Source organism: Mobula birostris, chromosome 5 (genome assembly GCF_030028105.1).
Source record: "Mobula birostris isolate sMobBir1 chromosome 5, sMobBir1.hap1, whole genome shotgun sequence".
Lineage (NCBI taxonomy): Eukaryota > Metazoa > Chordata > Chondrichthyes > Myliobatiformes > Myliobatidae > Mobula > Mobula birostris.
The window spans coordinates 73,965,121-74,109,299 of NC_092374.1; the positions used below are offsets into that span (position 1 = coordinate 73,965,121).

The window sequence follows — 144,179 nt, forward strand, 5'->3', positions numbered from 1 at the left end:
AGATTGGCGAAAGGTGAAAGATAATCCATTACAGAAAGAAGTAAGAAGCTGTGAAGTGATAGGTGAAAATGTAAAGAGCCGGAGAAGAAGGAATCTGATAGGAAAGGGAAGGAGGATGGGTACCAGGAGGTGGTGATAGGCAGGTGAGGAGAAGAAAAGAGGTAATAGGGGGCAAAGTAGGGAGTTGAATAAGAGTGAAAGGGGAGGGGGAAATTACAAGAAGATGGAGAAATCAATATTCATGCCATCAGGTTAGAGACCACCCAGGTGGAATTTCCTACTCTCCTCTCCCATCAGATACCTTCTTCTCCAGCCATGTACCTTTTCTATCAGATGCTGCCTGACCTGCTAAGTTCATTTTGAGTGGCTTGCTCTGGATTTCCAGCATCAGAAGGATCTCTTGTGTTTAGATTTTGCATGGGAGTAGTGACAATTAGCTTTGTAATTGTGGGGGGTTTCTGGAATCCCAAACTTCTGTGTAGTCCTCACAATTGCACTTGGAGTTGGACACCTCTGTACATATGCTTGGAAAACTGCCTATTTAATTGGCAGAAGAGAACGCAGACCATCCATTAGAGTATGGGGTTACTTAAGTAATTTTTGGTCCAATTTCATTATGACTTCCTCATCAGGAGACCATGATCAATGTGGTTCAGAAATAACATATCCTCCTCACTGACAATCAACACAGGCACAATCCTGGATGTGTGCTTACCCCACTGCTAAACTCTCTCTATATTTGTGACTGTGTTGCCTGACACAGATCAAATGCCATTGATAAACTCACTGATAACACAAAGTTGTTGGCAGAATGTCAGATGGTGATAAGGAAGTTCACAGGTGTGTGATAGATCTGCTGTTGAGTGATATTACAACAATCCTGCCCTCAGTGGCAGTAAGTCTAAGGAGCTGATGTGGAATTCAGGAAGGAGAAGTTGGGAGAAGTCCTCACTGAGGAATTAACAATGGAAAGAGAGAGCAGATACAAGTTTCTGGGCATCAACATCCCAGAGGATCTATCCTGGATCAAATATATTGATACAATTACGAGAAGGGCATTCCAATGGCCTTACTTCACGGGAAGTTTAAGGAGATTTGGTATGTTACCAAAGCCTCCAGCAAATTTCTACAAATATAGAGTGGAGAGCATTTGGACTGATTGCATCATAGTCCAGTAGGAAACCTTCAATGAACAGGATCACAAGAATCTGCAGAGAGCTGGTGATTTAGCCAGCTGCATCATGGGTAATAAGCTCCCCAGCATCAAGGACATCTTCAAAAGGTGGTGCCTCAAAAGGGTGGAATCCATCATTAAGGGCCCTAAACATCCAGGACATGTCCTCTTCTCATTTGTACCATCAGAGAGGAGGTATAGGAGCCTGAAGATACACACTCAGTGCTTTAGGATAGCTTCTTCCCCTCCACCATCAGATTTTGGAATGGTCCATGAACCCATGAACACTACGTCGTCATTCTGCTCTCTTCTTGCACTATTTATTTATTTATTTATTACTGTATCCTACGTAATATTTTATGTATTGAACTGTTTTGCTGCTGCAATACAACAAATTACACAACATATGTCAGTGACAATAAACCTGAGCCTGATTCTGATTCTGGTTGATTTAAATCTCCTCAACTGTTTGAATGATGCTATTGTTTGGAAATATCTTTGTGAAGACTATAAGACCATAAAACATAGGAGTAGACTTAAGCCATCTGGCCCATCGAGTCTAGTCCACCATCTAATCATGGCTAATCCTTTTGTTCCTTTCTCAGCCCCACTTCCCGGCCTTCTCCCCTTAATCTTCGATGCCATATCCAATCAAGAACCTACTAAGCTCTGACTTAAATATACCCAACGACTGGGCCTCCACAGCTGCCTGTGGTAATAAACTCCACAAATTCACCACCTTCTAGCTAAAGAAGTTTCTCCGCATCTGTTTTAAATGAACGCACCTCTATCCTGAGGCTGTGCTCTCTTGTCCTAGACTTCCACCCCTCCCCCATGGGAAACATCCTTTCCACATCTATTTTGTCCAGGCCTCTCAACATTCAAAAGGCTTCAATGAGATCACCGCCCCCCCCCACCATCCTTCTAAATTCCAGCAAATACAGACTCTGAGCTATCAAATGTTCGACATATGATAACCCTTCATTCCTGGAATCATCTTTGTGAACTTCCTTTGAACCCTCTCCAATGCCAGCATATCTTCTCTTAGATGAGGAGCCCAGAACTGTTCACTATACTCAAGGTGAGGCCTCACCAGTGCCTTATAAGGCCTCAGCATCACATCCCTGCTCTTGTATTCTAGACCTCTTGAATGAATACCATGGGCTCTTAACTTGGTAAGCAGCCTCATGTGTGACACCCTGTCAAAGGCTTTCTGAAAGTCTAAATATACAACATCCTCTGCACCCCCTTTATCTATCCTACTTTTAATCTCCTCAAACAATTCCAACAGGTTTGTCAGGCATGGTTTTCCCTTAAGGGAACCATGCTGACTTTATCCTATCTTGTCCTGTGTTACCAAGTACTCTATAACCTTATCCTTAGCAATAGATTCCAACATCTTTCCAACCACTGAGGTCAGGCTAACTGGTCTATAATTTCCTTTTTGCTGCCTTCCTCCTTCCTTAAAGAGTGGAGTGATATTTCCAATTTTTCAAACATCCAGCACCATGCCAGAGTCCGATAATTTTTGAAGATCATTACTAATACCTCCATAATCCCTACTGCTACCTCTTTCAGAACCCCACAGTGCAGTTCATCTGGTCTGGGTGACTTATATACCCTTAGGTCTTTCAGCTTATTGAGCACTTTCTCCCTTGTAATAGTAAATTCACTCACTACTCATTCCTCGCACCCTTCAACATCTGGCACACTGCAAGTATCTTCCACAGTGAAGACTGATGCAAAATACTCAAACATGAGGAAACCTGCAGATGCTGAAATTTCAAGCAACACACATAAAAAATTGCTGGTGAATACAGCAGGCCAGGCAGCATCTCTAGGAAGAGGTACAGTCAACGTTTCGGGCTGAGACCATTCGTCAGGACTAACTGAAAGAAGAGATACTAAGAGATTTGAAAGTGGGGGGGGGAGAATCGGAAATGATAGGAGAAGACAGGAGGGGGAGGGATGAAGCTAAGAACTGGACCGTTGATTGGCAAAAGGGATATGAGAGGATCATGGGACGAGAGGCCTAGGGAGAAAGAAAAGGGGAGGGGGGAAGCCCAGAGGATAGGCAAGGAGTATAGTGAGAGGGACAGAGGGAGAAAAAGGAGAGAGAGAAAAAATAATAATAAATAAATAAGTAAAAGATGGGGTACGAAGGGGAGGTGGGGCATTAACGGAAGTTAGAGAAGTCAATGTTCATGCCATCAGGTTGGAGGCTACCCAGACGGAATATAAGGTGTTGTACCTCCAACCTGAGTGTGGCTTCATCTTGACAGTAGAGGAGGCCGTGGATAGACATATCAGAATGGGAATGGGACGTGGAATTAAAATGTGTGGCCACTGGGAGATCCTGCTTTCTCTGGCGGACAGAGCGTAGGTGTTCAGTGAAACGGTCTCCCAGCCTGCATCAGGTCTCGCCAATATATAGAAGGCCCCATCGGGAGCACTGGACGCAGTATATCGCCCCAGCCAACTCACAGGTAAAGTGTCGCTTCAGTTGGAAGGACTGTCTGGGGCCCTGAATGGTAGTGAGGGAGGAAGTGTAAGGGCATGTGTAGCACTTGTTCTGCTTACAAGGATAAGTGCCGGGAGGGAGATCAGTGGGAAGGGATGGGAGGGACGAATGGACAAGGGAGTTGTGTAGGGACCGATCCCTGCGGAAAGCAGAGGGGAGAGAGGGAAAGATGTGCTTAGTGGTGGGATCCCGTTGGAGGTGGCAGAAATTACAGAGAATTATATGTTGGACCTGGAGGCTGGTGGGGTGGTAGGTGAGGACCAGGGGAACCTTATTCCTAATGGGGTGGTGGGAGGATGGGGTGAGAGCAGATGAGCGTGAAATGGGAGAGATGCATTTGAGAGCAGATTTGATGGTGGAGGAAGGGAAGCCCCTTTCTTTAAAAAAGGAGGACATCTCCTTCGTCCTGGAATTAAAAGCCTCATCCTGAGAGCAGATGCAGCGGAGACGGAGGAATTGGGAGAAGGGGATGGTATTTTTCAAGAGACAGAGGGAGAAGAGGAATAGTCCAGGTAGCTGTGAGAGTCCGTAGGCTTATAGTAGACATCAGTAGATAAGCTGTCTCCAGAGATAGAGATAGAGATAGAGATGCAAAATACACATTTAATTCATCTGCCATCTCCTTGTCTCCCGTTATTATTTCTCCAGCCTCATTTTCTAGTAGTCCTGTATCCACTCTCATCTTTCTTTTATTTTTTAAATAATTGAAAAGCTTTTATTATCAACTTTGATATTGCTTGCTAGCTTGCTTTCATAGTTCATCTTTTCCATCCTAATGATTCTTTTATTTGCTCTCTGTAGTTTTTTAAAAACTTCCCAATCCTCTGTCTTCCCATTAGTTTTTGCTTTGTTGTATGCCCTCTCTTTTGCTTTTCTGTTAGCTTTGACTTCCCTTGTCAGTCACAGTTGTACTACTTTGCTATTTGAGTATTTCTTTGTTTTTGGAATACATCTATCCTGAACTTCCCTCATTGTTCCCAGAAACTCACACCATTGCTACTCTGCTGTCATCCCTGCCAGCAGTTCCTTCCAATTTACTTTGGCGAACTCCTGTCTCATACCACTGTAATTTCCTTTACTCTACTGAAATACTGCTATGTCGGACTTTACTTTCTCCTTATCAAATTTCAAGTTGAACTCAATCATATTGTGATTATTGCTTCCTAAGGACTCTTTTACTTCAAGTTCCTAATTGGCTCTGGTTCATTACATTAACACCCGATCTAGTTTGGTTGATTCCCTAGTAGGCTCAATGACAAACTGCTCTAAAAATCCATCTCGTAGGCATTCAATAAACTCACTTCCTTGAGAGTCATTACCATCTAATTTTCCCAATTCATCTGCATGTTGAAATCCTATATGACTATCATAACATTGCCCTTTTGATACGACTTTTCTACTTCCCATTGTAATCTGTGGCCCACATCCCAGCTTTTGCTGGGAGGCCTGTTTCCATCAGGGCAAATCAAATAACATTCAGCCTCAAATGTCGATATTGTTGGGGAATTCCAAACAACACTCGGACCCAGATATTCGATTGTCTTTTATTTCCATGGCTACGTGAGAATCGTCTCTCAGAGAGCAGCGATTCAGAATTATACAGTCCATTGCACTCCCTTTTAAGACAGCTACAAACTTCAATTCCTGATAAGATAAACAGATGTAACAATCCAAGCAATTGTGAAACTAAATAGAAGTAGCTTTTCACAACAAGCCCTGCAGCTTTTGGAGAGTGGTTAGCAATTAACTCAGTGTCATGCTGGTATGTTTTAATAATACTTGGTTTTCAATGTTCCCTTTTATCTTATTGGTATTTTCTGTTCCCTTCTACTAGAACATTCAACAGCCATATGTTATTATTAACCCTCTAAATTCCATCACGGTCCCCTCCTTTTTGATCACCCTGATCAATTTCTCCTTCAGAAAGCACAGCTCGTTAGAAGCAGGGAAAGGTCACATAGTAAGACAAGCTTCCTCATCATATCCGGGACCATATGTCTTATTTTCTATCTGGGGAACTTTGGTAACCTGGGGAAACATACGTGCCTGGGTGGTTTGCAAAGGCAGAAATCAACAGAAGGTCCTAGACACCATAGGAGCCCTACTACCAGGATTATTAGAAGTAGAATTAACCCATAATGTGCTATCATGATCCACTACCCCTCCAAAAGATCTCCAAATGGCTACCACCCCCCTTTGGGGTTGTAATTGTGAAATTCCTTTCCCATTTTCCAGATTGGATTTACTCTTCTCTGCATATGGTCCGCTGAATGGGGATTATTTTCGGATTCATCGGGGATGTAGGTGCAGCACTCTTGGCCTATAAGGATGCACAATCCCCCTCCCTCTGGACTAATATAAAATCAAGGTCCATCCCCCAGAAGAGATCCCAACAATCCAAGAACCTGAAGCTCTGCCCCCTGCACCAGCTTCTCAGCCACATATTTATCTGCCAAATCATCCTGTTTCTACCCTCACTGGCGTGTGTATAGGTAGCAATCTAGAAATTACTACCCTGGATGTCCTGCTTCTCCGCTTTCTGCCTAGCTCTCTACATTCTCTCTTCTGGACCTCTTTGCTTTTCCTTCCTTTGTCATTGGTACCAATATGTACCAAAACATCTGGCTGCTCTCCATCTCCCTCCAAAATGCTGTGGACGTGATCTGAGACGTCTCTCACCCTGGCACCTAGGAGGCGACATACCGCTCGGGTGTCCCATTCACATCCACAGAATCTCCTGTCTGTTCCCCTGACCATTGAGTTCCCTATCACTACTCGTCCCCCTCTTCTCCCTCTTTCCCTTCTGCTCCACAGACATATGCTCAGTGCCAGTAACCTGGTCTCCATGGCACTGCCCTGGGAGGACGTCCTCTATACCAATATCCAAAGTGGTATACGTATTATTGAGAGGAATGGTCACAGGGTTGTTCAGCACTAATTGCCTATTCACATTTCCATTTATCCTGACAGTCACCCAGCTGTTCGCCTCCTGCAACTTAGGGGTAACTACTTCGCTGTAACTTTGATCAGTTATCTCCTCACTCACCCGTACAAGCTGAAGGTCATCTAGCTGCTGTTCTAGATCCCTAATATGATCTTCGAGGAGCTGCAGCTGGATGTACCGTTCAGATATAGTTCCCTGAGAGACTCTGGGTCTCTCTGGACTCCAACATCCAGCATGAAGAACACACAACAGCCATTAACTACACTAGGTACAGTAAGAGGGGAAAAAAGGAACCTTAACAGAAGCTTACCCAGAGCCAACGCCTCTTTTGAGCCAAAGCCTGACACTCCTACTCTCACCTCTGGCCTACTCCTAACAAAGGCTTAACATAAGTGGCTTTCAAAACACTTCAGTGGGGATTTATTCTTGCGAGGTCTCGGTACTGAGGCAGGAGATAACCTCCTCACTCATTCTGCAGGCCTACTTCAGAAAAGGTGGCTCTTAGTGGCAGGTGACTGAGAAACGTGTGCAGTATTCTCCCCACTGTAAAGTTCATGTTAATTTATATCTTATGTCTAAGCAGTATTATTCTCATTCATTTCAGTTTTTAATAAGACCCTGTCTCTGACATGTTACTTAGAAACGTGTGTGTATTTGCCTTTCACAAGACATGGTTGGGATAGCTGACTTGGCAATGAGGATAAGATTGCTAAGATTGTCAACAAACTACAGTGATTGCTTTTGCCCAAATCAGACTTGAATGAAGCTGAGAAATGAGATGATAGTGGACTCAAACTCAATGTGTAGGACTTAATATTACATGTTGGTTGACGTTTCCTTAGAGCTGGATTTGGAGGGCAAGGATATCCTGCAGTCAGTTCAGGAAATAGATAACTCAACTGGATTAGGGTTGAGGGCTCCAACACATTCAGTGCTTTGCCCTCCCCCACTTGCTTCTTTAGGAAATGGCTTATTTGCAAGCAAGAGAACGTAACTTCTATCTGAAAAGATGTTTTTCATGAACTCTTTATTAGATTTATGAGTGATTATCTTAAACTTATTACCTCTCAGTTTGAGCGTATGACACTCTTATGTTTCTAATATTTTAGAAAGTTTCTCTTCATTTTTGTTTGCAGTGCCGATGAAAGGTTTGACGCAACATTTCATACCAACGTTCTTGTAAGATCGAATGGGCGTAGTCAGTACATCCCACCAGGTGAGTGCTGTTAATTGATCACCAAATCATTCAATATCACATCAGAATAAGGTTGCAATTACAGAACAGTGATCATTTCTGAATATTTTTACTGCACAAATTATTATCATGTGTCGTTTCCTTTATGCAACAAAAGAGCTTTGTCCCTATGCTGTTACTGCCAAGCACAGCTGAGCTTTTAGTATTTTCGCACTGTCTCGGAAAATTGTCAGTTCAAGTCCTGCTCTAGAAAACTGAGCAAATAATACTTAGCTTTTAATTCCTGGCAAAACTGAAGAAGTGCTGCTTATTCTTGGTACAGTCCAACAAGATGATTAAACTAAGGCCACAACCACTCTCTCTAAATTGCCAAGGTATTACTTTGTTGTAGTATATGGGTGATATCCCCAAAGTTCTTGGGTAATTATAACTCAAGCATGCTTATTAGCTTTATTCCTGCCTCCATCTATTCACCAGTCTTGGCTCCGGAAATCTCCAATCCTCTGTCAGTGTCCTCCTGGTATACCTTGTATATACATCACATCCTCCCTGTGTTTCATCTTCCTGATTATTAGTTGGTTATGTTCACTGTGTCTTGTTTTAGTTATCAGTGTACTTGTGCATTCTTTTGTTTCTCTATTTAAGTTCCCTCTGCTTTTTCTATCTTAGCCCAGTTTTGAGTTCACCTCCCCGTGTGCAGTGATTCTCGACTCCTAACCTGTATTTTCTCCAAATTAATCCTCAATCAAATCCTCAACTCTGTCTTCACCTCTGGTCTCCCCTGACCATGAGTCCATCTGATCTATTCTCTCCTGGTAGTCCACAGGATGCAGGACTTTGCTGTAACATCTCTGGTTCAACCCATAACGGCAACAACTTCCATTACAGCAAGCCTGAGCCACAACATGGACACAGCAGAGTATGAACATCTCCAACCAGTGCTTGGCCAGCCAGGAAGTCAGAACGAGAGGACGTGAACGTGTGCTCCGGCAGATACTGACCACCCTACAGACACTCACCAAATCACCTAGCTAAACCCCTGCTCCCTCTCCATTTCCCGAGATGTTGAAGCTGCTGGAGCCAATTGTTTTGATTGCAACCTAGGAACCTGTCGAGGATTTCATACTCAGTGTTCTCTGGCTTCCGAGCTGCAACCCACCAACTCTCCGAGTCGTGCAAATGTATCCCCCATTAGTAAAACATCTCTGAGTTCCCCTGACTCATTACAACCAACTGGTCACAGCCACAGCTCTGGATGGAAGATGTCACTGCTCCTATCTGTCTGCATATAGAACAGCTTACTGGGATGACCCATTTTCACTTTATTCATCCTCCTGAGTACCTGTTGAAAGATTAACAGGTACTCAGGAGAATGAATAAGATGAAAATGGACCTCCACAGTTTACAACAGGTACTCAGGAGAATGCACTTCACAAATAACCTTCCAGCTCCTGAGCTGCCTGTTGCCTCTCCTGGACTGCCCAAAGTTTTGCCTGAATATGTAGACTTCCTCAGGGTTTTTCAGAAGGAAAGGGCTGCAACAATCAGGCCTTATTGAACCTATAACCGAGCAATTGAATTGCTACCTGGAACCTGTCCACCCTGAGGACAACTCTACGCTCTCTCAGCTCCAGAAAGAGTGGAAATGGAGGAATACCTAGCAAACAGGTTCATCCACCTCTCCATGTCACCTGCTGGTAGAGGCTTCTTCTTTGTAGTGAAAAAGGATAGTTGACTCCTACCATGTATAGATTATCATGGCCTCAATAAGATTACAATGAAGAACCTTTACCACTGATGACCACGGCTTTCGAGTTGCTGCATGGCGCACCTACTTTTACTGAACTGAACCTCTGAAAAGCATACAATCTGGTTCGCCTTCAGCAGGGTGATGAATGGAAGACCATTTTTAACATCCCCACTGGCCACTATGAATATTTTATGATGCCATTTGGTCAGTTAACACCACACAGTCTTCCGGACCATTATTGATGACATTCTCCAAAAGATGGTAAATCACTTTGTCTTTGTCCACTTGGATGATATACCCATCTTCTCCAAGACCTACCACAAATACGTCCAACACATTTGATGCGTCCTCCAGGTGTCCTCCACAGGCAGTTTGAACAACCGTACCAGATCCCATTCTCCCGAGGTCCAGGCTATTGACACCAAACTGATGGGAGGTTGAGACCATCATCAGGAGAGCATGACAGCAGGAGGTTGGGCATGGATGGAGATGTTTAATCATAAGCGGCAGCTGGTTGCATCTGCACCCAGAGCAAGGAACCCAGATCATATCCACAAGGGGTGCTACACCATTGCCCGTTCCTTCCCGTGCCTGGTCCCAGACTTTTCACTGGTCTGCTGTCATTATGAAGCAACACCGTGATTATGGAGGTGGTGTACCCATTCTCTAAGGCCTGTCACTTTGTGCCCCTATCCAAGCTTCCCTCAGCTCTGAAATGGATGAACCTATGCTGTAACACGTGTTTAGGGTGCATGGCTTTCCCCATGACGTTGTTTCTGACAGAGACTCTCAGTGTATCTCCCAGTTCTGGAAGGCTTTCTGTCAGCTTATTGGAGCTATGGGCAACCTTTCATCGAGATTTCACCTCTATTCCAATGGGCAGATTGGGAGGACAGAGCAGGACCTGGAGAAGACCATGAGGTGCCTTGCATAGGGCAACCTATCCACTTGGAGTGACCATCTGCTCTGGGCAGATTGCTCATAACACTCCGCACCAGTCTTCTATGGATATGCCTCACATTGAGTGATATTTTGGTTAGCCACCTCCTCCGTTTCCCAAGTAGGAGCCCTAGGTGAGAGTCACCCCTACTGAACAGCTGTGATGTTGTTGCTGGCAGAAGTGGAAGAAAGTTCAGAGAGCTCTTTTGAAGGCCTCTCTGTAACAACAACAGCAGCCCAACATCAAAGGTAGCTAGGGCCTTTGTTTCTCCCAGTCAAAGGGTCGGCTCTCCACCAAAGACCTTCCTCTGTGGGTTGAGTCTCAGAAGTGACACTACACTACATCGAACCATTCAAAGCTTTCTGTCAGATCAACCCAGACTTTTAATGTCTCCAGTTGCGACACAACATGCGTATCAGCCTCACCTCCCATGACCCCTGTCTAAAACCCCTTCTGTGCAGTATGCTGGTGCCAGTGCAGAGATCCCACTGTCCTGACTCCTCAAATCATCGATAGTCAGCTGGCGAACACTTTCCATCAGTCTTATTCCTGGCCAGCTCCAGTACTTGGTGGGCTACGGCCCAGAGGAAAGAAAGTTGTGGTTTCCATCTTCCAGGACCCGGACCTGATCAGAGACTTCCAATGTCATCACCCAGATTACCATGGACCGTCAGCTGCCCTCCATAGTCAGGGAGCAGGGTCCTGTTATGCTTCAGTCAGAACACCAGGGGGAGCCAGAGTCCGTCAGGCTTTGACACTCCTCCCTTGATTATTAGTTGCTTATTTTCACTGTGTCTCATTTTAGTTATCAGTGCACGTGTGTCTTGTTTTGTTTCCTCTGTTTTGTTTTTTGTCTTTGCTCAGTCTTGAGTTTAACTCCCCTGTGTGTCATGATTCTCGAGTTCTAGCCTATGTTCTCTACAAATCAATCCTCAAGTAAAGATTCAATTCCATTCTCATTTCTGGTCTCCTCTACTTTGGGTCTACCTGGTGTACCTCTTTCCTAGTAACCCATCAGTTAAAGATACAGAATTTCATCATAACATCTCTGTCTGAGCCCAGCTTGGCAAACACCTCTGTTACAAATAAAGTGCCAAGGGAAATATCAGGGACAGTGAACAACACAAATTAAATAACCACCAGGCCCAATATATGGGTTGAACATATCTATGCTTTTCTTGTTAATATATCTATTTGACATGACTATACATTTTTTTCTGTAGTTTAAGTTTCATCCATTCTCTCATGGATTTATGACTTGTTAATGGGGATATTGCTTCAAGGGTACCAGGGACGTTTATCCAAGTGACTTTTTGTGCCTGTTCTGACACTGAGCCACTGTAGATTTTGTGAACATGTTATCTCACAGGAAAGAATGGTTCCTTTTGTCACTACTTTCTGTAGACTCTTCCGTGAATAGGTGATGAATTAATTAAAAACTGCCTTAATCCAATATCCTTAAACATAGCATAATTCTGATTAGTGGAAGTCCAACGTCTTAACGTCACCATGTTGTGCTAAATTAATGTAACGCTCAGGGCTATCGGCTCATGTTTATCTAGGGGAAACCCTGTCCGCCGGTCAAACCATGTCTCACGTTTGCATAGTTGCTGCGTAATGCACCCTGGTACAAACTCACACATCAAATATCAGACAGCACACAATGTATGATTTACAGATTACACTTTATAGATCTTACTGGAATTATGTAATTAATAGAGATACAGTATAAAAGGAAGGTAAAAAGCGCCAAACTTATCGGAGTTCAACCACTTTGTGCACAACCACTGGAGTTCAATTAACGGGGTCTTCTTTCCACCATTCGATCTCCTTGACCCGCCGCCTGGGACCAACCACGGTGGTCGACCAAAGTGCATTCAGCATGTCCTTCCTCTTCAGTCCTCCTCCCGAAAAGCCCACACACTCACCCAGGTTCCCACACATACAGATAGAATAACATAACTTCCATTGGTTAGTTCCTCCATTATCTATAACTATAACCCAAATATTTCAGCTACAGAGAACATTAACTCATAGTTAACATTGCAAAGAAGTCATTTCATTATTACACTTCAGAGGAGCCATTTTATAATTAGCACTTAACAGTTAACATTACAGTTAATATTGCTGAGAACCCTACATTCTCCCCCCCTCTGAATTAAATCATGCCCTCATGACATTCAGATAATTCTCCAACCCTTCCTGCAGAACACACAGCCCAATCCAAGTGCAAAAAGCAGTGACATAACTCCCCAAAACAGTAGAGATCGCACCCTGCTCCCCAGGTGCTACATAAGCCAACCTCTCCGGGGGCGGGGGGGTTCCAAATCCTCTGAGACCTCTGTACCCCCTCTTCTAGCTCTTCTGGCTCAGCCACTACTGGGGACACTTTGGGGCTACCTGGCGAAATCTCCCGTGATCTGTCATTCAAACCCCTCTGCAACTCAGAACCCCCTGTTTCATGTTCGGGCCACCCCTCCCTCTCCTCCAGAGTCCAGCTGCACTCCCTGTTGCCCCCCTCACCTCCCCTGACACAGTGGGAGAAGGGCCTGGAGTCTCTTGCTCCGTCACAGGGGAGTTAGCCAATGGCAGCGTGTACCATACTTCCGAAACCTCATCCTCAGAATCAGTATCCCTTTCTGGGGCTGGGCCCAGCCTCATCTCTTTCACGGTGGGCTCTTCCCATGCCTCCGCAGAGTCTTCATACTAGGTGTAAACTCCAATTCGGGCTCTTGGTCTACCTGCACCTCTTGGCCCAGGGGCAATATGTGGTTCCGATGGAGTATCTTGACAGGCCCCTTCCCGTCCCCTGGCCTCACCTGGAAAACTGATAGGTTGGGCATCTGACTCTCCACCACATACGGTGTGGCCGCCCAACAGTCAGCCATCATGTGGTTTCCAGGTAAACCCAAATTCCTTATGAGGATTCGGTCTCCTGGCAGGAGTTGGGAGAACTTCACTTTCTGGTCATACCTCCTCTTATTTTCCCGATTCTGCTTGGTGGTGGCTACCCCAGCCAATTCGTAAGCCCTTTTCAGCACTCTCCTTATATCAGGCACATACTTCAGATAAGGCTTCGGCTGTACGTCACCCGCATCAGTCCTGAAACAGAGGTCAATGGGCAACCTCGCCTCACGCCCAAACGTCAGATAATAGGGCAAGTACCCAGCAGCTTCATTGCATGTACAGTTGTAACAGTGAACCAGATGCCCAATAAGTTGGCTCCATCTGCTCTTTTTGCTGATCTCTAGAGTTCTGAGCATGTCTAGCAAAGTCAGATTAAACTTCTCTGGCTGGGGATCGCCCTGCGGATGATAAGGCGTGGTCCTCAATTTCTCAACTCCCAGTATGCCCAGTAACTCACAGATGAGCTTACTCTCAAAGTCCTGTCCCTGGTCACTATGTATCCGCCGGGGAAGGCCATAATGCACCAAATTCTTCTCCCATAACACTTTTGCCACCGTAGTCGCCCTCTGGTCCTTGGTCGGAAAAGCCTGAGCATATCCAGACTAGTGGTCCGTGATGACTAAGACATTCACTATGTTGCTGGTATCGGGTTCTATGGACAGAAAATCCATACACACCAAGTCCAGGGGCCCTGCACTCTGAAGGTGTGACAAAGGAGCGGCCTGCACAGGCAGTGTCTTCCAGCATATGCAGCGAATGCACGACTTGCAGTACTCTTCGGCCTCCGACTTCATTCGAGGCCAGTAAAACCTGTCTTTGAGCAATCTTCTCCACCCCCAAATGTCCAGAATCATCGTGCAGTGACTTCAATGCAACCTTCCGATACTTCTTGGGCAGAACCAGCTGGCAACACCAAGGTCGGTCTGGGGGTGACGTGACCCGGTATAAAATTTGTTTCCTCAATTTCAACTGAGGCCATTCCCTCAGTAACAGAGACACCGAAGCATGTTTTGTCTTCTCCGCACACGCAATATCCCACTTTTCCATCGCGTACCAAACGGTGCCAATGTCCGGGTCATCTTGCTGAGCAACTGCCACTTCCCTGTGCCTGTGCCCGTCTCAAGATCAAAGTTCCGCGATACAATTTCCACTTTGCCAACAGGCTTACCCATACTCAAACCTCGGAGTATCACTTCCTCTGATCCATTAGTCTCCACTCCCCTCAACACGCATGCATTGCTTACTGGCACCCTCGCAGCCGCACACCATCGCTGAAAGGCAGTCTCCATGACAACTGTAATTCAAACAGAGTGATAACACAGCATCTACAGAATTCAATCCCGGACGAGCCCCGCAAATGTAACACTCAGGGCTATCGGCTCATGTTTATCTAGGGGAAACCCCGCCCGCCTGCCAAACCGTGTCTCACGTTTGCGCAATTGCTGTGTAATGCACCCTGGTACAAACTCACACATCAAATGTCAGACAGCACACAATGTATGATTTACAGATTATACTTTATAGACCTTACTGGAACTATGTAATTAATAGAGATACAATATAAAACAAAAGTAAAAGGTGCCAAATTTACCAGAGTTCAACCACTTTGTGCACAACCGTTGGAGCTCAATTAACGGGGTCTTCTTTCCACCATTCAACCTCCTCTGACCTCTTCGATCCACCACCTGGGACCAACCACAGTGGTCGACCAAAGCGCGTTCAGCATGTCTTTCCTCTTCGGTTCTCCTCCCGAAAAGCCCACACACTCACCTAGGTTCCCACACATACAGATAGAATAACATAACTTCCATTGGTTAGTTCCTCCATTATCTATAACTATAACCCAAATATTTCAGCTACAGAGAAAATTACCTCATAGTTAACATTGCAAAGAAGCCATTTCATTATTACGCTTCAGAGGAGCCATTTTATAATTAGCAGTTAACAGTTAACATTACAGTTAATATTACTGAGAACCCTACACTAATTAAGCAAAGATGCCTAATTACACTAATTCTTTCTGCCTGTACATGACTCATATCCACCCATACACTACATATTCATTGCGATGAAAGGTTATTGACCTGGAATATTAACACTGTTCCTATTGCACAGATGTTGCATGGCTTCCAGCATCTCAGTTTTTTTTTTAAATTTCAGAATGACAGCAACATCAATATCTGATATTCCAGCACCTGCAATTTGGAGCTCTCCTTAAAAAAAAGGTAGCTGTTCCTTCTTCAAGGGATGTGTATTCTCACATACCCCGCAGTGCTCTATATTCTCCATTTCTTGAAAATATCTCAACACAAACAAAATGAGTAACATCTCCAGAAGATCAGTTTTAAAGTTTTGAACAAATACTGGTTAAATTAATATGAGAACCTCTTGTAATAAGAATAGCATTTCTGCAAAATACGTATCACCATAAATCAGTTGTCATTCATTCCATTGCAAATTTCATTCAAATATCAGCAGTGAAAAACCATTTGTACCTGCTGTACAAATATTTTAATGTCAATATTTTCTTTAGAAAATTAAGGTTGTTTTCAGCATTACATCTAATAGTGACTACAAAATTAATCAAGTGTGCTTATCCTGTTGGAATGCTGTCAGAACGCGTTATTTAATGTGCATAATAATAAAATTTTCAAGTTGTGTAATGTCACCAACTTCTTTTAAATCCTTTAAATTTATTTTCTCCTTTCCCTAAATCCATCTTTCCCCCAGTATTGCCCTTATTTGTTACATACTGATATTTTCAGCATTATGCATCTATTCTCTTTTATGACCATTTTCATGCATAAAAGTGAGAGGGCGAGGAGAAAAAGAGACAAAAGAAAGTGAAAATAAAATGAATGTCAGTGAGAGCAGGGGAGAGAATAAAATAAAAAGATGGCAGAAATTAAATATTGCAATAACCTATGGTACCACTTGGAGTCATAGAAGACTGTAGCACAGTAACATGCCCTTCAGCTCATCTAGTCTGTGCTGAACTATTAATCTGCCTACACCCATTGACTTGCACTCAGACCATAGCCGTCAGTCCTCTCCCATCCATGTACCTATCTAAATTTATCTTAAATGTTCAAATCAAACCTGCTTTAACCACAGCTGTTGGCAGCTCGTTCCACACTCTTGTCACACTCTGAATGAAGAAGGTCTCCCTCGTGTTCCCCTTAAACACTTCACCTTTCAGCCTTAACACATGATCTCAGTGGAAATATCCTGCTTGCATTTACCCTATCTATACCTCTCAACTTAGTTTTCTTTGCTCCAGGGAATAAAGTCCTATAGCCTATTCAACCTTTCCCTCTAACCCTGGTCCACAAGTCTGGGCAATATCCTTTAAAATTTTCTCTGCACTCTTTCAATCTTATTTACATCTTTCCAGTGGGTAGGTAGCCAGAACTGCACACAGTACTCCAAATTAGGGCTCACCAATGTCTTATAGAACTTCAACATAACATCCCATCTCCTGTATTCATTACTTTGACACATCAAGCCCTATGGGCCAAAAGATTTCTTTACAAGCCTATCTACCCCTAGAAGTATTCCAGGGCATCCACTAAGAGGGCCTCACAATGAAGCACCCTGGGATGCCACTTTCAAGGAATCACAGTATGTATCTGTATTCTCTGATTCCTCTGTTCTACTCCTTTCCTCAGGACCTGACTGCTCACTCTGTAAATCCTACCTTGGTTTGTCCTCCCCAAGGGCAACAACTCACACGTGTCTCCATTAATTCCATCTGCCATTTTTCAGCCCGGTTTTCGGGATCACACTGCAAGTTTTCATAGTCTTCCTCATTGTCCACTACACCCCCAATCTTGTCATCTGTAAATTTGCTAATCCAGTTAACCACATTATCATCCGGATCGTTGGTGTAGATGACAAACAACAACGGTCTGATCAGTGATCCCTGCAGCACACCACTAGTCACAGGCCTCCAGTCAAGGAGGCAACTATCTACTATCACTCTGTCTTTTCCTGACAAGCCATTGCTTAACCCAATTTACTACCTCATCTTGAATGCCAAGCCACTGAACCTTCTTGGCCAACCTCCCATGTAGGGCCTTGTTAAAGTCTATGTTGACAACATTCACTACCTGGCCTTCATCAACTTTCCTGGTAACTTTCTCAAAAAACTCTAAAAGATTGGTTAGACATGACCTACCACATACAAAGCTATGTTTATTGTCCCAAACCTGTACCTGTCTATCCAAATACTCAAATATGCGGTCCCTTACAATACCTACCAATAACTTACCCACTACTGATGTCAGGCTCATTGACCTATAATTTCCTGGCTTATTTTTTTAACCTTTCTTTACAACCTTTCTTTTGCTCTTAATATATCTGTAGAAGCCCTTGGGATTCTCTTTCACCTTGTCTGACAGAACAACTTCATGCTTTCTTTTAGCCCTCCATATTTTCTTCTTAAGTGCTGTCTTACATTTCTCAATCCTGTCAAGTACCTGATTTTCTCCCTCCTGCCTATGCCTACTGTGCACCTCCTTTTTCTTATCCAGAGCCTCAATATCTCTTGAAAACCAAGGTTACTAAACCTGTTATCCTTGTCTTTTATTCTGACAGGAATATACAAATGCTGCACTCTCAGAATTTCACATTTGAAGGCCTTCCACTTACCAAGTACACCTTTGCAGCAAACAACCTGTCCCAATCCACACTTGCTAAATCCTTTCAGATACCTTTTAAATTGGCCTTCCTAGCCTTTAGAATTTCAACCCCAAGTCCAGAGCTTTCCTACTTCTTAATTATCTTGAAACTAGTGGCATTATGATCACTAGATGCAAGGTGTTTGTCTAAAAGAAACTTCTGTCACCTTCCCTGTCTCACTCCCTAACGAGAGATCTAGTTTCTTCTGTCAATCATTCCATGATATGGTTCATGATACACTTGTATATTGCATTGTTGACCTAATTTAAAACATATTTTGAACATTCAGTTTAAGCAAGTGCTAAATATTCTGGTACCTAATAAATACAATTTGGCTAGTTTTTTTTTAAAGAAAACCTTGTATTGATGCAACAAGTTATCAGGTATATCTAAAAGTTCCAAAGTAGTTTACAGGGATTGGATTACTTTGATATGTAATCAATAGGCAATATAACAGTAATCTTATGTAGGAATGTATAAATAGCTAATATTTTGTTTTTATCTTAGCTTGCTGATTACAACCACTCACTTTGCTTGTGCTTCTCACCTCACACAGCTCTCACAATGCATTAATTTGAAAATCTTCATCCTTGCTCTAAATAGGCACCCTAACACCACTGTTAATTCCACCTTACCAAATCTTCTACACATCTAATTCAAAATTCTGGATCGCTTTATATCTCCAATTTTGATTCTTGATTTCTCTGATTTTAATCGTCTCACCATTGGCACTCATGGATTTTATTCCCTTGCCTTTAAATTCTGAAATTTTCTCCCATAATCTTTCTGCCTCCATCCCTCTCTCTTGATTTAAGAAGCCGCCAAAAGCTTTCTTCATGATCAATTCTTTGGTCATCTGCCTTGATAGCTCTCCCTATGTCACATACTAATTTTCAATAGGTTTCAATAGGTAAATTTAATGTCAGAGAAATGTATACAATATTCATCCTGAAATTCTTTATGTTTGATAATACTCATGTTAAATGGGATATTCCATTACATCAAGCATTCTTTATCAATTGTATGATTTTTGTTGGTATGATCGTGCTCGCAGGAGATTAGCTATGGCACTGGAACAACATTTCAGTCTCCTTTTAAATAACTTAAGCGTAAAATGATACAGCATGACGCAAATTGCTTGACAATAGTTTAACTCAATGTCATCGCTCTCTTATCCAATTTGCTATAATAAAGGCATTTGTTATGTAATCACCATAAAATAATTTAAGGGATCAATAGCAGACAGTTTTACAAAACTGCATGCACCCTTATTATATCCAGTTCATAAAATTTCAATACCACTTATGAATATGGTCTGGTTTTAATAGCAAATGGTCTGTTTTTTCCCCCAGTACATTCTAATCCTCAATAGTATCATTTCACTGATCATACTTTCCATAGATTAATTCTGAACAATTTATCATGGGATTTATCGGTGTTTATGAAATGAACAACACTCTGATAAAAGAAAGTCATGTAGTAGTGAAGAAACCAGCAAGAATAGGAGAATTTCTCTAAAATAACCAGCAGACTTAACACCTCTCAAACCATGTGTTTATAACTGACTCCCAACCAGAGTGGCAAACGTTTTGTCCTATTTAGTGAAGCATGGAAATGATAGCAACTGTCATTCTAAATTTGTTTACTCTCTTATAAGAAACTGGATCTTGTTACATCAGTTTCCTTTACAAGATGAACTGCCCTTTACTCCTCATTCTCTGATTGACAGATTAGCAGCATTGAGTAGTTATTGCAACAGCTTTGAAACAAATACCGCAATGTAGTCCACTTATAATTGTAATTACCGTAAAAAACTAATCATGTCTAGAGTATTATCTGTCATAAATTGCATTATAATTGTGGGGAAAAAATGAATGTCTTGATAGCAATATTTTCTAGGATCATTTCACGTGATTAATGCTGTAAGTAGTAATAGTCCCATCTCAGTGAAATTGACTTAGAGAGTGACTTAGAAATTGACGAAGTCCTGACGAAGGGTCTCGGCCCGAAACGTCGACTGTACCTCTTCCTAGAGATGCTGCCTGGCCTCTTGAGTTCACCAGCAACTTTTATGTGTGTTGCTAGAAATTGACTTAGGTCATTTCTCTCACCTGTATCCACTTCTCTCCTATAATTATGTCTCCCCTTAATTTTCTTTGAACATTATTACATATGACTTAACAGTGGTTTCGGTATTGAAACTGTGGTTCACCTGTATTCCATTTTTATAACTCATTACGCATCAGTCCATTGCCTGAAGAGCCGTGCTCAGAAACTTCTCCACGATAAAACTTTCCACAATGGTGTTACCATGCAGTGGGTCGAAGTTTCAGCTCACTGAGACAACAACTGCTGGAATCAGTTTGCTACTTGGAATATCTGTACATGATCCATATTGGTACACAGATAGTAAGGTGAGTGTGGAGAAGAAGATATAATAAAATTAATCGGGGGAGTCTCATCCATCTTCTATTGGACAACTAACTGTTTTCAGCATCACTGAAAGGGAACCCAAAAGAAATGTGGAAGAGGGAAAATGTGAAGTGGCACTAAGTTCTTCAATAATTTAAATATAATTCAGTTTTGTCTTATTTGTTTGTTTGTTTATTTATCTATTTTTATAGAGATACAGCACAGAATAGGCCCTTCCAGCCCTTCGAGCCATGCTGCCCAGCAATCCCCTGATTTAACCCTAGCCTATTCACAGGACAATTTTAATGACCAATTAACCTACCAACCGGTACGTCGTTGGACAGTGGGAGAACCTGGAGGAATCCCGTGCAGTCATGGGGAGAATGAACAAACTACTTGAAGACAGCGGGAGGAATTGAACCCCGTGACGCCTGTGCTGTAAAGCGCTGTGCTAACCATTATGCTACCGTGCCGCCCCGTACCGTCCTCATGCCAAAACGCCCTGCTTCCAAAACTGTAAACCGTCAACTCTCTCCCTGACCTGAGGAAGCCCTGAGCCAATATATTCCCCTTTCTCTAAATGCCGATTGACTGGCTGAAGTCTTCAACCTATTCTTCCATTTTGCTAACTTACTCAGTATCATCCTATCAGTCCATTATCATTCTACTTCCTACTGATTCTTCAGCTTTGGTGTTGCATGCAAATTTTAAAGTTTGATACTGCACACTCATAATCACTTGAAAAAGTGCTTGTCCCAGAAATTGCCCTTGGAGAAAATTACTGCCCACCCTCTCAATCAGTACCGGTGCCCCCCAGGGATGTGTGCTCTCCCCACTGCTCTTCTCCCTTTACACTAATGACGGCACCTCACAGGATCCATCTGTTAAACTCCTGAAGTTTGCAGATGACACAACTGGCATTGGCCTTATCTGAGACAGTGATGAGTCTGCATACAGACGGGTGGTGGAACAGCTGGCTCTCTGGTGTGGTCAGAACAATCTGAAGCTAAATACGCTCAAGACTGTGGAGATGACAGTGGACTTCAGGAGGAGCCCCCCAGTACTCCCCCCACTCACTATACTCAACAGTATTGTGTCTGCTGTGGAGACCTTCAGGTTTCTGGGTGTCACAATATCCTAGGACCTGAAGTGGACACCCAACTTGGACTCTCTTATCAAAAAGGTTCAGCAGAGGTTGTATTTCCTACGTCAACTCAGGAATTACAACCTGCCACAGGAGCTGCTGATTCAATTCTATTCGGAATAATCCAGTCTGTTCTCTGTTCGTCCATCACTGTCTGGTTTGGATCAGCTACCAAACAAGACAAGAATAGACTCCAAAGAACTGTCAGGGCTGCGGAAAGGATTATTGGTGTGAAGCTGCCCTCGATCCAGGACTTATATGCATCTAGAGTCAGGAAACGAGCAAGCAGCATTTTGTAGACCCATCACACCCTGGACATCACCTGTTCCAACTCCTTCCTTCTGATAGGCGCTTTAGATCCCTGTATGCCAGGACAAATAGGTACAAGAACAGTTTCTTTCCGTATGCCATCAGTCTTAAATTTTTAGTCTATTATAAACCAAGTCCACCTGTACATACACAGGTATATCTCATTGTATATAGTTCACGATTATTTGCACTATTGTTTTGTTTGCTTTTTGGTTCTGTACAGCGAGAGCTCAGGGAAACCGGCATCAAATTCCCTGTATGTGTCCACATACTTGGCAATAATAAAGGATTCTGATTCTGATTCTGATTCAGACAAGGGAAAATCTGCAGATGCTGGAAATATGCACAAACAGGAGAAGTCCTGCCGAAAGGTTTTGGCCCGAAACGTTGACTGTACTTTTTTTCCATAGATGCTGACTGGCGTGCTGAGTTCCTCCAGCATTTTGTGTGTGTTTCCCACTCTCTTACTGTTTAGAAAACAACCATTTATCAAACTCATAAACATAAGAAATGCTGCACATGCTGGAAATCCAAAACAACAAACAAAATGCTGGAGGGACTCTGCAGATCTGGCCGCATTTATGGAGGGGTATAAACATTTGATGTTTTAGGCTGAAACTCTTCATTAGGACTGCAAAGGAAGAGGGAAGAAGGCAGATGAGGGAAGAGGCAGAAGGGGATAGGTGAAGGTAGGTAGGTGGGTGGGGGAGGGGGAGATAAATTGAGAAATTAGGATGTGATAGGTGATAGGAGACAAGAGTTGACCATGGGAGAAAGGGAAGGAGAAGGGGCATCAGCAGGAGGTGATAGGCAAGTAAAGAGAGAAGAAGGGGTAGGAAAGGAGCTGGAATAGAAAAAGAGAAAAGGGGGAGGAGGAGAAATTGCCAGAGATTAGACAAATCAATTCACGTGCTATCAGATTGGAGGCTACCCAGATAGAATATTAGGCATTGCTACTCCAACCTGAGAGTGCTCCCATCATGGAGGAGGCCATAAACGGACATGTCTGAATGGGAATGGGAAGTAGAATTAAAATGAGTGGCCACCTGGAAATCGCACCTGTTGGGGTGAATGGAAAAAAGCTACTCAGCAAAGTGGTCCCTAATCTATGTCACGTCTCACCAGTGAAGAGGAGCCACACATAGGACACCGGATACAGTAAATGACCCGGCAGACTTGCAGATGAAATGTTGTCTTACTGGGAAGGAGTGTTTGAAACCCAGAATGGCAAGTGGCATCTCCCTCCCCTACCCCTACCTTCTTATTCTGGTTTCTTCCCCTCTCATTTCCAACCTGATAAAGGGTCTCGGCCTGAAATATTGACTGTTTATTCCTCTCCGTAGATGCTGCCTGACCGGCTGAATTCCTCCAGCATTTTGTATATTTTTCACAACTCTCTGCTTTCTGTCCATTTAACAATTTTATTTATTTACAGTGCTGGATTTTAGTTTTCATGCCCTAGCCTCTTATAAACCAGTGTTGTAATCTCTGCAATCATCCGCTCATATGGCACCTCCCATTATTTAGAAAGAAATGACAAGTCATGTAAGTTCTTAGAGTCATAAAGACATACAGCATAGAAAAAGGCCCTTCAGCTCATCTAGTCCATGCCAAAACCTTTTAATCTGCCTACTCCAAATGACCTGCACCAGGTCCATAGCCCTCCATATCCCTACTATCCATGTACCTATCCAAACTTCTCTAAAACATTGAAATTGAGCGGACATGCACCTCTTGTGCTGGCAGCTCATTCCATACCCTCAGGACCTTCTGAGTGAAGAAGTTTCCCTTCATGTTTCCCGTAAGCTTTTCACCTTTCTCTTTTAAGCTATGAACTCTGGTTGTACCCACCCAACCTCAGTGGAAAAAAGCTTGCTTGCGTTTATTCTATCTATACCCCTCATAATTTTGTATACATCCATCAAATCTCCTCTCATATTTCTACATTCTAAAGAATACAGTCATAACCTATTTCATCTCTCCTTATAACTCAGATCCTCCAGACTCAGCAACATCTTTGTAAATTTTCTCTATACTCTTTCAAACTTATTTACATCTTTTCTGTAGGTAGGTGAACAAAACTGCACACAATACTCCAAATAAAGCCTCATCGATATCTCATACAAGTAAACATAACATCCTATCTCTTGTACTCAATACATTGATTCATGAAGACCAATGTGCCAAAAGCTTTTTTTATGACCCTCTCTACCTGTGACAACACTTTCAGTAAATTATGTACCCGTATTGCCAGATTGCTTTGTGATACCACACTTCTCAGTGCTCTACCGTACACTCTGTAAGACATACCCTGGTTGGTCGCACAGAAGTGCAAAACCTCGTACTTGTCTGCATTAAATTTCTTCTGAAATTTTTCAGCCCATTTTTCCAGCTGATGCAGATCCCTCTGCAAGCCATAATAGCCTTCCTCACTACACCCTCAAAGCTGCAAATTTGCTGATCCAGTTAACCACACCATCATCCTAATCTGAACAATTTGACTGGAGCATCAGTGTTTACAAATATTCCCCTAGTGACACTGGTCCATTTGTCCTTATGCCTCAGTGCCAGATTAATTCCTTCATTGTGCAAAATACTGAAAATAAAATTTAACTATTTAACTCCAACTTCTTGTTTTTTGTTTCAGTTACAGACATTACATTCAAAGATGAAGAAAGATAGCTTTATTTGTCACATATACATCAAAACATCAAAGCGTACAGTGAAATGCGTTGTTTGCATCATTGTTTGCGATTTGCAGGGGTCAGTCCACAAGTGTCACTACGCCTCTAGCACCAACACAGCATGGCTATAACTCTCTAACCCAAACCATACATTTTTGAAGTGTGGGAGGAAACTGGAGCACCCAGAGGAAACCCACATGGTCACGGGGAGAATGTAAATCTCCTTACAAACAACGGCAGGAATCAAACCTCAAACAGTGATTGCTGGCAATTAAGCTGACCATTACAATGGTTATCCCTTTCTCACAATTCTTAAAAATCACTCCCCTCCCTCATTTGCCATTTGACACTATCTTAGGCTATTTAATATTACTACTTCTTGTAGGTCAGATGTCATTTCTCACCTGTTCTGTTTCTCTATAGGATGACAGCTTCCTTTTAGCTTTTCTCTAACCAAACAGTCATTGTTCTTCATGTCAGATGCTTCCTTTCTCCACTACTACAATAAGTAATTTTCCTTTAATTTTCCAGCACCCATTAATTTTCCTTTCCCCCAATCTTCCCTGCACACATTCCTATTCTTGCCACTTTTCAGCTACATTTCAGTTACAGACACAAAAGATTGTAGATACTGTAATCTGCAACAATAAACCAGAAACTGGGGAACTCTTCTGGCCAGAGAGCATCTGTGAAGGTGAAATAGACAATTAATGTTTTGAGTCAGTTCCCTCAACCAGGACTGAAAGAGAGAGGCAAGACAGTCGAAGGGTTGAAGGGTCTCGACCTAAAACTTAACTATCCATTTCCCTCCACAGATGCTGCCTGATCCATTAGGTTTCTCCAGCATTGTTTTTGTTGCCTTTGTCATAGACACTAAGTCTCAGTGATTCTCCAATCTTGGGTTCTAACCCTGTTTTGGTCTTTTCTTATTCTTTTTTCACTTTGGTCCTATTTAATGCTTCACTACTTCCTACTCTAGAAGTTTCGAGCAGCTGCACTTTTTTGAAATTAAAATTGGAATTGGTTTATTATTATTGTCATATGTACTGAGGTTTTGTGTCTTGCACACTGTTCATGCAGATCAAATCATCACACAGTACAATGAGGTAGTACATGGAGAAGCTATAACAGAATGCAGAATAAAGTGCAAGAGCTATAGAAAAAAAAATTCAGTACAGGAGGACAATAAAGGACAAGATCATAACAAAGTAGATAGTGAGATCAAGAGTCCATCTTATTGTACCAGGGAATCAGAATCAAAATCACGTTTAATATCATTGACGTGTGCTGTGAAATGTGAAATTTGTTAACTTAGTGGCAGTAACACAATGCAATACATGATAATATAGAAATAAATAAACAAATCAATTACAGTAAGAATATATATGTATATTAGTAGTTTAATTAAACGTAGTGCAAAAGCAGAGATCATATAGAAATAAGTGAAGTAGTGTTCACGGGTTCAGTATCCATTTCGGAATCAGGTGGCAGAGGGGAAGAAGCTGTTCCTGTATCGCTGTGATTGTGCCTTCAGTCTTGTGTACCTCCTTCCTGACGGTAACAATGAGAAGAGGGTATGTCCTGGGTGATGGGGGTCCTTACTTATGGACACCGCCTTTCCGAGGCACTGCTCCCTGAAGATGTCTTGGATACTACAGAGGCTAGTTCTGTATCAGAATCATTGAACAGCAGGGTAGAAGCTGTTCTTGAGTCTGATTATATGTACTTTCAGGCTTTTGGATCTTTTGAATGATGGTAGAGGGGAGAAGAGAGACTGGCGTGTGTGGATGGCCTTCCCTTTGCCAATTTAGTTTAAATGCACCCCAGCCACACTGTTGTATCTCTTTCCCAAGGTTATTTTGACAGGCCCCTCTCATTCTAGAACAGATCCCATTCTCCCAGAAATATCCCTTATTTTGTGCTATGCCTCTAACTGCAAACTAACCTGCATTTTCTATCATTGCTACTGAGTGACACAGGGAGTAAATCAGAGATAACTACCTACACATTTTCCAAGCTCTTGAAAGTCCTGAAGTTTGGGCCTTCCCTTTCCAAACGAAAGGACTGTTAAAGACTTGAAATTATACGGAGCTATGATTAAAAATTAAATCATCTACTTTATTATCTTTGTTCTGAATAGGTATTCTGAAGAGCACCTGCTACATCGATGTTCGCTGGTTCCCCTTTGATGTCCAGAGATGCGATTTGAAATTTGGTTCCTGGACACATGATGGTTGGCTATTGGACCTGCAGATGATGGAAGCTGATATTTCTACTTATATACCTAATGGAGAATGGGACCTCGTTGGTAAGCTTAATTTCTTGAAAGTAGCTTCATTTTGCACAACAGCATAAACTGAGAAGGAAGGAGAGTAAAGACTGCATTAGAATTAGGGCAGGGTATGTACACAGGCATCACTTTGTTCTTTCCCTCTGTTATGGCCTAATGGTGATAGAGCATTAGAAAATTCTACTCCAGACAGTGAGCACATTAGCTAGACCAGTGGTTCCCAAAGCAGGCAATATTTAGCTCCTGGGGATGATCAGAGTTTCTACAGAGGAGATAAAGATAAAGGGGGTGGTGAGGAGGGGGACAACTGAGGAATGACAGGATTAATTTCAGAAATGAATTACTTATTATAGGCATTTGCCCCTCAGTGACTTAAGATTTATTACAATGATCACATAATCTCTTCAGCTCTTGCTAACCCACCGTTCTCTTAGACTTTGCTCAAAGCACATTCTTGTTGAAAAGCAATGTGACACTTCTCTATTTGGCATATTATGTGAAGCTGTATTGAGGAAATTGTATTATTTCCGGGCCCAGCCTGCACATTATTGCCACTCACTAGTGTGGTACAGTGTAAGTAATAAGATTCTCATGCTCAAAATCACACAGTGACTCAATGCCTATGAAGTAGGCAATGGCATTCAGTGGGGTAAAGTTCAGAATCTTCTCTTTCAAATAATCCTGGCAGCACTTCTCTAACTGATGGCCCAACCAAGGAGTAGGTGCCCCACTTTAGGTACCTTCGGCAGAGAAGCCAGTTTTGCCTGAGCGATGATAACATCAGAACTTTCCCCTTTATTGATGGCAGTGCTTGGGGTTGGACTTAAACAATAAGTGACTGACTGTGGTCTTTAATCATAACAAAAATAATCAAAGCAGACCAAAGGAAAATGAAATATCGACAATATAGTGTGCAGAATCTGAAATATGGATTTATACCAGCCCTGATCAACCAACAACAGCTAATGTGTCTGTTGTAAAAAAGAATTTTTTCAAATGAGGCAATAAGACCATCCAGGCTCCTTGAAAATTTGAAGAGTATGCTCTGATAATGCAAACTAGAACTTGACTTATTTTAAGTCACTTTGTGAAAACTTTACAGAAACAGAAAACACTTCAGGACATGTTTCCCAGCACTTCTCAACAAAACAGTAATGGTTTGCCTGCTTCATACAACATTTCATTGCTCATTTCTAAATCTGATTCTGCCAGCAGTAAGGGAGGTTCTGAGTATGCTTTTGTATATCACCAGATCAAGTGATTAAAGTGATTCCGCTCAGCGATAACTTTGTTCAAAGATGAATTGATGAAATGCCTGAGAATGTGGAAGACTTATTTTGCAAAATACTTAGGACAGCAGTATTTGTTATGAGTTGGATGAGTCAACTTTGCTAACCAATAAATCTTTACTTCTTGTTTTTTTTTTCTTCATAAGAAATGAAACCATGATCCCTGAGTTGATATTTACAAGAGGACTAGAAACATGTGAATGGAAAGTGAATATTTTGAGTTGTTGACCAATTTTTCAAAGAGAAGGACATTCCACTCAGCAACATTCTTGTTTGTGCTCAAATGGGGCGCCATCAATGACAGGATGCTGCATGAGGTTATTACTTCCTTAATAAAAAGGTGTACCTAAGATACTTACCATTCACTGTGTAATTCACATTTTGTTGTCACAAAAAAATCCCAAGTGGTCAGTTGCACCAATCATTACATATTGTTATCACAATGGTAAATAATATCAAGTTGCATGCTCTGAATTCTCTTTTATTTTGAGAGATTTGATTTGAGAATGATGACAGTTTGAATGCTTGCTGTTGTACACAGATGTCAGATGGCTTTCAAAGGGAAACGGCCTGAATCACTTTTATGTGCTTTTTGAAACTGTGATAAAACTCTTTGAAACTCAAATGCTTCTTTCAATAATCAACTCAAGAATATTCAGCATGACACAAGGAATTCTGCAGATGCTGTAAATTCAAGCAACACACATCAAAGTTGCTGGTGAACGCAGCAGGCCAGGCAGCATCTCTAGGAAGAGGTACAGTCAACGTTTTGGGCCAAGACCCTTCGTCAGGACCCTTCGTCCTGACGAAGGGTCTTGGCCCAAAACGTTGACTGTACCTCTTCCCAGAGATGCTGCCTGGCCTGCTGCGTTCACCAGCAACTTTGATGAATATTCAGCATGACATTGCTTATTTGCTAGAATTACTTATTCACAAATTCACAGAATAAAATCAATCTCCAATTGCAAGGAAATGATGTGAATTTTATCAAAATCAAATCAGTTATCTCCACAGTTCTGTCCAAGCTAACCCTATTTATGTGCAACAGTGACCTTAGCGACCTTTTCCAATTTCCGAGCCCCTCTGAGTTGAAAGAGGAAGAGAGGATACCAAATAATGATCTTCAAGTATACTGCGCCCATCTGGGTGAGCTGCATAAAAACATGTCAGAGAGATTTCAGGATCTTCATTCGATCCAAATTCCAGATTGGGTAATAAATCCATTCCTGAACACTTGTAATGAGGAGTTAACAGGAAGGATGGAAGAAAAACTGATTTCGCTACAACATTACTTTGAGCTGAAGCTGCGGTTCAAAGTCATATAAAGACTTTTGGCTGGAAAAAAGAAATCTCTGAATGCTATCCTGCACAGTGGGAAAAGGTCAAGGTGTTCTTTATTGCCTTTACAACATCATATTAAGTGGAGCGCAGTTTCAGTGCAGTCGCCCAACTTCTTTCAAAGAAACAAAACAGAACATGCAAATTACTGAACCTGGGGATCTGAGGCCCCTTCTCAGTGACATTCAGCCTGATGTTGAGAAGCTAATATCACTGCACCAAGCCCGTCCATCTCACTGAAAGGTGAAAAAACAAAGTAGTGAATAGTTGGACTGCTAATGTACGTTCTAAAATTGTCAATGAAAATTGTTTTTACTGTAATTAAACAAACAAATAATTTTATTTATAGCTTCAAATAAATTTGAATATTTTTGTAATAATTTGTCACAGCTTTGAATTTGCAGTTCCTATTTTCTTTCACTGTGCATCATAAATCACAATTTCTTATAGTTCTTATGTAATGGACAGAAAGGGAGAGAGGACTCTGGGAATGTGGTCTGGGAGCAAAAGGAATGGTGACCCAAAATGTTTTGGGAATCACTGATCAAATGCTACACTGTTGTGGGCTATGCTATTTTGATCATTCTTTAAATCAAGGCTCTACCTGCCTTCTCAAGTAACAACCGGTGAATTTTCCCTCCAGGCTAAGAATGTTAAAAACATCTGAGGTGTCCTTCTCTCAGTTTCTCTGTCTCTGCCACACTTGTTTTCAGAATGAGACTTTCTAGTCTAGAGCACCTGAGATGTCCTTCTCTCAATTTCTCTGTCTCCACCACACCTGTTCTCAGAATGAGATTTTACAGAGTAGAACATCTGAGATGTTTTCTAATTTCAAAGAATGGAGTTTCCCCTCTATTACAATCGATGCTGCTCTCACCTGCGTTGCCTCCATTTCCCACACATCTGCCCTCACACTATCTTGGTGCCCCCAGATCAGGGATAGACTTTCCTTTATTCTTATCTACCACCCCATGAGCCTCTGTATCCCGCTCATTATTCTCCATAAATACCTTATTTCTAATGCACATCTTTCTCTTTCCCCAACTCTCAACACCCCCACTGCCTTCCATACTGATCACTCTTTGTGTGACTCTCTTCTCCACTCATACCTCCCCACTGATCTCCCTCCTGGCCCTTAACCCTAAAAGCGGGACAAGTGTAAAACCCACCCCTATACAGTACCTTCTCCTTCACCAACATTCAGGGCCCCAAACAGCCCCTCCAGGTGAGGCGGCACTTCACCTGCAAGTCTGTTGAGATCATCTGGTGTCGACTCCTCTACATCAGTGATACCTAAAGCAGATTGGGGGAAAGACTTCATCAAGCACCTTCACACTGTCCACCTCAAAAGGCAACAGTTCACATTCAATCTAGGTAGCCTCCAAACATCTATTTCTCCAATTGCCAGTAATTCCTTCCCCTCCCCCTGCTTTTTTTCTTTTCCTATTCTGGCTACCCTCTCACCTCTTCTCTTCTCCTCACTTGACAATCACCTCCCTCAAATTCCCCTGCTCCTTCCCTTCCTTCCACAGTCCACTCTCCTCTCCAATTAGATTCCTATCTCTTCAACCCTTTACGTCTTCCTTCTATCCCCTCCCAGCTTCTTACTTCATCCCCATATCAGTTTAGAGTAGTGGTGAATAAAGTTATTTATGCTAGATTAGGAGCATGTTGGGTGTTGTTTTTCCGTACCAGGCTATGATACAAGCATTTAGGGTACATTCTACTGTGTACTAAGTTTTTTGGTGACATGCGGAAGCTACTGACATTCTCCATCTCCGTTCCCTTAATAAGGACTGGCTCATGGACTTCTGGCTCATTCCTCCTGTGGTCAATGATAAGCTCTTTGATTTTGCTGATATTGATTGAGAGGTTGTTGTTGTGGCACTACCCAATCAGATTTTCAATATCCTTCCTATATGCTAATTCATCATCACAAAATTTGATATAATTTGATGAAATGAGCGGACAATTCTTTCCAGAAAACGTGTCCAACATGACTGAGATAACCTAATGCTGGCATCAGAAATCCATAGACCATCGTACTTCCCTCCAGATTTGACTGATTTGAAACTAATAGACATTTTAAGAACAAGTTTATGCTATGCCATCAAATAGAAATTAAGCACCCCAATCCAATGGTAGTTAATTGAAATGTTTTCTGCCTTCTCCTGTAGGATAGTGTTCTACGTAACGTATTGAATTGTGGTTTTACTGGAAAAGCTAAATGCCTGTGATTACTGTGTTGCAGGAGTACCTGGGAAAAGGAATGAACTCCGCTACGAGTGCTGTGATGAGCCCTACCCAGACGTGACCTACACAGTCATGATGCGCAGGCGTACACTTTATTATGGACTAAACCTGCTGATTCCATGCGTCCTAATATCTGGATTGGCACTTCTGGTGTTCCTATTACCAGCAGATTCAGGAGAGAAAATTTCATTAGGTAGAATCTGAATCATTAATTACTCTTTTTTTAGTATTTTGGGGCATTTGGATGGAATGTATAATCTGTGCCATACAGAGAGAACAAGGCCTAACATAAAATCCTTTTTTTAAAAAAGACAGGCAGTTGGATGCTATTGCAAAATGCAGAAGACTCTTTAATTTTCTTCTGAAGTTTTGCACTTCATGAAGCAATTGTAATTAGTACAGGAGCATTAATGGTTCTATTTTGAATACAACAACTAAATCAGATCAGATCAACCATTAGGTAGATCAATGCAAAAAGTGGCTCTCTATATTCCATCTCTATTGTGATCCCATCTTTCTAAGTGTTCTCTCACGGCCCAGTTCCACCATGTTTATTTCTCATATTTCCCCTCTGCCCCACCATTTTTTATGTAATCAAATGGCCACTCCCCATGGCCCTGGTTCCTGTGCTCCTTTCTGACTTACCAAGACCCAGTTTCCTCTACAGCCTGTCCATTTACTGGGATTCTGGTTCCCACACATCCTTCCAAGCACCAAATCCATGGTTCGTGCACTCCATTCCAAGATACCAAGCCAAATCCTCTTTCAAACACTGTGGCCTATTCTCCACAATCCCTTCCCACTTTCCTGGGCTCTGATTCCCTTTAAGCTCATCGGTTACTGTTTGCCATACACCCTTTAATCTTACAACATTAACCATTCCAATGTGTAACATTTTAAAAGAAAGGGAATTAAAAATGTGTTCAAATATTAATTCACAACCATCTACTAGAGTGAAAGATCTGTTAGCCCAGTAATACTAAAGAACCAAACATGCCAGATGAACAGAATTTTACTGTAATGAGGTTTACAGCCTTAACTTGGGGAGTTGAAAGAATACACACTATATAAAAAAAAACAGAACCAGTACTCAACATAGTTTATTAATTTGTTGTCTTCAAGAACAAAATAATAATAATAACATAGTTTCTGTAATTTGCAATATACTTTAATGAATTGATCATATGTAGCTCATACTCCAATGACACTTCATATGGACAACAAACATAAAATATTCCAGTCTTCATACCCGATCTTTCAACCTTTGCCTGCTTATCTTCCATTTCTCAATCCTCGCAGTCCAACTTTTTAATGCACTTCCACTTTTACTCACCACATCACTCACAAACATCATCACCTTCACTGCTGAAGCTGCACATTAGGAGTGGTTTTAATGGGATAAGATGCTACAGGTGGAGGGGAGAAGAATGGAGAATGTTTTGGTACGTTTGCTTTCAGACTGTCGCTCACTTTTTGCTAATTCCACGTTCTGGTAATGGAAGTGGACTGTGACGAAGTGGAGTAGAATTCAGGAGAATACAAAGCATCCTAGTCAACAGTAGATGAATTCCAAGATTTGTGCATGGCTGAACAATTTCCTGTCTTTTGCCACTCTCCCTTTTAGAGTGGAGTGACATTTGAAGTTTTCCACTCCTCCAAAACCATTTCAGAATCTAGTGATTTTTTTGAAAGGTCATTAATAATCCCTCCTCAATCTCTTCAGCTACCTCTCTCAGTATTCTGGATTGGGGTCCATCTGGTCCACGTGACTTATCTAACGTCAGATCTTTCAGATTCTCAAGTACCTTCTCCTTACACCTATGAAGGTTCTCAGTCATGCAGGTCATTGTATATCAACCAGTAGTAAATCAAGTCAACTGGACTTACTGTGTTGTCTAGAAGATGTTTCACCACTCATCTGAGAGGCTTCTTCAGTTCTGATCCATGGTGCGTAGTTCTACGGCTTATAAACTCTGTGAGTTGTTTAAAGCAAGGAGGCCAATTGTGAGCAGCATTAACTCAGTTACATACAATGTTGTGAAATACCTTACCCCATTCTCGCCCCTTTGGTCAGCAACTACACTCCACATCCAAAATTCCAAGGATTTTGTCGAGAAAGTTCAGCATCTGAAGCTGAATACAGATGAGACCGTGGTGCCATCTGGTGTTACGTCTTTATTTACATCCATGCCCACTCCAAAGCTATCAAGATAGTAAGAAAACAACTACGTCAGGATAGTACCCTGGACAGTAGAACCACACCCAACTCAGATCAGGTATGTATTTTACTTGACCTTTATCTCAATATTACCTGTTTCAACTACAAAGATGTCTTCTTCAGGCAGAAAATTGGTTGTGCCGGTGTCTCCTATTGTAGCCAACTTGTACATGGAAGAAATAGAAAGGATAGCTTTGAACACCTTCCATGGACCATCACCCAGTCATTGGTTCAGGTATGTGGATGACACTTGGGTTAGAATCAAAATCCATGAGGTGCAAGCCTTCACAGAACACTGGATAATAACATCAAATTTACATGAGAAGACGTTGAAAACAGAATACTACATCTCTGCGCTGAGAATGCGCCCACCAACATTACAGCAAAAGACAAGGAGCACAAGTATTTGAGAGAAGCCTTGATAGCATGCAGCTACCCTGAAGGACCTTCATCAAAATAGCAACAAAAACCAGCAGGGACATCTGCCCAACAGGCAGAGGTAAAGAGCAAAACAGATGGAAAAACAGTCATCCCTTATGTAGCTGGAGTTTCAGAGAAACTCAGAAAGATTTTCAACAAACACACTGAATCCCTATGTTTTTCAAACCCACAAACACACTCAGACAGAAACTTGTCCACCCAAGGATCCTACACCCAAACATAAACAGAGCAATATTGTATATGCTATCCAATGCAATGAGAACTGCACAGATCTGTATATCAGTGTTACAAAACAACCACTTCACAAACGGATGGCCCAACATAGGAGGGCTAACACCTCAGGTCAAGGCTCGGCAGTAGATCTACACCTAAAGAACAACGGACATTCCTTTGATGATAACAATGTGCACATTTTGGACACAGAGGACAGGTAGTTTGAAAGAGCAGTTAAAGAAGCCATCTTTGTCAAACTAGAAAACCCATCTCTGAACAGAGGAGGTTGAGGTACGATACTACCTATCAGCTACTTACAATGCAGTCCTAACCGCTGTACCCTGGTGTCTCCACAGCAGTTCACACCTTCATTCATGCAAAGTTAAGACTAATGGCTCTCTTATTATCTCTACGACTCTTAATAACCCTCATGTGATTGCTATATAATTAAACAACTCACAGAGTTTATAAACCGGAAGACTACCCACCATGGATCAGAACTGAAGAAGCCTCTTGGATGCGTGGCGAAACATCTTCCAGACAACACAGTAGGTCCAATTGCCTTGATTTACTACTGGTTGATATACCTTCTCCTTAGTAATTGCAACTACATTCAGTTTTGCCTCCTAGACACTCAAGTGTCTGGTATTTTGCTGGTGTCTTTCACAAAGAAGACCGATGGAAAATACTTATTCAGTTCATCTGCCATTTCTTTGTCCCCAGTTACGATCTTTCCATTGTCATTTTCCAATGGTCTGAAATCTACTCTTGTCTCTCTTTAACTCGCTCTTTAAAAAGTTTAATTCTGATCCCTTTCTAAACTTTCTGGCTTACTCCTTATTGAGAAAGTTTCCATTACCTCTTTGGTATTCCCCTTCCCTTTTACTTTATCCATACTTTTCCAAGCTGTTGAACCCTCTCCCATTAATGTGTTTAAAGTCTATCCACAGCCCAAGCTCCACAATTTGCCAGGATTCTGGTTCCAGCATGGCTCAAGTGGAAACTGTCCCACCAGAATTGCTCCCCACTTTCCCAAATGCTATTGCCGATGTCTCAAAAATACAAACCCACTTCTCCTACACCAATCTTTGAGCTGTACATCTGAAGTTATTAACTGTATGTGCCAATGTGCATATGGCTTAGGTAACAATCCAGAGATTATTACTTTTTGGTTCTGTGATTTAAGTTAGTGCCAGCTGCTCAAATTCCCTCTGCAGAATACCTTTCTTTGTTTTCCCTACATCATTGGTACCCACATGGACCATGAAAACTGGATCTTTCCCTTCCCACTGTCAATCCCTCTGCAGGTCAGATAAGATGTCTGGAACCCAGGCACCTGGCAGACATCACAGCCCTTGGGACTCTTGATTCTTGCAACAGAGAATCGTGTCTATTCCCCTGTCTATACTATCCCATATCACAACTTCATTTCTCTTCTTTCCTTCCCACTCCCACCCCCCCCCCACTTGATTTCTTGTTGGAACCAGAGTTTGGTAGCTCATCTTTCCTACAACCCCGACTCTCATCCTCTCAGGGAGCAACAATCTCAAATCTGTTGGGCAAGCCCAAAGGCTGAGACTCCCCTGGCATTACCTCTTGATCCTCCTACCTGCCTTGCTTGCGGTTCACACTCTTAGTCCTGGACACATAACAAATTTGAAGTAGTTACACTTATGGGAGTGATTGCCTCCTGATACAGGGTCCGATTAATTTTCTAGTTCCCTGAGGGATCATAGTGTTTGAAGTCTAGATTCCAGATCATCAATTCTGAGCCTGAATTCTTCGAACAACCAACACTTGCTGCAGATATGGTCACCAGGAACCACAGTGGGGTCCACCTTCTCCCACATCATGCAGCTACAACACATCACCTGATTCTGCATCCCTTTTTATTTTATTTATTATTAATTGGCATCTTTTTAACTAGCCGCTATATTAAAAAAAACATACCTGTCTTACCTGCTATTCACCTGTGCCTGCATGCTGAAGCATCTCAAGTCAAAGCCTCTGATCTTAATCTCCTCCACTGGCTCGCTCACACAATGCCTGATCCAAAATAGCCTCCACCTCTTCTCACCAAAGACTCAGTGCACTCCAATGATGTCAGCTCCCCCAGCGACCGCTGCTCGTAAATCTCACTTCTTTTTATTGGCCTAAGTGTAACTCTCACATGCAAGAAGACCTGGTGTTCTTTGATATTTCTCACTCTCAGCCGTCCCTCCACCCAAACTCTTACTTCCATCTCCATCTCTCCCAATTCTCTTTACCCCACTTTTTCACACACTCCTGCTCTTCACTCCTTCCCCTCTCACCATCTTCCTTTCTCCTCAGCAAATGTAACAGCAGTATGTCACACCTGAGGGAGGGCACAGCTCAGTAACCAGTAACCCATTTCCTTCAGTGTCCCCATAGGCTGGGCACTGACAGGTTGTTGCTAAGGCACTGTCTAATAAAAGCTACCTGAAGAATCCTGAATACATTCAACACTGATATTTTACGGCAATATTTCATTTGACACAATGTTTCTGGGCAAGTTGGTAAAAAAATGTAGAATAAGTATTGGTTTCTTCAGCAGTCATTGATGTCTGTCTGAACAATTGAGGAAAAGGGGGTTTGAAGACCTAGTGCTCAACCAGGACACAAAACTCATGACCTAGTGGGTAGTAATGAACCCTGATTATCTGTATGTTGCAGAGATCAGAGCAACTTATGTCAGATACCTCTGAGCACTGGAAAGATATCTCTCCAAAATGTCTCCCCAAAATTCTGCAAATTCACCAGAAGGAAAAGCAAACCAATGTCAGTGCGCATTCTCGGGCCAACATCCCCAATTTTGAGATGCTTCAAATACACTGCTAGGCTTTTCCACCAGGATCTCCCAAACCCTCAAATTCTAACCCCGAAATGTACAAGGAGGCAGACACAGAGTAAGAACAACATCTGCATACTCCCTCCAAGCCACAGACCCTGACTTGGAAATCTGTCACTGATCCTTCATTTCAGATGAGTTTAAATCCTGAAACTCCCTCCCAAACTTTGGTGTGGAACTACCATCACCAGAAGGAATACAGTGGGTGATATAAATGACATCATTATCTCCTCAAGGGCAAATGGAAATGGGAAATAATTTCAAACTTTACAGCCGTGAGCACAACTCGTAAATAAAAATATTGAACTTAAGAAATAGAAGCAGAGTAGGCCATTCAGCCCCTTGTTTGTGATCCACCATACTTTAAATTCTTTAACCTCGGCTGTCTTGTGGTAACTCTGTCGTCCCATGAATCCCTTAACATCCAAATATTATCCATCACTGAAAATGTCCCATCATGGCAGACAAGGAAATCAAATTCAATTAATTAAGTTAGTAATTATGATTTTCATACAAAACCTTTCTCTTAACTATCTTTATTCAAAATGATTTCTATATAACTCTAAACCTACAACACAAGGGTTGACTCATAAATGCCCCCAAAAATAGTTCACTAAGCTACTCACTTCAAGGACAGTTCCAAATGTGCAATAGATACTGAAAATGCCAGTGATATTGTTGAGGTAGATCGGGTAACTAAAATAATCCCTTTCTTTTTTGTGTAATCATTCTATGCATAAATATCACACTGAGCCTCACAAAAGTACAGTGCTTTGGACAGAAGTTCCTACAGCATTGCCATTTTTGTTGTATAATATCAGCACAATGTGAATACAGCTTTTAACAGAGTTATGAAATGGAATTACATTATCAGATGAAGTTTGTAAATACCCAATACTGTAGCATAATGTGTACCAAAGGCAATTATTTCATACATTGATGAATAGTATTTTAGTTCACTCTGAGGTTTGACTGGATGTCATTTGAAATAAAGTCCAGTTGAGTTTGACTATTCAAATGAGAAATTAGTTATTGCATTTAATTTTCCATTTAATATCAAAATTGTTAAATTTCTGTGGCAAATTTATGGAAAATAATGTGCAAATTCAGCAGTTTTTTTCTAATAAGGGAAAGATGCTGTTTGAGTGAAGCAAATCAATAAGAAGGGTCTGGAGATTTAGAATGTGAAATGGAATTTTTACTTTGCTAAACACACTCAGTTTTCACATTAGTATTGCTTAGCATTGTTACTACTCGATTTTTAGCCAGACTTCTCTTCTTGAAGAAATCATATACATTGAAAAACATGAAAATATCGTTCAATAGATGAGGTCAGACAAATTCCTCATCTGTAATTTTGCTGTTATTTTCCATCACAATGTCAGCATGTTCATTCTGCCAGTCACATGGTCATTCAGTATCCATGTGCGAGAACAATCGATAATATCATCACAATGTTACATGCTCAGCAGTACAGCTTTTCCAGAGTAAGAGTCACAATCAGTTTTATAGTAAATAGTTTTGTTTAATTAAATGAAACATACACATTAAAAATATATCGGTTCAAAAAAGTTTAATTTGCAATTACACAGCTTTCACCTTCTTAGCTCTTGAAAGGGAAAAGCTACATCTTAATTTTTCTGAAATATTACTACATAAAATATCAGAAGTAGTGTTACATTTGTTCAGGCAGCAGACACCAGATGAGAAGTTAATGAGCTCATCAGCTTCTCCAGGGACATGCACTCATTGCAAATATTTCATTTTCAAATCACCTGATTGTAGTACATATTATCAATAAAAATTGCCCAGTCTGATCTATCTCTAAAGTGCTAAAGTAAAAAAGAACACTGTTTAAGAATTCCTATACAGTCCTATGCTTGAATGTGTCACAAAAGATATCTGTGTTTGAATGACTTGCCTGAGATATCTGATATACTGCATTCAAATCTGCCCTATTTCATTTGTAAAATCTTAGGCTGGAGGGTGAACATCAGCCTTCAAGCACTGTATTTGAGCAGAGGAACAAATGTCTTCAAGGAGAAGAGACAATTGGAGGCAAGGAATGAGAGAATCTCCGATGGTTCTTCAAATCCTTTGAATATTGCAGTCATATGCACAATAATGTGGAGAATAACATATGTGGAAGTGAAAATTTAAGGCATCTGTTAGTCTTGTGAGACCATGGATCTGCACCTGGAAAGTCTTCACTCTCCAGGGTGCAGGCCTGGGCAAGGTTGTATGAAAGACTGGCAGTTGCCCATGCTGCAAGTCTCCCCTCTCCACGACACCGATGTTGTCCAAGGGAAGGGCAAGGGCCGATACAGCTTGACACTAGTGTTGTCGCAGAGCACTGTGTGGTTAAGTGTCTTGCTCAAGGACACAACACACTGTGCCTCAGCTGGGGCTCGAACTCACGACCTTCAGGTCGCTAGTCGAATGCCTTAACCACTTGGCCATGTGCCCACGCGGAAGTGAACTATCGTACCTAATTTAGCAGTCCGATATGTTATCTCAGGTGCCCATTTTTGCATGGTATAATCTTCAAAGTTTAAAGTAAATTCATTATTAAAGTACATATATGTCACCATATAAGCCCTGTGATTCATTTTCTTGCGGGCGTACACAGTAAATCAAAGAACTATAATAGAATCAATGAAAGACCACACACAATAGGACGGACAGACAACTAATGTGCACAAGACAACAAGCTGTGCAAACGTACGTTGTTTAATGGGGAATTACAGGCTACAGATTGCAGAGATTAATTCAGAACAGAATTATTTGGAAAGTTTTGTAAACAGCCTGCAACATGTTGTGGTTCATCGGTGCCAATGTGCAATTTTAATATATGATGAATTGCTGAAGAGGATTGAACAGGCACAAGTTTGTATGCATATGATAGTTTTTAAAGTTGTAATTTATTACCCTATTTTATTCTGTTCCAGGTACAGAAACAATGGAGGATTTAGCCATAGGGCTATTGGAATAACATTAGTGAACTTACATTTGCTACCTTTTAACCATGATATGGTTATAGATCTATGAAATATTGGTTGATGACAACCTGTACATCTTCTGCTTCCATAGACAATTGATGCAAAACCCTGAGATAAAGATTATCAGATCCTGGTGATCAGCTTTCATTCTCATTAATTCCTCACTACCGGGGTTTTTGTTGAAGCTGATTTCTTTAAACACCTCATTTACCTTAGCCCAGTTATTTTCCACCATTCCTTGAGGTTTTGTGTCTATGATTTTATGAAAACAAATAAAAAATATTTGATAAATATTCTTACCATTGCCTTGCTCCTCCAAATACAACAACTAAAAGCCATTATCTAAGCAAAAGCAGAATAAGAACAAATGGATCATTATTTTACATTGAAATGCAAAATTAGTGCTGTTCTTAACACTTTTGCAAACCTTTCCTGCTAATCCATTCTGTATTAAACTTGGATATTCGCAAATACATGTTTGCTGTCCTGCCACGGATTCCACTATTTCCTGATTTAGCAGTACTAAAGAGGATCTAGTGCTTTCCCAGCGGATGTGACGAGAAACTTCTTCTCAGGCATCCTGTGGGTACTGTACCTGGCTGCACACACACAAAATGCTGGCAGGACTGATGAAGGATTTTGTCCCGAAATGTCGACAATACTCTTTTCCATAGATGCTGCCTGGCTGGCTGAGTTGCTCCAGCATTTTGTGTGTGTTGCTTGGATTTCCAGCATCCTCAGATTTTCTCGTCTTTGTGACTATACCTGGCTGGAAACCCAAGAAGAGTTTACTAGCAGTATCTGTGTTTTAGTTTTCCTTTTACTGTCATTTCAGAAAGCCTAGCTCAGAAGTAATAACTTTCTATAACTGCATTCTGTCTTTCCAGCTCATTGCACTTGGTTAATGTGGCAAATCAAATTTGATGTATGTTGTCAATGTACATTGATATCCTTGCAAAATTGCACAAGGCTACAGAGTGTCTCAAGAGAAAGTGAGATTGTACTCCTTGGACCAGAAGAAGGTCAATTGGTTTTAAAATGATGATGGCTGGTAATAAACAGGGAGAGCGGTTGGAAACCATTTCCAGCACCAGAGGTAACCAATTTGAATTAATTGCCAAAACAAACAGGTAGGAAATGACAAAAGAATGATGCAGCAGGGTTTCACCTGTTTTGCTCCATCTCAATATGTAAAGAAAGAAAATTCAGGGCTATTTTTTAATACAGAGCAGACACATAGGGGCACCACCAACTGTGCAGGTTACATTGGAATTGAACAATAAATTCTGGCCTTGCTAGCAGTGCCCTCATCCCAAAACAGAATAAATACCTGAAGAGAGAAAATTGCAAGGATGTACAGAGATCAGGGAGATTGAACTAACTCTATTCCTGTTCAATTATTTTCTGGTTGTGTTGAATCAGCATATAGGAGGGAGATTGAAAATGTGGCTGACTGGTGCAGAACAACAACCTTTTACTCAATGTCAGCAAGACTAAGCAACTGTTTATTAACTTCAGGAGAAGGAAACCAAAGGTCCATGAGCCAGTTCTCATCAGAGAATCAGAGGCAGAAAGGATCAGGAAATTTAAATTCTTTGGTGTTGTTATTTCAGAGTATCTGTCCTGGGCCCAGCACATAACTGCAGTTACAAAGAAAGCAAAGCAGCACCTCTACTTCTTTCAGAGTTTACAAAGTTTCAGCATGACATCTAATACTTTGACAAACTTCTATAGATGTATAGTGGAGAGTGTATTGACTGGCTGCATCATAGCCTGGTATGGAAACACCAATGCTCTTGAGCAGAAAATCCTATGAAAAGTAATGAACATGGAGTCCAGTCCAGTCCATCATGGGTAAACCCCTCCCCACCATTGAACAAATCTGCATGAAACATTGTCACCAGAATGCATCCTCCTTCATCAGAAACTCCCATTACCCTGGACATGCTCCCTTCTCACTACTGCCATCAGGAAGAAGGTAACAGGAACCTTAGGGCTCACACCACCATTTTCAGGAACAGTAATTATCCCCCAAACTTCAGGCTCTTCAACAAAGGGGATAATTGTTATGGTTTTTATTCCATGGATTTATTAAGTATGCCCACAAGAAAATAAATCTCAGTGTTGTATATGGTGACATACATGTGCTTTGATAATAAATTGACTTTGAACATTGGTTCTACGTTTACAGCACCAGACACATTAATAAATTTAAGGATTAAATTATCTATGATTCTCTTTTTGGCCCCTGAGACTCTCTTGCCATTTAATAAGATTAGAACTTCACTGAACAGGAACAAGTCATTCAAAGATTCTAAATACATTTATTATCAAAGAATGTATAGATTATACAACTTTGAGGTTTGTTTGCTTACAGGTAGCCACAAAGCAAGAAACCTGAAAGAGCCCAAATTAAAGAATAAAAAATAAAAGACCAACACCTGATGTGCAAGTGAAAGAAAAAAAACACTAATCATGTAAACAATTGAAGTGAACATTCCAAACCCTCTGCCAATGCTGGTGAGGCACTGTGTGAACTTTACAGTTGCATCAGTGATTTTCAAACCAAGCACCCTAAAGGTATCTTCATTATCGCAGGTGATTTTAACCATGTAAACCTAAAAATAGTTCAGCCTAAATTCATAGCATGTTGATTTTGCTAGTATAGGTGAACATACACGAGGCTTGGTTTACACTGACATAACAGGAGCCTATAAAGCAGACCCTTGACCCCACATTGGACTCTCGGATCACTTACCTGTAATGTTAATTCCAGCATACAAACCAGTGATCAAATGGGTCAAACCAGTTCTAAAGATGGCGAAATCCTAGCCTGAGGGTGAAATCTCTGCACTGCAGGACTGCTTTGATAAAAATCAAACTGGAGAATGTTCCGGGAGACTACTACCTATGGTAACTGTGTTAAATTTGAGTATTATGTGGATTCTGTGACCAGCTACATGGAGAAGTGTACTGAGGATGTTACCATCATGAACCACATCCGGGTGAGGGCAAATCAGAAGCCATGACTCACTGCAGAGGTCCGTGCCCGGCTGAGGGATCCTGATCAGGGGATGTGACAGCTTTCAGGGAAGCAACAACTGTGCTTTCCCGGTCCACCAGCAAGGCCAAAATGGGAGTGTTCTCAGAGAAGTTACAGCCACTTCTGTGATATAAGAGACACAAGGCACATGTGGTAAGGAATTCAGAGGATTACAGACTGTGAGTCTATCCTGCGCGTCAGTGACCACGGTGCTTCACTCCCTGAGAGGCTGAATGTCTTCTATGTCCAGTTTGATGAACAAAACAAAGGGCTGGTGAGGAAGGCATCACTCCCCACAGGGGAGCAGACATTCCATCTGTCTGAAGCTGAGGTGAAGAAGACCCTAGCTGGAGTCAACCCATTCAGGGCTCAATAATATACCAGGACGGGTTCTAAAAGGCTGCACAGCTCTGCTGTTGGAGGTACTGAGAGATAAATTCAACATCTCCTGCAACAATCCATTGTCCCCTTGGTTTTCAAGGTGGCAACCATGATTCCAGTGCCAAGGAAGGCATCAGTAAGCTGCCTAAGTGACTATCATCTGGTGGCATTAAGATCAACCATTATGAAATGCTTTGAGTAGCTGGGTCATGGAGCACTTTAAAGCCTTTCTCCCAGCTTCATTTGACTTTTCCAGTTTGAACAATCCACTGATGATGCAATAGCCTCTGCTTTCCACTCGGTCCTGTACCACCTGGAAAATGGGGTCTCATAGGCCAGACTGCTGTTTACAGACTTCAGTCTGGCATTCAACACCATCATACCCCAGAAACGGGTAGGGAAGCTGCCCTCGCCTGGTCTCAACACCTTCCTCGGCAATTGGATATTGGACTTCTTAACAGGAAGGCCACAGTCAGTCCGTGTGGGCAGCAACATCTCTCGTCCCATTATGCTAAGCACTGGCACTCCCCAAGGCTGTGTGCTCAGCCCGCTATTGTTCACACTGCTGACGTGTGACTGTGTTGTAGGATCCAGCTCAAGCTGCGTCATCAAGTTTGCGGATGATATATGTATAATCTCAGCCCTGATCTCCTGGTCCTCCATATCCTTTTCCTTGGCAAATACTGAAGCGAATACTTAAGTGCCTCACTCACATTTTCTACATCCAAGCAAATGATCCTTGAGTGGTCGCACCTTCTCCCTAGTTATTCTTTTGCTCTTGATGTATGTATAGAATGCCTTGGAATTCTCCTTAATCCTACTTGCCAAGGGCTTGTCATGGCCCCTCCTGGTTTTCCTAATTCCCTTCCCTGCAATCGCACTGTTTCCTCAGCACTACCTACCCCTCCACCTATCTTTGTTTCATCTGTAAACTTTGCCACAAAGCCATCAATTCCATTATCCAAATCATTGACAAACAATGTAAAAAGTAGCAGTCCCAATACTGACTCCTGAGGAACACCATGCACCACTGGCAATCAACCAGAAAAGGCCCCTTTTATTCTCACTCGCTGCCTCCTGCCTGTCAGCCATTCCTCTATCCATGCCAGTTTATTTTCTGTATTTTATCTTGTTGAGCAGCCTCATGTGTGGCACCCTATTAAATGCTTTCACAAAATCTAAATAAATGACATCCACTGCCTCTCCTTTGTCTACCCTGCTTGTTACTTCCCCAATGAACTCTAACAGATTTGCCAGACAAGATTTCTCTTTGCAGAAACCATGCTGACTTTGACTTATTTTATTATTAGTCTCCAAGTATTTCAAAACCTCATTCTTAATAATAGACTCCGACAATTTCCCAACCACTGAGGTTAGGGTAACTGACCTATAATTTCCTTTCTTTTGCCTTCCTCCCTTCTTAAAGAGTGAACTGAGTGTACCTTGAACTGAGTCTTAGACATCTCTCCATTTGCACACTGATTCTAGGTTTTCTATTTTAATAGTCAATCTAGAGCTAAGGATTTATACTGAATCTGTTGGGAGTATAAATGCAGTTCCAGGATTAGTATAATAAATTCATCTACGAGCATTGAAATGGCATTATGTTGGTGAGACAAAGCCTGTGTTGTATCATCTGGTGGAGAATTGGGCGAACTTGTTCCACCAGAGTCAGGCCAACAACAGTCCAGAAATACCACAAAAAACATATGTAATCTGTAAGTACTGATGCTCTATGCCCCCTTGAAGAGTCCTCAGTAACCATTGACCCTGGTAGAATTGGCACAAAAGGAGCATCAAGGAAGTTTTTATTTCAGGTAGTTTCAAGGTAGTTCTTATTTCAAGCAGATAGTATTTGTGCAAGTTTTAGACTCTACTGTAAAACTTTGAAACCCTGTGTTACTCCACCTCCTTTTATCTCTTACAGGAATCACTGTGCTGTTGTCTCTAACTGTATTCATGCTGCTAGTGGCTGAGATAATGCCAGCAACATCTGACTCAGTCCCATTGATTGGTAAGTGTGCCGTCACTCATGTCATATGGCATTTGTCAATTTGATTGAATGCTAGTTGTGAATTGTGAGTGCTCTACCGTCACCAATATTGTGTAAAATGTAGGTAGTCCCTCTATATAATTTTTGGGTGAATAATATGTGAGCAAGAAATTTCTAGGCTTTTTAACCCATATTAATTTATTTGACCAGAATCACTGTCTCTCGAAGCTAGTGTTCTTCCAGCAAGTTTGCCTGCACTTAAGCATCTGACTTAGCTGTAAAAAAAAATCATCAAAATAAGCAGTAGAAGATTAAAATAGGCAACATCCGCAATCTGAGGATGGATTAGAAATTTAATTGCTATTGAAAGAATTCCACAGATCTATGTAAAACAAATGGTCCTAATAAGCATGTATTAACCATTTTCCTCACATTTCTCTAGAATGTCGTGTGTGTGTGTGTGTGTGTGTGTGTGTGTGTGTGTGTGCGTGTGTGTGCGCGCGCGTGTTGTGTTTGTGAGAGGAAGCAACTAGCAGAGCAAAAGGAGAGGTAGAGAAGTGCAGAATCAGGTTTAATATCAATGGCATATGTTGTGAAATTTGTTAACCTTACGGCGGCAGTAAAATGAAATACATGATAGATATAGAGAACACAATCTGAATTACAGTAAGTATATACCATGTTTATTGAATAGTTGTTAAAATAAGTAGTGAAAAAAAAACGAAAATAAAATGTAATGAGGTCGTGTTCATGGGTCCATTCAGAAATCGGATGGCAAAGGGGAAGAAGTTGTTTCTGAATCACTGAGTGTGCGCCTTCAGGCTTCTGTACCTCCTTCCCAACAGTAACAATGTGAAGAGGGCATGTCCAGGGTGGTGGGGATCCTTAATGATGGATGCTGCATCCCTAAGGCATCACTCCTTGAAGTTGTCTTGAAGATGTCATGGGAATTTGGCATTTTAACCTCTGATAAGAAAGCATAATTCTTTTGTAACATGCAAAATAGAAATATGTACATAGTTCAGGCTGTGTGAAAGGAATTTATGATATATGGATTAATTAAACATACACAGAAAATGGAAAAACAGAAATGGGAAAAGGCCACTTGGTGTTTGAGCTATCATCATTCAGTGAGAGCGCGGCTGATGATTCAGCCTTAGAATCAGTCATAGAGCAAGAATATAGGCCTTTCCGACCACTGAGTCTGCACAGGCCATCAGCACAGATTTACACTAATCTTATGCTAATATCGTTATATTTTCCATTTAGTCCCATCAACTCCCACAGATTTTACGAGCCATTGATGCACTAGAGGCAATTCAATTTATATCAGCCTACCAAACCACATTTTTGGGATATGGGACAGAAGTGGAGCTGTGAGGCAACATGTCTAACATCCACATCACCATGCTGTCCATCCCTCTCATTACACCTCCGCATGCCTCTGCCTTCTTCAGCTAGAACAAAAAAAAATCTGGCTTTTCATTAAACCTGTTCAGTGTCTTGGCTTCTACCTCCTCAGTGGTAGCAAATCCCACAATTTTACTATCTTTTGACTGAAGAGGTTTCTCCTCCTCTAGTTTCCAAATTTCTTTCCCTATATCCAGAAATTGTGATCACAGTTCTAGACTTCACAAACCAAGGGAAATGGCTTGTCAAACTCCATTGGAGACTGAAGTTTCCATGGTAGTATGTTTTTGATAGTTATCTGGTTGATAGGTTAATGTGGGAGGTTAAAAAGAGAAAATATTATAAAGTGACTATGTAAAAGCTGCCAAACACAGAGCTAATGGAAATGCCCAACAGGTCCAACCACGGTAGAGCAGGGAGAAAAACGGACCCAAGATGACAGCTGGATAGCCTTCAGCGGAACTGGCCAGTTTTAACATAATCAGTGAAAGTGAGTTACTTAAAGTTACTAAGTTCAACATTGAGTACCAAAGGCTACCCAGATAGAAGATGTAGAGAAAGAGGACACAAACAAGAAGAACACACAAGAAAATAGGAGTGTGTTTAGGTTACCAGGCCTGCTGAGCCTATCCTGCCCTTCAGTATGACCTATGCTGGCCTCAACAATTCTTCTGAGGCAGTTCCCCACAACCCTAAACAAAGGAACTGAAAGCTGTGAAATGCAAAGCTCCGTGAATTGCCAGCTAGGTCAGGCTATGCTACAGTCCCTTCAGATCATCTTGATGTGCTTTCCAAAGTTCGAAGATTTAAGATACAAATTACATTTATTATCAAAGTATGTTTGCAGTATACAACCTTGAGATTCGTCTTCCCACAGATAGCCATGAAACCAAAAAGTTGTTAAATCACTTTCAATTGATAAATCACTTCTTCAAGCATAATAAATTTCATGATGAGAGAAATGTGGCAGACAGCCATAAAGGGCAGTGTGATCCTAACTGAATGGTGTGATTGGTGACATTTATCAAAGGGTGGATATAGCTGACACTAGAGTTAACAATACATTCCCTCTGCACTTCAAAATAATTTCACAGGATCACAGGAGAGTTCACGTCCACCTGAGGTGGCAGATGGCATCCATATGAAGAATACCGTCTAGAATCATACCACCAATAACAAATTACTCTATTCATAATTTACTAGAGTCCTTGCCTTGATTTCTGACTCAAATTTTTATCTTGGGATTTAAAACCACAAGTTTTGGATTTAGACTCACAAGAGCTAACAGTTGACACAGAGTTGTCACTATGATTTACAGGATAGAGATTTTTTAATTAATAAAATTACATAAAAGACTCAGTGTGAAAACTTGGTATCTGTTTAAAATTTATATTATGCATGCAGGCTCCCCAGTCAGATAAAACTAACAGTGAATTTGAAGGAAGCTCCCTGGAATTGAAGATGAAAGGGGAAAGCAGCAGAAGACAATTTTATCAAACACAGTTAAAATGCAGTTTATGAGTCTTTGCAGAATATTGAGAGATTGTCAGACATAATCAAATCCTTCTACCATTGTGGTTTTTGGGTTAGCATCAGCTTTTAATTGAATTCAATTTTAACCCAATTATGTTGATCAAGGCAATAATAGCTTGCATTTGTGTTGTGCCTTCAATGTGCCAAAATAACCCAAAGCATTTCACAAGAGCGGCTTCAACCGGTATTTGACAATGGACAATTGGTCAAATTGGAAAAGAACAAGGTAGGGAAGCAATGAAGATCTGAGTGGGATCTCCATCATCTGGGTCCATCAAATGAAGATGCAACCACCAACGGTAGTGCATGAAGAGCAAGGAAGGAAATGGTGTGAAATTGTGCAGAAGTATTGGAGGTTTATGAGGCTGAAGAAGCTCACAGCAATGAGGCCATTGAGTATTTGAGAACTAGGAGAAGAATTTGAGGTAGTATTGCTTCAGGAGCTGGTTTAGGTCAAGGTCACAATGATAATGTGTGTGCATGACTTTGCATGAGTCAGGACATGAACAGCAGAGGTTTTACTGAACTATTTTCTTTATATTCTTATAAAACACAGTAGATAAAATGGTTGGGGATTGTGCAGAGTTATCTCCAGCATTTATAGCTTCACTGTGAACATTAAAGCAATGTGCTGGTACTTTTACATTCATTGAACATGAAAGTTCTAAATGCTCACTGGGCTAGACTAAACAAGTTTCAGCGAAGGAGCATGCACACTGCTCAGAACACTTCATCAAACCATTAGCAAGGGTTTGCTTGTGCCTTCTGACTATAAAATGATGTCACATTCAATTTTCATCTTCGGTTCAGCTGTTGCACGGTCATTCAAGCACTTGAAACACATTTCTGAAATTTATGCAGAACTGCCTGCAACATATTCCCCAGGCACATAAAGTTATGACAATCAAAATATAGCCTTGTGCACTTCAGACTGACCCAATTCCACAGGCATTATTCATTTTATCTGATCTAAGGCATGTTCTGCTGCACAACTGGTATGTTTCAAACAATAAGCTTTAGAGAGCTGGGACTTTCTGCAGGAAGAAGTTTGCAAATCTCGAAGAATAACTACATGAGCAAAACCTTCACATTTGGAATAATCCATCTTTGATGGCTTTAGTATTCACTTTGGTTAAGAATAAGCATAACTTTGTAGACTTTGCTGTTGTGAGAGCCCACATAGATTACCAATCCAATGTTGTGAGAGCCCACATAGATTACCAATCCAATGTCTAGATAAATGACCATGGTGCAAAGTGATTAGATTAGATTAGGTTATCACTATTTACATTAAGCGAATTCCTTCTTCACTTTGAGCTCACAATGAAAACAATAAAAATGGCAAAAATAAATACAACAGTAAACACATTGTTAGCCAGAAAATAGCAGAATGGTGTAAATATTGTAGAACAATCTGAAATGGTGCAGAAAGAATACCGAAGTGACAATAGCAGAATAACAGAGAGATAGAACTAAGAACACAGCAACATAATTGGAAAGGAGGGGGTGAAATAGGTGGTAGATTCAGAAGCCTTATCACAGTGGGGAAGAAACTGTTCTTAAGTCTAAACATCTGGATTTTCAAGCTCCTGTTTCTTCTCCCAGGGTGGCAAGTGTCCTATGTGATATTATTAGCTTTCCTGAAGCAAAGCACCATGAAGCAGTTACTCATGGAAAGTAAGTGCTAGATTTAAAAAGCAAACAGTATTACGTTTCTCCTTCTTTCTTTATTAGCGCCAATCTAGAGTTTTTGAGAATGGATCCCAGGTCATAGGTGTGCTCTTCATGAAAGATATAAGAGATCTGGGAGACCTCCAGTCTCCCTGTTTGCCACATCTGCGTGAAGTACAACCAGCCGCAGTTCCTTACAGACCATGAGAGGGAGCTAGAGCTGGATGACTGTAGTTCATAGAGTAGAATGAGGAGGTGATAGATAGGAGTTGCAGGGAGGTAGTCACACCTAAACTGCAGGAGGCAGAAAACTGGGTGACTGTTTGGAGAGGAAAGGAAAATAGGCAGATAGACAGGATTTGTTAGATATGTCCAGGAAGAATTACTGACACAATATATGGAAAGGCCAACTGGAAGAGAGGCTATTCTGGATCTGGGACTAGGCAACGAACCTAGTCAGGTGACAGGTCTCTCCGTGGATGAGATTTTGGAGACAACGACCATTGTTCCCTGACCTTTAACATAGTCTTGGATAGCAATAGGAACAGATAATAAGGGATCATATTTAATTAGAGGAGGATGAATTATGATACAGTGAGGCAGGATCTTGGGAGCATAAACTGGGAACAGATGTATTCAGGGAAATGTACAACAGAAATGTGGAGATTGTTTAGGGAAAACTTGTATGAAGTTCTGGATAGGGTTGCCTCAGTGAGCCAGAGAAAGGATGTTAGGGTGAAGAAATCATGGTGAACAAGAGATGTGGAATATCTAGTCAAAAGGACGAAAGAAGCATTCTTAAAGTTTAGGAAGAAAGTATCAGACAGGGCTCTAGAAAGTTACAAGGTAGCGAGTAAGGAGCTTAAGAAGGGTATTTAGGAGAGCTGGAAGGGAGCATGAGAAGGCCTTGGTGAGTAGGATTAATGAAAACCACAAGGCATTCTACATCTACTGTATGTGAAGAGCAGGAAGGTGTCTAGAGTGAGGGTAGGACTAATTGGTGATAAAAGAGGGAATGACTGGAGTCAAAGGAAATAGGAGAAGTCCTTAATGAATAGGTTGTTTCAGGAATATTGTTGGAGTACAGGTAAGAAGATTTCAGGTGTTAGAGGGACTTCAGGGCTATCCGAGGCCGCCCGTTGGTCAGAGTCAACCATGGATGTTGCATATCAGCTGCCTACATGAAATGCAAGCCAGGGCGGTACTATGTGGAGATCAAGCTGCTGCGGATGCAACAGGCTGCCCCTCTGCACGCAGCTGATGAATCCAAAGGAATGGCAGAGACCGATACAGTTTGACACCAGCAGTATCACAGGAGTTGTCAGTCATCTTTGAACTCAACATTGAACTGCTTTAGGGACTCCAGCTCTGGATTTTTCCTTGGGGTTTGCTCCCAAAGTCTTCCCCATGGTGACCACAAGGCAGCGGAGGTTTGAGATCAGAGTTCTCCTTCACCTAGGTGAGCTGGCAAGCTCCATCTGCCTGAAGTGACTGGTTTAAAGGCACCAGTAACCCAGCTTTGCCTCTTCTGTCAGCAAAAACTAGTCTGCCAGGCTTAGTAGCTAAACCACACGTGAAGGCCGGGAGTTGGACTGGTTGTCAGAGGCTAGTTGAGGCACAAGCCATTGGGAGCATTTAATAGATAGTGGGAGCTTATGCCCACTACTTCCCCCAGCTATGACAAATTAAGGAATGGCCTTCAGGGATAGGAAGACTATGATAAGAAGACCGTGGGTCTTGTGACATGGTCAAAGGTCCAGTAGGGAAATTGCTGTTAACGTGACCATGTTTGGTGAGCACAAGTGGGGAGATCACAGATCTAGTTGTGAGTATGATGGGGGCAAAAGGACGATAGAATCGTGGAGCTTAGGAACGTAGTCGAAGGTCCAGTGTCAAGGTTATGAATATTGCAGTACAGGTTATTTGTAGTTCTCAAGGGAATTGCTGACCACAGTTAGGAAGATTAGAGGCCTTGAGAATGTTGTTAGGAAAAAGAAAAGCTACAGGGCACATGACCGGGGTGTTGGGTAGGAAGGTCCTAGGCCTCATAAGTATTTTTGCCAGCCCTGGGAAGTTTAGAAATCAAGCCATTTAGGAATCTGCGATGAGATCATTGGACGTGGGTTTGCACTGAGTTTGGGCGTGAGGCGGGTAAGTTCAGGAATTAAAGTACAGTTATTTATAGTAATACTTCCCAATTTCATGAAAGTGGTCCTTCAGTTTCCAGGGAGGGAATCAGAACTGATAATTAACATCCAAGTGCCATTGAAAATGGAGCAGAGATCACAAGTGGGAGATAAGCCCCAACATGACTAGATTGGGCAAAAGACTTGAATAAAGGGCAACCTTTGTTTACCATTCACCAAGCAGAATTGTAATCATGCACCACAGTGAAGCTTCAGTTCCCAAAAGACAGATCCGTCTAAATTTACCACCAATGCCTTTCAAACAGCATTCCTCTTTGAGGAGAGGCTGTATGTTGTATTTTTGAATCAGACAGTACAGGTGAATGTCTCAATCCCAGACTTCCAGGTAGTGGCTGCCCCGCAGTGAGAAATGCTCTGGATCATCAGGACCACAATGGCCTCTTCCTATCTCTAACATCATCCCAACATCTTTAAGCAGAGTACCCACAGTGAAGGTGGGACCAAAGGAATTTTCCCTGTGAAATACAATAGGTGGCTGTAGATGAATCTTGCTGAGTTTCCTTTGGAACTTCCAATCTCTGGACATTGGCTACAGGTAAAGAGGGAGATGAAAGTAAAGATTTTTTAAAGTCCACAATTGCTGGTATGCATGTTTAACTGGAAAAACAATCCATCAGTGTGGCTTCATCGTGACTGTAGAGGAGGCCATGGACTGACATGTTGGAATGGGAAGTAGAATTAAAATGGGTGACCATTGAGAGATCTCACTTTTTCTGGAGGACGAAGCGTAGGTGCTCGGCAAAGCGGTCTTTCAATCTACATCGAGTCTCACCGATATACAGGAGGCCACACCGGGAGCACCGAATACAGTAAGTGACCCCAACAGACTCACAGGTGAGTTGTCGCCTCACCTGGAAGGACTGTCTGGGGCTCTGAATGGTAGTGAGGGAGGAGATGTTGGGGCAAGTGTAGCACTATTGCACTTGCAAGGAAAAGTACCATGAGAGAGGTCAGTGGGGATGAACGAATGGACGAGGGAGTCATCACGTAGGGAGCGATCCCTGTGGAAAGCAGAAAATGGGGGGCTGGGGAGGGAAAGATGTATTTGTTGGTGGGATCCCATTGGAGATGGCAGAAGTTACATCCACAATTTCCAAATTTTTTAAAATCTAAGTTATCATCATGTATTTTTCTTATCTCAATTGTCTTAAACACTAAAACTGGTTACAGTATTCCTTGTTATGTTCTTAGCTGCCTGCACTCTTTAAGCCTATGACTTTATCCAGCAACCTGTTATTATTAACCTCCCTTCATGCATTGTTGTAATGAAATGATCCGTATGCCAAAACAAAGCCATTTACTGTATCTCAGTACGTGACAATAATAAACCAATTTATCAATCTACAGGTTAGAATATATGTGATAAGACAGCACAGATGATTCCAGCAGTAACTCTCTGAGCAATATTAGAGACTGATAATCATTAGAAAGCCATCACCAAATTAATAGCCTTCTGAAGCCAGGTCCCTAAGCTCTGGAATTCCTTTTCTAAACTTCCCTCCCTTTTGATGTATTTCCCTTATTTGAAGGCAGTGCTTAAAAGCTATCTTTGATCACCAGTTCTAAAAGCAGAGAACTGTGTAAGTAGGAGATCAGGCAGCGGCAAACAAAATGTTTAATATTTCAACACGATGACCTTGCATCAGAATTGTTATTAGCAGGTTCAGTATTTCTGATGTAAAGACTTTCATCTGAAATGTTAATCCTCCCCACAGATGATGCCTGACTCATTCAAAGGTGTCTGCATTTTCTACTTTTAGTTCAAATGCCCATCACCCACTATGTTTCGCTTTTGCTTGAACACAAATTTATTCATAGAGCCCAAAATGATTCACAGAATTTTATTGGGAAATGGATATAAAAGAAAAAAGTACTATGATAGTGTAGCAGTTAGCTCAACACTATTACAACACAGAGCACTGGAGTTCAGAGTTCAATTCCCACGTCATCTGTAAGGAATTTGTATGTCATTTCTGTGAACGTGTGGGGTTTTTCTGGGTTCTCCGGTTTTCTTCCACAGTCCAAAGACCTACTGGTTAAGAGGTTAACTGGTAAATTCTCCCATGCTTAGGCTGGCGTCAAAGTGGTGGTTGCTGGCAGCGGGGCTCAAAGGGTTGGAAGGGTCCATTCCATGCTGTATCATTAAATATAAATAAAATATAAAAAATAGAAATCTAAAGCAATGAAATGTTAACAATAATCTGTAGCAGTAACCCAATAAGCTTTATAAAGAAACAAAATTAAGTATATTTGGACAAAAAGACTGATTAGGTCTGGATTAATATTCAAGGATTTTTTTGGTGAATGGTCACTTACTTCACTAGCTCTTAGCTTTTTAGTCCAATACTTTCTGCAGGTAAAATCATAATTCAGTTCTTGTGGCAGCTCATCTGTTGACAGAAACATCGTACCCTTCTCCAGTCCTCTTCACTTCTTCAATTCTGTCCAGTAATTTTATAATTATAATCACTCTGATCATAATAGGTTTTCTTGAAGAGGTCCCTGAGCTCTGGATTTCCTCTCCTAAACCCTCCCCATTGTAATATAACTCTATTAATAAAGTCACTGCTTGAAATTTGCCTTTTGATCAAGACTTTGGTATCAGCCCTAGTATCTCCTCACATGGCCCAGGGTCAAGCTTTGATACTGATTGATCTATGAAGGTATCAGGAAGTTTAGTAGATAAGAGATATGAATAATTGTTACCATGTAGCGTAGCAGTTAGCGCAATGCTATTACGGCTTGGGATGTTCAGGATTTTGGAGTTCAATTCTGGTGCCAGCTGTAAGGTGTTTGTCGTTCTCCTATGACTGCGTGGGTTTCCTCTGGCTGCCTCCCACATTCTCAAAGATGTACTGGTTAGTAGGTCATTGTAAATTGTCCTGTGATTAGACTGGTGTTAAGTAGATGGGTTGCTAGGTAGTGTGGGTTGTTGGGCCGGAAAGGCCTCTTCCACACTGCCTCTCTAAATAAGTTAGTAAATAATTGCAAATGGTCATTTCCATTGTTAAGTCTCAGTCTATATCTAGCAGCATGCAATAGAGGAAAAGAAAATGGAATAACGTTAACCCCAACAGTAACCAGTGCACAGTGCTGCTCACAGCCTGCTGATTCCATAAGGTTAATGATCTTGGTACAGAACATTAGGATGGCAGAGGGAGAAATTATTTTTATGGCTTCATTTGCTCTCTTCTGCAATTCCATGAGATTGGCTTTGCATTCTTTCACTCGGCTTTATTTCATTGCAATCTGCATTTCTCCTCTTTCTGCTGGACAGTCTTCACCTTTCTCTTGGCCACTGTCCTTTTTAAAGATTAGCTTTATTTGTCACATGTACGCCGAAACATCCAGCGAAATGTGCCATTTGCATCACCAACCCACACAATCCAAGTATATACTGTGAGCAGGCTGCAAGTGTTGCCTTGCTTCCGGCACCAACATAGCAGGCCCACAACTCACTAACCCTAACAGTTATAAGGAAAACAGGAATTAAGCCCCAATCTCTGATCAGCGGTGCATTACACTAACCGCTTCCCTGTATTTTCACACTGCATCTCAGAGACAGGGTCGTATCTGGAATGTGAAAACCAGGCAAAGTCAACCTGCTCCTCAAACCTATTCCTCCACTCAACCAATCTATAGTTGTTCTATATTTTCACTCATTTTGGCTGCGTATTATTTGCCTAAAATAACTCTATTTTGAGATTTTCAACTGAACCCCACCTTTTGCTGTTGGAGGTGGACAGGGCAATGTTCCTGCTTGGTCATAGCATACAAAAGTCAGTGCAGCAAAGTCAGGTGGGGTATGTGGCATCATCAGTATCCCAAAAGACCAAAAGAGTGTTGGGCTTTTTGTTTTGTCATAGGGGTGCTATGTCTAGGATCTTATTTCTGACCTTATTGGGAATTATTCTATTGCCTTTAGTCCCTTGTATTCACAGCTGGGTCCTGTGCTTTAGCAGGGTTAATTTCCCATCCCCTCGATCACGTGTAACAAATCAATTCTCAAAATGTTTTCAGGTACCTGGAAGATGAGCATGAGGAAAAACTAAGGAGGTTTCTCACCAATAGCGAGATTGTCTTTGTTCTTACAGCATTTGTACCCGATCCCCCATATCCTGAGTACACCCTCGCTCCCCTGTTTATAGAACCGGATTCCCATGTAATAAAGTCACATCAGCTCCAATATCCACCAGGGCAATTTTCCTTGTGACCACCAAAGGGTAATAGGTAAGTATGACCTTGGGTCTCCCTGTGGGACCAGAAATATGAGTTCCCATAGCAACAGCAGTGGTCCCTGAGCCCTGGCCATACACGTAGGTGATGAGCTGAGTAACCCACCATCCAGGGTCCAATTCACCCAAGTCTGGATAAAATTGGGGAATGTTATGCTTTTAAAAATTAACATTACAGTCCGATGTAGGGGTCAGAAGGCAACCAGTCTCTTTGTCTGGGCTATCAAATGCGACCCACCTGGGTCACAATGCTTATGCTATAACACATAAAGGACTCCAGTACATCGTCAATTTCTTTCCTTCAGCAGGGACAGAAACATTTCCTTTCCACTAAGACGGGAAGAGGGGCTCTTTGATACCTACTGTTGAGGCATAAACTTTAACTGCTTTGGGACATTCCTAGTTCCATTCATCATGCCCTGTTACCTCTGCTGTTGCTGGGATTTACACCTAGCCTTAACCTGTACCTGCTCCCGATCTACATCTGACCCCTCCAGTTGGGCCAATGAGCTGCTAGTCTCTGCAGCAATCTGACCCTCAGCTGGCCCTCTCCACAGTGAGCATCCCAGTCTCAATCACGAGAATTGATCAATACCAAGGGAAAAGGGCATACTTATGGCCGTTAAAAGAAATGTTGTTATAAATGGCAGATTGTGTTGCCATATCACAGAGGCATTTAATAGCCACTGGCGGTGCGGGCGGTGGGGGGGGTGTGATTGCAGTTCCAGGGATGAGGAGACATATGCCTGTCCAAAGGGCATGGTTGTGAGCATGGACAGCTTGAATTATCACTGATCCCAGGGAATGTTCAGATCTGTCAGCCTGACCAGACTGTAATTCAGCCGAGACCAATGTATCCAAGCAGGAAAGGTTTTTAATGCTACACGGTAGGATTTAAACTAGTCATAGTCATAGTCATACTTTATTGATCCCGAGGGAAATTTGGTTTTGTTACAGTTGCACCAACCAAGAACAGAGTATAAATATAGCAATGTAAAACCATAAATAATTAAATAATAATATGTAAATTATGACAGATGGAAATAAGTCCAGGACTAGCCTATTGGCTCCGGGTGTCTGACCCTCCAAGGGAGGAGTTGTAAAGTTTGATGGCCACAGGCAGGAATGACTTCCTATGACGCTCAGTGTTACATCTCGGTGGAATGAGTTTCTGGCTGAATGTACTCCTGTGCCCACCCAGTACATTATGTAGTGGATGGGAGACATTGTCCAAGATGGCATGCAACTTGGACAGCATCCTCTTTTCAGACACCACCGTCAGAGAGTCCAGTTCCATCCTCACAACATCACTGGCCTTACGAATGAGTTTGTTGATTCTGTTGGTGTCTGCTACCCCCAGCCTGCTGCCCCAGCACACAACGGCAAACATGATAGCACTGGCCACCACAGACTCGTAGAACATCCTTAGCATCGTCCGACAGATGTTAAAGGACCTCAGTCTCCTCAGGAAATAGAGACAGCTCTGACCTTTCTTGTAGACAGCCTCAGTGTTCTTTGACCAGTCCAGTTTATTGTCAATTCGTATCCCCAGGTATTTGTAATCCTCCACCATGTCCACATTGACCCCCTGGATGGAAACAGGGGTCACAGGTGCCTTAGCCCTCCTCACGTCCACCACCAGCTCCTTAGTCTTTTTCACATTAAGCTGCAGGTAATTCTGCTCACACCATGTGACAAAGTTTCCTACCATAGCCCTGTACTCAGCCTCATCTCCCTTGCTGATGCATCCAACTATGGCAAAGTCATCAGAAAACTTCTGAAGATGACAAGACTCTGTACAGTAGTTGAAGTCCGAGATGTAAATGGTGAAGAGAAAGGGAGACAAAACTAGAGTTGCAGGGGAATGGGCACCAGAGTGCCAGAGCAGCCAGTGGAGAGGTTGTGGAGGCAGATGTTAGTAAGGCCTCAAACAAAGTTAGGAATCAAAAGGGTGAGTGAGCATGGTGCCTGAGCTGCAAGATGTATTGTAGGAAAGGCAGATAATAATGCTGAAGATGAGGTAGCTGGTTTACAAACAGAGGCAAAGTGTAGTGAGGAAAGGACGTTGATAGGGAAAAATTGTGGTCAACAGGATGAGTTGCAATGTAAAAGGGTAAGTGATCAGAGTATGATTGAAGTCACTCTGAATTTTGAGAAAGTGAAGCTAAGTCAGATGTATGAGTATTACAGAGGAGTAAAGGGAATTACAGATGTATGAGAGAGGAGCTGGCCAATGTTGATTGGAAGGGGACACTAGCAGGGATGACAGAGCGGCAATGGCTGAAATTTCTGGAAACAGTTCGGAAGGCACAGGATATATACAACCCAATGAGGAAAAGGTTTTCTAAAGACAAGATGACACAACCACGACAAACTAGAGAAGTAAATGTCAACATAAAAGCCAAAGAGAAGGCATATAATAGAACAAAAATTAGAGGGAGGTTAGAGGATTGAGAAACTTTTAAAAACCAACAGAAGACAACTTAAGATGTCATTAAGAAGGTAAAAATGGAATATGAAAGTCATAGTCTTAGTCATAGTCATAGTCATATTTTATTGATCCTGGGGGAAATTGGTTTTCATTACAGTTGCACCATAAATAATTAAATAGTAATAAAACCATAAATAGTTAAACAGTAATGTGTAAATTATGCCAGGAAATAAGTCCAGGACCAGCCTATTGGCTCAGGGTGTCTGACCCTCCAAGGGAGGAGTTGTAAAGTTTGATGGCCACAGGCAGGAATGACTTCCTATGACACTCTGTGTTGCATCTCGGTGGAATGAGTCTCTGGCTGAATGTACTCCTGTGCCCAACCAGTACATTGTGTAGTGGATGGGAGACAGTGTCCAAGATGGCATGAAATTTAGACAGCATCCTCTTTTCAAACACCACCGTCAGAGAGTCCAGTTCCAGACCCAAAACATCACTGGCCTTACGCATGAGTTTGTTGATTCTGTTGGTGTCTGCTACCCTCAGCCTACTGCCCCAGCACACAACAGAAAACATGACAGCACTGGCCACCACAGACTCGTAGAACGTCCTCAGCATCGTCCAGCAGATGTTAAAGGACCTCAGTCTCCTCAGGAAATAGAGACAGCTCTGACCCTTCTTGTAGACAGCCTCAGTGTTCTTTGACCAGTCCAGTTTACTGTCAATTCGTATCCCCAGGTATTTGTAATCCTCCACCATGTCCACACTGACCCCCTGGATGGAAACAGGGGTCACCAGTACCTTAGCTCTCCTCAGGTCTACCACCAGCTCCTTAGTCTTTTTCATATTAAGCTGCAGATAATTCTGCTCACACCATGTGACAAAGTTTCCTACCATAGCCCTGTACTCAGCCTCATCTCCCTTGCTGATGCATCCAACTATGGCAGAGTCATCAGAAAACTTCTGAAGATGACAAGACTCTGTACAGTAGTTGAAGTCCGAGGTGTAAATGGTGAAGAGAAAGGGAGACAAGACAGTCCCCTGTGGAGCCCCAGTGCTGCTGATCACTCTGTCGGACACACAGTGTTGCAAGCACACGTACTGTGGTCTGCCAGTCGGGTAATCAAGAATCCATGATACCAGGGAAGCATCCACCTGCATCACTGTCAGCTTCTCCCCCCAGCAGAGCAGGGCGGATGGTGTTGAACGCACTGGAGAAATCAAAAAACATGACCCTCACAGTGCTCGCTGGCTTGTCCAAGTGGACGTAGACACGGTTCAGCAGGTAGACGATGGCATCCTCAACTCCTGGTAGGGGCTGGTAGGCGAACTGGAGGGGATCTAAGTGTGGCCTGACCATAGGTCAGAGCAGCTCCAGAACAAGTCTCTCCAGGGGCTTCATGATGTGGGAGGTCAATGCCACCGGTCTGAAGTCATTGAGGCTGCTGGGGCGCAGCGTTCTCAGCACAGGGACGAGGCAGGACGTCTTCCACAGCACAGGAACCCTCCGGAGCCTCAGGCTCAGGTTGAAGACATGGCGAAGTACTCCACATAGCTGAGGGGCACAGGCTTTGAGCACCCTGGTACTGACACCATTCAGTCCTGCAGACTTGCTTGGGTTGAGACATTTCAGCTGTCTTCTCACCTGTTCAGCTGTGAAGCCCATCGTGGTGGTTTCATGTGGGGAAGGGGTATAGTCATGAGAGCAGGGTGGGGGACTGTGAGGAGGGGTAGGAAGGGAGAGCGGAATATGTGTTGGTTGGGGGCCAACAACAAATGGCTCATGTGGGGGATGGGCAGGGGCCACAAAGTAAGCGAGCCAATAATACTAAAGGAGATACCAGAAGATACATAAAGTGTGAAAGAGAGGGGAGAGTGGATATTGGACCCTTGGAAATTATGCTAAAGAGTTAGTAATAGAGGACAAGTAAATGACAGACAAACTGAATAAGTATTTTGCATCAGTCTTCACTGTGGAAGACACTAACAATATTGTGAAAGGTCCAGGTGTCAGGGGTCAGGAAGTGTGTGAAGTTATCCTTACTACAGAGAAGGTTCTTGGGAAACTGAATAGTCTGGAGGCAGAAAAGTCACCAGGACCAGATGGTGTACACCTCACTGAAAGAGGAAACTGAAGAGATCGTGGAGAAATTAGTAATGATCTTTCAAGTATCAATAGATTCTGGAATGGTTCTGCAATACATTGAAAATTGCAAAACGTCACTCCACTCCACAAGAGAGAGAGAGAGAGAGACAGAGACAGAAGACAGGAAACTATAGACCATTTAGTGTGACCTCAGAAGCTGCAAAGATGTTAGAGTCAATTACTAAGAATGAGGTCTGTGGGTACTTGGAGGCACAAGGTAAAATAGGCCATAGTCAGCATGGTTTCCTCAAGAAAAAAAGCTTGCCTGACTGATCTGTTGGAATTCTTTGAAGATATAACAAGCAGGATAAACAAAGGAGATTTGGTTGATGTGTATTTGGATTTTCAGAAGGCATTTGACAAGGTGCCACACATGAGTCTGCTTAACAAGCTACAAGCCCACGGTATTACAGGAAGATTCTAGCATGGATAAAGCACTGGCTGATTGGCAGGAGGCAAAGAGTGGGAATAAAGAGGCCTTTTCTGGTTGGCTGCCAGTGACTGGTGGTGTTCCATGGGGCTCTGTGTTGGGACCAATTCTTTTACGTTATATGTTAATGATTTGGATAATGAAATTGATGGCTTTGTTACAAAGTTTGGAGATAATATGAAGATAGATGGAGGGGCAGGTAGTTCTGAGGAAGTCGAGAGGCTACAGAAGGACAGACAGATTAGGAGAATGGGCAAAGAAAGGGCAGATAGAATACAATATCAGGAAAACAACAGGAATTCTGCAGATGCTACACTCTCTGAATGTAGCCACACTCAGGTTGGAGGAACAACACCTTATATTCCATCTGGGTAGCCTCCAACCTGATGGCATGAACATCAACTTCTCTAAATTCCGCTAATGCCCCACCTCCCCCTCGTACCCCGTCCATTATTTATTTTTATACACACATTCTTTCTCTCTCTCTCATTTTTCTCCCTCTGTCCCTCTGACTATACCCCTTGCCCATCCTTTGGTTCCCCCCCACCGTCTTTCTTCCCAGACCTCCTGTCCCATGATCCTCTCATATCCCCTTTGCCTATCACCTGTCCAGCTCTCGGCTCCATCCCTCCCCCTCCTGTCTCCTCCTATCATTTTGGATCTCCCCCTCCCCCCCCACTTTCAAATCTCTTACTAACTCTTCCTTCAGTTAGTCCTGACGAAGGGTCTCGGCCTGAAACATCGACTGTATCTCTTCCTAGAGATGCTGCCTGGCCTGCTGCATTCACCAGCAACCTTGATACAATATCAGGAAGTGTGTGGTCATGCACTTTGGTAGAAAAATAAAAGGAATAGCTATTTTATAAATTGAGAGAAAATACAAACAACTGAGGGACAAAGTGACTTGGGAGTCCTTGTGCAGGATTTCCTAAAGGTTAATTTGCAGGTTGAGTCTGTGGTGAGGAAGGCAAATGGCGATGTTAGCATTCAGTTCAAGAGGACAAGAATATAAAAGCAAGGATATAATGTTGAAACTGTATAAAACACTGGAGATGCCTCACTTGGAGTATTATGAGCAGTTTTCAGCATCTTAGAAAACTACTACTACTGCTACTACATCGACTCAGTCCTAGGGGGCCAGCATCAGGCACAATGACGGACTCTCCACTTCTCCCTCTCTCTCATCTTAGAAAAAGTGTGCTGAAATTAGAGAGTGTTCAAAGGAGGTTCGCAAAAATGATTCCAGGATTGAATGGCTTGTCATATGAAAAGTTTTCAATGGCTCTGGGCCTTTATTCACTGGAATTCAGAAGAAGAATGAGGGGTGACCTCATTGAAACCTATCAAATGGTGAAAAGCCTTGATAGAGTGGATGTGGAAAGGATGTTTCTTATGGCCGGAGAACCCAAGACCAGAAGACACAGCCTCAGAATAGAGGGGTGTCCCTTTAAAACAGAGATGAGGAGGAATTTCTTTAGCCAGAGAGTGTGAATGTGTAGGATTCTTTGCCCCAGGCAGCCTAGGAGGCCAGGTCTTTATGTATATTTATGGCAGAGGTTGATATGTTCTCGATTGATCAGGGCATGAAAGAATATGTGGAGAAGGCAGGAAATTGGGGCTGAGAGGAAAATTGGATCAACCATGATGAAATGGTGGAGCAGACTTGATGGGCTAGCTGGCCTAATTCTGCTCTGAAATCTCATGGTCTTGTGGTATCCATTGTTAATGGATCCGTTCTTGCACATTAGAAATACATTGGGAGGCTCTTAACTCCCACAAGCAGGTGAGCCCACTGGGCAAGGACTCTCTTGGTCGCCAATGCAGCCTTTGGGCTAATTCCTGTAACTTAGTGACAATGTAGTTATGGATAGTGATCTCTGTGGTGCTAGGGAAAGCTGCTTTGTTCATCAGCTCCACGTTCTTGGTTAACTTTTACACGTCTGAGGGAGTGAGCCTCGATTATATCGTTCCCCATCAGAATTATCATCATACCAGATATCCCATCCCTTATACCTGGATCCCAGTCCAGTATGATAAATCTGACCTTTGCGGGGTTTGTGGTCATGCAGCATATGGCATTTTTGCATTAGAGTCTACATGCCACAGCAACTAGTTTAACTTCAGAGCATTCAGTGTGTTCTTATCCCACACACTTAAAATAGTGTTCTGAGAACTCAAAGGAACCAACTTGCACTGCAGTCACTTGTTTTTTTAGAGGGTTTAGCAGTTTCAATGCTTGACTGTCACAACACAGTCATAAAAATCCATTGTCTTGAGGCAGAGAATCCCTCTTAGAAGGAAAGGCCATATGATTAAGGCATTGTGATATTACACATGGAAGCTTAACATCAGACAATTCAGCAAATACCTTCTCCCAGCATCTTAGAGGACCCCATTGCTCACAACATTAGCCAGTGATCCACAATCCTCAGAGTTATCCATCCATCTGTGGACCTGATAGGTCTCAATTATGGTATCGCATGACTTGCTTATCCACCTCCACATTTTCCTGTATCCTGCTCGCAGCGCCAAAGTGGAATGGGCTGGGTTAATCAGATCCAAACTAATCCAGGAGTTGTGAGAATAAGCATATAAGCACAACAAAGTAACTTAAGCCTAATTTATTACCATAAATTTAAAAACACAAATAAACCACACAAAATAGTAAGTTACAAGGATTTCGAGTCTTTGTCACCATAACTTAGTCACTTAGATTGTTACTGTTGTCTGGGGAATTCCACATTCTGATTCGCTTATGAAAGAATCCCTGGGTATTCGGCACCAATCACAATCTCCAGTCCTTGGTGAAGTCCAACAAAGCCAACAAATACATTCAAATAAATACATGTTTCACAAGTGCAGAGACAAACAAACTCTATGGCCTTTTGTCTCAATTCAGCCTTTTTTTATTCCACAAGTTCTGTGTCCATTAATACATTCCTCATAAATCATTTAGACATTTCCTCATTCACTCATGTCCAAACACATAACATTCCTTTGGACTTACAAAAATGGCATTAATGTTTTCATGTAACTGATTAGCCCAAATCCAAAGAGAATCCATTAAGCCAGCTATCAAACCACTTGACGGGCATTCACATTTTAATGGCGCTTGAGATTAAGAAAGAATCTAGCTATTATCAATAAACATTTAACAGATGTTAACAGTGTTTATTCACAAACAGACATACAGACCACACACGCCAGATCAGAAAGTGCTAAATTATCATTTTTACCTTCCAGACGTTCATCCAATGTCTTACAAAAAAAAATGACACACCTCTCTTTGTTGCTACGTGTAAAAGGGTTTAAGGAAAAGTCTGACACATTTAGAGCCATCTCCAATTTACTGGCAGTAATGGAAGAGGGCAATACTATCAGTGTATATAAATTAATGTTGAGCACTTTATTTCTTCAGCTGCAGGCAGTAGTACTTCAGCAATACAAGAAAACAAACATTTTACTCAAAGCCTTTCTATAAATGTGAGCCTTGAGAATATTTGAATATGAAGTATCTTACTTTAATTATTCCTGCATTTTCACTATGCTAATTAAATAAAACATTTACATTTACGTCGTGTTGTTTCCATATTGATGAATTATTGAAGTACTGGGTCAATTCAATTTCTAAATATAAAGAGGTTTATTTTCCCACAACGAAGGTCATTTGACAAATTTGTTTTATGTTGACCATGCTGTAGCTCGCACTTAAACGTTCTTTTTTGTTGCACGTCATTAACATATAATGTGTTTTCTGCTGTTGTCTCCATGCTTGTCATAAAATATGTCTATAACTACTGTTGGAACAAAACCTGTCAACAAACGTTCTGTGACATATGATGTGTGCCATGATCTGTGGCAGTCTCAAGGATAACTAAAGATGGGAAATAAACACTGGCTATAGCAAGGACACCTGCACCCCATGAGAGAATAGAAAAAGAAACCACAATGATTTCAGCTGAAAATCTTTGTAACTTGGGTTAAACTGTTATGCACTGCCACCTAATCTCATAGACCTTTACAAAGTCCAAAATGGAGTGATCTCTCTTTAACAAAGAACAGTCATATTTTCCTCCCAGGGACATTATTTGATTCTATCACATTTTATAGCAACCTAGCATGCTCCTGTCTGTTTTAATTCAAATTCAATGATTAACGGAGAGAAAGGCACTAGTTCATGGATTTATTCTGTTACTCTGATAATTAAAATTGTAACTATTTTTGAAAGATTGGGGGGGGAATTATTCAGTCTTGAAGGTACAGACATCCTGAAATGAATGCAAAGTGCATCTTTTATTAATCTGTACATTAATACTTCATGATTTCATTCTCATGCTTGTGCATATCCTTCAATAGGAAATCTCTAAAGTAGTGTAAAGCAACCAGGTTTTTCAATAAATATATTATATGGGAATGTGGATGCACTTGTAAGGGGTGTCAACTAAGTTCATGGCAATGTTGCATAATGTAGAACAATGGTTGTCAACCCGAAGCCTGTGGACAGTGCTTGGTCCACTGCCACACTGCTTCAGGGATGTAATAGTTTTAAATGGATGGTAGAAAGGGTACAGATCCAACCTGCGTAGCATGAAGGGACACATTCTGGCAACAAAAAACAAGAGAGTCACACACAGACTGTTATAAAACAAAGTCAATACTCAATTAAGAGTAGCGAGATGACTATTATGCTTGAAGCAAATCTAAAATTTAAGATGCCAAAACATTTTAAATAATGGAACTTACACAAGAGAAGATCTAATGATGTGTGAGGCCTGCTGGATCCATCAATTTTTTGCCATAGGCTAAAGGCAATAGGCAGGGTGGCATGGTAATGTAGTGTTCAGCACCAGCAATCAGGATTCCACTCCCACCACCCTCTGCAACGAGTTTGCACCTTCTGCCTGTGACCACGTGGGTTTTGGTAAGGTCCAGCAAAATGGCGGCATGCTCAGACACATCAGCCACTCCAGGTCCAACCAAAGGTGTATTTGCTCATCTTGTATGTCTTTTTCATGATTGCAAGTCACTGCTAGATACTAAGAACGTCAATTACTGCAGGATTATCCCATCGGCAAGTTGCTTAATAGCGACAGAGCTGGATTTATTCCGTACCATTGTTGTGTTGTCACTGGGACTGGTTGCGTACCATTATGCTGAGAAGTTGCTCTTTGCGAGAGAATTGTCTTGGGTATTTTTATTGTGATCACAAGATCCTGTTGGACATTGGTCACGTAGAATACTGCAAGTCCAGTTCACTGGTTTATTGGTGAGATCAACGGCAGGGGAGATGCGTTGCTTCAGTTGTGGCAAGGACTAGACTGACACTGCGGGGTCACCTATTGCATTTCCCCAAGAGAGGAGATGCCAAAGTGGTATGGGAGAGACTTTGTGGGGCACACCGGAATCCATACTGCTCCCTCCCATCAGTGCTGCCCTCCAGTGTCCATTCTATGGAAGAAAAAGCTGAACCAGGTCAACTTACCACCAATCAATAGTAATGCCACTCACCGACTTTTGTTATATATTTTTTTCTTTGTGTCTGTATGTTTTTCTGAAACCATAACCATGTGTGCTATTTGTGCTATGTGCTGTTGCTAATGTGTTTGGCACCTTGGCCCAGAGGATCACTGTTTCGTTTGACTATATTCATGTACGGTTGAAAGATAATCAAATTTGAACTTCTTCTGAATGCTTTGGTTTCCTCTTACCTTCCAAAGATTAGCAAGGGCTAAAAAGTTGTGGACATGCAAGGCTGGTGCAGCAAGCATGATGACATTGCAGGCTGCCCCCAGCACATATTCAGACTGTGTTAATCGTTGACGCAACAACACATTTCACTGTATGTTTAGATGCTGAGATGTACGTGTGACAAATAAAGCTAGTCCTTATCTTCTTTGATATTTCTGGAATTGGGGTAATGGGCAACTGTTCTGCTACCAGGAATTAGAAAGACATGGTGCTGATGCATTGGCTTCAGTTGCCAAGGCCCTGAGCCCTGGATCCCACCATTGAACACCACTGCCTCTCTACACTCTCACCCACTTCAAAAATACTTCCAATAACCTAATCGTCCAGTCACAAATAGGAGTAAATGGAAAGGCCAAGCGTAGTTGGTATCCAAAATAAAGCTGGTGTGCACCAGGAGACCAGTCAGAGCTGAATTAACCAAGTATGAATTTGATACAGCGTTTACAAGCTTGGCTGACAAAATTACACAGAAACTTGATGGTGGTTACAGAAAGACTTATTTAAATAACAAACTAGGTCTTCATTACAGAATAAAATGATTATCCACAAGTTTAACATAGTTCACATAACATCCAATTTTCTATTACAAAAATGGTGCTTGATATAAAATAATTAATAAAGTTGCTGAAAGTTGGGTGTTGTCACCACTGCATTCCATATCACTACTTTTAGAGTTTCTCTGTGTTCCCTGTTACCACGTTAGCACAATCCAGAAGAGAAGACAAACTGCACAAATAACAAAAACATTAGTGAGAACAAGAATTGTCTGTAGGTCATAGAATCAGATTAGGGTAATGGTGATTGGAGTTATTCGCTGGAAAGAGACCCACTTGTAAGTCATTTAGTGTTTTAGTGGGATTTGTAAGTATAATGGATGAACTTCCATAAGAGTCTCCTAAGGCCCAGATGGAGAGGGGGTGAGGGCTGATTGTGTAGGATGAGGACAAGGACAAGAAACAACATTAAATACAGGTTTGTGGTAAAGGAAAAACAGGAGGAAATAATAAGGAGGCTAAAGATCTGGAGTGGACTAGAGGATCCATAAACTCTGAACCAAGTCAAAGTAACAACTTGAAGGAAGAAGGTCATGTTCTTCTTGCCTACACCTGAAGTCACTGTCAACTAATAACCAATTAGTCTACATCAGACCCATTCAAAAGGCAATGAAAAGACCCAGTAATGAAATGCTTTGAGAACAGTAAGTTCCTCCCAGCCCACACTTCGAAATGTCCATGCCCCTATTCACAACGTATTATTTCCTGAAAGTAATCGGTTCTGTTTGTATTTAACTGAATGACTCTCACTGAGCGAACTAGTGTAACTGGAGCCTGATCACAATCGGTCCTTTCAGGAGAGGATGAGTAGTTTGGGGAGGGGAATGGTGAACACTTAAAGCAATATGACCAGAGTGACACTAATACACCGTGTTGTTGTTTCAGCTCAGTACTTCGCAAGCACAATGTTCATCGTGGGCCTCTCTGTGGTCGTTACTGTACTGGTTCTTCAGTTTCATCACCATGATCCTCATGCAGGGAAAATGCCAAAGTGGGTGAGTTAATGATATCACCAAAAGACATATTATGGAGAAATTGATTTGTAAGTGAAGGTGGCTTCCAAACTTGGTGGAAATTGCTCTTCAATCAGTTAATTCACTGTTTGTTGGTCTGAGGTTAATAAATTCATTAAAGTGGAGAGTGAAAGAGTTGATTCCAAGATTGGGAACTGCATCTAAAAAAGGAGGCTCTGAAGGAATGAAGTTTCGTATGATTGAGAAATGCTCCTTAAATATTCAGGGTGGATAAGCAATGGTGAATATTAGAAGAATGCCGAGCTGAATTTATAATAATCATTTCTTTCCTGTCTGGCAAAATTTAAATGGGGAAACAGGCTTGAGTATGACAGTGAAAATATTCACAGAAAAACTATATAAAATGGAGAAGAGTAGCAACCTGAGGAGCAGTTTAGAATTTGGCAAAGGAGGAGAAAGGGGTTGTTTAAGAAGGGGAAAACAGTATGATAGTAATGTTGTAGTGAACATAAAATCCAACTATAAAAGCTTCCAAGGAGTTATGAAGAGAGAAAAAATAATCAAAGCATTGTAAATGTCATACAATAAGAATTGGAATTTACAGTGGAAACAAAATAAACAATAGACCAATTAAACAGATCCACAATTGAGACAAAACCGTCCAGAAATGTTGGAGAATTGCAGGTCAAGTGAAAGGGAGGAAGATGAAAGGGAAACCATGCATACAAATATACAAGAACACTTCAATGGTGTAACTAATAGAAGAGATGAAGGAGAACTAGTGGATACAATGCATTTTGAATTTCAGTAACTTTTCAGTGAAATCCTACATTAGAGCCTAACAGCAAGATTAAATGAGTGGGATTTAAATTCAAGGTCACTTGAATTATTAATATGGAATTAAATGAAGTTAACCTTACACTGGCATAAAAATTCACCAGCCTCACTGACATTCATTAGAAAAGAGCCCAGTCTGACGGTATGAAACTGTAGTTCCACAGCAATGCACTTCACTCATAACTGTCCTCCAGAATACACTATAAACCATTCCATTCAAGGGTGATAATGAAAGGATAATTATTGTTTACTTGTCAACAATAATTGCATCTGTGAATGGATAAAGGGGAAGGGCCCCCTCTTTCCTCAAAGCTGCTCCATACCAAATGAGGCAAAAATTTCTTTAGGATCTTACTGACTTGGAATTAATCAATTGTCAGCTTTCCTCAACTCCCCACAACTGCCATCCCATCCTACCAGTGGACAACATAAATGGCAATGATAGAGAATTTTCTCTCACATCTATGGTTCTGAAGATGGTTAGGATTATGAATGCATCTAAAACCTGACTAGACTAATAGACTGCATGTACTGACTGTCTGAAATAAAAACAGAAAATGCTGGAAACACTTATCAGTTCAGGTGGCTTCTGCGGATAGAGGAACAGTTAACATTTCAGTTCTGGGACGCTTCTCAGAGTTGTGAGAATGAGAAAGGTTAATAGATTAGTTGTCCCTTGTAAAGTGACCCTAGCATGAGGGTGAGTGGCTGAAACTGGAAGGCTGAATGTAAATAGATGGTTGATAGTTGGCACAGACTCAGTGGATTGATGGGGGCCTACTTCTATGTTGTATGACTGTGACACTATGAAATTGTGACTGTGAATATGGACTCTTAGTCTCCTATAGCCAGTGTGGTTGTCAATTTACAATCACTGCTCCCACCACAGAGAAGATGATAATGGATTCAGCTACGAGAAATGGGAAGGAAATGAAACAAGATGTATAAATGCTAATAGCTTTTATGAATGTTAATTGTTCACAACCGAGACTGTATTCAGATCATAAAATTGAAGATGTTTTTCTAACATTAAAAATTGCTATATCATCACTCATTGTACATAATTTACAAAGCTCATGGCTGCATGTGTATTCTTTTCTGACATGTAACATGTTTCTTATAATGGGGTCAGTAAATTTGATTCATCTTAGTGCTAGATACCAGACATCAGTCAATATTTCATGATCTGGTGATGGGAGACCCCGGGCACTTTACCCTAAGCAGCTAACATTATTAAAGAATGGATGATTGCTTCCAGAGTGTGCTGGGTATTTTATTGCATGAGAAAAAGAGCTTGATCCTTTCAAGGGTAGAGTTGTGAGGACAAGGTAAAGTGAGGGAGTCAATGGTGATGAACATCAAATGAGACACCCACTGTCAGTTTGCAGGATGTTCTGACCATTTTTCCACAGAAAAAATGTAATTAAAAATTTTAACCTAGAAATGCTTCTGCAGGGCACAACTTCCACGTATACACCAGGAATTCTGCAGATGCTAGAAATTCAAGCAACACACATCAAAGTTGCTGGTGAATGCAGCAGGCCAGGCAGCACACTGACTTCTCTAACTTCCACTGATGCCCCACCTCCCCCTCGTACCCCATCCGTTATTTATTTATATACACACATTCTTTCTCTCTCTCTCTCCCTCCTTTTTCTCCCTCTGTCCCTCTGACTATACCACTTGCCCATCCTCTGGGTTTTCCCCCCTCCCCCTTTTCCTTCTCCCTGGGCCTCCTGTCCCATGATCCTCTCATATCCCTTTTGCCAATCAACTGTCCAGCTCTTGGCTCCATCCCTCCCCCTCCTGTCTTCTCCTATCATTTTGGATCTCCCCCTTCCCCTCCTACTTTCAAATCTCTTACTAGCTCTTCCTTCAGTTAGTCCTGACGAAGGGTCTCGGCCCGAAACGTCGACTGTACCTCTTCCTAGAGATGCTGCCTGGCCTGCTGCGTTCACCAGCAACTTTGATGTGTGTTGCTTGAACTTCCACGTATATTAGGTCTCTACACTCAAGACACTAGAAGAATGAGAGGTGACCTAATATAAAGTACACAATTCTTCATGGTTCAAAAGGGTAGATAGGGAGCAAGTTTCCCTTTGGCTAAGTACCCACAGTTATGGAGTGACACACACAAACTGCTGGAGGAATTGATGAAGGCTCTCTGCGTGAAACATCAACTGTTTATTCCCATCCATGCATACTGCGTGTTTTGCTGAGCTTTTCCAGCATTTTGTGTGTGTTACTCAAGGTTTCCCTTCTGCAGAAACTCTTATGTTTATGAAATGCAGGTAGACTGGGTGATGAGGAAGAAATATCCTGTGCTTTGTCATCGTGGGCCAAGGCACTAAGTACAGGAGATGAGACAAACATTGATTAGTCTATTCTGAGTGCATTTCTGGTCACCATTTTATGGGAAGGATGTGATTAAGCTGGAAAGGGAGCTAAAAAGGTCCATAAGGATGTTTCGTGGATTGCAGGGCTTGAGTAATCAGGAGAGATTAGGTCTGTTCTCCTTGGAGTGAAAGAGGCTGAGAGGTGACAAGTTGAGAAGCTTTCATAGCGCTTGTTTGTTTCCCATGGTGGGAGTGTCTAAAGCTGTAAGACATATTCTAGGTTTAAGTTGAAAGGGGGAAGATTTAAAGGGGATCTGAGGAATCATTGGTATCTGGAAGAGCTCCCACAGGAGATGGTGGAGGCAGAAACATTTATAATATTTAAGTAGCTTTATGACAGGAACAAGGCATAAGGAGGCAAACACAAGGAAATTGCAGGCGCTGGAAATCCAAGGCATACACACACAAAATATTGGAGGAACTCAGCAGGTCAGGCAGCATCTACAGAAATGAATGAATAGTCAATGTTTCAGGCTGAGACCCTTCATCAGGACTGGGGGAGAAAAGAGGAGAAGCCAGAGCAAAAATGTGGGGGGTGGGGAGCTAACCCTGCTGAGTTGTTTTTTTGTGTTTTCTTGCCTCAGACATCATCCTGCTGAATCTGTAATACACCATCTTTAAATATCATTATTCACTGTTTTTAGATTCTAAACCCCTGTTTGCAATGAAATCTAGAAATCCAAAAGCTTATTTTACAACATTGTTGACCTAGAGTTGCTTCTAATAGCCTGTAGAGCAATCAACATAACTCTGTACTTTTTTTTAAAAGAAGGCTTACTTCTCCTTATCTGTGCCTCCGCCTGTGCTCAACGAAGCTGGTAGACCAAAGCCTTCCTAGTCTATCATTGGCAGACACTGACAACAGCCGCTTTGCCTGACCCTGCCTTCCAGTTATTTGGTGCTGGCTTTAGGCCTCTGAGGCCAGCACTTACTGTGCCTGTACAGCTGGAAAAGACTGGCCTTGCCCGTAGCTACTCTTTTTATACTCTCTCTTGACATTCTGTAGGGCTGTTACTCCAACAACTACTGCGCCTGAGCCACCAAAAACAATGGCGCGTTTTGCTCCTCATCGTCAGCCGCATTCCACTCCCTCCAGGGCCCCTGACTACTCCACCCTCCGCTACTCACAATCCTCTCACTTCTTCTGTTCTGTGTCCTCCTCATTTGCTAAATAGGAAACTCAATAGCCATCCCAATATCTGCAAAGACAAAACAGCAGATGACTGCACATGTAAACTATGATTAGAGTATTTTTATAATAATGCAACAGCAAAATGGGTTTCTACTGTCAAACAAATCAAAATTTATTTGTTAATTCATTGATTTGCCTGGATATTGATCAGCTTTATATGTTATCAATAGTTCCATCCTTCCAGAGTGTCGTGTTTCTCAGTTCTTTGACATAATTATTGATCCCCATCATTTTGTTTGAATGCTTTTGACATTACCTTTGGTCCCAATCACACAAAAAAATAGGAGCAGGAATGGCCACTTGGCCCCTCAAACCTGACCCACCATTCAACACAACTAGGACAGCAATTCCTCTAATTTTTCCTTTAACAATGAAAACAAACTTCTGGCTATAAGACCAAACATCAACAAAACTATACTATTCTGGCTATTAAACTATACTTCATACAGTAAAATCTCTACTTTTTCCAACATAAAGATAAATCCATATTTTATACACAATTTTAGCTGAAAGATCTCAGTATGTCTTCCTGCTGCCAAAGAAGTGTATTCATCCCAAAGTTTTAAATATGGACTAAGTGCTGCAGGTTTTGAGTTTGTGCAATCAAGTTATGCTCCGCTGTCTGAAATTAATAAGGTAGGCATTTCTCACAGATTGTGTTCATCACTGCTTGGTGGTTCTACCCTTCTACTGAATAGGTTATCCCAGGATTTAACTTTATAGAGCACTACAGCACAGACACAGGCCCTTCAGCCCATCTAGTCCATGCCAAACGGTTATAATGTCTAATCCCATCGGCCTGCACTTAGACCATAGCCCTCCATAATCCTCCCATCCATGTACTTATCCAAATTTCTTTAGCTTCTTAATTCATAAGGGTGTCAACAAAGAGTTCTAATCTGAACACTGTTGATGAAAAATATGAAAATGAAGAGAGTGACGCAGGATTGTGTAGCCTTGAAACTTAAGTGTGAAAATTAACAATAAACTAGCAATACGCCTTACACCAGAAGTGAACAACAAATTAATTAAAATGGAATTGGACACTAGTTTGGCTGTTCCATTCATTCCACAAAATGAGTTTGAATGGCATTTTAAAGATACCAAACTGAGGTCTGCAGATATCCGACTAAGAAGTTATACTGGAGAAAAAGATAACTCCTGTGGAAATGACATTTGTAACAGTGAAATACAACAACCAACAAGCCACATTGAGCTTGCATCTGTTTAAAAAAAAGGAGAGACAGCATTGTGGGAATGTGAGTGGCTGAGACAACCACAACTTGATTGGAGATCTATCTACCATTTGTATGCCACATCCACTGCAATGAATCCAACTGAAAGAAAATTAAGAAAAGTACTAGATGATGCCACGATTTTCGCTCAACTGAGGACAAACAGGTGGAGGATGCAAACCTTTGTGCCTTTGGCTGGAAAGCCTATTGGACCAAAGAAGGCCATGCTGCTCAGAGGAATCACGAAGGTGACAATAGCAATGGTCTGTCTATAATAGTTTTTGTAGGTAACGTATTTGAGAAAGCCTCTGATACGTTAATCAGGCAGTTACTTATGAAATGTGGCTATGCTTTAAGCTGGAAGTTGCAAGCATTCGGCTTTTCTGAGTATAAAGGACCAGAATCTACTCTGCACGCATTAAGGTTATTGCATGAACTTCAAGTCAGAGACAAAAAGCTGCTTGTAAAAGTAGATGTAAAGACCAAAGCCCAGCTGGATGAATAGAAGACCAAAAAGAAAGGAGTCAATGGAGATACGAAAATAGAGGATTTGTCAGATGATGTTGTGGATGCAGAAACCAAGAGAGATTGACTCATAAAAGGAATAAAAGAAGGATTACTCCAGTAATTACTGGAGAAGAATACTCCAGTGAACTAAATAGACATTCCCAAGGTCAAGATGCACAAGCTAGAAGAAGGAAAAGGAGGGAAGAGATGGAGAGAAAGAAGCCGAACAAGAAAGGGAATAGTGTGAAAGAGAGAAGGAACTTGAGAAAGAAAAAGAAATGGATCAAAATAGATCAGAGAGAGAAAATGAGAAGAAAAGTGTCTAGAGCTGTCAGAACCTCTGCCTGTGGTTTGAGTGAACTCCTACAACCACCACTGAAACTGAGATTATTCCAGTGCCATATCCCACCTGCTAAGCAGAGTAATCCCCATTGTCAGGAAAGACATTATCCCACAAGAGTAAGAAATCCTCCACAGCTATTAAATCTTTAGGCCTTATATTTACTATGCTGCGGATGTCTGATCTGTATATAGTAGTTCTTCTCAACAATATATTCTATATATAGCTGAGATGCACTCTATATTGAGTTGGAGTTTACAGCAAAGCAGGGAAGAGTTGTGTATTTAATACTTCAATAATTTTTGAGTAATCTTGTATGTATGTTAATGTGTGGGTGTAAAATACATCAATTGCATACGTCATCAAGCTACCATGTGATACATGCACGCCTCACTTAAAGACAAAGTTACACCCGTATTCCGGACTACAACCCCCCCCTCACCATCTTCCTTTGCATTAGTTTAATGTTTTGAAGTTACAAAACATAACACTATCCAAATGTAAACTAGACTTTGTATCATGCGAAAGGAAGCATTTCTAATTCTGCAAATTTAAAATTTACAGAAGAAAATTAGTTGTTTGTTATTTGATAAATATCTTAATAAATTGCATGTTATTGTAAAAATAAACAATTGTTAGGAAAAAAATCAGCCTCCCACCACATTCCACCCCCCACAACCTTCAGACTTTGTCAGATATATGTACTGAGAAGCTTTGTTGCAGAATTTTAAATGTATTCTGCACAACTTGCTATACAAAGCTTCCGTCCTCTGTGGGAGGAAATATCATAAATGTTTATTCATTAATTGAAAAGTAATTATGCCCCATAGTTAGATATCAATAATTTTGCATTTATAGAAACCCTCAAGAAGGTACAGCACACTCTGCGATGTAAATTTCATCTATCCCGGTATCAATTGCTCTTATGTGTTAAATCTGAGGGAATAGTGGGATCTAACAATGATGTTTTATTATGCAATTGAACAATCAGATTCTTACAGCCACTAAAGAGGGAAATAGAAAGCACAATTAAATAACTGTTAATGATTTTACAGGTCAATTAACAAAACAAAAAGTGCAATCAAGAAGTATTGTGCCCCTAAATATATTAACAGTCATTTCGGCCCTGTACCAACCTCAAAGTTCAAAGTAAATTTATTATCAAAGTACATACAAGTCACCATATACAACCATGAGATTTGTTCTCTCGAGAAGATACTCAGCAGATCCAAGAAACACGATAGAATAAAAGAAAGACCACATCAAACAGGATGGCCAAACAACCAATGTGCAAAAGACAATAATCTGCAAATAGAAACATAGAAACATACAAAACCTACAGCACAATACAGGCCCTTCGGCCCAGAAAGCTATGCCGAACATGTCCTCACCTTCGAAATTACCTAGGGTTACCCATTGCCCTCTACTTTTCTGAGCTCCATGTACCTATCTAGGAGTCTCTTAAAAGAACCTAATGCATCCGCCTCCACCACCATCGCTGGCAGTCCATTCTATGCACTCACCACTCTCTGCGTAAAAAACTTACCCCTGACATCTCCTCTGTACCTACTTCCAAGCACCTTAAAACTGTGCCCTCTTGTGTTAGCCATTTCAGCCCTGGGAAGAAGCCTCTGACTATCCACACGATCAATGCCTCTCTTATACACCTCTATCAGGTCACCTCTCATTCTCTGTCGGTCCAAGGAGAAAAGGTCGAGTTCACTCAACCTGTTTTCATAGGGCATTCTCTCGAATCCAGGCAACATCCTTGTAAATCTGCTCTGCATGCTTTCTACAGCTTCCACATCCTTCCTGTAGTAAGGCAACCAGAACTGAGCATAGTACTCCAAGTGAGGTCTGACCAGAGTCCTATTTAGCTGCACAAAGGAAATAATAATAAATATGTGAGCAATAAATATCGAGAACATAAGATGAAGAGGTCTTGAAAGTGAACTCATAGGTTCTGGGAACAGTTTAGTGATGGGGCAAGTGAAGTTATCCCCTCTGGTTCAAGAGTCTGATGGTTGAGGGGTAATAACTGTTCCTGAACCTGATGTCCTGAGGTTCCTGTACCACCTTCCTGACGGCAGCAGCGGGAAGAGAGCATGGCATGGATGGTGGGGGTCCCAGGTAATAGTTGCTACTTTCCTCCATGTAGATGGCTTTATCTATAATGAACTGGGATTTATCCATTACTTTTTGGAGGGTATTCCATTCAAGTGCATTGGTGTTTCCATATCAGGCCATGATGCAACCAGTCAATATACTCTCCTAGTGACTTCCGGGGTTGAGTATGGCGTGAGTCGGTGCGTGTGAGTGTGGCTCCCGATTTTTATTGAAAATCTACCTGTTTATCTTTGCCGTATGCTCGAGATAACTGAATATTTACCATTGTGAACAACGCGAGACATAGCTGGACATTGAAATGGCAAGTAGAATGTACCCTTGAAGTAAAACTGGGGAAAAAGATAGCGAAACCTCGAGCAAGAAGGCGGATGTTACAGTAATGGCGCCGTTGCACGCTGCTGGAGCTGGACCCGGACCTGCCCTACCCCATGACTTGGAGAGGCTTCGTTTAGTACTTATTACTGACATGACGCAAGCGGTGCATTCTGCCCTAAAAAGAGAACTTGAAGATACTTTTTCACCAGTGACTGCTACCATGGAACAAATTATGTCTGCTTACGAGTCACACGACGAACGCATTCGTGAGATTGAAGACTGCCTGAATGATTACAGTGACCGACTGGTGAGTGCCGAAGCCGCCATTGCAGCGTTGCAGAGCGAAAACACAGTTCTGAAGGGAAAGCTAGATGACCTCGAAAATCGGTCGCGGAGATCCAATTTGAGTGTGGTCGGCATTCCTGAAAATTTGGAAGGTTCGGACCCTGTTAAATTTATGACCGAGGTTTTTGACGAAGTGCTGGGGACAAATTTTTTCCCAAGGCCTCTCGTGCTTTCTCGTGCTCACCGAGTGGGACGTAAATCATCCGGTGTCTCTGGAGCCAAGCAAACGAGACCAAGAATGTTCCTGGTTTACTTTCACTCCTTTCAAGATAAGCAATGCATCATCAATAGACGGAAGCCGGAGCTGTATTTCCGCGGACACCGCGTGTTTTTTTTATGAAGATTTTAGTGCAGAGCTGGGTAAAAAATGAGCAGCTTTCAAGGAGGTGAAATCCCTGCTTTGCGGGAAAGGGGTCAGGTTTGGCCTCTTGTATCCTGCCTGGCTCCAGGTCATGCATGAAGGTAAAAAGCATTATTTCCATACACCAGAGGCGGCCAAAGAGTTTTACCATTCGCGCTGGGGAGAAGAAGAACGAGAAGAGCAATGACTTTTTTTTAGGTTATTCATGCAGCATGGAAGGGGCCTCATGCCGAGGCAAACTGTTAATTTTCACGATCCACTTCTTTGTTCATTTTTTCCAGTTTAATTTGTGGAACGCGATCGGGTCGAACCGCTATGCTGCTGAAACTGATTAACAAAAACTTTCAACCAGCAAAATGTAAATATTTGGGATTTGTATCTCGGGTGTTTAAGTTGCCCAGTGTGTTTTGTTTTGTTTTTAATGCTTGGCTTGACCTGTGTTATCTTTAGCCTATATGTTATATTAAAGGTAGTATAAGTGATAGGATAAATGTTAAGGGGGGAGCCACCCTAGATTAGATTGAAAGTTGGGCTGTATGGGGAACACCTTGGAAGTTTTTTGTTGGGTACTGCCTGCGATCATCCTCAATTGGGGAGGTAGATCTAGATTTTGGGGGTTAATTGGGTTTTTCTGTTCTTTGTGTAAAGGGGTGGGGGGAGTGTTTTGGGGGATTACCATGGCAGTTTATTCTTTTGTGTGTTATGGATTGATCAGACTTTCTTTTCATTGTGCATTATTGTGTTCAACTTATTCCCTCGCACTGTTTTGGATTGTAGGCCGTGTGTGCCTTTTGATATGGTTAACGTGAGTGCTGCTGATGGAGGCCACCCTGTGAGGTTTATTTCTTGGAATGTAAAGGGGCTCAATGGTCCGGTTAAAAGAGCTAAAGTTTTCTCTCATCTGAAACAATTAAAAGCAGATATACTATTTCTACAAGAGACACATTTAAGAGTGGAGGACCATAATAGACTTCGTAAAGCATGGATTAGTCAGATTTTTCATTCCAGATTTAATAGTAGGTCCAGGGTGTGGCAATATTAATCACCAAAAGAATGCAGTTCACACCATCTGATGTAATCAGTGACCCTAATGGTCACTTTATTATAGAACATAGAACATAGAATAGTACAGCACAGTACAGGCCCTTCGGCCCACAATGTTGTGCCGACCCTCAAACCCTGCCTCCCATATAAGCCCCCACCTTAGATTCCTCCATATACCTGTCTAGTTGTCTCTTAAACTTCACTGGTGTATCTGCCTCCACCACTGACTCAGGCAGTGCATTCCACGCACCAACGACTCTCTGAGTAAAAAACCTTCCTCTAATATCCCCCTTGAACTTCCCACCCCTTACCTTAAAGCCATGTCCTCTTGTGTTGAGCAGTGGTGCCCTGGGGAAGAGGCACTGGCTATCCACTCTATCTATTCCTCTTATTATCTTGTACACCTCTATCATGTCTCCTCTCATCCTCCTTCTCTCCAAAGAGTAAAGCCCTAGCTCCCTTAATCTCTGATCATAACGCATACTTCTAAACCAGGCAGCATCCTGGTAAATATCCTCTGTACCCTTTCCAATGCTTCCACATCCTTCCTATACTGAGGTGACCAGAACTGGACACAGTACTCCAAGTGTGGCCTAACCAGAGTTTTATAGAGCTGCATCATTACATCGCGACTCTTAAACTCTATCCCTCGACTTATGAAAGCTAACACCCCATAAGCTTTCTTAACTACCCTATCCACCTGTGAGGCAACTTTCAGGGACCTATGGACATGTACCCCGAGATCCCTCTGCTCCTCCACACTACCAAGTATCCTACCATTTACTTTGTACTCTGCCTTGGAGTTTGTCCTTCCAAAGTGTACCACCTCACACTTCTCCGGGTTGAACTCCATCTGCCACTTCTCAGCCCACTTCTGCATCCTAACAATGTCTCTCTGCAATCTTTGACAATCCTCTACACTATCTACAACACCACCAACCTTGGTGTCGTCTGCAAACTTGCCAACCCACCCTGCTACCCCCACATCCAGGTCGTTAATAAAAATCACGAAAAGTAAAGGTCCCAGAACAGATCCGTGCGGGACACCACTAGTCACAATCCTCCAGTCCGAAAGTACTCCCTCCACCACCACCCTCTGCCTTCTGCAGGCAAGCCAATTCTGAATCCACCTGGCCAAACTTCCCTGGATCCTATGCCTTCTAACTTTCTGAATAAGCCTACTGTGTGGAACCTTGTCAAATGCCTTACTAAAATCCATATAGATCACATCCACTGCACTACCCTCATCTATGTGCCTGGTCACCTCCTCAAAGAACTCTATCAGGCTTGTTAGACATGATCTGCCCTTCACAAAGCCATGCTGACTGTCCCTGATCAGACCATGATTCTCTAAATGCCTATAGATCATATCTCTAAGAATCTTTTCCAACAGCTTTCCCACCACAGACGTAAGGCTCACTGGTCTATAACTACCCGGACTATCCCTACTACCTTTTTTGAACAAGGAAACAACATTCGCCTCCCTCCAATCCTCTGGTACCATTCTCGTTGTCAACGAGGACATAAAGATCCTAGCCAGAGGCTCAGCAATCTCTTCTCTCGCCTCGTGGAGCAGCCTGGGGAATATTCCGTCAGGCCCCGGGGACTTACCTGTACTAATGTATTTTAACAACTCCAACACCTCCTCTCCCTTAATATCAATATGCTCCAGAACATCAACCTCACTCATATTGTCCTCACCATCATCAAGTTCCCTCTCACTGGTGAATACCAAAGAGAAGTATTCATTGAGGACCTCGCTCACTTCCACAGCCTCCAGGCACATCTTCCCACCTTTATCTCTAATTGGTCCTACCTTCACTCCTGTCTTCCTTTTTTTCCTCACATTATTAAAGAATGTCTTGGGGTTTTGCTTTACCCTACTCGCCAAGGCCTTCTCATGCCCCCTTCTTGCTCTTCTCAGCCCCTTCTTAAGCTCCTTTCTTGCTTCCCTATATTCCTCAATAGACCCATCTGACCCTTGCTTCCTAAATCTCATGTATGCTGCCTTCTTCCACCTGACTAGATTTTCCACCTCACTTGTCACCCATGGTTCTTTCACCCTACCATTCTTTATCTTCCTCACCAGGACAAATTTATCCCTTACATCCCGCAAGAGATCTCTAAACATCGACCACATCTCCATAGTACATTTCCTTGAAAGAACATCATCCCAATTCACACCTGCAAGTTCTAGCCTTATAGCCTCATAATTTGCCTTTCCCCAATTAAAAATTTTCCTGTCCTCTTTGATTCTATTCTTTTCCATGATAATTATAAAGGCCAGGGAGCGGTGGTCACTGTCCCCCAGATGCTCACCCACTGAGAGATCTGTGACCTGACCCAGTTCGTTACCTAGTACTAGATCTAGTATGGCATTCCCCCTAGTCGGCCTGTCCACATACTGTGACTGGAATCCATCTTGGACACACTTAACAAACTCTGCCCCATCTAAACCCTTGGAACTAATCAGGTGCCAATCAATATTAGGGAAGTTAAAGTCACCCATGATAACAACCCTGTTATTTTTGCAACTTTCCAAAATCTGCCTCCCAATCTGCTCCTCTGTATCTCTGCTGCTACCAGGGAGCCTATAGAATACACCCAGCAGAGTAACTGCTTCCTTCCTGTTCCTGACTTCCACCCATATTGACTCAAAAGAGGATCCTGCTACATTACCCACCCTTTCTGTAGCTGTAATAGTATCCCTGACTAGTAATGCCACCCCTCCTCCCCTTTTTCCGCCCTCTCTATCCCTTTTAAAGCACTGAAATCCAGGAACATTGAGAATCCATTCCTGCCCTGATGCCAGCCAAGTCTCTGTAATGGCCACTACATCATAATTCCATGTACGTATCCAGGTTCTCAGTTCATCACCTTTGTTTCTGATGCTTCTTGCATTGAGGTACACACATTTCAGCCCTTCTACCTTACTGTCTTTACACTGTTTATTCTGCTTCTCTTTCCTCAAAGCCTCTCTGAATGTTAGATCTGGCTTTACTCCATGCACTTCTTTCACTGCTCTATCGCTCTGGGTCCCATCCCCCTCACAAATTAGTTAAACCCTCCCGAACCATGCCAGCAAACCTACCTGCCAGGATATTGCTCTCCCTCGAGTTCAGGTGTAACCCATCCAATCTGTACAGGTCTCACCTTCCCCAGAAGAGATCCCAATGATCTAAAAATCTAAAACCCTGCTCCCTGCACCAACTCCTCAGCCACGCATTCAATTGCCATCTCCTCCAGTTCTTACCATCACTGCCACATAGCACTGGCTGCAATCCTGAGAACATCACCCTTGAGGTCCTGTTCTTCAGACTTCTGCCTAATTCCCGAAACTCACACTTCAGTACCTCATCCCTCTTCCTGCCTATGTCATTGGTCCCAACATGTATCACGACTTCTGATTGCTTTCCCTCTCGTACCAGGATGTTGTGCACCCGGTCAGAGACATCCCGGACCCTGGCACCCGGGAGGTAACAAACCATGCGGGTGTCCTTATAGTCTCTGGCTGTCTCTTTCAGGTACCTGTTATTTTGGTAAATGTTTATGCCCCTAATTGGGACGATGTCCAATTTGCAAATAAGGTTTTGTCATTAATACCTAACTTGAATACACATAAGCTAATCTTTTCCAGAGATTTGAACTGTGCTATTGACCCACTGCTTGATAGGTCTTGCCCTAGGGGAACAGTTTCTGGTATGGCAAAGGCCTTCTCGATGTTTATGCAACAAAATGGTTATATGGATCCTTGGAGATTTTTGAATCCATCAGTTAGGCAATTCTCTTTCTTTTCTCATGTTCACCACTCCTATTCCAGGCTGGACTATTTCTTTATAGATAACTCCTTGATACCAATGATTAGACAAATTGAATACACTGCTATAGTTAAATCTGATCACTCGCCCGTGAAACTGGACCTATGTTTTCCTTTAAACGTTAGAGAATGGCCTCTGTGGAGACTTAACCCCCTTTTGCTTTCTAATGAGAAATTCTGTAGTTATATGTTGGCTAACATTCTTGGAGACTAACAAAACTGAGTCAGTATCGTACTCTTTACTTTGGGAAACTTTAAAAGCTTACTTGAGGGGTCAAATAATATCTGATACTTCACATGCCAATAAAGAGTGTAGGAAGGAAATGCAAGTGTTATTGCAATCTATTTTGGACTTAGATAGAAAATACTGTGAGGCACGCACTGTGGAATTATATAAAAGCCGAGTTGATTTGCAAGCAAAGTTTAATCTTCTATCTACAAACCTATCAGAACAATTAATTCTTAAGACACATGGCCTCTATTATGAATATGGTGACAAGGCGAGCCGGCTTATGGCTCATCAGTTGAAATGTCAAGCTGCATCACGACTTATTCCCCAGATAAGAGACATGCACCAGAACTTGACAAGCAATCCAAAAGAGATTAATAACATCTTTGAAACTTTTTATTCCTCTCTGTATGCCTCAGAGTTCCCCTCAGATAATACAAATATGGAATGTTTTTTAGATAATTTGGAAATACCAACTCTCGAACCAGAGGAGGTGGAGAATCTAGATCAGGCTCTGGGGCAGGAAGAGATTAATAATGCCATTATGGCTATGCAGAGTGGTAAGTCCCCAGGTCCTGATGGTTATCCAATAGAATGTTATAAGAAATTTAAGGATAAGCTCATACCAGTCCTTCTAGAAGTGTTTCAGGAATCTTTGGAGAACAGCTCCTTACCCCCTTCTCTTTCACAGGCAGCTATTTCACTACTTCTTAAAAAGGACAAGGACCTGACTCAATGTGGATCATATCTCCCCAACTCACTTTTGAATGTAGATGTGAAAATTTTGGCTAAAGTGCTTGCATGCCGTTTAGAACGTCCCCTTCCCAAGATAATTTCAGACGATCAAACAGGTTTTATTAAAAATCGCTATTCTTTTTTTAATATCCGTTGACTGGCTGATGTGGTTTATTCACCCAGTGATTCTCCAAGTCCGGAGGTTGTTATCTCCATGGACGCGGAGAAGGCGTTTGATAGGGTGGAGTGGGTATACTTGTTTAGTGTTTTGGAGAAATTTAGATTTGGCAGAATATTTGTAGCTTGGGTTAAGATATTATACCACTCGCCTTTAGCACGTATGCAGACAAATTCTTTTCGATCTGGCTATTTCCCATTAACACGTGGCACTCGCCAAGGCTGCCCATTGTCCCCTCTTCTTTTTGCAATTGCAATTGAGCCTCTTTCTATTGCACTTAAGTCAACTACATTATTTCAAGGTGTTAGAAAAGAGGACATGGAACACCGTGTATCCCTATATGCTGATGACCTCTTACTTTATGTTAGCAACTCTGTAGGTAGTAGTCCTGCTATTGTGTCATTATTAGGTCAATTTGGAGCCTTCTCTGGCTATAAACTGAACTTTCAAAAAAGCAAATGCTTTCCCATTAATAACTTGGCCCTACAGATCCGACAGGAATCCTTGCCCTTTCCTTTATCTCAAGATGGTTTTGTATACCTAGGAATACATATTACTCGCTCTTTTACATCTCTGTTTGAAGCTAACTACAGGCCTCAGGTTAGCCAAATGAAGGTTGATTTCGAGAGATGGCGCAGTTTACCCCTTACTATAGCTGGGAGAATTCAATCAGTGAAAATGACTATACTTCCTAGATTTCTTTATTTGTTTCAGTGTTTGCCAATTTTCTTATCTAAGTTATTTTTTAAATCAGTCGACCAAGCTATAACCTCCTTTATTTGGGAAAATAAGGTCCCAAGGGTTAATAAGCACACTTTCCAAAGAGGTCGTGACGTAGGTGGAATGGGTCTTCCCAGCTTTATTCATTATTACTGGGCATCGAACATTCAAAAAGTATTATTTTGGCTCCACCGCCCAGATATAATCTGGTGCCTGCTTGAGTCACGGTCTTGCCACTCCTCGTCTCTCTCAGCTTTGGTGTATTCTTCCTTACCATTGAAATCCTCTCAATTCACATCTAACCCGGTCGTGCTCTCCACCCTCAAAATTTTTAATCAATTTCGCTGCCACTATAAGTTCATATCAGCTTCAGTTTTGGGCCCCATTCATAAAAACCATTTATTTCCTCCCTCCACATTCGATTTAGCTTTTAGACAATGGGGTTTGAACGGTCTTATGCACATTAAGGATTTGTATACTGATAACATATTTGATAGTTTTGATAACCTGCGCGGTAAGTATGGCCTTCCGCATAATCATTTTTTAAATACCTGCAGATTTGCCACTTTGTCAGGGAAAAATTTCCCTCTTTTCCTGTTCTACCACCTGCTATGTTATGGGAAAAATTCACTTTTAGCTTTAACAATAAAGGGCTGATTTCTGAACTATACTCTCAGCTGATATCTTTGGGAGTTCAAGATCTAAACAAAACTAAGAGTAGGTGGGAGGATGACCTCAGTATGGATCTGGCTGAGGAATATTGGGCAAAAATATTGAATAGGGTTCATTTTTCCTCATCATGTGCTAGACTGGGGCTCATACAATTTAAAGTTTTACATAGGGTACATTTAAGTAAAGCCAGACTTGCAGACATATACCCTGGGACAGACGCTGGCTGTGACAGGTGTTCCTTCTCTCCGGCTGGTTTAGTACATGCATTTTGTTCATGCCCTCGGCTTGATGACTGTTGGGCACTGGTTTTTAAAATTATCAGTGAGGTTTTGGGGGTGACACTGGGACCTTGCCGGCTTATAGCTGTATTTGGTGTGGCAGATGATGATTTGGGTTTAAATGCAAGCCAATTGGATATCATTGCATTTACATCGCTATTGGCCTGTAGGAGAATTTTGCTGGTTTGGAAATCAGCCACTCCCCCAACTGCTGCTTGGTTAGAAGGTGTAATGTTTTTTCTGAGATTAGAAAAGATTAAATTCACTTTGAGTGGGTCTGTGAAAAAGTTCTATTTGAAATGGGGACATTTCTTATCATATTTTGGGAGTCTTTAGGAATTACCTACTAGTTGAGGGCATTTGATTGTACTTGGGAAGTTGCCTCCAATTTAACACGTTTATAATTTACCTCACAGGGTGGTTGATGAATTGTAAGTATGAGTGTATTTTGGATCATCTGACATGTTGCAGATGTGTGTGAGCCGTCGTCTTGAAGTAGTGTGGGGATATGGTTGTGAAATGTCGGTACTTGTATTTGTGAATTGTTGTGTTGTAAATATATTAGCTGCCATGATATGTTCGGGGAGGGTGGGTGAGGGGAGGTTTGTTTGGGGGTACGATATAAAAGCAAAATGGAGGAAAATGTAATCCATTATATATTCTGTATTGTGTCATTCCTTCAATAAAAACAAAAAATTAAAAAATATATACTCTCCTAGTTTGTCAAAGTTTTAGATGTCATGCCGAATCTTTGCAGACTTCTTTAGAAGTAGAGGTGCTGCCATGCTTTCTTTGTAATTGCACCTTTGTGCTGGGCCCAGAACAGATTCTCTGAAATGGTAACACCGAGGAATTTAAAGTTGCTGACCCTCTCCACCTCTGATCCCCCGATGAAGAGTAGGTCATGGAGCTCTGGTTTCCTCCTCCTAATGTCAATAGTCAGCTCCTTAGCCGATATTGAGTGAGAAGTTAAAGTTGTGGCACCACTCAGCCAGCTATTTAATCACCCTCTTATATGTTGCTTAGTCACCACCTTTGATTCGGCCTACAACAGTGGTGGTGTCAGCAAACTTAAATATTGCATTGGAGCTGTGCTTAGCCTTGCAATCGTAAAGCAAGTAGATCAGGGGCTAAGCACACAGCTTTGTGGTGCGCCTGTACTAATGAAGATTGTGGAGGAACTGTTGTTGCCAAATCAAACTGACTGGGGTCTGCAACTGAGGAAATCGAGGATTCAATTGCACAAGGAGGTATTGAGGCAAGGTCTTGAAGCTTTTAGATTAATTTTGAGTGTGTGTTAGTATTGAATGCCAGGTTGAGGTCAATAATGAGCATCCTGATATATGCATCTTTGCTGTCCAGGTGGTCCACAGGCTGAGTGAAGAACGAATGAAATGACATCTGCTATTGAACTGTTGTGCTGGGAGCCAAATTGGAGCAGATCCAAGTTACTTCTCAAGCAGGAGTGATGTTAATTATCACTAATCTCTCAAAGCACTCCACCATGAATGTAAGTGCTACTAAATGACAGTCATTGAGGCACGTTACTATATTCTTCTTGAAGCAGGTAGATACCTCAAACTGCTGAAGTGAGAGGTTGAAGATATCGGTGAACACTCCAGCCAGTTGATCAGCACAGGTCTTCATTACTCAGCCAGATACTTCAGCTGGGTTGGGTGCTTTCCAAAGGCTCACCCTCCTAAAGGATGCCCTCACGTTGGCCTCAGAGACTGAAATCGCAGGATCATCAGGGGCTGTGGAAATTCATGGAGTTCCTCCATGTTTGACGATGAAAGTGTGCATGGAAGGCATAGAGCTCATCTGGAAGTGAAGCCTTGTTTTCAGCCATGTTGCCTGGTTTCACTTTGTGGGAGCTAATAGCATTCAAGCCCTGTCACAGCTGCCAAGCATTCTGTAGTGATTCAAGTTCAGTTTGGAATTGCCACTTCGTCTGTGAGATGGCTTTCTGGAGATCGTACCTGGACCTCTTGTATCTTACTTAGTCACCAGACCTGGATGCCACCGATCTGGCCCTCAGCAGACTGCGAATATCATGGTTCATCCAGGGCATCTGGTTGAAGAAGACTCTGAATGATTTTGTGAGGACACATTCATAAACTCCATGACAACTGTGGTGAATTCATTCAAATATTCTGAGTCCTTGAACATGGCCCAGTCCACCAACTGGAAGCAATCACATAGCCTCTTCTCTGCCTCCAGAAACCACCCCTTTGTTGTCCTTATCTCTCGAGCCTTGCTCTTTAGCTCTTGCCTGTATGCAGATAGGGGAAGGACAGCCAGGTGGTCAGATTTCCTGAATTGCAGTCTGGGCATGGAATGATAGGCATACCTTATTGTACTATAGCCACATATTGGGACCTCTAGTGCTGCAAGTTATATGCTGATGGTAATTGTGCAGAGATTTCTTCAAACAAGCCTGACTGAAGCCTCCAACTATAATTCAAAATGTGCTGAGGTGGACTGTATTTTAGTTTGCTGATGGCAGCATTCAATATCTCAAGTGCCTGATTACCATTGGCTTTTTGCAATATATAAACTGTAGTCAGGATCACAGAGAAGAAATCTCTTGGTAAGTGGAATGGTCAGCACTTAATTGTTAGATGTTCCAGGTCGGTGGAGCAGGAGTATAACAAAATTGTCACTTCCGAGCATCACAGAGAATTTATCTTGAAACATAAGCCCCCATCTTTTTTCCTTCTCCGAATTAGCAGTTCTGTCCATCCTGTATATTGAGAAGCCTTCAGGTCTGATCACTGAATCTGGCATTTCAGTGTGAGCCATGTCTCTGGGAAATGCAGAACACAGCAATTCCTTATTTCCCTCTGATTTAGCAATCTTGCCCTTGGGTCCTTAATCTTGTTTTCCAGTGACTGTACACTTGCTAGCAAGATGCTGGGTAGAGAGGGTCTCTTTCCTCTGCATTTCAGTCTGGCTTGGAATCCATCACTCTTCTCTCTCACTTCCGGTCATGATGATTTACTTTTGCCTGCATACTTGAGAGTTAAGTCCACCAAATCCCTCACAAGATTGTGAAATCACTATTTTGTTAAGATGGTTCAAAAGTACATTGCTTAAAGAAAATCTATACGCTGCAGATTGCAGTGAGAGTAATTTAAAAGAGGGACATTTAGAGGTTTTGTAAGCAGCCTGCCGCATGTTGCAAATCTTTACTGGCACCACCTTGAGAAGGTCAGACTATATATGTACCTCCATATTCATTGCTCATATTTACTTTCCTTGTAATGAGGAATCCAGAGTTAATATTCCTGGTGTACATCTTATATTGCCAAGATAGCAACCTCTCCCTCAATGTCCAAAAAACAAAAGAGCTGATAGTGTATTACAGGAGGAATGGAGACAGACTTGCTCCGATCAACATCAATGGGACTGCAGTTGAGAGGGTAACTAGTTTCAAGTTCCTCAGTATGCACATCACTGAAGATCTCACCTGGACTGTACACATTGGCTGTGTGGCAAAAAAAGCACAACAGTGTCTCCTCCACTTCAGGTGACTGAAGAAGTTCAGCATGATCCCCCAAATCCTCAAGACCTTCTACAGGAGCACCATTGAGAACATCCTCACCGACTGTATCACTGCCTGTTACAGGAACTGCACTGACCTTGATCTCTGGGCACTGCAGAGAGTGGTACGGACAGCCCAACACATTGAACTTCCCTCCACTGAGAATGTTTATGGCAGCAAGTTCATAAAGAAGGCCTGGAAGATCATCAGGGCCTCCAGTCACTCCAACCATAAACTGTTTCAGCTGCCTCTGTCTGGCAGCATTAAATCCAGGATGAACAGGCTATGGGACAGCTTCTTTCTACAAGCCATTAAACTTATAAATTCACATGTCTGTACATTGCAATGGAATCATAACGCAAAGATTTTTACTCCCTCACATTGTGGGATGAATGCAAGATTTAAATAAATTCAAATTCAAATGCATAGAGTCATTTTGGGGAAAAGTTTGTTTCTTTTTGGCAGATAAAGGATGGTTTTGATCAGGCTGATGAAAAGATGCTGCAGAATGAAAATGCACAAATGAAACCAAGAAAATCAGTAAAGGTTCTGTGGGGCCAATTGACAGCGACTTCCTACGGTTAGAAAATAAGCTGATGTGTAAGTCAGCAATCGGAAGAGGCCTGTCAGAGATTGCAGAAGAGTTGATTGTACGATACTACCTATTGTTAAAGAGAAAAGGTAGCTGCCAGGAGCATGAAAACATGTGGCTTCAGAATTAAGAACATAGCACATGTGCATAGAAATCTGCAGAGATAACAATGCTTTTTCATCATGGGTTTATAATTCATTGCTCGGAATTTGGACATTGATAGCAAGGCCAGTATATATTGTCCATCCCTTAATTGCTCTTGAAACAGTGATGATGAGCCAACTTCTCAAGGTGTTACCTTTCTTCTGCAGAAGCCATTCAGGATTTTGACCCACCAGCAATGCAGGAACAGCAATGGATTTCCAGTGTTGTGTATCCTATAACAATGATCCTATGTATCTATCGCCATTAATCTTCTTGGTGTTAGTGTAATCTCTGACATGTGTTTGGGAGGTGCTGCTAGGCAGCCAAGCTGGTAACTGTGGTGCACTTCCTGATCTTTGCATGTTGCAACCACTATGTGCTAAGAGTGAAGAACTGTACAGAGAGGATGGTGGGTGGGGTGCCAATCAATTGAACTGCTTGTTTCTGGATAGTGTGAAGCATCTTGTGTACTGTTGAATTGCACTCATCAGAACAAGGAGTAAGAGTTTCATCACAATCCTGGCTTGTGGAAAGGCTTTGGTGAGTCACTTGCCTTGCCTCCAATTTGCTCCTAAAGCCTTATTCACAAGAAACTGTGCGATGGAATATTGAAGAAAATTTAAGGACAATATGACCTCAAGTGAACAAAGTTCTGAAAAGAATTGGTGCTTTAATTGGAGCAGATAGGGAGACAGATTCTGGAAAGGTGTAATAATAACAGGGTTGTCGTGGTGGGAGAATTTAATTTCACAAATATCAATTGGCATCTCTCTATAGCAACAGGTTTAGATGGGGTGGAGTTTGTTAGGTGTATTCAGGAAGGTTTCTTGACACAATATGTAGATACTCCTACAAAAGGAGAGGTTGTACTTGATCTGGTATTGGGAAATTAACCTGGTCAGGTGTTAGGTCTCTCAGTGGGAGAGTATTTTGGAGATAGTGATCACAATTCTATCTCCTTTACCATAGCATTGGAGAGGGATAGGAACAGACAAGTTAGGAAAGTGTTTAATTGGAGTAAGGGGAAATATGAGGCTATCAAGCAGGGACTTGAAAGCATAAATTGGGAACAGATGCACTCAGGGAAAAGTACGGAAGAAATGTGGCAAATGTGCAAGGGATATTTGCGTAGAGTTCTGTGTAGATACGTTTCAATGAGACAGGGAAAGGATGTTAGGGAACAGGAGCTGTGGTGTACAAAGGCTGATGTAAATCTAGTCAAGAAGAAAAGAAGAGCTTACGAAAGGTTCAAAAAACTAGGTAATGATAGAGATCTAGAAGATTATAAGGCTAGCAGGAAGGAGCTTAAGAATGAAATTAGGAGAGCCAGAAGGGACCATGAGAAGGCCTTGGCGGACAGGATTAAGGAAAACCTCAAGGCATTCTACAAGCATGTGAAGAGCAAGAGGATAAGACGTGAGAGAGTAGGACCTATGAAGTGTGACAGTGGAAAAGTGTGTATGGAACCGGAGGAGACAGCAGAGGTACTTAATAATACTTTGCTTCAGTATTCACAATGGAAAAGGATGTTGGCAATTGTAGGGATAACCTACAGTGGACTGAAAAGCTTGAGCATGCAGATATTTAGAAAGAGGATTTGCTGGAGCTTTTGGAAAGCATCAAGTTGGATAAGTCACTGGGACCGGAAGAGATGTACCCCAGGCTACTGTTGGAGGTGAGGGAAGAGATTGCTGAGCCTCTGGTGATGTTCTTTGCATCATCAGTGGGGATGGGAGAGGTTCTGGAGGATTGGAGGGTTGCAGATTTTGTTCCCTCTTTCATGAAAGGGTGTAGAGAGAGCCCAGGAAATTATAGACCAATGAATCTTACTTCAGTGGTTGGTAAGTTGATGGAGAAGATCCTGAGAGGCAGGATTTATGAACATCTGGAGAGGAACAATATGATTAGGAATAGTCAGCATGGCTTTGTCAAAGGAAGGTCGTGCCTTATGAGCCTGATTGAATTTTTTGAGGATGTGACTAAACACATTGATGAAGGAAGAGCAGTAGATGTAGTGTATATGGATTTCAGCAAGGCATTTGACAAGGTACCCCATGCAAGGCTTATTGAGAAAGTAAGGAGGTATGGGATCCAGGAAGACATTGCTTTGTGGATCCAGAACTGGCTTGCCCACAGAAGGCAAAGAGTGGTTATAGATGGGTCATATTCTCCATGGAGGTTGGTGATCAGTGGTGTGCCTCGGGGATCTGTTCTGGGACCCCTACTCTTTGTGATTTTTATAAAAGATCTAGATGAGGAAGTGGAGGAATGGGTTAGTAAATTTGCTGATGACACAAAGGTTGGGGGTGTTGTGAATACTGTGGAGGGCTGTCAGAGGTTACAGCAGGAAATTGGTAGGATGCCAAACTGGGCTGAGAGATGGCAGATGGAGTTCAACCCAGATAAGTGTGAGGTGGTTCATTTTGGTAGGTCAAATATGATGGCAGAATATTATGTTAATGGTAAGGCAGTGTGGAGGATCAGAGGGATCTTGGGGTCCGAGTCCATAGGACACTCAAAACTGCTGCGCAGGTTGATTCTGTGGTTAAGAAAGTATATGGTGCATTGACCTTCATCAATTGTGGGATTGAGGTAATATTGCAGCTATATAGGATCCCGGTCAGACCCCACTTGGAATACAGTGCTCAGTTCTGGTCGCCTCACTACAGGAAGGATGTGGAAACCATAGAAAGGGTGCAGAGGAGATTTACAAGAATGTTGCCTGGAATGGGGAGCATGCCTTATGAGAATAGGTTGTGTGAACATGGCCTTTTCTCCTTGGAGTTACAGAGGATGAGAAGTGACCTGATAGATGTGCATAAGATGATGAGAGGCATTGATTGTGTGGCTAGTCAAAGGCTTTTCCCCAGGGCTGAAATGGCTAGCACAAGAGGGCATAGTTTTAAAGTATTTGGGAGTATGCACAGAGGAGATGTCAGGGGTATGTTTTTTACGCAGAGAGTGGTTAGTGTGTGGAATGGGCAGCCGGCGATGTTGGTGGAGGCGTATATCATAGAGCCTTTTAAGAGACTCCTGGATAGGTACATGGAGCTTAGAAAAATAGAGGGCTATGGGTAACCCTGGGTAATTTCTAAGGTAAGGACATCTTCAGCACAGCTTTGAGGGCCGAAGGGCCTGTATTGTGCTGTAGGTTTTCTATGTTTCTACGTATCTATGTTTTGAAGGTTAATATTAGTCTCTATAAAGTTGATTGCTTCAGTATTGGGCACATTATCGTTTATAGTTACAGGCCATATAAAGGTCAGAGTGATAGAATGTCAGTGCTGGAGAGTCACAGTTGAAAGCATGTCAACCAAGCCACCAAATCTCATTCACCACTCGTATTCATGCTCCACGTACCTCCCAATTGATCATCACCAGTGCCACCTGAAATGTTGACATTCTTGTTCTCTATCCAAGCCATGGGTGAAATGAATTTCAACTTGAAACAAAATATTTAATTATAAATGAATAACTGATGCTGTGTTATTGTTTTGTCCTTTACTGCTTCAATTATAAGACCAAATGTGCAGACATGTTTAGCTGAATGGTCCCCTTCTGCTGTCTCTCGTTAGAATCTAAATTTAAGATATAAGTAATTAATCAAAACTGGAAAAAAGTATATTTTCATACACTAATATTGCTGCATTTGGATTAGGATAAAATGACCCTAATAACTAGAAACAGAACATTAGTGAAAGATTTCAAAAGTAGTATAGAGTTAATTTTCTTCACCATTAAACACCTCTGTGGTGTTCCTTCATTACAATTACAATAAAAGTTGTCTCTGCTTAAAATTAGATAAATTGTTTAATGATCAGCAGCCTTATTAAAGTGCTGTATTTTGTTTGAGCTACAGCAGTAGCTCCCAGACCACAGCCCCAGTGACCCCTCTCCCCTTCTGGCTATTACATAAAAATTATAAAGAATTTTGGTTTACGATGGACAATGAAAGAAAACAGCAACTGCAAATTCAAAGCAGTGACAAATATTTACAAAATATATTCAAATCTATTTAAAGCTACAAATCAAATTTATTTATTTAAATATAGTAAAACCAATTTGCATCGGCCATTTTAGAATGTATATTAGTAGTCCAACTATTCATCAAGGCAGCGAAACGACAATACAGGGACAAGATCCAGACGCAACTCTCCACCAACAACACACACAGCTTATGGCAAGGTCTGCACACCATCGCAGACTTCAAAGCTAAGCACAGTGGTGTTTCCAACATCACTGCCTCTCTCCCTGATGAGCTAAATCTGTTTTACATTCGACTCGATGTTGCCAACTCTGAGCCCCCGAAGAGAGCTGCCAAAGAGACCTGCATCTTGGTCATCTCTGAGGCTGAAGTACGCAGGTGTTTCCAACAAGTGGACAGTCACAAGGCTGCGGGACCGGACGGCATCCCAGGGCAGGTACTCTGCATGTGCACGGCACAACTGGCAGGTGTGTTTACAGCCATTTTTAGTCTTTCCCTCTCCCAATGTAGATTGCCCTCCTGCTTCAAATTATCCACCATTGTTCCTGTACCTGAAAAGACCAAGGTAACATGTCTGAATGACTGGCATCCTGTCACACTCACCTCAATAATAAGCAAATGCTTTGAGAGGCTGGTCAAGGACTACATCTGCAGCATGCTGCCACCCATACTGGACCCCCTACAATTCACCTACCAGCACAACTGATCAACAGATGACACAATAGCCACAGCTCTACACACCATCCTTACACATCTGGAGAAGAAGGATGCTTATGTGAGAATGCTGTTCTTGGACTACAGTTCAGCATTCAATTCCCTCCAGGCTCGACAAGAAACTCAGAGACCTCGGCATTCACCCTGCCTTGTGTAGCTGGATCCTGGACTGCCTGTCAGATTGCTGGCAGGTGCTAAGAGTGGACTCCCTCACCTCTGCCCCTCTGACCCTCAACACAGGTGCCCCTCAGGGCTGTGTCCTGAGCCCCCTCCTTTACTCCCTGTATACCCATGACTGTGCCGCCACCCACAGCTCCAATCTGCTAATTAAATTTGCTGACAATACATTGATTAGACTAATGAGGCAGCCATATAGAGAAGAAGTCAACACCCTGACACAGTGATGTCAAGAAAACAACCTCTCCCTCATTGTCGCAAAAACAAAGCAGCTGGTTGTGGACTACAGGAGGAATGGAGACAGACTAACCCCATTGACATCAATTGATCTGGGGTTGAGAGGGTGAACAGCTTTAAATTCCTTGGCATACACATCACTGAGGATCTCATGTGGTCTGTACATACCGGCTGTGTGGTGAAAAAAGCACAACAGTGCCTCTTTTACCTCAGACAATTGAAGAAGTTTGGTATGGGCCCCCCAGTCCTGAAAACTTTCTTCAGGGCACAAGTGAGAGCATCCCAACTGGCTGCATCACTGCCTGGTATGGGAACTGTATTTCCCTCAATCGCAGGACTATGCAGAATGTGGGACGGACAGCCCAGCACACCTGTAGTTGTGAACTTCCCACTGTTCAGGCCATTTACAAAGACAGGTGTGAAAAAAAGGGTCCAAAGGATTATCGACGGCCCAAGGCACCCCAACCACAAACTGTTCCAGCTGCTACCATCTGGGAAATGGTACCGCAGCATAAACGCCAGGACCAACAGGCTCTGGGACAGCTTCTTCCACCAGGCTATCAGACTGATTAATCCATGCTGATACAATTGTATTTCTATGTTATATTGACTGTCCTGATGTACATACCATTTATTATAAATTACTATAAATTGCACATTGCACATTTAGATGGAGACGTAACGTTAAGATTTTTACTTCTCGTATATGAAAGATATAAGTAATAAAGTCAATTCACTACGGCATTGCTCTTTCACTTTTCAGTGAGATGGACAGGTTTGGTGCAGTGATATCAGCTGAATGTTACTCAGAAGGAGTCTCAGATCCCCAGGTTCAGTAATTGACAGTCTGTTTTGTTGCTTTGAAAGAAGTTGGGTGATTGTACTGAAACCACGCTTCACTAAGTATGATGTTGGAAGGCAAGAAAGAACATCTTGACTTTTTCCCCAGTGCAGAATAGCATTCAGAGATTTCTTTCTGCTACCAAAAGTCTTAATATGATTTTTTTGAACCTTGACTTCAGTTCAGTCATTTTGTAGCTAGATCAGTTCTTCCTTTATCCTTCCTGTTAGTTCCTCATTACAAGTGTTCAGGAATGGATTTATTATTCAATCTGGAATCTGAATCGAGAGAAATCTTGAAATCTCTCTGGCATGTCTTTATGCAGCTCGCCCAGGTGGGCACAGCATACTTGAAGATCATCATCCTTTTTCCCTCTTCCAACTTAGAAATTGGAAAAAGGTTGTGATAGCCAATGTTGCACTTAAATGGGGTTAGCTTGGAATGTGGAAATGACTGATTTGACTTTGATAAGATTCGCATCATTTTCTTTGCAATTGAAGATTGATTTCAGTAAACTTTGAAAATAATTCTGACAAATAAGCAGTCATACCTAGTATTCTTGAGCTGATTACTGAATAAAGCATTCGCGTCTTCAAAAAATTTTATCACAGTTTCAAAAAGTGCACAGAAGTGTCTCTGGCAGTTTCCTTTTCAGAGACACCTGACATCTGAGTGCAACAGCAAGTGTTCAAACTGTTCATCATTCTCAATACAAAGCTCTTGAAATAGCTGAGAATTGTATTTACTGCGTGATAACAGTATTTAATGATCTGAGCAGCCAATCACTGAGCTTTTTGCAGCAAGATGTTGTCTGTGAATTACACAGTGGATTGTAAATATGTTAGGTACAGCTTTTTTCAAGAAAATAATAACCCCAAGGTGGCATCTTTTCATCGATGGTGCCCTATCTGTTGCACAAGCAAGAATGTGGGTGAGTGAAATGTTCCCAGTCCCCTTGCAAATAACAACTCTTGAACAATACTTTCATCTTTTATGAAGGAAACATAACTAAGAAACACAGATTTGTGCCTGGCAAAGTTGTCTCAACCAACTGCAGTGCAAATTCTGTTGTCCTAGGTACGTTGCACAATGCGCTTTCCACATTCTCAGACATTTTATCTATTTGTCTTTGAATAGAGTTTTCGCTGAGGTGAATCATTTTCATTCTTTGGTCTGATGACTTATTGCAAAACCATACTCAGAACCTCCCTTGCTGCTGGCAGAATCAGTTTTTCTCCAACTATATGATGCTTTCCAGATTTAGCAATAAAATGTTGTATGAAGCACACAAACCATCACCGTTTTGTTGCGAGGTGCTGGCAAACACTTTTTTAACTGCTTTGCATTTCTGAAAGTTTTCACGAAGTGACTGAAATTAAGGCAAGATTTTATTTGCTTTGTCATAGTTTATTCTCTTCAAAAGTTCAAGGAGCCTCAGTGGCTTCATTGCCTCACTTGAAAAAAAATTTCATACAACAGACACATTAGCTGCTCTTGGTTCCTTGGTGCTAGTATCAATCCATGTTCCATATACTCCATATTAATCTGTCAACAATTTGTTTTCATTTGGCCTACTTTTACTTATTGTTTATGTCTAACCTCAAGCACTGCGATCAATAAAGGGGAAACTTACGACGCTATCATAGCTCAGGCAAAACCTGACTCTCAGCCTGAAGGTACATAAAGTGGAGTAGCGATATCTCAGTTGGGTCATTGGCTAGAGAAATGTGGTCAAAACCATTCAAAAGGGCAGATTATGAACTGAACCCCTTTGAACAGCGTACCCGAATTCATAGGAATTGTGTTATTGCATGATTAGAGTGTGGGAATCATACTAGCTAACCCTGTACTACAGTAGTGAACGGCACTAATGCACAGGCCAGTTCTGGAAATAACAAGATTTCTTCAATCCAGGTTTCTCATGATGTGCTAAATACAGAAGTGTCACATTGCCTTTCAACAACTCTAATGTGCTTCGAGCAAAGTCTAAGAGAACTGTGGGTTAGTTAGTGATCAGGGGATTCTGTGATCATTGTTTTTAATTATGTGCCCTGAGGATCAAATGCTTATGATAAGTAATTCATTTATTAAATTACACCTCTAATTCCTCAGCTGCCCACTTTCTACTGAACATGCCCCCCACTGCCCCCTTTATGTTTATTACCCCCTTAGAAACTCAATATCACTCACTTTGGGAACTACTGGGCTACAGTAATTGAATTCTGCTCAGGATTCTGCTCATGTTACAATGATACAGAATTTGAGAGAACACCACAGAGACAAACAAACATCTTCTTTCTTATGTTGAATTGAATTATATTGTTTAATATAAGTGCAGTAGTTGTAAAATACACCTTCTGGTGCTACTTGGACACGTCTTCAGCGATGACCCTCGGGTCATTGGGTGTTTCGGGACTTTAATCATCAGACAACCTTGACCGGGCGACCCAGCCGGGGGTGATCAGCCCCCGACTTGTGTCCAAGTGGTGCACTAATCCACGGATCCCCCCTCCGGATCCACAGCCACCGTGAAGCCTTTTCTGCATCCTCCAGAATGTTCTTGGTGGCTCTTCTGCACTGCAGTCCTTTAACTCCAAGGAGTTTTAGAGTCTGCTGTAATGAATGGCCAGCAAAGCCCTGGCACCCAACTTTGACTGGCTCACAGTGAGCTCTCCAGCCATTGCTCCAGCATTCTGCAACAAGATTTGTGTATCTAGCTCTCTTGCGTTCGTTGGCCTCTTCAGTCTGGTCTTCCCAGGGAACAGTAAGTTCCAGCAGGACCACTTGCTTTGTAGACTCCGATACTAACACCATATCCAGATGGAGCGGAGTGGCTGCGATGTTCTCTGGGAACTTGAACTGCCTCCCTAGGTTGACTTGGAGCTGCCAGTCTCGTGCAGTGACAAGAAGCCCTCCCGAGGATCTAGGCCGATATTGAGCCTTCTCCTCCGCTCTAATAAAGGTGATGGACTGTTTGGGAGCGTGCTGATTTTTGCTGTCTTGAATCGCTGTGCTGATTGCATCTGCCATAGACCTTAGGACTTGGTCATGGCATCAGCGGCATCGCCCTTTCCCCAGCACTTTCGAGCAGCAACTTAGGATATGCTCCAAGGTCCCCCTCCTCTGGCACAGTTGGCATGCTGGAGTGTTTGCCATGCCCCACCTGTGCAGGTTGGCCGGGCTTGGGAGAACGTCAGAGACTGATTGGATGAGAAACTTGATGCACAATGGTTTGGCTCTCCAGAGCTCTGTCCAGGTGAACTTGCGGGTTCCGCATGCTCCCATCTAGTCCAGGCGCCTTGTTTGTACATGCCGACCATCTCGCTGTATCGTTCTTCCTCCACTTCTGCTCGTATCTCATCCTGAACCAGTTGACGCTTCTCCCTTCCATGGGTTTTGTCATAGCGTGATTTGGGAAAACAGCCCAGTCCTGCCCGCCCCACCGCCACAGTGCCCACCAAAATGTTGTGCTGCAGCCAAGCCTCCGCTCTGTCGGAAGCTTCCTGTGCCTTTCCAGTCTTTACGTGGATTCCTGCCGAAGCGACTTTAACATCAGAGGAGTCTCGGTACATCATAACCTCCCTGGCTCGAGCGACTTTGAATTCCTTTGATAGGCCGCTGATGGGGAGCTGCGGCTTGGTGGAACACCCATACAGGGCAATGCTGCTTAAGGTCCGGGGGGCCCAACCACCTCCGGAGAAACTGACTGATGGTCTTCTCTAGAGCCCCCACTATTGACATTGGCACCTCGTAGACTAGAAGGGGCCAGAGTAGCCTTGGCAAGACTCCGTGTTGGTACATCCAGGCTTTGAATTTTCCTGGAAGCCCCAACTTGTCAATTGTGGTGAGCCAGGTTATCAAGTTGCTCCTGGTTTGTTGAAGTGCGGCTGTGTCCTTTAGGGAACTGTCGAAGATCTTGCCCAGGCTCTCGACTGTTTTTTCTGTCATCGTTGGAATCTGGATCCCTCCCAGGGTAAAGCAGAACCGGTCAGCCACTCTTCCCTTCTTCAGGACCAGAGACCAGGACTTGGCTGGTTTAAAGCTCATCCTTGCCCATGAGCTGAGTCGCTCCAGCCCTTGAAGGAGCCATCTTCACCCAGGGACGGATATTGCCGTCACTGTCAGGTTGTCCATGAATGCTCTTATGGGGGGCTGCCGAGTACCAGATCTAGACATGGGGCCTCTACATTCCACCTCTGCTGTCTTGACAATCATTTTCATGACCAATGAGAAGAGTGACACCGAGATTGTGCAGCCAATGATTATGCCCTTCTCCAGCCGATGCCAGGCGGATGTTAATGACCCTGAGGAGACTCTCAACCTGAAGTTGCTGTAATAGTCCAGAATGAGGTTTTGGAGCATCTCTGGAACATGGTGTCTTGTCAGTGCTGTTTCAACGAGCTTGTGTGGGATGGGTCACTGAAAGTGATACTGAGATGGTGAATTATCTCCTCTACAGAACAAGTGAGGTGGCCACTTCGCTTCTGTCCTAGTATCCTCTTGGTGAAGCCGAAGAGATTGTTAATGAAAGCACTGCGCTATCGGGCCCTCTCCTTGCCCTTCCTTTGGTGCCACTCAGCCCGCCTGAGTGTGATGAGCCTCCTCCTTATGATATCTGTGAGGTCTGACAGGGCAGTCTTCTCCTCCTCCTTGGCCAACTTAAACTGGTGCTTCAGAGATTTGAGTTCTTGTGTCAGCTGGCTGATCTTCAGTTCCCGCCGGTTTGGTCTCGCTGGATTACTTGTTCCATGCTTTTTCTTGATGCCAAACCGTTCTGAGTCTATGCTCATTATGAGGGTGCACATAGTCCGGAGCTTCTGGTCAGCATTGCCCTTCAATATGACCTCCAGGATCATGTCTACATCCTCATTCAACTGGAGCCACTCCTTCTTGTTAGCGGCAGGCCACTTCACCTGACGCTGTTCTGACTTTCTGCTCACTGGGGGAACTTGTGTTGCTTGGGGGTTCCGAGCACTGTGGGGTGACTCCGGGCCTGACTTCTTCTCCGTATGACCAGGTTCTGTAGTCAGCACCACAGAACTTGTAGTACTAGCTCCTGCGCGTTGCCTCACTTGTTCCCTCCTCAAGCAGGCCATCTTTGTCTTTTGCATTTATATTAAAACATTTGCATTTATATTAAAACTAAAACTGCAGCCTGTTATCTTAGTTTCTGAGATTTCTCTTGGCTGTTGTAAAGAGAGAATTCTGAAAACAAGCAGTCATAGTTCCATCTGTAGCACAATCCTCTGCAGATAAGCAAATAGCAATTGCAATTTGTTGAGGGCTTAATCAATCAGAAGGAAAACCTTCAATTATTGAAAATATAATCATGCAGATTAAAAGTTTGACTTGGTATTTGGGTAGTGACAAGGACCTCATAAAATGGATGTCATTCTGTCAAAGATATTAATACTGAGTAAGTTTATTTCTCATTGGACTCAACCTGTTCATTATGGTTAATTGCACTATGGTTAGAAACAACGTCTTGTACACAGGAGAACACTTATAGAATTTTAATCGGCTCCTCTTTTCCTGGTGCAGAAATCTAATATATTTTACAAAAAAAAATTGTTGAGCGTAGAAGGTTGAGGGGGGACTTGACAGAGGTGTTTAAAATTATGAGGGAGATCGATAAAGTTGACGTGGATAAGATTTTTCCATTGAGAATGGAGGAGATTCAAACAAGAGGACATGAGTTGAGAATTAAAGGGCAAAAGTTTAGGGGTAACATGAGGGGGAACTTCTTTACTCAGAGAGTGGTGGCTGTGTGGAACGAGCTTCCAGCAGAAGTGGTTGAGGCAGGTTTGATGTTGTCGTTTAAAGTTAAATTGGATAGATATATAGACAGGAAAGGAATGGAGGGTTGTGGGCTGAGTGCAGGTCAGTGGGACTAGGTGAGAGTAAGAGTTCGGCATGGACTAGAAGGGCCGAGATGGCCTGTTTCCGTGCTGTATTTGTTATATGGTTACATGGTTATACTGTATGCAGTACTTAGATATTGCAATCTTCCTTATATGTTCTGATACACTGTTTTTGAATCTTGTGCTTTTTACTTTCTGAGAGACTTGCGTAATTTGAATCATGCTGATATCACTGTTGCAGGTTGCAGGGGTTTCCATGAATTAACATTTGATAACAACCAACAAGGAAAGTAATGTCCATGCCTCAGTTATTATAATAATATTTTACTTCTGCACTGTCCACAGCATCTGGTTCCACCTAAAATGCAATTTGTTAGCATATCTTGAAAGTATAAAGGTGTCAATCCATTCATTTGGAAGTGCTCTGTCTATAAGTTTATTAGAACAGCAGTCAAGAAGACTTCAGCTGATTACAATACAGTTTAGTCCAGGGATAGCATATGGGTTAACTGAATTCCCAGCACTGATAGTTTTCTCTGTATGGCTCTACAACTTTGAGTTACACTCTTGCTTTATTTCATCAGTTTTAAGGGTTCTTAAAACTAGTTAAAAGTAGTTTAAACACAGTTCATTTATTTTTAGTGATTCATGTTTAAACCCAAGCACATTCTTAAAATACAGTTAAACCTCAGAGGATTTCTTTCTCACAGAAGACTTCCAAATTGCAAAGCATTTCTAAAACACAAAGGATTTCCAAAACACAGGTACAATTCCTAGAAGCTAAAAAGACATACCAACAAACTGCAGATGAACCAGTCATCATTTGCAGAAGTCAAAGACAGAGGAATGGATTCTAGTTCACCCCATGTTTCTGTCATTCTTCTTGAAGTTCCTCAATCATTTGTAAAAAGCAAGAACTGCTTTCTACATTTATAGTGTTCCTCTGCCACTTGGGTGACTTCACAATCATGTGAATATATTATTCAGATACCTTTTTGCACAAATGGTCTAAAAGCTTCTGGATACAGAGTTCCTAGCTACCACAATGATAATATCAATCTGGTCTGCAAGCTTCCTTGAACTTAACAACTTAGCCAGTGCTGTCTAGATTGAAAGCCAAATTAAATATCAGAATCAGAATCAGAATCAGGTTTATTATCACCGGCATGTGACGTTAAATTTGTTAACTTATTAGCAGCAGTTCAATGCAATACATAATTTAGCAGAGAAAAAAATAATAAAATAATAATAATAATAAAAATAATAATTGAACAAGCAAATCAATTACTTATATTGAATAGATTGAAAAAACAGAAATACTGTATATAAAAAAAAGGTGAGGTAGTGTCCAAAGCTTCAATGTCCATTTAGGAATCGGATGGCAGAGGGGAAGAAGCTGTTCCTGAATCTCTGAGTGTGTGCCTTCAGGCTTCTGTATCTCCTACCTGGTGGTAACAGTGAGAAAAGGGCATGCCCTGGGTGCTGGAGGTCCTTAATAATGGATGCTGCCTTTCAGAGGCACTGCTCCCTAAAGATGTCCTGGGTACTTTGTAGGCTAGTACCCAAGATGGAGCTGACTAGATTAACAACTTTCTGCAGCTTCTTTCGGTCCTGTGCAGTAGCCCCTCCATACCAGACAGTGTTGCAGCCTGTCAGAATGCTCTCCACGGTACAACTATAGAAGTTTTTGAGTGTATCTGTTGACATGCCAAATCTCTTCAAACTCCTATAGCCACTGTCTTGCCTTCTTTATAACTACATCGATGTGTTGGGACCAGGTTAGATCTTCAGAAATCTTGACACCCAGGAACTTGAAGCTTCTCACTCTCCCCACTGCTGATCCCTCTATGAGGATTAATATGTGTCCCTTTGTCTTACCCTTTCTGAAGTCCACAATCAGCCCTTTCGTCTTACTGACGTTGAGTGCCAGGTTGTTGCTGTAGCACCACTCCACTAGTTGGCATATCTCACTCCTGTACTCCCTCTCATCGCCACCTGAGATTCTAACAACAATGATTGCATCATCAGCAAATTTATAGATGGTATTTGAGTTATGCCTAGCCACACAGTCATGTGTATACAGAGAGTTAGAGCAGTGGGCTAAGCACACACCCCTGAGGTGCGCCAGTGTTGATCGTCAGCGAGGAGGATATGTTATCAGCAATCCGCACAGATTGTGGTCTTCCAGTTAGGAAGTTGAGGATCCAATTGCAGAGGGAGGTACAGAGGCCCAGGTTCTGCAACTTCTCAATCAGAATTGTGGGAATGATGGTATTAAATGCTGAGCTATAGTCGATGAACAACATCCTGACGTAGGTGTTTGTGTTGTCCAGGTGGTCTAAAGCTGTGTGGTGAGCCATTGAGATTGTGTCTGCTGTTGACCTATTGTGATGATGGGCAAATTGCAATGGGTCCAGGTCTTTGCTGATGCAGGAGTTCAGTCTAGTCATAACCAGCCTCTCAAATCATTTAATCACTGTTGATGTGAGTGCTACTGGGTGATAATCATTAAGGCAACCCACAATATTCCTCTTAGGCACTGGTATAATTGTTGCCTTCTTGGAGCAAGTGGGAACTTCTACCCATAGCAATGAGATGTTGAAAATATCCCTGAATACTCCCACTAGTTGGTTAGCACAGGTTTTCAGAGCCTTACCAGGAACTCCATTGGGTCCTTCCAACTTGCGAGGGTTCACTCGCTTTAAAGACAGCCTAACATCAGCCTCAGAGATGGAGATCACAGGATCATCAGGTGCAGCAGGGATCTTCACAGCTGTAGTTGTGTTCTCCCTTTCAAAGCGTGCATAGAAGGCGTTGAGTTCAGCTGGTAGTGAAGTATCACTGCCATTCATGCTATTGGGTTTCGCTTTGTAGGAAGTAATGTAAGGTAACCCTGCCAAAGTTGCCGTGCATCTGATGTCACCTCCAACCTTGTTCGAAATTGACTCTTCACCTTTGAAATAACCCTCCACAAATCATACCTGGTTTTCTGGTACAGGCCTGGGTCACCAGACTTGAATGCCACAGATCTAGCATTCAGCAAACAATGTACCTCCGGGTTCATCCATGGCTTTTGGCTTGGGAATGTACAGCGAGTCTTTGTGGGCACACACTCATCGACACAGGTTTTAATGAAGTCGATAACAACTGCAGCATACTCATCCAGGTTCGAAGATGTATCCCTGAATACAGTACAGTCCACCAATTCAAAGCAGTCCTGTAAGCGGTTCTGTGCTTCCCTTCTCCATACCTTCTTGGTCCTCACTGCTAATGCTGCAGTCTTCAGTCTCTGCCCATACTCAGGGAGTAGAAGTACAGCCAGGTGATCAGACTTCCCAAAGTGAGACGTGGAATAGCACAGTAGGCATTCTTGATGGTGGTGTAGCAATGGTCCAGTGTGTTGTTTCCTCTGGTATTGCAATGATCTGTTGATGGTAATTGCTTAGTGATTCTTTCAGACTGGCCTGGTTAAAATCTCCCAAAACGATGGTGAAGGCGTTAGGGTGCTCTGTTTCGTGCATGCTGATCCCATTGCTCAGCTCATCTAAAGCCTCCTTGACATTAGCCTGAGGTGGAACGTAAACTGCTACCAAAATGACCCCAGAGAACTCTCGTGGTAGGTAAAAAGGACAGCACTTAACTGCTAGATATTTTAGGTCCGGTGAGTAGAATTGGGACAGCACTGATTTATTTGTGCACCAAGAAGAATTGATCATGAGGCATACTCCTCCACCTCTGCTTTTGAGAGACCCTATAGATCTACCCTGATGGTGTATCATAAACCCGTTGATCTGGATCACTGCATCCGGTACGGAAGGGGTTAACCAGGATTCCGTGAAACAAAGGACACACATAGTCCTAATGTCCCTCTGATTCAGCTCCTTAGCTCTGAGATCATCAATTTTATTCACCAGAGATTGTACATTCGCCAGAAAGATAGTTGGTATAGGGAGTTTAAAACTCCATTTCCTTAAACACACTTGTAACCCCGATCTACACCCACGCTTCCTCCAAGGTGTCCTCCATGGGCACTTCCAACCACAATCGGTGTTGCTTCCATGGGTTTTAAGTAGCGATAGTTCATTTAAACATCTTTGTTGACTGTACTGACCTTGGAAGCAGTTGTGCTTTATAGCTGTTACAGGCTGAAACAGGAATATTTTATCGTATCCATTGAGAGTACTGCTGCTACGCGAGTTGCGCCTGGGTGCCCCATTGTCTTACACATGCGTGGCAGGGTGGGCATGCTTCTCTACCAAAGAAGGAGTAAGGCATTCCTTCCTTCACTAGCATGCAGGTCAGCCTTGGACAAGGTGTTAGCACCTGCTTAACCCTTCATTCAGGGTAATGTGATGCCATGGGAGCAAGTGGTGGATGGCCGTATGAGCACTAGTGCATATCACTAGTCCTGTTTATGCGACCACTGATGCCAGGCAGACAATCCCTGATGAGTATTGATGATAGCTGGGATCACCAGTTTTCTAAAGATCCTGCCCAGAAGAAGGCAATGGCAAACCACTCCTGCAGAAATGATTGCCAAGAACAATTATGGTCAAAGACCATGATTGCCCACATCATACGACACAGCTCATAATGGTGATGATGATTGTCTTACAATACACCTCTTGAGCAATATGCTCAGGTGCTGTGGGCCAGCAATCTGCTCTATGGACAGTATTTGTTTGCAAAGTTAGCCTTATAACTTCAAGCTGATCACTGTTTGCCATTTACATTAAGAACTGAAGACTGGTTCCCAGGAGCTAAACTAAGAATATCGGTTAATTTATTTAAAAACAACACCTTGATCTTTAGAAGTGTCAGCTGCTGTGTTTAGAAAGCTGAGCTTAGCACTTGTTCTTATTGTGGTGCATTGTTGTCCATGGTGAGCTTGATGTCCAAGATCATAGCTCCCTGAAAGTAGCAGCACAAGTGGATAAGGTAGTCAAGAAGATGTACTTGGTGTACAGTATGTTCACCTTCATCAACTGCGACAGTGAGTATATTAGTAGAATGTTACGTTGTAGTTATAATACATTTTAGTTAGGCTACATTTTGAGCACCGTGTGCAATTCTGGTAACCACAAGACAAGAAGAATGTCATGAATATCAAAGAGGTCCATCTAACATGTTGTCAGATTTGGAGTGTTTAACTACCCTATTTATTTTTGTTGTTACTTTTTGGGAGCCATGCGTTTGCACCCCGAGACCACATCAGTACATCCCAAATCTCCTGTCATCTACTGTATACTTTCCCCTTGCATTTGACACCCCAAAATTCATCACCTCACTAATGCCCTATCTGCCATTTCTCCACCTAAATTTCCAACTGATCTATATCTTGCTACAACCTGTGACAACTTCCTCTTCATCCACCAATTTCATTTAGTCTACAAACACTAATTAAATCACTTATGTTTTCATCTATATCATTAATATATATTACAAACAAGAGGTCCCAGCATCAATACTTGGTGAGCACTACTGGTGAAAGACATTCAATCAGAATAACACCCCTCTACCAAAAGCCTTTAACTTCCATGACCAAGTAAATTTTGCATTAATTTACCAACTTACTATGGATTTCATGTTACTGAATTTTCTGAATCAACCTTCCATGAGGTAGTTATTAAATACTTTATTAAAGTCTAGTTGGACAACATGCACTATCCTACTCTCGATAGTCACCCTTATTACTTCCTGAAAACTTCAATCCAATTTCTGAGACAGGACATTTCCTCACAACTATGCTGACTTTCGTTAATATGCTTTGTTAACTCTTCACAAAACTCACTCAATTTAGACAGTTAGGATCTGCCCTTGATGAAAGCATGCTAGCTATCACGGATTAGCTCCCTCTGTCTTTCCAAGTGATCATTAATCCTGTCCCTCAAAAATGGAACACATTTCTCACGCTCTAGTTACCTGGTACCTCACTTGTGGCCAATGCACAAGTCTCATCCAGAGCCCTAACAATATCTTCCCTTGTCTCCTATTTCAACCTGAGAGAAATCTCATCTAGCACTGGGGATTTATTCATCTTTAAGCCACTTAGGTATCAAGTACCTTCTTTTTATTTATGTAGCCTTGCACCAGACTCCTATTTGCCTTCCTAAGTTCTTCACACATTTTTAGTGGAGATGTGGGTTAGTAAGTTTGCAGATGATATGAAGGTTGGTGGAGTTGTGGGCAGTGTAGTTGTAGATTGCAATGGGACTTTGAGAAGGGGTCCTAGAACAGATCCTTGGGGGACAGCATCATTTCCCAACGTCCAGACAGAATATGCTCCATCTACAACCACTCTCTGCCTTCTATGTGCAGACCAATCTGTAATCAATCTCCCACGACTGACTACAACAGTAGCTCAAGATGTGAAACAAAACAATGTTGGAATCTTCCAGCAGCATGTGGAGAGAAACAGAACCAATGCTGCAGGTAGAGGCTATGTATGAGAACTGGCTAAACAGATAAAAATATAAACACAAGAAAGTCTGCAGATGCTGGAAATCCAAAGCAACACACACTAACTGCTGGAGCAACTCAGCAGGTCAGACAGCATCTATGCAAATGAATAAACAGTTGATGTTTCAGCTGAGACTCTAACCTGCTGAGTTCCTCCAACATTTTGTGTGTGTTGCTTTAAACAGATAAATCTGGTTATCTGAATTCTTGCAGCATTCCCAAATGGCTAAATGGAAAACGCTGTTCTTCAGCCTACTTTGGGCTTCATTAGAATAGTACAGGAAGCCAAACATAATGAAGTAAGAGGAATGAATGGAGAATTAAAATGCCAGATAAGTAGAAATTAAAATTTCCCTTGTGGACTGAAGGTGGTGGTGGGGCGGGGGGGCGGGGGGGGGGGAGCTTTCTACAAAATCATTGAATTTATGTATGTTTTCTTTCTCCAGTATGGAAGTGACCATATCTTGAGCTCTAATTGTAATAATTAAATCAAAGAGGTGTGAGTGAATTGATGTACCACCCGGAAGGACTGTTTGGATTCTGAATAGTGGGAAGGGATGAGATAAAAAGGCAGGTGTTGGATCTCCTGTGGTTACACAGAGAGCAGTGAAAAGGGGAGAGATGACAGAAAGGGAAGAGTATGGAGTTGCAAAAAGATTACTACCTTCTGGATGCAGAAGGGGGAGGAAAAGGGAATATATACCCTTGGAATTTCATTGAATATTGAGTATTGAAATGGATGATTAAAAGTTTTGTCAGAATGATGGATTTTAAAAACATACTGTCAAAAAAAGAGGGATAGAGAGTTTGAGAGACTTAAGGTGAGAATGTCACTGGTAAGCCTCAGTAGCACAGTGGTTAAAGCAATGCTATTACTGCTCAGAGCAATACAGAGTTCAATTCTGGTGCCTTTCTGTAAGGAGTGTCTGTACTTCCTCCCCGTAGAACGTGTGGGTTTTCTCCAGGTCCTCTGATTTACTCCCACAATCCAAAGATCCACCGGGTAGGTTAATTGGTCTTTGTAAATTATCCTGTGATTAGGTTATGGTTAATCAGGTTTGTTAGGTGTTGCTGGGTTGGTGCGACTCGAAGGGCCAGAAGGGCCTATTCCATGCAAATAACATTAAAATAGAAGACTAAGTGGTGAAGAGTGATCACCAATAGTAAACCACATTAGCTCATACTGATTATTTTAACCTGCTTAAAGTTAAGACTAACCACCTAACTGGATTTTAGGGTTCCATACAGGCAGGGTTTGCGGGGCAGCAGGTTTCTTTCCCAGAACTTTCATGAATCAGACGGGATTTTACAATAATCCAATAGATTTACGATCGCTGTTATGGACATTTTATTCCAATTTTATTTTAGTAATTAACCTGCTACTGTGGTGAGTTTAAATCCAAATCTACATGTGATTTCTCCAGGTTCTGGATTACTAGCCAATAACAATCACCATGCTGCTGGACTCCACTGGAATCTTGGCAGTGTACATTTTATTTTTAAGGCTCACTTTACCCCTCCCATAGTTATATGGCTCTCTTCAAACTATTATCTTCAATCTCCAATGTTTCATCCTCAACTAATGCAACTAAAGTGGATTGTTTACACAAGTTAGGTGCTCCATTTCCCATACAGTTACTATTTGTGTACTTCAAAAATATCTAATAACACCTTTAGATATTTAGTAAAGCTCCAATAATCAGCTGACTGGTTGCCCAGAAATCCCAAAGGTTCGGCATCCAGCTCACTGCAAAATATTTCTGATGTTCCCTTTAAACTCACAGCTCCTTATAAACTCATCGGCGCCCTGTTTCCAGCACTTCTTATGAAGTCACTAGGTTCCCATTTTTACGTTCCCTTCAAACCCATGGCGATTTGTCTCTTATGTTCTCCTAGTCAGACCACTCTTCTATTAGTCAGACCACATTTGATGTATTCTGAGCAGTTTCAGGCTCCATATCTAAGAAAGGATATGCTGGTATTGAAGAGGGTGTAGACGATGTTCATAATCTGGAAATGAAAGGGTTGACAAATGAGGAGTGTTTAATGGCTCTGGACCTGCACTCATTGGAGTTTGGAAGAATGAAGGGAAATCTCACAGAGACCAACTGAATTTTGAAAGGGCTGGGTAAAATGGATGTGTAGAAGAAATGGACCAGAGGGCAAAGCCTCAGAGTCGAAGGACATCCCTTCAGAACAGCGATGAGGAGGAATATCTTTAGCCAGAGGGTGGTGAATCTGTTGAATGGTGGAGCAGACTATGTTTTATGGGCTTGAAACCTGCACTGAAAAAGAAACATTATACTACTGTGTAAAATTTAAATAGATGCATTGAAAGTGCGACAAGGTGTTTAAAGAAATAATGTACAACAGTTCAGAAAGTATGGCAGTCCACCAAGTCCAGAGTGTAGCAGTTCACCTGAATTTCCCCATTGTGCAGTTGTGAAAAACTCTACCAAATTGTAAATTTGTTCCTCGTTTTGAACTATATTTCTCCTAACTTTCTGACAGGTGCGAGTGGTACTATTGAACTGGTGTGCATGGTTTCTCCGAATGAAGAAACCTGGAGAAGGAAAGACTGACATCCCCTATAGGTACAATCAACAACAGCAAGATATCAGCAACAGCATGGAGATGAGCAGGCTTCCCAGGCAGCGCTCTAGTAATGGCAACATGATCTACGTTGGCTATCACACTGTGGAAAACCCATGCTGCCCTCCCTGCAGTGACTCGAGCTTCATGTGTGGTCGGATCGCCTGTTCACCCACTGAGGACAATGGCATTGCACAGAGTGGGCTCCTGGTTGGCAGTCCTCCTGAGATAGGGAAGATTCTAGAGGAGCTGCAGTTCATCACCAGGCACTTCAAGGACCAGGACGAAGGTGAAGCCATCTGCAGCGAATGGAAGTTTGCTGCCGCGGTTGTTGACAGACTCTGCCTTGTAACATTTACTGTTTTTTCTATAGTTTGTACATTTGCCATATTGATGTCAGCCCCTAATTTCATAGAAGCTGTTTCTAAAGATTTTGTATGAGACATGATTTGTATGAGACAGCCAGTGTAGCATAGCAGTTGGCACAACGCTATTACAGCTGGGCACGTTGGAGTTTGGAGTTCAATTCCGACATCATCCGTAAGGAGTCTGTGTGTCTTCCCTGTGGAGTGCATGAATTTTTTCCGGGTGCTCCGGTTTCTTCCCACAGTCTAAGGACGTACTGGTTGGTAGGTAGGTTAATTGGTCATTGTAAATTATCTCATGATTAGCCTAGGGTTGAATCGGGGATTTCTGGCGCGGCACAGCTCGACGGACCTATTTTGCACTGTATCAGAATAAATATATAAATAAATCAGTGAGATCAGTTTCTCAGCAAATCTCCAGTGGTGAAAATTGCTAAGCTGAGTGCCCTATTACTGAGCAAGTAATTTCTCATTTAAAAAAAACATATATTACTTTTTCCTTTCATTTTCATTTAAAAAAATATAAAAACAAATAATTTTGCATTTCCATTTGAAGTCAACAATTCTGTTGTCCAAATAATTGTATGACTAATGATGTTTGCTAATAACTTTCAAACTTAATTACCAAAAATGATTTTGTGACAAGACTGATACTGCGATCACTTGCTGATTTCCAATTACCACAGACAGACTACACAGTGGGGAATTGAAAATAGGCAAGAATCTTACCTCTACAATCTGGTGACTAACTACTTCATGAAATAAAAAAAAACAGTACCACATTTGTATCTCCCTATAATCTTCCAGAACAATTCAGTTGAGTAATGTACTTTGATGCAGTTTCATCAGAACATGTTACAGTAAATATTCTTTCTTTTTTATTAAAAATGTACTCCTGAATTAAAGAGTTAAGAACAGAACAAGTAGGTCCATCATCGTAATGGAAAACGGCATTTGAAACTTGTACCAGAACAGTTACATTCCTAATACAGTCATGATGTCTTTATTTGTTAATACCTATCATTGATGAAAGGATTATAGTCTTTCCAATTGTATAATATTCTCTCTATATGTGTATATATATATATATCTGGATAGCCTGTGTGACAACGCTGTGGATAGGGTTGAGCTATTGGCAGGTCAATGTGACTGATAATCTGTCACTAGTGAGTTGTGTGACTGAAATAACACAATCTGACAGAAGGAAAAATCTATAGATGCTACAAGATCCATGACAGGCCAAATAAACTGGTGTTTGAATGTGGAATGCCACTTCTACATCCATTCAATTCATGTACATATCCCAAGGTATTCATCGCAGACTCCATTATAAAAGATAATATGCAGTTCTCAAAGAGGAACTTGGAGACTAAGGCAATGTACAGTCGACATACCATATATCAGAAAAACATTATATGACAATTGATTTTAAAGCTGTTCATATGTATACATTTCCAATGAAGCAGGAGTGACTGTATTTAAAACAAAAACATCACTGACTATAACATATGTTAATAACTACTTAAATAAGACCAGAAAATACTGGGGATATTCACTAGGCCAGGCAGCATCATTTAAGTGAATAATCTTTCATCAGGTGACCCTTCATTGCACTGAATTTTCTGCTTTTATTTAAGATTTCCAGCATTGATGGCATTTTTTAGCTTTATTGTTAATAATTCCTGAGCCCTGAAGACCCCTGTAATTTTTTGTTCCCTTCAGTTTCTATTAGTACATAGAATATATAGCATAGAAACATAGCACTTAACTGCTCTCTATTGATGTTTGGCTTTACTTCATTTATCCCAAAATGCATATCTCACTGCTCCATTTTCCTCATGCTCAGAGTCTCCATGCTATTAACTTCAATTTGAATTTGTCCACATGTAGAAAGCTCCACATACTATATAGCTTCCACATAAAATATTGCACTACTTTATTTGAACCATTATGTGCACCTGAATTCAACACTGCCTGATACTTCCTCTTCCATTTCTGCACTGTGACGATTAAATGACTTACCTCTTCAAGTGTCATAGTATCATACAGCAAAGTACTGGGCTCTTAGTCCCAAATGGTCCATGCTAACCAAGATGCCAGTCAGGCAAGCTTTTATCATTTGCTGATGCTTGTGCTATAACCTTCTAAACCTTTTCTGTCAGTGTATAGTACCTGGTCTTTACAGTCATGGTCTTTTGAAAGTTTGTTTTAATGCCTGCCTCAACCATTTCTTCTGGCAGCTGATTCAGCTTCTCTTGCCCCTCAACTCCCAGTTAAATCTTTCCCCTAACCCATAAGTCTTGATTTCCCGACCCCGGGGGAAACTGAGCACATTCGCACATTCTATATCCCTCAGGATCTTATATACCTTTAGCATCACTTGCAGTCTCTCATGTTCCAAGAGAACAAGGTTCTAAACTGATCAGCCTCTCCCTATAACTCTGTACCTTCAACTCTATTCCTTCAGACCTAACAATAGCATTGTAAATCTTTTCTGCATTATTTACAATTTAATAAAGTCTTTTCTATAGCAGGGTGACCAAAACTAACCACAATATTCCAAGGGCAGTCTCACCAGTGTCTTATACAACCACAGGATAACATCCCAACTTCTGTATTTAGTGACGAAGGCCAGCATATTATAACTCACCTTTCACAGCAGCTTACTCTGAGGAACCTACCAAAGGCCTCATTGAAGTCCATATAGATCATATCTATTACCCTGCTCTCATTGACCTTCTTTGTTATTTCATCAAACACTTAATCAAGTTTGTAAGATTATGACCGCCCATGCTGCCTACCCCTAATCAATGCCTGACTTTCATGATGCATATGTATCTTCTCCCTCAGAATCCTCTCCAGTGATTAACTTATCACAGATGTTAGGCTTACTGGTCTATACTTCTCCAACTCTGCAACTTATTTTAAGAAAAAAAAGAATATGCCTCTCTTACAGTGAATGAACTGAAACTGGAATATGACACAAGGGGCCATAAAGACACCATTAGTTATAACACCTAGCCATTTGCAAGTTGTAGAGGGATATTTTTTAGTCCTAACCTGTAGTAACATACCTTGAAGCTAGTTTGAGGTGCAATGACACCAGTAAGGTGTGTTATTGGAAGTTTGATTGTTTCTGTAAAAAAAAAGTAGATTATTTGATGTTTCTATTAAAAGTGCAGAAAATAAGGTGCGTACAAATAAATGTTTTGAAGAGGGCCAAATAGGCACTTAAAATGTTGATCGCTGTTTCTTGTTCAGGCCACTGATCAATAAACCTATTAGTATGCCATAATTCATCTAGCTTAGCCTGATGCCTGTCAGAAGCCATACTGTTACAGGTAGTAAAATGGGTTTTTCCTGCAATGTGCATTGATTCCATCAAATGACTAAATCAAACAATACCCTTGGTGTTCATTCATTTTGTAGTAAGTCTTGTTCTAGTGCTAACTAGACTTTAGCCATACAGAAGTGTCTGGAATTACATAGTCATCCACTTTTACTTACCTTTAGGTATATTTGCTCAAAATGTACATACACCTAGCCTGATATGTTTGGTGTTGTTTAAATTTCTGGTAAACTTACTGGATTTTACATGTATTTGGAGATTCCCTTCTGTCCACCTTTTCAATAAATGTGACAGTATGTGCAAAGGAAACATTTGATATATAGCTGACTATAAATATATGCATAATTAATGCTTGTTGATCTCTGTTTACATTGGTGTTCATGCATTGTACTGGTATTAAAATAAAATAAAAGTTAAACCGTAGTCTCAGGTAGATAAGACTGGTTGCTTTATACAATATCTGGCAAAACATTTCCAATATTTAATGAGTGCCTCATCTATTATGTAAGAAAGCATTAGAAGTAGCTGAAGATTTCATTTATATCTAGCATATCATTCTTCCTACCCTTGATTAAAATTTAGATGAGTATACATTTATGCTTGTCTGGAATTTTTCTGTAAATAAAAGTCAAGAATTAATCCACTTCAATTGTTTAGTTTTTAATTATAGGCAATTTCAACAAATAGTGCATAATAGGGAAATTTCATGGTGATTTTCATGATTAGCAGCCCAAAATCCACAAGATACACCTAAAAGTATTCAGAAAGCAAAATCTTTGCTGCCAGTGTGTTATCCATGAAAAATTTAGAATGCAGGTCAGAGTCATTGGGGATCTCATGGGACACCAATTCTGAGAGATTCAGGAAACTGTTCCATGATAAATTAGTTCATCAGTGCACAAAATACACTTCAGCTTTTCAATTCACTGTATAATGGAGCATTATGCTTCATTAATCTAACAAACAAAGACGAGTTACCCCATCGAGCCAATCCTCTAAGGCGGATTAGGTGACTCTAGCTTAATCTGAGGCTGTATGCAATTCACTTGATTTCCTGGAATAATTGATCGTCAATAGCTTATTATTTGACGGGAGAGTGATGGTAAAATGAAATATGAAGGAAAGCTACCCTACAATATCAAAAATGAAACAAAATGTTTTTTCAGATATATAAAGATAAAAGAAAGGCAAGAGTGGACATGAGACGGCTGGAAAATTATGCCATTACTAAAGAGAATGAGCTTGGGAAACTGAAAAGTCTGAAAATGGGCAAGTCTCCTGCAATGGAAGGACTACACACCAGGGTTCTGAAAGTGGTTGCTGAACAGATTAGTAGTGATCATTCAAGAATTACTAGAGACAGGACTGGAAAATCACAAATATCACTCTATTCTTTATAAGAAAGAAAGGCAAAAGACAAGAAATTACAGGCCAGTTGGCTTGACTTCAGTGGTTGGTAAGATTTTGGAGTCCATTATGAAGGATGAGGTTTCAGGATACTTGGAGGTGCATGATAAAATAGTCTAATGTCAACATTGTTTCCTTAAAGGGACATCTTGCCTAACAAATCTGTTGGTATTCTTTGAGGAAGTAACAAGCAGGGTAGATAGATAAAGAGTGTAGTAGACACAGTTTATTTGTATTTTCAGTAGGTCTTTGACAAGGTGCCACACACAAGGCTGCTAAACAAGAGAAGAGTCCATAGGATTATAGGAAAGATACTAGCAAGGATAGAAGTTTGACTGATTAGCAGAAGGCAAAGAGTGAAAATAAAGTGGGCCTTTTCTGGTTGGCTGCTGGTGACTAAAGGTGTTCTCCACAGGTCGGTAATGGGTCTGCTATTTTTCACATTATGCATTAATGACCTGGGTGACAGAATTGATAGCTTTCTGGCCAAGTTTGCAGATGATACAATAGGTGAAGGTGCAGGTAGTTTTGAGTAAGTAGGGAGTCTGCAGAAAAAGACTTTAGCAGATGAGGAGAATGGCAAAGAATTAGCAGATATAGTGTAGGGAAGTGCATGGTCATGTAATTTGGTAGGAAAAAAAAGAGTAAACCATTTTCTAAATAGGCAGAGAATTCAGAAGTCAAAGGTGCAAAGGGACTTGGGAGCCCTAGTGGAGGATTCCCCACAGGTTAACTTGCAAATTGAATCTGTGTTAAGGAAGGCAAATAAATTAGCATTCATTTTGAGAGGACTAGAATGTAAAAGCAAGGATGTAATGCTGAGGATTTATAAGTTGTTGGTCATGATTGAAATGGGTCCAAAGGAGGTTCCTGAGAATGATCCTGGGAATGAAAGGGTTAAGATATGAAGACCATTTGATGGCTCTGGGCCTGTACTCACTGTAGTTTAGAAGAATGAGGGGGGGATCTTATTGAAACCTGCAGAATGTGGAAAGAAAGAATGAACTTGCAGAGGTTGTTTCCGGTAGTGTGGGAGTGCAGGATGAACAGTCTGCCGAGAACAGAGATGAGGAGGAATTCCTTTAGCCAGTGGGTGGTGAATCTATGGAATTCATTGCCACAGATAGTTGTGGAGGACAAGACAGTGGGTGAAGTTAACATGGGAGCTGATAGGTTTTTGATTAGTAAGGGCATCAAAGGTTAGAGATAAAAGGCAGGAGAACAGGAAGTTAGGATTGAGAGGGATTAATAAATCAGCCATGATCAAATGGGGGAGCAGACCTGATGGGATGACTGGCATAATTCTGCTCCTACACCTCATGGTAGTAAAAGAAACATGATTTCACAAACATCAGAATAACGTTACATCAGGTATAAAACAAATTACAGACATAAATTTGGATTTGAGCAATGCAAACCATAGCAAAGAAACTAAAATTCCTCTGTGGAATCTTTTCCTGATTTTATAAATGTAATTGTGAAAAATGTCTATAATTTCTATACTATACTCTCTTGGAAAAACAACCAATAAAAATCAAAGAGTTCTTCCACTCTGGATATTCTGTCTTCTCCCTCCTTCTACTAGGATGAAGATCCTAAAGCCTGAAAGCACATACCTCTAGCCTCAAGGACAGTTTCCGTCCCACTCTTATAAGACTAGCGAATAGGTCTCTTTGACGATAAGATAGTTTCTTACCTTACAGCCTTAGACAAGACATCTTGCACTTTATGTCTGTTTGGGCTTTCTCTGTAACCATAACACTTTATTCTATATTTCATTCATGCCTGTTCCTTGCCCTACCTCAATGTACTGTTGTCATGAAATGATCTTTACAGAAGGCATGCAAAACAAAGTTTATCACTGTATCTCAGCCAACAATAAACCAATTACCAATACTTGAAATTGAAAATAGAGTGAAAATCAAATAAACTGCAGATGCTGGAAATCCAAAATAAAAACAGAAAATGCTGGAAATATTCAACAAGTCAGACCACATCAGATCTCCATGTTCACAATGTCTAACTGTATCCATTCACCAAATGACCAGATAACCTGGTCACTATCAAAGACATCTGCCCTTCATCCACCTTCTCTGCAGCTTAACAAGCTGCTTTTGTCTCCTACCCTGGTCTTCAACCTGAAACATTAACCCTATTTTCTTCCCACAGATACTGCTTGACATATACTTCTGAATCTAGAGTATTTGAAAATTCCTTTCTATTTTTTGAATATTATTAAACTTTAATAATGTCTCCATTTCTTGATGTTCCTATTTTTCTCTTCCTGGCTTTTGTGTTACAGTCAATCAGAATATCATTAAAAAAGGAACAGTCCCAACACACTTCCATCCCCCATCAGGAATCCCTTAAGGTTATCCTTTCTTCCAAGAAAACAGATCTCCTCTACTAACACCTACTTTATACTTACGAATAGCACTTTTTCTTTTGACTTCTCCTACTTTCTCCAAATCAAAGGTGAGTTCTGGGCTCCAGTTACACCTGCTGTTTTGTTGGCTAGTAGAGCAGATCTCATTCCCAACTCTTCATCCACTACATGGATAACAACAATGGTGCTACCTTGTACATTTCATTACCAACTTAAGATGGCGCTGGTGCCTAATGACAACACTTTGCAGGCTGCTCACAACATTTCTAGATATACAGTACCTCTTCTGAACTACTCTCACTGTAATCTGTAGCCTGTATTTTCCTTTTTAAGTAACACACTTTTAAAACATCCTAACAAACTAGTGATTCCATGATTCCTGAAGTACTCAGCAGACTTAACTCACAGGAATGCAGGTACGGCAGCTTTAAGCGGATGAAGGTACATCACCATGGCTGGAAGAGAGATCAGCAGGGCGGACTCCAAGCCAGAGTAAGCTTCCTCTACCCAGTATCTTATTAGCAAGTGTACATTTTCTGGAGAACAAGATAGAGGACCTAAGGGCAAGATTGCTGTATTGGAAATGAGGAAATGATGCATTCTCTGTTTGATGGAGACATGGCTCACCTCAGATATGCCAGATTCAGTGATCAGATTCGAGGGTTTCTCAATCTACCAGATAGAATGGACTGCTGGTTCGAAGACGGAAAAAGATGGGGGTCTGTATTTCATGATAAACTCTTTGTGGTGCTTGGACTAGCAGTCTTGTCATACTCTTGTATCCCTAAACTGGAACATCTAATGATTAAGTGTTAGTTCCATTTCTAAGCCACATTTCAGGAAATCTGATCATCTGGCTATCCTTCTCCTATCTGCATACAGGAAGATGCTAAAGAGCGAAGAACCTGAGGTAAGGACAATGAAGAGATGGTCACGGGATGCAAAGGAACCACTATGGCACTGCTATGAGTCAATGGACTGTATGAAGTTTTAGGACTCTGATGAGGAGTCCTAAAAGATACTCCATGGTTGTCATAAATTTATAAAGTCAGTTATGGATGAGTGTGTCCTTAAAATTCATTTTGAGTGTTCCCCAACCAGAAGCCCTGGATGAACTAAGAGATCCGCAGTCTGCTGAGGACCAGATCGGGTAACCAAGTAAGATGCAATGGGTCCAAGAACAATCTCTGGAAACCCACCTCACATGCAAAGTGCCCATCCAGGAACAAAATGGAATCACAGAAGGATGCTTGACAGCTGTGGCAGAGCTTGAATGCTATCATCCCCTACAAGGAAAAAAAATATGAGCAGCATACGTGACAACAAAGTTTCATTCCCAGATGAGCTCAATGCCTTTTATACTTATTTTGACCAACAAAACATGGAGGCACCTTCACGAACTCCCACAGCCCCCAACAAACCTGTAGTTTCAGTCTCTGAGGTTGACGTGAGCACATCCTCCAGGAGGGTGAACCCACAGAAAGCACCTGGACCAAAAGGGGTACTTGGCCAAGTACTGAAAACTTGCTGATCAATTGGCTGAAGTGTTCATTGATATTTTATAACTCTAGCTTCAGCAGTCTGAGGTAGTCACTTGCTTCAAGCAGGCTTTAAGTATACAGGTGTCCAAGGAGAATGTGTGAACCTGCCACAATGACAATTGTCCAGTAGCATTTACATCCACAGCAATGAAGTGCTTTGAGAGGCTGGTGATGAAACTTATCAACTCATGCCTGAGGAATGACTTGGATCTGTTCCAAGTTTCCCACTGTCACAAGAGGTTAACAGCAGATTCCATTTCACTGGCTCTCCACTTAACCCTGGAACATCTAGACAGTGAAGCTGCATACAACAGGATGTTGTTTGTTGACTACAGCTCACCATGCAATCCCGTCAAAACTAATCAAGACCCAGGCCACAATACTTCTTTATGCAACTAGATCCTCAATTTCCTCACTTGCAGGCCACATTCAGTTTGGATTGGCAACAACATCACCTCCACAGTCACGATCAACACAAGTGTACCACGAAGTTTGCTGATGACACCACTGTTATTGGCCAAATCAAAGGTAGTGATGAATCAGTATATTCGGTAGGAGGGAAATTGAAAATCTTGCTGAATGGTACCACAACAACAAATTCTCACTCAATCTCAGCAATAGAAAAGAGCTGATTATTGACTCCAGGAGGAGGAAACTGAAGAGTCATGTGCCAGTCCTCGTTATGGGATTGGAGGTGGAGGGGATCAGTAAGTTCAAATTCCTTGGTGTTATCATATCAGATGATCAGTCCCAGGATCAACACTTAAGTGCCATTACAAAGACAGCATGGCAGCACATATCTTCCTTCGGAAGTTTGTGGAGATTCATCGTCTCATCTAAAATTTTGAGAAACTTCTATAGATGCAAGTGGAGAGTGGACTGGTTGCATCATAGCCTGGTATAGAAACAACAGTGCTCTGGAACAGAAAACCCTACTGGATACTGCTCAGTCCATCACGGTGCCCCACCTTTGAGCACATCTACGTACATGGAGCACTGCCACGGGAAAGCTGCATCTATCATCAAGGAAGCCCCACTATCCAGGGCATGCCCTGTTCTCACTGCTGCCATCAGGAAGGAGGTACAAGAGCCTCATGACCCACACCACCTGATTCAGGAATAATTACTGCCCCTCAACCAACAGGACCTTGAATCAGAGGGGATAACTTTACTCAACTTCATTCACCCCATCACTGAACAGTTCCTACAACCTATAGACTCACTCTCAAGGACTCTTCATCCCATTTTCTTAATATTTATTGCTCTTTTTTTTCTTTTTGTATTTACACAGTTTGTTATTATTTGCACATTGGTTGTTTATCAATCTTGCCTGTGTTTTTTCATTGACTTTTTTGTGTTTCTTTGTATTTACTATGAATGCCCACAAGATAAAGTAACATATATGTACTTCAAACTTCCACCTTGCTCTCAAATTCATTTGGTCCATCTCTGACACCTCTCTTGCCTTTCTTGACTTCTCTGTCTCTCAAGAAACAGACTATCCACTTATGCCTATTACATATCTGGTTCCTACAGCTATCTAGACTACACATGCTCCCACCATGTCTCTTGCAAGGACCTATTTCTTTATTCTCAGTTTCTCCATCTCCAATGCATTTGTTCTCAAAATGAGGCCTTACACTCCAGAATATCATGCAATGTCTTCCTTTTTCAGGAAATGGGGCTTCACCCCTATTGTATTTGATGGAGCTCTCAACTGCATCTCATCTATTTTCAGCCTATGCAGCCAGCACATTATTCCTCAAAATAACTACAGGTATGTTACCAGCCACACTTTCCCCTCCTTACTACTTTCAGCTTTCTGCAGGGACCACTCCTTGACTCCCTACTCTATTCATTTCTCCTCCCCTCCTTTCCCCCTCCCCAGGCTCTTTCCCCTGTCCCTACACCTTCTCCCTCACTGCCGTAAAGGGCCCTAAACAGCTCTTCAAAGTGAGCCAAACATTCACCAGCATCCTCACTGCATTCAGTATGGCTGCTGTGGACTCCTCTGTAACAATGAGAGCGAGCACAGACTAGGCAACCACTTTGCCGAGCACCTGCACTCCACCCACCATACCTTTCTGAAGATCCCAGATACTAGCCATTTAAATACCCCTGCCAAAGGGTTTTGGCCCGAAACATCGACTGTACTTTTTTCCATAGATGCTACCTGGCCTGCTGAGTTCCTTCAGCATTTTGTGTGTGTTGGTCAGATTTCCAGCATCTGCAGATTTTCTCTTGTTTGTCATTCAAGTACTACCCTCCCCATTCCTACACCATGATGTCTGTCCTTGGCCTCCATTGCCAGAGTGAGGCCAAAGGTAATCCAGAGGAATTTGACCTCATATTCTACCTATAGCCCAATAGCAAGACACTTCCAATTTCAGGTAAACTGTTGTTTCTCTGTTCCTTTTCTGTCACTTCCTAATCTACCTATTTCATCCTACAACCATCCCAGACCCTTCACGCTGCTTCTTCCACTACTCCACCTTATTGTTCCTACATAGAACATAGAATAGTACAGCACAGTACAGACCCTTCGGCCCACAATGTTGTGCCGACCCTCAAACCCTGCCTCCAATATAACCCCCCACTTTAAATTCCTCCATATACCTATCTAGTAGTCTCTTAAATTTCACTAGTGTATCTGCCTCCACCACTGACTCAGGCAGTGCATTCCATGCATCAACCACTCTCTGAGTAAAAAACCTTCCTCTAATATCCCCCTTGAACTTCCCACCCCTTACCTTAAAGCCATGTCCTCTTGTATTGAGCAGTGGTGCCCTGGGGAAGAGGCGCTGGCTATCTACTCTATCTATTCCTCTGATTATCTTGTACACCTCTATCATGTCTCCATCCTCCTTCTCTCCAAAGAGTAAAGCCCTAGCTCCCTTAATCTCTGATCATAATGCATTCTTTCTAAACCAGGCAGCATCCTGGTAAATCTCCTCTGTACCCTTTCCAATGCTTCCACATCCTTCTTATAGTGAGGGGACCAGAAATGGACGCAGTACTCCAAGTGTGGCCTAACCAGAGTTTTATAGAGCTGCATCATTACATCGCGACTCTTAAACTCTATCCCTCGACTTATGAAAGCTAACACCCCATAAGCTTTCTTAACTACCCTATCCACCTGTGAGGCAACTTTCAGGGATCTGTGGATATGTACCCCCAGATCCCTCTGCTCCTCCACACTACCAAGTATCCTGCCATTTACTTTGTACTCTGCCTTGGAGTTTGTCCTTCCAAAGTGTACCATCTCACACTTCTCCGGGTTGAACTCCATCTGCCACTTCTCAGCCCACTTCTATATACTATCAATGTCTCTCTGCAATCTTTGACAATCCTCTACACTACCTACAACAATACCAACCTTTGTGTTGTCTGCAAACTTGCCAACCCACTCTTCTACCCCCACATCCAGGTCGTTCCTATTTCCCCCTATGCTCTACCTATCAGATTCCATTATCTGCAGAACATTGTCACCTGCAACTATCATCTTCAAACCACTGTCACTATTCCTACTCTTCCCTCACATCCATCTGCCTATCGTCCCTCCTCAATTGGATCCACCTATGCTAGCTAGCTCTTGATCCACAACTTTCCCTTCCCTCTTTCTACTGACTGCCTCCCCTCTATCTTTCAGTCCAGGTGAAGAACCTTGAACTAAATGTCAACTGTCCATTTCCTTCCATAAATGCTGCCTAGTCTGCTGAGTCCCTTCAGAATCTTATTGCTTTTACTACAAATTCCAGCACTTGCATTCTCTTGTGTCTCTATTCATAAACCCCAACTCTTACACAAAAGTTTGCTCCAGTGTCTACAAGCTAACATTAAATAGTCAAGTATACTCATTCCTATTTAGCTTGTTAATTGGTCCAACAGATTGCTGATGTTATCATTGTTGGTCAAATAGCTCTTAAGATTAGAAAATCATTTTGAGAGAATTATTTTAGTTAACTATTTTTCATTTGATGTATGAAGCAACCCATGTCCCGACAGGGTATCTTTTTTCCTCCATTGCTGATATTATCACATTGGCATTGATTACACTGACTACTTTGTTACCAACAGGTTGCTCTACCAGCTTTAAACCAATGGATGGAAATGTATTTGATGTTTCCATGCTAATTAAATACCATCAACTGAGGTATTCAATGACATAGACCATGCAAATTAAGGTCTCATGCTTTATCTGAATCCAGTTTGAATTAGTGTTGAATGCACATTAAATCTGTGATGTCAATTTTCATCACATTTTGCACATTAGCTAATAGGCAATTTAGTATTTAAAACCATAACACATATACCACGTAATCAAACCTAACTAAAAGCATTTGTCATTGAGTTTGCAGTGCTGGTATTGATCTTTCCATTTACACATGAAAAATAGGGCAATAACAGTGACCGCAGTATAAATGAAGACACAACACAAAATTAAACGAACTGCAAAAGGAACTCTCATTTTCAGGTACCTCCCAACCACTGTAGGTAGGTGATCTAAATATTTCAGTGGGACACAAATGGTTATCAGACTGGAAACATGGATTGAAAATTAAGAAAAAAAAAATGGATATACTGGAAATTGGTCTTTGGGATTTAGCATCAATTTCAATTCCAGGGAACTACTTCCATGTTTGTATCAGAACTGGTTAAGTCTGTATTGGCAATATTTTTTTTCCTCTCTGTTTGAAGCTGACTGATTTGCTGGAAATTTCTAGCATTCTCCTTTTGAGTTCATCTCTCTCCACAGATCCGACTTAGATATCACAGCTTTTTACTGTTACTATATTTGGTTTCTCTCTAATCTATCAACCAATGGATCCATAAACAGTGGAATTATCACAGCGATCATGGCCTCACTGAATGAAAGGTATACTTTATCCCACCCATCCCTCATTCTCTCTGCAACTTAAAAGTAACTACTTTTTTACTTTCCTAGTTATACTGAAAGACGTTTGATTTGAAAATATTAACTTCATTTCTTTACCCTGACCTGGAATGTGTTTCAAATATATTCTATTTTTATTTCAGATTCGATTCCCATCTTCTTTAGTTTATTGATTTTCTCTAAACTTAATTCTCCGACTGGTTAAAGTAGTGACATGATTTATGTGACAAGTCACCAGACAGTAATTTAGTTTAACATTTCATCAACAGGACAACATTTCTCATCACTGCACTTCAAACTTCACTTGGATATGTTGTACTCAACACTCTGGATAAGGATGTAAATTCTCTTGACTGAAGGATTCCAATTGGTAACAAGAAGAGAAAGGCCTTGAAGTACCAGCCCTTAGTGCAGGAGTGTAAAGACAAGGGATGGCAGGCATGGTTGTTCCCTGTGGAGATCGGCTGCAGAGGTTTCCCAGCCAAATCAGCATGGTGGCTGTTGTCAGCTCAGAGCCTGGACGAAAGGAGCAAAAAACAAGCAACTCATAGGATGGGGGAAGAGGCAGAATGAGCCTCTTGTTGGATTTGGAGTAGGCGAGAGGAGGGATGCTGGAGGTCAGGAGCAGGTGGGCAATGATTGGCCACCACTGCCGGCCCACCAACTGGAGGGTGTCGTGGTTAAGGGTTGAAACATTCTGTGAAGGTTGGGAACCACCTGATGACATCTGCTCCTGGCTGAAGGCTATGGTTACTTTATAAGGTATCTGGAGAACGCACCCTAACAGGTGTATGTAACACGCCTGAATTCTAACACTCCAGATGTTTTTTCCCCCTTCACTTTCCACGAGTCCCATCTCTCCTTAGTATTTTTCTCGCTGTTTTTTAATTTACCAGTTTGTCCTTAACAGAAGTCTTAGCTTTATTCTTTATGTCCCCATGACTATGAAATCCTTCTGAAAAATTTACTTCCTTGAGATGGTGATCTCGTGTAGCACAGCTCAATGGATACGATTAAATATTCCATTTCAGCCTGATACAACTGAGAATCACAACAGCTTCCACAGTTAATAGAGATATCTTAATGCGACTGAATAATTTATCGCTGCTTAAAACTGATGGAAACAATGCTGATTGTGGCCATACTTCACACCGGTCTTCTTGTAGGAAACGTAGCTGCCAGTCAGAGATATAGGTATGTTTAAGAAAATGGGTTTTCAACTCTCAATACCAACCATTTTGCTGGCAAAGTACAGTCTCTAGCAAATAAAATTGAAGATCTCAGAGCTAGGACTCTGTATCAGAGGGACATTAGGGCCACTTGCATTCTTTGTTTCACGGAATCCTGGTTAACCTCTTCCATACCAGACGCAGTGATTCAGATTGATGGGCTCACTATACATCATCAGGATAGAACTGCCGAGTCCCTCTAAAACAGAGATTGGATTAGATTAGATTCACCTTTATTGTCATTGTGTCAAGATACAAAACCAATGAAATGCAGTTAGCATCTGACCAGAAATGCAAAGAATAGTGTTATTTACAAAATAACTGCGAATAAAAAGTAAGTGCTACAGCACACAAATATAAAAGTACTGAGACAGTATAATATGAGTGCAATACTGCTTAGCGCTGTGATGTGAGGTTCAGCAGGGTCACAGCCTCAGGGAAGAAGCTCTTCCTGTGTCTGCTGGTGCAGGAGCAGAGGCTCCTGTAGCGCCTACCAAATGGGAGGAGAGTAAAAAGTCCATGGTTAGGGTGAGATGCATCCTTGATAATGCTTTTCGCCCTACCCAGGCAGCGTTTATGGTAGATGTTCCCAATGGTGGGCAATTGGGTGCCAATAATCCGCGGGGCAGTTTTCACAACATGCTGGAGTGCTTTGCGGTCCGATACAGGACAATTGCCATACCACACTGAGATGCAGTTGGTGAGTATGATCTGAATGGTACAGCGGTAAAAGTCTGTCAGTATCCTGGGACAGAGGTGAGCTTTCTTGATGCTCCGCAGGAAATAAAGGCACTGTTGCGTCTTTTTGATCAGGATGGAGGAGTTCAGGGACCAGGTGAGATCCTCATAAATGTGGACACCAAGGAATTTGAAGCTTGATACATGCTCCACTACAGCTCCGTTGATGTAGATGGGGACGTGAGTGTGGCTCTTAGCATCCCTGAAGTCCACAATGATCTCCTTGGTCTTCTGGGTGTTAAAGGCCAGGTTGTTGTCGGCACACCACGCAGCCAGGTGCTGGACCTCGCCCCTATAGGCCGTCTCGTTATCCCCTCTGATCAGGCCAACCACCGTGGTGTCGTCTGCGAACCTGATTATGGAGTTAGAACCATGACAGGAACACAGTCATTGGTGAAAAGGGAGTACAGAAGAGGGCTCAGCACACAGCCTTGAGGCACGCTGGTGTTCAGGGTGAGAGTGGAGGAGGCGAAGTTGTCTAACTTAACTGATTGGGGTCTGTTAGTCAGAAAGGTGGAGGTGTATGCACAAATGTGCCAGTGATATCCCAATTCTGCTCAGCAGACCTGGAATATCTCACAATTAAGTTCCATCCATTTTACCTGACTAGGGAGATTTCAGCGATCATTTTGGTAGCAGAGTATATTCCACCTCAGGCCAATGTCAAACAGGCTCTAGGTGATCTGAGCAATGGGATCAACATGCACAAAACAGCACACTTTGAGCCTTCAATATCATCTTGAGTAATTTTAACCAGGCAAGCTTGAAAAAGTCACTAAATAATTACCATCAACAGATCACTTGTAGAACCAGAGGAAACAACACACTAGATGACTGTTACACCACCATCAAGAATGCCTACCGTGCTATTCCACATCCTCACTTCGGAAAGTCTGATCACCTGGCTGTACCTCTACTCCCCGAGTATAGGCAGAGACTGAAGTCCGCAGTTCCAGTAGTGAGGACCAAAAAGGTATGGACAAGGGAGGCACAGGAGCGCTTACAGGACTGCTTTGAATTGGTGGACTGGGCTGTACTCAGGGATTCATCTTCGAATCTGGATGAGTTGTTACTGACTTCATTAAAGCCTGTGTGGATGAGTGTGTGCCTATGAAAAGTTGCTGTTTATTCCCAGACCAAAAGCTGTGGATGAAACAAGAGATTTGTCATACGCTGAGGGTCAGATCTGTGGCATTTAAATCTGGTGACCCAGGTCCATACAAGAAAACCAGGTATGGCTTGCAGAGGGCTATCTCAAGGGCAAAGAAACAATTCCGAACAAGGTTAGAGGCAACGTCAGATGCACATCAACTCTGACAGGGTTTGGAAGACATCACTTCCTACAAAGCAAAACCGAATAGCATGAATGGCAGTGAAGTTTCACCACCAGATGAGCTCAAATCCTTCTATGCCTGCTTTGAAAGGGAGAATATAATGACAGCTGCATCCAGTAACCCTGTGATCTCTATCTCAGAGGTCGATGTAAGGCAGTCATGAAGGAGGGTGAACCCTCACAAGGCAGCAGACCCCGATGCAGTACCTGGTGAGGCTGTGAAAACTTGTGCCAAACAGCTAGTGGGAGTTTTCAGCTCCACCTTGGGTACTACCCTCTGTAATACCCAAGACATGTTCAAGGAGCAGTGCTTCAGAAAGACGACGCCCGTTATTAAGGAGCCCCATCAGCCAGGATATGCCCTCTTTTCATTGTTACCACAAGATATAGGAGCAGAAGTAGGCCATTCAGCCTATTGAGTCTACTCTACCATCCAATCATGGGCTGATCCAATTCTTCCCGTCATCCCCACTCCCCTGCCTTCTCCCCGTACTCTTTGATGCCCTAGCTAATCAAGAACCTATCTCTGCCTTAAATGCAACCAATTACTTGGCCTCCGCGGCCGCTTGTGGCAACAAATTCCACAGATTTACCACCCTCTGTCAAAAGTAATTTCTGTGCATCCCTATTCTAAATGGACATCCTTCAATCCTGAAGCCATGCCCTCTTGTCCTATATTCCCCTACCGTGGGAAATAACTTTGCCATATCTAATCTGTTCAAGCCTTTTAACATTTAGAATGTTTCTATGAGATCCCCCCTCATTCTCCTGAACTCCAGGGAATACAGCCCAAGAGCTGCCAGACACTCCTCATACGGTAACCCTTTCATTACCCTCAGGTAAGAGGTACAGAAGCCTGAAGGCACACATTCAATGATTTAGGAACAGCTTCTTCCCCTTTGCCATCCGATCTCTGAATGGACATTGAACCCATGAACATTACCTCACTACTTTTCAATATATATTTCTTTTTTATGCTATTTTTAATCTATGTAATATACACATATATAGTCACTGTAATTAATTTACTTTTTTTTCTTTCTATATTACCACGTATTGCATTGAACTGCTGCTAAGTTAACAAATTTCACGACACATGCCAGTGCTAATAAACCTGATTCTGACTCTGATCTGGACCAGACCTGTTACTGGGCATTTGTCCTGTTACATCTTTTACTGCCTTCTGGTGCAATAAACCTATATGCCTGAATGTGGACGTTTTGTCCCATCCTCTTGGTCTACCTGCAGCCCTTCTTCTGTCCTTAATCTTCACTTGATTTGTTATCTCTAAGTACTGTTGACCATCTATTTTTTTTCTCATACAATTATTATCCAAACAAGCAGCACTCACTTCTATGGCAGCACTTACATTTCGCAAGCTAATCTTTATTGCAGATCTATCTGATATGCCCTCATTTCTTTGGGAGATCTTTCCTCCTAAATCTTCAGCCAAAATGTCTCACAATTGCATGTTGTTCATCACATCTTCCTACAAGCTACCCAAACTGACTGATAGATGACGCAATAGCCTCTGCTCTACACACTGTCCTTACGCATCTGGAGAAGAAGGATGTTCACGTGAGCATGCTGTTCTTGGACTACAGTAGACTTAATGTTCCAGCCTGCCAACTTTCTCCTCTTATCCAGTATCTCCCCACTTACATCGAATTGAATTGAATTGTATTGACTTTATTTCTTACGTCCTTCACATACATGAGTAAAAATCTTTATGTTACATCTCCATCTAAGTGTGCATTGTACAATCATAGTAATTTATAATAAGTAGAACAGTCAATGTAACATAGAAATACACTCAAATCAGCGTGAGTTAATCAGTCTGATGGCCTAGTGGAAGAAGCTGTCCTGAAGCCTGTTCAATCTGGCTTTTATGCTGCGGTACCGTTTCTCAGAAGGTAGCAGCTGGAAGAGATTGTAGTTGGGGTGACTCGGGTCACCAATGATCCTTCGGGCCCTTTTTTCACACCTGTCTTTGTAACTGTCCTGAATCATGGGAAGTTCACAACTACAGCTACGCAGGGCTGTCTGCACCTCTCTGCAGAGTCCTGCAATTAAGGGACATACAGTTCCCATACCAGGCAGTGATGCAGCCAGTCAGGATGTTCTCAATTGTGCCCTGTAGAAAGTTCTTAGGATTTGGGGGCCCATACCAAACTTCCTCAACCGTCTGAGGTGAAAGAAGTGCTGTTGTGCCTTTTTCACCACACAGCTGGTGTATACAGACCACGTGAGGTCCTTGGTGACGTGGATGCCGAGGAACTTAAAGCTGTTTACCCTCTCAACCCCAGATCCATTGATGTCAATAGGGGTTAAACCCATCTCCTTTCCTCCTGTAATCCACAACCAGCTCATTTGTTTTTGCAACATTGAGGGAAAGGTTGTTTTCTTGACACCACTGGGTCAGAGAGATGATCTCTTCCCTATAGGCTACCTCATTATTGTTTGAGATTTGGCTAATCAATGTAGTGCCGTTGGCAAATTTAATTAGCAGATTAGAGCTGTGGGTGGTGACACAGTCATGGATATACAGAGAGTAAAGGAGGGCTTAGTACACAGCCCTGAGGAACTCCTGTGTTGAGTCAGAGGGGTGGAGGTCAGGGAACCCACTCTTACCACTTGCCGGTGATCTGACAGGAAGTCCAGGATCCAGGATCCTGCACAAGGCAGGGTGAAGGCTGAGGTCTCTGAGCTTCCTGTCGAGCCTGGATGGAATTATGGTGTTGAATGCTGAACTGTAGTCCAAGAACAGCATGCTCACGTGAACATCCCTCTTCTCCAGATGTGTAAGGACAGTGTGCAGAGCAGAGGTTATTGCGTCACCTATCAGTCAGTTGTGTCAGTAGGCGAATTGTAGGGGGTCCGGTCTGGGTGGCAGCAAGCTGCAGATGTAGTCCTTGACCAGCCTCTCAAAGCATTTGCTTATTATTGAGGTGAGTGCCACAGGATGCTAAGTCATTCAGACAGGTTACTTGGTGTTTTTTGGTACAGGAACAATGGTGGATAATTTAAAGCAGGAGGGCACTCTACACTGGGAGAGGGAGAGATTAAAAGTGTCCGTAAACACATCTGCCAGTTGTGCTGCTCACATCCTGAGTACTTGCCCTGGGATGCTGTCCGGTCCTGCAACCTTGTGACTGTCCACTCATTGGAAACATCTGCGTACCTCAGTCTCAGACATGACCAGGTTGCAGGTTGTAGCGGTGGATCCATGCTCACTGTGATCACCTATGGAGAAGATATAACCTGTACAAAAAGAACAGGTTACATCTGAACCCAAGTGAGACCAATATCTTTGTAGGCAGGTTTGTTAGAGCTTTTGGGGTGGGTTTAAGCTAATTTGGCAGGGGGTTGGCAACGGGAGTGTTAGGACTGAGGATGGAGCAATTGGTTTGCAAGTCAATGCATCGTGTAGTGAGACTGTGAGGAAGGGCAGGCAGGTGCTAGGGCGAAATTGCGGTCAGTTGGATGCACTAAAATGTAACATGGGCGAAAAATCGAAAAGGTTGATAAATAAAGGACCAGTGTTCTATTTGAATGCACACAGTACATGGAATAACGTAGATGATCTTGTAGCACATTTGGAGATTGACAGTAATGACTTTGTGGACGTTGGCCTTCTTCAGTTCTTTAAGTGTTCTCTTGAATTTCCTGTACTTCATAAGTACCTCATGTGTTCCCACCTGTCTATACCTGTTTAGCGCTTCCTATTTTTTCTTATCCAGGGCCTCAATATCTCTTGAAAACAAGGTTCCCTCAACCTGTTATCTTTACCTTTTATTCTGATAGGAAGAAATAAGCTTTGTACTCTCAAAATTTCACTTTTGAAGGCCTCCCACTTACCAAGTGCACCTTTGCCAGAAAACAGCCTGTTCCAATCCACACTTGCCAGATCCTTTCTGGTACAATCAAAATTGGCCTCTTTTCAATTTAGAACCTCATCCGATGGAAGTGACCTATCTTTTTCCATATTTACTTTGAAACTAATAGCATTATGATCACTAGATGCAAAACATTCCCTGATACAAACTTCTGTCACCTGGCCTGTCTCATTCCCTAATAGCAGATTAAGTATTGCACACCCTCTCTTTGAGACTTCTATGTACTGATTAAGGAAACTTTCCTGAACACATTTGACAAAGTCTATCCCATCTAATCCTTTTACAGTATGGGAGTCCCAGTCAATATGTGGAAAGTTAAAATCACTTTATGTTTCTTGCAACAGTCTGCGATCTCACAGAGTACCCCTCAATAACAAGTATAGCATTTTGGATACTGCTGGTGGTTGGGGGTTGAAATGAGCTACCAGGGGAGCTGCAGCAAGCAGAATTCTGGCACTGCATCCGACACTGTGGCTCAGAATGGAAGAGGATGAGGAAGGAATGCAGTGGTGATAGGAGATTCCATAGTTGGAGGAGTAGACAGAAGAATCTGTGTACATGATAGAGGAACCCCGATGGTATGTTGCCTCCCAGGTGCCAGGTCAGGGACATCCTGGATAGTATTCACAACATTCAAAAGCAGGAAGGTGAGCAGCTAGGCATTTTGGTATATATTGGTACCAATGACAGAAGAGGGAAAAGAAAGGAGGACCTAAAGAGAGAATTTACAGAGCTAGGTAGAACACTGAATGAAAGGACCTCCAGGGTAATAATCTTTGGTCTGCTGCCCGTGCCACGCACATTTGAAGGCAAGAATAGGATAAATGTGTGGCTGAGGAACTGGTGCAGGGTGAAGGGGGTTCCGATCTATGGATCATTGGAATCTCTTTTGGGGAAGATATGACCTGCACAAAAGGGATAGGTAACACTTGAACCCGAGGGGGACAATATCCTCGCGGGCAGGTTTGCTTGAGCTGCTAGGAGGGAGGGGGAGTGGAATTTAAACTAATTTGGCTGGGGGATGGGAACCAGAGTGATAGGGCTGGGGCTAGGGGCATTAGTTTACAAGCAGGGGTAGCGTATAGTAAGACTATCAGGAAGGACAGGTGAATGACATGGCAAAATTCCTGTCAGTGGAATGGGTTGCAGTGTATAATGCGGGCAAAATTGAAAAGGGTGACAAATACAGGACTGAAGGTGTATTATTTGAATACGTAAGGTATATTAAAATAAGGAGATGATTTTGAACCACAGTTAGAGATTGGCAGGTATGGCATGTGGGTATTACAGAGTAATAGCTGGGAGCTTAATATCCAAGAGTATCCTATTGAAAGGACAAGGCCAGTAGGCAGAGGAGGAGTGGCTCTATTGATAAAAAATTAAATCAAATAATTAAAAAGAGGTGACATAGGATCGGAAGATAAAGAATCCCTTTGGGTAGAGTTAAGAAACTGCAAGGGTAAGAAGACCCTGATGGGAATTATTTACAGACCTCCAAACTGTAGCCAAGATGTGGTCTACAAATTACAGCAGAAGATGGAAAAAACATGTTAAAAAGGTGGTGTTACATTAGTCACGGGGATTTCAATATATGGATAAATTGGGTAAGAAGGAATTTGTGGAAAAGCTCTGAAATGCCTTTTTGGAGCAGCTTGTAGTTAAGGCCACTAGGGTATCAGCCTTTAGGAGAAAATGATCATAATATGATAGAATTCACCTTAAATTTGAGAGGGAGAAGCTAAAGTCTGATGTATCATTACTACAGAGGAGTAAGAGTAATTATAGAGGCATGATTGGAAGGGGACACTATCAGGGATGACAGTAGAGCAGCAATCACTGGAATTTCTGGGAGCAATTCAGAGATGCAGGATAGATACATCCCAAAGAAGAGGAAGTATTCTCAAGGCAGGATGACACAACTGTCGCTGACAAGGAAGTGAAATCCAATATAAAAGCAAAAGCAAGGGCATATAGTTGAACAAAAATTAGTATGAAGTTAGGGGACTGGGAAATATTTAAAAACCAACAGAAGGCAACAAAAAACTCAAAGAAGGAAAAGATGGAAGATGAGAGTAAACTAGCTAATAATATAAAAAATAACACTAAATGTTTTTTCAGATACATAAAGAGTGAAAGAGAGGTGAGAGTAGACATTGCACTATCAGAAAATGATGTCAGAGAGATAATAGTGGAGACATATATAGTGGACAAACTGAATAAGTATTTTGCATCAATATTCACTGTGGAAGACACCAGAAGCATGCCAGAAGTTCAAGAGTGTTAAATAGCAAAAGTGAGCGTAGTTGCTATAAAAAGGGAGATGGTGCTTGGGAAACTGAAAGTTTTGAAGGTAAATAAGTCACTTGGACCTGACAAATATACCCAGGGTTCTAAAAGAGGTCAGAATCAGAATCAGAATCGGGTGTATTATCACCAGCATGTGACATGAGGTTTGTTAATTGAGCAGCAGCAGTTCAATGCAATACATAATATAGAAGAAAAAAAAGCACAAAAGAAAATAATAAATAAATAAATAAATAAATAACAGTATACGTATATTGAATACATTAAAATTGTGCAAAAAACAGAAATATTATATATTAAAAAATTGAGGTAGTATCCAAGGGTTCAATGTCCATTTAGGAATTCAGATGGCAAAGGGGGAGAAGCTGTTCCCAAATTGCTGACTGTGTGCCTTAGGCTTCTGTACCTCCTACCTAATGTAACAGTGAGAAAAGGGCATGCCCTGGGTGCTGCAGGTCCTTAATAATGGACGCTGCCTTTCTGAGACACCGCTCCTTGAAGATGTCCTGGGTACTTTATGAGCCAGTACCCAAGATGGAGCCGACTAAATTTACAACTCTCTACAGCTTCTTTTGTTCCTGTGCAGTAGCCACCACCACTCCCCTCCCCATACCAGATAGTAATGCAGCCTGTCAGAAAGTTTTTGGGTATATTTGTTGACATACCAAACCTCTTCAAACTCCTAGTTAAGTATAGACACTATCTTGCCTTCTTTATAACTGCATTGATATGTTGGGACCAGGTTAGATCCTCAGAGATCTTGACACCCAGCAACTTGAAACTACTCACTCTCTCCACTTCTGATCCCTCTATGAAGATTGGTATGTGTTCCTTCGCCTTACCTTTCTGTAAGTCCACAATCAGCTCTTTTGTCTTACTAATGCTAAGTGCCAGGTTGTTGCTGCGACACCACTCCTCTAGTTGTCATATCTCACTCCCGTACGCCCTCTTGTCACCACTTGAGATTCTACCAACAATGTTTACATCATCAGCAAATTTATAGATGGTATTTGAGCTATGCCTACCCACACAGTCATGGGTATATAGAGAGTAGAGCAGTGGGCTAAGCACACACCTTTGAGGTGCACTAGTGTTGAGCGTCAGCAAGGAGGAGATGTTATCACCAGTCCCCACAGACCATGATCTTCCGGCTAGGAAGTCAAGGATCCAATTGCAGAGGGAGGTACAGAGGACGAGGTTCTGCAACTTCTCAATCAGGATTGTGGGAATGATGGCATTAAATGCTGAGCTGTAGTCTGCTCCTATACCTTATGATCTTATGAAGTGAACAGCATCCTGACATAGGTGTTGTGTTGTCCAGATGGTCTAAAGCCATGTGGAGAGCCATTGAGATTGTATCTGCTGTTGACATATTGTGGCAATAGGCAGATTACAATGGATCCAGGTCCTTATTGAGGCAGGAGTTCATTCTAGTCATGACCAACCTCTCAAAGCATTTCATCACTGTAGATGTGAGTGCTACGGGGCAATAGTCATTAAAGCAACTCACATCCTTCTTAGGCACTGGTATAATTGTTGTCTTTTTGAAGCAAGTGGGAACTTCCGCTCATAGCAGTGAGAGGTTGAAAATGTCCTTGAATGCTTTTGCCAGTTGGTTGGGACAGGTTTTCAGAGCCTTACCAGGTACTCCATCAGGACATTCCACCTTGCGAGGGTTCACTTTCTTTAAAGACAGCCTAACATTGGCCTCTGAGATGGAGATCACAGGGTCATCAGGTGCCGTAGGGATCTTCACAGCTGTAGTTGTGTTCTCCCTTTCAAAGCGAGCATGGAAGTCATTGAGTGAAGTATCGCTGCTGTTCATGCTATTGGGTTTCACTTTGTAGGAAGTAATGACTCGCAAACACTTCCAGAGTTGTCGTGCATCTGATGTCCCCTCCAACCTCATTCGAAGTTGTCTCTTTGCCCTTGAAGTAGCCCTCTGAAAATCATACCTGGCTTTCTGCTACAGGCCTGGGTCGCCAGACTTGAATGCCACAGATCTAGCCTACAGCAGACAACATACTTCTTGGTTTATCCACGGCTTTTAGTTTGGGAATGTAGTCTTTGTAGGCACACACTCATCCACACAGGTTTTAATAAGGTACCTGAAGGCATTAGTAATAATCAAGAATGGAGGGAAGCAGAAGAAAGGAAATTTTAGGCCAGTTAATCTGCCCTCACTGGTTGGAAAGATGTTGAGTCGATTGTTAAGGATGTGGTTTCGGAGTACTTGGAGGCACATAACAAAATCAACCAAAATTAGCATGGTTTCCTTAACAGAACTTCTTGTCTGACAAATCTGTTGGAATTCTTTGAAGAAATAAGAAGCAGCATAGACAAAGGAGAATCGGTGGATGCTGTGTACTTGGATTTGCAAAAAAACTTTGACAAGATGCCGCACGTGAGGCTGCTAACAAGGTAATACCCCAGGGCATTTCAGGAACGATATTAGCATAGATAGAATATTGGCTGATTGGTAGGAGGTTAAGAGTGCGAATAAAAGTATTAGATTAGATTAGATTATGAGGACACTCAGTCCTCGTTTATTGTCATTTAGAAATGCATGCATGCATTAAGAAATGATACAATGTTTTTTTGATATTTTTTCGTATTGGCTGGAATACAGTGTCAGGAAATGTATGGTCATGCACTTTGTCAGAAGAAATAAAAGCATAGAGTGTTTCTACATGGGGGAGAAAATTCAAAAATCTGAGGTGCAAAGGGATTTGGGAGGCCTCCTACAGGATTCCCTGAAGGTTAATTTGCAGGTTAAATCACTGGTGAGGAAGGTGAATGCAAATTTAGCTTTCATTTCAAGGGGACTAGAATATAGAGGCAGGGATAGAATGCTGAGGCTGTATACGGCACAGGTAAGGCCTCACTTGGAGTATTATGAGCAGTTTTAGGCCCCTTATTTAAGAAAGGATGTGCTGAAGTTGGAGAGAGTTCAGAGGAGGCTCACAAGAATGATTCTGGGAATGAAACAGATATCGTATAAGCAGCAATTAGAGCTATGGGCATGTACTCACCGGAATTCAGAAGAATGAGAGGGGAATCTCTTTGAAACTTATTGAATGTTGAAAGGCCTAAGTAGAGTGGATGTGAAGAGGTGGGGGAGTCTAGGACCAGAGGGAACAGCTTCAAAATAAAGGGATGTCAATTTAGTATAAAGATGAGGAGGGATTTCTTCAGATAGTGGGTGGTGAATCTGTGGAATTCGTTGCCACAGGCAGCTGTGGAGGACAGGTCACTGGGTGCATTTAAGGCAGAAGTTGATATATTTTTGATTAGTCAGGGCATCAAAGGCTACAGGGAGAAGGGAGGAGAATGGGGTTGAGAGGGATATGGATCAGCCATGATGAAATGGTGGGGAAGACTTGATGGGCTGAATGGCCTAATTCTGCTCCTATATCGTATGGTTTTTTGGTCTCTCTATAGGTTTGTTCCTCTAAATCCCATGGATTGTTGGGCTATCTATAATATAGACACATTAATGTGGTCATACATTTCTTATTCCTCAATTTCACCCATAAAGCCTCACTAAATGAGTTCTTTAGTCTGTCCAGACTGAGCACTGCTTTGACATTTTCACTGACTAGAAATACCACCGTCCCCTTTCATCCCCCTACAAATACAAAATTGTCGTAAAAGTAACCTTTTCTCATTCCTTTGTGGCGACCTTCTTTTCAGTCCAATTGAGGCCCCTTCCTCACCCCCTTTTTCCAGTCCATTGATGCAGTGTACTGCTTTCTGCTCTCAAACACAACTCACAAGTTCTATTACCTGTGCTGTTAATTTCCACCCTTCTCTCTCTTTTTCCTGGTCAATCTTTGATCTTTCCTATCCTTTCCTTGACATCTTTAACTCTATATAGAGGGTTAAGTTAATGGTAAGTCTTCAGATCAAGCCCCCAGACTTCCACAGCTAACTCGCTTGGTCCTCTCACTCTGCTAGGGGCTCTTCTCTCTTTCACAGTCTCTCTAGATTATGAATACTTTAAATATTTTGAAATAATTTAAACTCCTACAAAATGAACCTTGTGATTAAATCAGAAAATGCAATATCACTCTGCTCAACTGTATCCCTGTCCATTTATTGCCACTCAGGCTAGATCTTTCTTATATCTTGCCCTTAATTTGCACCCTACAGGCCTCATTGCCAACCCACCGACTTCTTTGAAATGCTCCCTCAAATTATAGCCCAGGTAATATCTTCTGTTAAACTGGTAATGCTACACTTCTAGAAAAATGGCCTTGGTCTGCACAATATGTATGAGGCCTATTTTACTCTTTGGGTCTCCTGTGGAGTGGAATTTCATGGCTTTTGGAGGCAGAGCACAGTGCATGGAGTTAGTGTGAGTCAATCAAGCTGAGCAAGAACTGTCATTGATCATTTCAATGCATGTGCTCTGGCTCTTATTTAGACACAGGCATTCTATGTGCAAATGAAAATGTAGTCTGGGATCATTAGTAACACAAGAAAGGTTGACACAACAGTTTAACGATAGTTGTATTTACTATATTAAGCAGTTAAGAGCTGTAATATTTTGTTACAAGTTGCAAGTTCTATAAAAATAGAATTGATATAAATCCTTCAGCAGAGAAGCTATATCAAATGACAGCACAGAAATAGACAATTCATTCCAAAGAGTCTTTGGCAGTAAACATGCTCTAAAATCAATCAAATCAAGTTTAACTGTCATTCAACCATACATAGATACAGCAGAATGTATCTCCAGGGCCAAGCTGCAAAACCTACACAGTACATTCTAAATAGCAAGCAAACAAAAACATAGTCATGCAAATAAAACACATACATAGTCCAATACCCCAAGTGACATGTCCGGCATATTGACGGTACAAACTTCCAGCAGTGTGCAGACACTCACAATCCAGCCCATCATTCCTTCTGGAGGGCAGCAACGATGGGAGAGGCCAGGCCTCAACTGAGCAAAGCTGCACTGACACTGGCATCTCCTCACCTGGACTGCAGCAGCAGGCGCAACTATGGCTTGAGACCTGGTCCACGCTACAACCCAGGCTATGCAGCTCCCACATCACCTGACCCACCACGAAACAAGGAGAACAGGCTTGCAGCATCTTACATTATCAATGTCCAACTGGGTCTTGTAATCACAAGAGAACCACCCAAGGCAATCACCCATGGTTATACTGCACACCACCTTCATGCACCAGCTCTGATGCCTTTAAGTAGTAGACAGCTCCTCCAAATCCAATCCATCTTCTCCACCAATATGCCAACTGGCTACTCCAATCAATGAGCAGCTCACCGATGCAGTACACCTGCTATACTCAAAGTTCTTGGATTCCAGTACAGTCTTGCAATCATAAAAAAACACATTTAACAAAGAAAAAGACATCGTTGGATAGCTCCAAGAGGCTGCTACATCTGTATGTATTGCTATCCTACCAGAGATCTCTAGATAATTTTCCTGTTATTTATTTCTTAATGGTATTCTCAGTAATGGATGTAAATGCATGCTGCAGGGTGAGAGGAAACAAGATTAGATGAAAAGGGTCAACAAATTGGAAGGGGAGAAAAAGATGTTGGGATATGAAGGCAGAGAAAAAGAAGTTAGTTGTTCTTACTCTTTTCACAAAACATAACCGATTGCAAGTGGTGTGGCAAAAGGGAGGTGCCTGGATTTAGGTGGCAGAACTATAAATTTTTTCAGCTGTGTAATAATAGTGCTGAAAAGCAGAAGACGAGCAACTTAGCAAAGGTATCTAAGGGTGGCGTGGTAGCATAGTGGTTAATGTAACGCTATTATAGTGCAGAGACCCGAGTCCAATTCCCATCACTGTCTTTAAAGAGTTTGTACGTTCTCCCCATGAGTGTGAGTTTCTCCGAATATTCTGGTTTCCATAGGCGGCCTTAGCTATGTTTCACACGTTTCAACTGAAACAGGCCCCGCCCTCCCAGAAGCCCCCGACTGACATGCAAAAATTTAATGCACAGCTCCCTGATGCCACAATATTCTTCTGCTATTGCCAGCCAAACCACCAGTGGGCACTTGCTGACTGATATCTGAGAAAATACATTAAAATATTTACTTCACTTGTAAACATTGCTCCTAGCAAAGAAGGCTACTTTTCAATGAGAGGAAAATGAAACGCTCCTATCCTAGTAGTGCTGAAAAACGGAAAATATTAGACAACAAAACAAAACGTCTAAATAGTCTCCCAAAAGTTACAACTTTCTTTGGTCCAGCATCTATAAAAGGCCCGCCGACGGCAGTTGCTGCTGCATCATTGTCACAGCATGGGGCTGCAGTGCCAAGTGACAGTGTAAGCGGTACAGGAGATGTTGATAATCAGAGCAATGGAAATGAGAAGAACAATTCTACTCAAACAGATGGTGATAACGATGACCAAACTCTGATGAACAAGCACCACAGCACGACGACAGTCCCACAACTGAGACAGGTGAGGGAGATGCCGCCCCCAGCACACCAGACAGAGAGAAAGCCCCACTAACATTCACTGAGACCGATCCGGCACGTTGGCCAACGCATATTACCAGTGACCAACGGATCGACATTGTTAGGAGAGGTCCCGTTCAGTTAGAGGACATTAACTTTCCATGGAGCCAATCATGCCGTCGTTTTACCAAGGACAGATACCTTATGAAGATGAAAAGAGGAGAAACCATTTCTAGGTCATGGTTAGTGTACTCAGAATCATCTGATTCAATCTTCTGTTTCTGCAGTACCCTACTTGGTAAGCAAAATCAGTCTCACTTGCTGAGGTTTCAGAGTGTGGGATCGACTCACTCTCACACTCCAGGATCATGAGAAATCAAATGCACACCATGCCAACATGGATAGCTGGCGCGAGCTGGAAACACTCTTAAGAACGCACAGTGCCATTGACAGCATGTACCAAGAAATGCAAATGCTGGAAAAAAAAAACACTGGAATGATGTCATGAAGAGGTTCATTGCCGTAGTCTGTCACCTTGCAGAACGAAACCTTGCTTTCCATGGCCACAATTCCAGCCTGCATGAACCAAATAATGGGAACTGTCTTGGTCTGGTGGAGCTGCTTGCCGAGTTCGACCCAGTGATGAGCGAACATGTCAGATGAGCAGAGAAAAAAGAGATTGCTGACCACTACATGGGGAAAACCATACAAAATGAGTTAATCACACTCACTGGAGACAAGATACTGGAAGTGATAACAGAGAGAGTAAAACAATCACGTTACTACTCGGTGATAATGGACTGCACCCCTGACGCTGCACACATAGAGCAGCTCTCTGTGACACTGCGCATTGATAATGGACTGCACCCCTGACGCTGCACACACAGAGCAGCTCTCTGTGACACTGCGCATTGATAATGGACTGCACCCCTGACGCTGCACACATAGAGCAGCTCTCTGTGACACTGCGCATTGATAATGGACTGCACCCCTGACGCTGCACACACAGAGCAGCTCTCTGTGACACTGCGCATTGATAATGGACTGCACCCCTGACGCTGCACACATGGAGCAGCTCTCTGTGACACTGCGCATTGATAATGGACTGCACCCCTGACGCTGCACACACACAGCAGCTCTCGGTGACACTGCGCACTGTCACAGGCCAAGTCAATGTCGGAGCTACTGTTAGTGAGCATGTTGTCTGTTTCCTACCAGTGCTCGACACAACAGGTGCAGGTGTAACCGACGTTTTCTTAACACGTGTGGAGAAGTTAGGATTAGATATCTCAAAATGCAGGGGGCAGGCATATGATAACGGGAGCAATATGCGGGGGAAAAATAGCGTGATGCAGAAGAGGGTGCTAGATATTAACAAAAAAGCACTGTTCATGCCATGCGCCAGCCACAGCCTAAACCTAGTCATTATTGATGCTGCAAAATCAACAGTGGAGTCTGTGAGCTTCTTTGGGGTGCTGCAACATCTATACACACTATTCAGCTCATCAACACAGAGATTTTCAAGGACAGCGTGCCAGAGAAGACCCTCGAGGCCATATCCAACACGCGATGGGAGTGCCGCGTGTAAAATGTTAAAGTCCTGTGCTACCAGCTTCCCAATGTTGGCAATGCACTCCTGTCACTGAATGAACATGCCACACAAAAATGTGACAGTGAAACCACATCTGCAGCCAGAGGCCTAGAACAGGAGATCATGTCATGGAAATTCCTGCTGACTGTTATCATCTGGTACAACGTTTTACATGGGGTGAATCATGTCAGCAAGCTGCTCCAGAGCCCACAAGTGGGAATCGATGTGCTACAGCGCGAGGTGGAATATGTTCTGAAATTTCTCAAGGAATACAGAGAGAACGGCCTTTCATCCACCCAAACAGATGCCAGAGACATAGCTGAAGAGATAGGGATGCCAATGGTCTTTCCTTCTGCACAAATCAGAAAACCAAAACACCAGTTCCAGTACGAGTCCCAAAGTGCAGATCCTTCCTTGACAGTGGCACCCGAGGAATGGTACAAGAGAGAAGTTTTCCTTCCACGAATGGACTCTGCCATCACAGGCATTAGTGAGCGCTTCAAGCTGATGGAGTCATTTTACAGTCTGTTTGGCTTCATTTATGGAAGAGAGGAAATGAAAAAGCCACCCAATGTCGCACACTGAAAGACAGCTGTGTAAACATGGAGAGGACACTTGGTGATGTGGATGCTGAGGACCTTTTGTGCGAGATGTCCGCTGCTGTCAGTGCCGTGCCAGCAAAAGAAACCACTGGCCTGCAGATTCTGAGCTACATTTACGGCAACAATCCTGTTGAACTGTATCCTAAACAGCAGGAATTCCGCAGATCCTGGAAATTCAAGCAACACACATCAAAGTTGCTGGTGAACGCAGCAGACCAGGCAGCATCTCTAGGAAGAGGTACATTCTTTCTCTCACTCTCCTTTTTCTCCCTCTGTCCCTCTGACTATACCCCTTGCCC

The 144,179-nt window shown here is 42.1% G+C and overlaps 1 protein-coding gene across 1 annotated transcript; it reads left to right on the forward strand.

The window, feature by feature from the left end:
* Positions 1-26,913: 26,913 nt before the first annotated feature.
* Positions 26,914-112,241, forward strand: chrna8 (cholinergic receptor, nicotinic, alpha 8). Its single transcript, XM_072257189.1, has 5 exons — positions 26,914-26,968; positions 31,829-32,023; positions 45,922-46,008; positions 69,238-69,347; positions 111,720-112,241. Exons 1-5 carry the CDS (start codon positions 26,914-26,916, stop codon positions 112,239-112,241), a joined length of 969 nt encoding a protein of 322 aa, XP_072113290.1.
* The last annotated feature ends 31,938 nt before the right edge of the window (positions 112,242-144,179 follow it).

Bases quoted from the DNA above. Each gene is read 5' to 3' on its own strand.
- chrna8 (XM_072257189.1), top strand. From the start codon at position 26,914: ATGATGGAAGCTGATATTTCTACTTATATACCTAATGGAGAATGGGAC. The intron at 26,969-31,828 runs GTAAGCTTAATT...ACTGTGTTGCAG, and splicing joins TGGAGAATGGGACCTCGTTG to GAGTACCTGGGAAAAGGAAT. The intron at 69,348-111,719 runs GTGAGTTAATGA...ACTTTCTGACAG, and splicing joins CAGGGAAAATGCCAAAGTGG to GTGCGAGTGGTACTATTGAA.